At 36.9% G+C, this 144179-nt stretch overlaps 7 protein-coding genes across 9 annotated transcripts; 3 read left to right on the forward strand and 4 right to left on the reverse strand.

Annotated features, from left to right (window-relative positions):
- Nucleotides 1-8221: 8221 nt before the first annotated feature.
- On the forward strand, nucleotides 8222-11535 carry LOC306875584 (sphingosine 1-phosphate receptor 1). Its single transcript, XM_079426259.1, has 2 exons — nucleotides 8222-8377; nucleotides 9260-11535. The coding sequence occupies exon 2, from the start codon at nucleotides 9460-9462 to the stop codon at nucleotides 10546-10548; it is 1089 nt and encodes a 362-aa protein (XP_079282385.1). The 5' UTR covers nucleotides 8222-8377; nucleotides 9260-9459; the 3' UTR covers nucleotides 10549-11535.
- Nucleotides 11536-13739: 2204 nt separating this feature from the next.
- LOC306875398 (zinc finger and BTB domain-containing protein 37-like) lies at nucleotides 13740-21614 on the forward strand. Its single transcript, XM_079425914.1, has 4 exons — nucleotides 13740-13823; nucleotides 15795-16768; nucleotides 17204-17303; nucleotides 17566-21614. Exons 2-4 carry the CDS (start codon nucleotides 15825-15827, stop codon nucleotides 18085-18087), a joined length of 1566 nt encoding a protein of 521 aa, XP_079282040.1. The 5' UTR covers nucleotides 13740-13823; nucleotides 15795-15824; the 3' UTR covers nucleotides 18088-21614.
- On the reverse strand, nucleotides 21591-28953 carry LOC306875399 (antithrombin-III-like). 2 transcript variants are annotated; one of them, XM_079425916.1, is made up of 8 exons: nucleotides 28815-28953; nucleotides 27975-28335; nucleotides 27680-27895; nucleotides 27465-27602; nucleotides 23483-23701; nucleotides 23222-23396; nucleotides 22852-22916; nucleotides 21591-22738 (listed from the first exon to the last, which is right to left on the reverse strand). In XM_079425916.1, exons 2-8 carry the CDS (start codon nucleotides 28332-28334, stop codon nucleotides 22559-22561), a joined length of 1353 nt encoding a protein of 450 aa, XP_079282042.1. In that variant the 5' UTR covers nucleotide 28335; nucleotides 28815-28953; the 3' UTR covers nucleotides 21591-22558. The 2 variants fall into 2 exon arrangements, with proteins under 2 accessions (XP_079282042.1, XP_079282041.1); XM_079425915.1 differs by having other exon boundaries at nucleotides 27975-28339; nucleotides 28815-28952.
- Nucleotides 28954-29186: 233 nt separating this feature from the next.
- LOC306875397 (roquin-1-like) lies at nucleotides 29187-52187 on the reverse strand. Of its 2 annotated transcripts, none has more exons than XM_079425912.1 (20): nucleotides 51703-52187; nucleotides 47726-48159; nucleotides 44705-44825; nucleotides 43278-43517; nucleotides 43020-43195; nucleotides 42187-42387; nucleotides 41711-41843; nucleotides 41489-41607; nucleotides 40846-40958; nucleotides 40480-40767; nucleotides 38171-38373; nucleotides 37747-38072; nucleotides 37499-37660; nucleotides 36428-36574; nucleotides 35764-35980; nucleotides 35591-35675; nucleotides 35386-35488; nucleotides 34883-35014; nucleotides 34534-34625; nucleotides 29187-34355 (listed from the first exon to the last, which is right to left on the reverse strand). In XM_079425912.1, exons 2-20 carry the CDS (start codon nucleotides 47954-47956, stop codon nucleotides 34199-34201), a joined length of 3246 nt encoding a protein of 1081 aa, XP_079282038.1. In that variant the 5' UTR covers nucleotides 47957-48159; nucleotides 51703-52187; the 3' UTR covers nucleotides 29187-34198. The 2 variants fall into 2 exon arrangements, with proteins under 2 accessions (XP_079282038.1, XP_079282039.1); XM_079425913.1 differs by lacking the exon at nucleotides 51703-52187 and adding an exon at nucleotides 49883-49982.
- A 136-nt stretch (nucleotides 52188-52323) lies between these two features.
- Nucleotides 52324-60716, reverse strand: LOC306875204 (SCL-interrupting locus protein homolog; the record flags this gene model as incomplete). The annotated part of the gene is made up of 16 exons (XM_079425666.1): nucleotides 52324-53536; nucleotides 53617-53903; nucleotides 53988-54132; nucleotides 54251-54452; nucleotides 54534-54669; nucleotides 54742-55755; nucleotides 55854-55980; nucleotides 56118-56227; nucleotides 56375-56522; nucleotides 56718-56804; nucleotides 56954-57037; nucleotides 57124-57365; nucleotides 58339-58520; nucleotides 58619-58734; nucleotides 60425-60532; nucleotides 60631-60716. The coding sequence occupies 16 exons, from the start codon at nucleotides 60714-60716 to the stop codon at nucleotides 52813-52815; spliced, it is 3798 nt and encodes a 1265-aa protein (XP_079281792.1). The 3' UTR covers nucleotides 52324-52812.
- A 2065-nt stretch (nucleotides 60717-62781) lies between these two features.
- LOC306875453 (epidermal growth factor receptor substrate 15-like 1) lies at nucleotides 62782-90105 on the forward strand. Its single transcript, XM_079426023.1, has 25 exons — nucleotides 62782-62832; nucleotides 64444-64485; nucleotides 65060-65149; nucleotides 65231-65278; nucleotides 65361-65456; nucleotides 65534-65599; nucleotides 65694-65819; nucleotides 65984-66043; nucleotides 69293-69535; nucleotides 69611-69768; nucleotides 69857-70013; nucleotides 71472-71534; nucleotides 72074-72159; nucleotides 73605-73677; nucleotides 74658-74819; nucleotides 74903-75100; nucleotides 75307-75471; nucleotides 76823-76928; nucleotides 77788-77838; nucleotides 78716-78852; nucleotides 78936-78996; nucleotides 80260-80342; nucleotides 80513-80603; nucleotides 82875-83080; nucleotides 87006-90105. The coding sequence occupies exons 1-25, from the start codon at nucleotides 62806-62808 to the stop codon at nucleotides 87150-87152; spliced, it is 2742 nt and encodes a 913-aa protein (XP_079282149.1). The 5' UTR covers nucleotides 62782-62805; the 3' UTR covers nucleotides 87153-90105.
- Nucleotides 90106-93213: 3108 nt separating this feature from the next.
- LOC306875567 (Krueppel-like factor 2) lies at nucleotides 93214-95920 on the reverse strand. The gene is made up of 3 exons (XM_079426226.1): nucleotides 95536-95920; nucleotides 94260-95169; nucleotides 93214-94133 (listed from the first exon to the last, which is right to left on the reverse strand). Exons 1-3 carry the CDS (start codon nucleotides 95605-95607, stop codon nucleotides 93958-93960), a joined length of 1158 nt encoding a protein of 385 aa, XP_079282352.1. The 5' UTR covers nucleotides 95608-95920; the 3' UTR covers nucleotides 93214-93957.
- Between the last annotated feature and the right edge of the window lie 48259 nt (nucleotides 95921-144179).

Genomic DNA, 144179 nt, shown 5'->3' on the forward strand with positions numbered 1-144179 from the left:
TAATGGTCTTCTTGGGAAGGCCGGTGAGGAGACCATTACAATAATCCACCCTGCTGGTGATAAAGGCATGAACAAGTTTCTCCAAGTCTTGACTGGAAACAAAACATCTAATTCTTGCAATGTTTTTGAGATGATAGTATGCTGATTTAGTTACTGCTTTGACATGACTACTGAAACTAAGGTCTGTCTCCAGAATCACCCCAAGATTTCTGACTTGATTTTTAGTTGTTTGACCCCTAGAGTCAAGGTATGCATTCACCTTGAGAACTTCATCTTTGTTTCCAAATGCAATGACTTCAGTTTTCTCCTTGTTTAACTGAAGAAAGTTCTGGCACATCCAACTGTTAATTTCATCAATGCATTGGCAGAGGGAGTCAATGGGGCTGTAGTCATTTGGAGATAAGGCTAGGTAAATCTGGGTATCATCAGCATAGCTGTGATAGGCAATTTGGTTCTTCCTCATTATCTGACTTAGTGGGAGCATATACAGGCTAAACAAGAGCAATGCAAGAATTGAGCCTTGTGGGACTCCACATGTCATGGCCGTCCACTTAGACGTATGCTCTCCTATACTCACATAATAACCTCTCCCTTCTAAGTATGATCTGAACCATTTGAGTGCCATCCCAGAAAGCCCGACCCAGTTTTCCAGTCTCTCTAGAAGTATGTTATGATCGACAGTGTCAAACGCAGCACTAAGATCTAGTAGTACCAGCACTGATATTTTGCTAGAATCAGAATTGAGGCTAATATCATTTATTATCTTAATGAGCGCTGTCTCTGTGCTGTGATGTGCTCGGAAACCAGACTGAAAATTGTCCAGGTATCCATTTGACTTTAAGTAGTTGTTCAGCTGATTAGAAACTACCTTTTCAATAATCTTACCTATGAAAGGAAGATTTGATATGGGTCTATAGTTGCTCAACATGGTGTTATCAAGATTGCGCTTTTTCAGAAAGGGCTTAACAACTGCAGTTTTGAGGGAGTTTGGAAAAGTCCCAGAAAGAAGTGAGGCGTTCTAAGAGATCAGCTTCTAAACAGTTAAGCACATTTTTGAAAAAGGATGTGGTAAGTGTGTCAAGATAGCAGGTTGAAGATTTAAGGTGCTGTACTATTTCTTCCAAAATTTTGTTATCAATTTCTTTAAAAACACACATAGTCACTTCTTTTTGAAATTGCGGTCGAATCTGTGTGACCTCTGCATAACTTGAGGATGTGCCAATCTCCTTTCTGATATTATTGATCTTCTCAGAAAAGAAGGAAGCAAATTCATTGCATTTGCTGTCGGAGAGCATTTCACTGGGAATCTGACTTGGGGGGTTTGGCAGTCTCTCAACAGTTGCAAAAAGAGTGCGGGTGTTGTTTAAGTTACTGTTTATAAGGTTAGAAAAGAAAGTCTGTCTAGCTGTGGCTAGTTCCACATTGAAAGCATGAAGGCTGTCTTTATAGATGCTATAGTGAATTTCGAGTTTCGTCTTCCGCCACATCCGCTCAGCTTTTCTGCATTGTCTTTTCATGCTCTGAACTGCTGTTGATTTTCTCCAAATTGATTTCTGTTTCCCCGTCTTCTTGCTGACCTTTATCGGGGCAATATCATCAATAACATTCTTTATTATTCATTCATTTACTTATTTCATTGGTTTTATTTTATTTTGTCTTGTTTATTTTACCTTTTTATTGTATTGTATCTTTTTTATTGAATTTTTTTATTTATATTGTTTGTTTATTTATATATAATATTTAAAGTTAGCTTGTTTTATTTATTTTTTGTTATTTTCGCTTTTTATTTTCTTTATTCTTATTTTATTTAGTTTTTTATTTTTTATTTAGTTTTAGGCATATATCTGAACATCATATCAAGCACACTTTCAAATTTAAAGAGATTGCCTCAAAATGACAGATCAGTTACAATCACATCTAGATTAAGTAGGGTGCTGACACGATTACCTTGGTTGTCCTTTGGTAGATTGACTTATTTAGCTGTTGTTGCTGAACTGAGATCAGTTCTGAAATGTGAGAGGATGGAGAAATCTGTAGGTCAGCGGTCAACAAATAATGGTGTTTTGATTTTACCCTGCTTCTAATGACGGGCTCCAATATCTTACATAACACTGGCCAAATCATGCGTGTGTGCATGTGTGTTGCGTCCTGCGTTTAAAACACAAAGTCTTCTATTGTTCAGATATCTGCAAAGCCTCTGTAATAAACAGCTCGGCAGAAAGGCTTAGACTGAGCTGAATCATGCTGCGGCTGGATTTATCCTGGACAACAAAGAGCAGGCGGGTGGCTTTCAGACTCTGGCCTCCACGCTTGTTTCACTTTCCTCCAGCCCTCATTGCTCCGGGTGTGTTTGTGCTGATCACCATGAAGTTACACCAACATGATTTGACATGCTTTTCAGCACTCAGATTGTAGTGGGCTTGGACAAGTGTTATGACCAATGTAATGTCTTCATTCAATATGCTTTTAAGAAATATATTTAAATTTCCTACATTGAAATGTGTAGCATTTTTGATTATATATAGTCAAACAATATGTGTAAATATGTATTTTTTGATTTTATTCAAGAATGTTTTTGTACAAGGATTGCCCTTCAAAATCAGAGATCAGTTATAGCCATTTTAATTATTGATTTAGTGTCTTTAGTGTTATTTTGTTAGTGTGTTTTGTTTAATTATTGTATACAAATCAAATAATGTGCTTATAAAGTTATAATTAAAAAAATCTAAATATTGTCTTGCTTCAGAGATACCTAATTAATTGAGTTAAGGAATTATATGATAAATGTCAAAATATGTATGTAATATATATTTATATAAATAATATTTATACATATATATATATATATATATATAATACATATATACTATAAATATATATATAATTATGTATATATTCACAATTCTTACTTATATAAGCTATATATAGGCCTATATATAATTTTATTTTATATATTTTTAACACATACGTTTGTGTGTGTGTGTGTGTTAAAAATATATAAAATAAAATGATATATAAAAAAACATCTTGACGCTTGTCAACAAAGTTTCTCTCACCTTTTGCAAAGAAAGTCATAATTTAACATTAAATTCTTCGTCCACACATCTGGCCGTGCAGTGAATAGATGTCTATAGGTGTTTAGCTTTGTCTTGCTCGGTGAACCTCGACAGAAACAGAGGAGAAATGTCATTATTTGGGAAGCATTCCTCCGCTGCTCCAGCTGGGCATGTGGAACTGATCACTGTCGAGGAATTTACACAGCAAGTGAAACCGAGAAGAACATGTGCTGTGTGTCTCGAAGCCCTTGATATTGTTATGAGTGCCTTCCTGTCTCAGGTTTAACGGTCGAAACTCGAGGTTAATTTGGTGCCAGTGAAGCCAACAATCATGCCTAGATGTCTTCGAGATATTGACTGGTGTTTATTAATTACTAATGACTTAATGGAAGTAAATACACAGAGATTTTACCTAGTCTGTGCGCTGTTAGCGTTTACATTTTTATGCTAGCTTTGCCTGAGGAGCAAATGGCTGCAGGGTTTTGGGGGGAGATTTGGGTTGTGAATAAGAGAGTAAACGGTTCCACTCTCATGGTTCAACCTGTTGCTGATCTGTTGTTTGCGAAGCAGTTTAATTTCCCTATCTATAGCATTTCAAACAAATGTGGAACAACTGAAAGAGTCGCTATTTGTGGCGTGTTTCAGACGGGCAGCGTGACCTCGGAAACCGTCCTGCTCTCTCTCCTTCTTTCTAAGAACAATATATTTCTTTATCAGTCACTTTTCCCACATTTGTCAGCTAGATCATGTCAGCCTGTGTAAACCCCCGTACGGCCTTCACGTGTGTGTGTGTGTGTGTGTTGGCTAACTGTAGCCATCAATTAATTTATTGTTTCCTGAGATCATATTCATTCCTCAGGAATGCTTTATGAGGTCAATTTAATGTACTGACTACAAGTTACAGCCATTTTTATTACCCACGCCTGAAGGGGCACAAGATCTTTACACTTTTTTAAAAAAAGACTTCAGACTGTTCTGCAAGTGGCCTACATCTGGATTCAAAGAAATGATCTGGGTTTAATATTCAAGACAATCTATAGAGAGACAGCATGTGTATTAAAATATAATCTTGACTTATTTAAATTATTCATAATAATAATAACATTTTAATAATGTATGTTGAGAAATACGTTTTTTTTATTACTTAAAATATATTTGTTAAAATATAAATAAAGTTATAAATTGATTCAAACATTTATTATGTAATTATAAAAAAATAAATGTATTTATTAATTATTTAAAATGTATAATAAATGTATTTTTTAAAATAATATAATAAAATAATACATTTATTAATAATAATATTATTTAAATGTTTAGTTGTTTAATAATAATAATAATAATTGTTATTATTACTATAAAATTAAATATTTAAATAAGTGTATTTTAAGTGTATCATTTAAGTGTATTGTACATGTTTTATTGAGTGTTTTATTAAATAATTGAGTAAAACCTTTATTATATAATTTTAAATTAATTAATCATTTATAAGTAAAATATTCAAATACTAAATGTATTCATCATATTATTATTTAAATGTTTAGTTGTTGTTGTTCTTATTATGTACACAATTTAAAGGAATGAACTGATTTAGACATGTATTAAATAATAATAATAAGAAGATAATAAACACATTTGTTATTTAAATGTCTAATTGTTGTTGTTGCTGTTTTATTTAAACAATATAAATAATAAATTAATTGGTTTAATAATTATTTAATAAATTATTGCTATTATTATTGTTAACAATTTTTATTATTAACTATTATTAATTGTTATAAATAATAATAATAATAATAAATTGATTAATATGATGCATTTATAAATCAACACTTATTCGATGGGCTAAGTTTGAAGAACATTTATTTCCATCATTTATTACATTTATAAAAAAATAAAAGGCTTTAACACAATTTTGTACAGAAAAAAATTATGTGAAAAGTTAATTAATAATATGAGCTACACATTTTTACTTTTGAACCCTCCTGAGTCTTGCCCCATAGATAAACATTGTAAGTATGTAAATGCATTAGTGTATGTTTTTGCATGGATATTGTTTGTGGACTTGTTTTCAACCCAGAACTCGTTTTAAGGAAAGTGTTTCCTCAGAGATTCATGTGAGCCATGTGATGGAAACAGGATTTGTGATATTTTCTGCGTGGGTCAAACATCCTTTGGCTCCACCAGTCATCAGTTTGGGACTAATTATAAAGTTTTGTGATCATGAAATGTGAACGGCAGCTGTAGGGGAAATTCTTGCATACTAAGAGCCGAAGAATTCACAGATTTCGTGTTGACTGATTTATGTGCGAATCGTGCACGATGCTCCGGACGCTTTCCACAGAATGTTTCTTTAATTGTCCGTCGTAATGGCCGAAAATCATCCGCGTTTATTTGGCATGGGAACGAATGGGGCGTGCAGTTGACAGGAAACACATGGCATGTTAGGTGAAAGGCTGGGAAAAGGAAAGAAACAAATGTCACGATATCTCTGTGAAATGTTGTGTAACCGCAATACACACATCACGTGTCGCGTCGGTGCTCAGAAATGTTTTGAAGAATTTTCTTTGAAGACACACCGAATTCTTCTGCCCCCAATGGGACTATTGGCTTTCCTGAAGCGGTGAAACCGTACCATAGGTGAAGTCAGACAAACACCATTAAAAATAGTGCTCCATCTTCAACTTTGCCCTCTTCCCACCCCCCAGTCTCTCCGAAAAATATACAGCTGCAAGGTTTCTCACAGCATCGCCGGGTGTGTGACCCGTTTGACCCTTTGCAACCTTGACCTCTCGATCTGATCTTTGAAGAAGCCGCTTTAACAAGAACAATCAAGAACAACAAGACGTGTCTTTAAGGTTCTGTGACTGAACACATAGAATAGACAGCTGGGTAATAACTGATTACATGTAATCTGGATTATCAGATTCCAAAATTTAAGTACTTGTAATTGGATTCAATTACATTTTAAGATACTTGCAATCAGACTACAGTTACTTTTTTAGGGATTACATGATTACATATTATTCACACAATAGCAATATTTTATTCATAATTTATTGATTCTCCCTAATCCCTTTATCTTTTAAATGTTCCTTTCTAAAATAGCACTTACTCTTTGTATTTTTTATATCGATATGGTACAAGATTATATTATTTAAATCAATGTGATAAACGAGATGGGTCAAAAGTAATCTAAAATTAGTCTGATTATATTAACTGTGTAATGTTACATTAATATCTACAAATTTTGTCATGTAATTTGGAATCAGTAACAGATTACAATTTGTAATACCCTAGCAACCGCTCATAACATCATAGTAACCACCTAATAAAACATAGCAACTACCCAGAAGACTCTAGTAATCATCTAGCAATGCCCTAGCAACCACCCAGAACACCACAGAAACCACAGAGCAACCACTCATAACACCCTGGCAACCACTAACAATGAACAATCACTTCAGAGGATATGTTTTTAGAATTTTGTGACTGAATACCCTAGCAACCACCCAAAACACCCTAGCAACTGTATATTGATACCCTAGCAACCACCCAGGACACACTAGTAGCCATCTAACAACACACAACAACTAACTAGAAATGCCCTATCAACTGCCTAGCAATGCCATAGCAACCACCCAGTACACTCTAGAAACCACAGAGTAGAAATGCCTTAGCAATCACCCAAAATACCCTAGTAACCACTCAAAACACCCTAGCAATTGACAACAAATCATTCTTGAGGACGTGAGGTTCTCTGGGTCCGTGCTCTATCCCGAGCTCAGAGCCCTCCCTCTGGACAGCACCCCAAATATGCTTACTAATTGCTCAATCATATTATATGTTAGTGCGAACTCGTGAAATGATGGTGATCAGGCAGAGTGATCACAACTTCTTGTGTTTTACTTTTTTAACCTCAGTTTGGCCTGCCACACATCCGAGTGACCGCCGTGAAAGAAGGGATGGATGGAGGGTTTTATGGCTGGATGGATGAACAATGACTCAAGTGTGGCTTTATACTTTTTGGGGTCACTTTTCTCAAAACATTCATAAATATATCGCAAGATGCAGATCACTCCTAACTGAACGTATCTACTAATCCAGCTATGAAGATGTTCCTCAGAGGTGTAAATTCCTGACACATCAAAGCACCTCCCTCACAATAGTCCTTTGCCATAGGAGGTGCAGGCCGCTGGACCTGCACTAGGGGTTTAGGGGCCACTGAGAGCAGCAGACCTGAACAGACCGGGCAGCACATATGATTAATGCTGAGCTGAAATTAGGGCAAATGGGGGGTAGATGAGCAGTCATGCTTGGCCACCCACCTAGTTCAGCTCATGGTGTTTGGGGTGAGTCTGTTCACAGCTGGGACATTCCCATAGGAAGAGACAAAAAAACACGGGATATGGGGTTAATCTGAATTTAGCATGATCTCATTTATTTGACATAATACAAATCAGATCTACTTCTATAATTAACTATAAATAACGATATGGTTTATATTCAACCTCTATATTTATTATTATTAATCAATAATAATAAAAAACTACTACTACTACTAATATATAGATATGAATTATATGTGCATGTTCCTCATTTGTAAGTCGCTTACATCGTGACACACAAACACACACACACACACACACACACTCACACTCACACTCACACACACACACACACAAATATATATATATATATATATATAGCTAAGTTATTTGAAGTTATATTTATATTACTCATATTCATTTATAGTTATAAATATCAAATTCGATTATAATTATATTACTAATAAATAATTATTTTGTTATGAGTGTGTATTATTTATAATTACTATATTACTAATTCTATTTATTTATATTTAACCTCTATGTTTAAAAATTATTAAGATTATTCAAATATAAATCGAACTGATCTTTTTATAAAACCCTGAGACACTATCCAACTATTTTTTCATTGTGTGTAGAGATTTATGTTTAAAGGCTATTACTTTGCGCTATTCATTATTATCACAGTGTTTGAACTGATGCCAGTCTGTTTCCAGCATATTGTTTTGGAATGTCTTGGAGAGCTTTGGATACTGTGGAATAATAAGAGACTGTGAGACCGAGGGAAAGTGGGAGGGCATTGAAACTGGTGGGCTGAACTGCAGAGAGGGGAGAATTGGCTCTCCGGTCTCTCTCCAGTCAGAGAAAAATTACCTCTTCAGTCCTCCACACGAGACTCCAGCGATGCGATAAATACGGCACCTTTGATATCTGGCCATATTGCGTCAATATCGCAGGATTAAACGGTCAAGACGTTTGGCCTGGAATTTAAAGGTAAGAGAAACTCTTCTTGTCTTCTTTCGCGACAGAGATCTTAACCGTCAATAAGTCTCAAGTTTTACAATTAAAGTTCGTAATATCGCGAATGGCTTTTAAATATTAGCATAACAGCCTAGTTTAATGGTGAATACGACTTTTTCATTGCGAAAGTGGTGTCTCTTGTCATGTCGTACAAATTTGACAGTGTTGAAATTAGTATTCGCAAAAGGATATCGAGCATTCAAATAACAAATATCCTATTTAAAAATGTGACAATAACGTTAGGCTATTAATTAGCGCGATACTTTATCGCTCTTATTTCCATGTGTAGGCTAGTTCTTTTTTTCTGGTTTACAAAAAGTTTTTTATTTTTTTAAATGCAAAAAGTACATACGTACCATAATCTTTTACATTAGTGCCATAATCAGTTTAGATGTTTTATATTTCCAGTAGGCTATTTGGAATATTGTTATACGATATAGCAGTTTAATTGTCTTTATTTATTTATTTATTTATTTATTATCTTGGTTGTGGCATGTCGTCTGGATTTGACATTAATAAGCCTATTAAGAAAAAGACTCCGAAATTCCAGTAGCGAATAGTGGACAGTCGAATTCTTTATATTTTAGCGGGATTATTTCAAATTATTTTTCGAATGTTTTCTGTTCTCTTTGGTCTGAAACTTCTTAACCAAACGTTTTCATGTGCTTCGCTTTGGATTAATGAATTACTCATTCGTTTTGAGATTTTAGTTTTGTAATTGTTTTGTCACTTTTAAGTTTTCAATGATGCTGTGTTTATATGTTTAATATAGGCTAATGACATAAAAATAATAATATGGTATTATACCAATATGCCCTTCTAGTGGTCTAATTTATCGTTATTTATTTCTTTTAGTGTTTTCATGATGCAGTTGTTGGACTTGTGGACCACATTCATCCTCTCTAAGGATTTTTACCTGACTTGAGAAAACCTTACTTACATGACATCATACTAAGAGGAGAACTGGATACCCAGCTTCCCAAGTCCACCAGCACCCCTCTGTGGCCTGTGGTGGGTTGCACGTTGGATTTAAAACTACCAAGCCAGTGCGAACCATGGATGACCTAATCGCCAGACACTACAACTTCACTGGGAAATTTCGCAAGGTCGACAAGGACCCAGGACTCAGAGCGGACTCCGTCGTCTTCATCATCGTGTGCTGCTTCATCATCCTGGAAAATGTTCTGGTTCTCCTCACCATTTGGAGGACCAAGAAGTTCCACAAGCCCATGTACTATTTCATTGGGAACTTGGCTTTGTCAGACTTGCTGGCCGGGGTGGTGTACACTGCGAATATCTTGCTGTCTGGAGCCAATACTTATAAATTGACCCCAATGCAGTGGTTCTTCAGGGAAGGGAGTATGTTTGTGGCTCTGGCCGCTTCGGTGTTCAGTCTCTTGGCCATTGCTATCGAGCGACACCTGACCATGCTGAAGATGAAGCTCCACAACAATGGCAAGACGTGCCGGGTATTTATGCTCATCAGCACCGTGTGGTTTATTGCTGCCATCTTGGGCGGTTTACCAATTATGGGTTGGAACTGCATCGAGAGCATGAACAACTGCTCCACAGTTTTGCCCCTCTACCACAAGACCTACATCCTCTTCTGCACCACCGTATTCAGCGTCATCCTCATGGCCATCGTCATCCTGTACGCCCGCATCTACGCCCTGGTCCGCACGCGGAGCCGCAAGCTGGTCTTTCGCAAGGTTGCCAACGGCCGCTGCAGCAACAAGAGTTCGGAGAAGTCCATGGCCCTCCTAAAGACCGTCATCATTGTGTTGAGCTGCTTCATCGCGTGTTGGGCGCCGCTCTTCATCCTGCTTCTGCTCGATGTGGCCTGCCAGATCCGCACTTGCCCGATTCTCTACAAGGCAGAGTGGTTCCTAGCTCTGGCTGTGCTAAACTCCGCCATGAACCCTCTGATCTACACCCTGACCAGCAACGAGATGCGACGGGCCTTTATCAAGATGCTCAACTGTGGCGTCTGCGACCAAACAGCGGGCAAGTTCTCCAGGCCCATCATGGGCGCCGAGTTCAGCAGGAGCAAGTCAGACAACTCCTCCCACCCCAATAAGGACGAGCCCGAATACTCTCCCAGGGAAACCATAGTGTCTTCTGGGAATATCACCTCTTCTTCTTAAAGGGACTTTTTGTGTACATTTATGTCTATCGTGTGTGTGCAAGTGAGTGTGTTTGTTTGGCGTCCTTGTTGTTTGTGATCCGTTACGGTAGCCGAAGGCTGGGAGAAACCAGGATTTGTTGGAAGTCTTGGCTTGCGCCTACATTAAAGACTTCGTCTTCTGCAATTCCTGACAGATCGCCTGAACTTTTCTGCAACTTAGGGAAGCACTTAACCAACCATTATTCCGTTTTTTTTTTTTCTATCCCTGTCAAATGGAAACTTGTAGACAAGCACTTTTCGGGGAATTGCTCCTTGAGAACCAACATAGGCATTACTGACTCTGTCTAAAATGGATTGATGTGAAACATACTAGCTTGTTATGGTTGTTTGTACTACATTTTTGGAATTAAATTGAAGAAATGCAGTCAAAAGGTACTTGTATTTCTTTGAGTTAACAGTATTTGGTATTAGGATGTTATTTTGCCCCTCATTCAGAATGTATTTTGTAAATGTATTTGTTTTTCTTCACCTTTCAACAAATAAACTGTTGTTGTAGAAGAGTGTGCATATACATTAGCTGCCAATATTAATTTATATTGAAACGGTTCCAATAAATTTGAAACTTGGAGGGATGGAACTAAGTGTTGTGTTAATTAATTGTAAATATATTTTATTATTTTACTTTGATAGTACACCGTGTATCATAGCTCGTGCACATTGATCTATCCTGCAGGGGTAGTTTTGTCTTTGCTGGGTTGCATGGCTCAACTCTAATTAAATTAATATGATGGGATGGAAAGATCTGGAGAATTTAAGATTAATGTCTATGTGAATTTTCTGTTGGCATGTCACGATACAATAGAATCAATGTACAGGCTTGTATTTATCCAACTGTTCCACATATATACAATCAAATCATGAGCCAGTTTTATCCCTGTTCAGTGTTGCACATTGTAACATCTAGTCCATGTGTTTTTGTTCTGTTAGTTGTTAATAAATATTGTTGAAGAAAAAGCAATCAGAGTTGTGATTTGTTTTCATTTAAAATTACATTTAAATGTTTTGCTTAGTATTTAGAATTGGTTCCAAAAGCTGGAAAGCATATACACCATTCAATATGGTCTTCAGCTTTTGGAACCAATTCTAAAATCTGCAACGCAGAATCAAATTTCAAATTTAAACCTGAAAATACATTTTAAAAACTTTATGGACAAAAAGTTCAAAAGTCTTTTTGTTTTCTTTGAAGCTCAAGATGTAAAACTCATTTGCTTAAGTGCTGCTGTCATTAGAGAAAAGAGAGACATACTGAAATTCATCTTAATTTTTCATGTTATTTCAGTAATTAATTATTAAACTCAAATTGTTATGGTGATATGTCTGCCATTAAAAATGATGAATCCGTAATTAAATTGCACATTTAGAAATAAGCGAAATAGAAGCATTTTCACAAGTGGTCTCAAACTTTGAACTCCAATAAATAGAATTGTATAAATAATATGACTACATATATGCAATTAAATGATTAATTCCTGAAGAGCACAAAAGACAATAAAATGCAATGTAAATGTAATTCTGATTTCTTCACAGTAGCAAACAATTCTCATATATGAGCAAAGAGCGCCACCTACTGGACAACTGTTCAAATGGCATCGTCTTTAGCTTTAAAGATTTTCATAAATGATCATAAACCACTGACAAATCTTAAAATTTGCATATATGTACACTGAAAATACATGTTTACATTTAAATGTATTACATCATATTATGGTTTTCTGACACATTCAGTTTCACGATATTGCTTCATGAAACTGCAACAGTAAGCAATTGTTTTTTCGTGCAATTACCCAGTGCACACTTTCCTTTTATACTTCCATATATATTTAAATCTGAAATCTAGATGCTGATTCATGAATATGCTATGAATCAACTACCCATTTGCTTACAAAACACACATAGGGAATGCAGTGCCGCATAATATCCTTTTCCTAAATTATAATTATTATCCTTTTTTAAGTAGGATTATTATAATAGACTGTAAAAAAAATCATCTCACTAAAATTGAAAAGTTTAATTGCAAACTGATGAAGAAATTTTATTTGAAACTCTGATAGGCTATTCAAAATTGGAAATTCATAAAATCAAACGTAGAAATTACTAAAATTATTGTAACAAGTTAAATTGGTGGGAACAAAAATGTCTCTATAACTCAATGATGAAAACTTGTTTTTTTCTTCTTCAGTGAACCAAAGCAATAATATGACAATATAACTATAACATGCAATACAATATTTTGAGTAAGGTTACGGCTTCATTGTGTGAATACAATGCAAATCACGCATGGTAAGGTATGAATAATTGATAATTATGTCAGTTTGTTAGTTAAGACACATTACTATTTTTTTCATGGGTTCATTGGGTTCAGTTTTATTGATGTCATGGAATGGTCCTGCATTGCCCTGCAACAAGACTTTCCTTTACATTTGTGTAATTTATTCATAAAATGCAACATGTTAATATTTAAAAAGGCTTGCAGTATTTCAGTAAGTAAATGCCTCTTTGTTTATATCTTTATATATTCCCTCACACATACAATAGAGGAAGAAACGGTCACCAAAAAATGCAACCAAACTCTTTACCCACTTTCACGGCGATGGTTAAGCAAAGCATCATGGGAGCCTTCATGGGAGTCCCTTTCGCGGAATTTCTCCATTTTGGTTGCTGCGGCTGTGGTGCAACAGAACTACATTTCCCAGAATGCCATTTTCTGTACATTGGCTCATGTTATACATGGGGGAATATGAGAGCGGCGGAGGAACCGAAAGCGACAGCAGAATCCCTAGCGATAAGTATAACGATAAATAGTGGTCGTGAAATGGGGGTAATTCAATGCCAAATCACTCAGAACAGGCTGTCGTAAAAGGAAAATCGTATTTTGGTGTTCTGTTTTTTTTATATCTATAAATTTGGCGTGGACTGGGGTAAGGCACCTCCCTGCCTGCTCTGCGCCGGGGTGTGTGCGTGTTTTTCGGCTAGGCTTCATCGTATCACCGCGCTGCAGTGTGTTACTGGAACCGAACTGAGGTGCCACGCCGCCGGCTACTGCTGTCCTGCGCCGTCGGCTGATACTATGTCGAAAACAGAGAGAGACAAAGTAACACTGCGAATCAATCCTACTGACCTATGCAATGAAAAAATGTCAACTTTGCTCTCTAACAGCTGTGGTTTGTAGCCATAAAGAAGTGCAAGTGTGTCGAAAAATACAGTGGAGCGATTTTTGTGCCTGTTATTAAAAAGGTGAGGTAAACAATTTGCATCTCACTACAAATCTAACTTTTCTTAAAGAAAATTGGGTCATACTTTACATTACATTGTCATTATTGCCATGCTACTATGTAATTACGTAACTTAATGTTATTTTGAATGTTAATAATAAAAAATATTGAAATAGCTTGTAATTAGGTTGTTGTAATTGCTTTTGTTAACCCATTAATTTAGCTATCCATCATTTAGCTCTGTAGCTTTTCAACTTGTTACATTGTAATGTAAAGTGTTACAAAAAACAGTGTCCATTCTTATAGATAAAGTGTGTGATTTATGCAAATTAATGGGTATGTTATGTTTAAATTGCCCAATCACATCGTGCAAAGTGGATGTCAGGAAATTTGGCCACTTTAAGTAATTAAGCCAGTGGTTAGTTGGATCAGGTGTGTTTAATTAGGGTTGCATCTAAACTGTGCAGGGCTGTGGCCCTCCAGGAACTGAGTTTGACACCCCTGAATTAAGTGTTTGCACTGCAAACTGCTTAGAAAACAAGTGTACATCGGCATATGACCTCACAGGAAGTTGAAGAGGAGAATTTACCTGCAAGCCATTTTGTACCACCTCGAATTTATGCATTGTCATATAACATGTCACCTGAACATTGTGGCCAAATATGCAGTAATAATGAAACGGCAGGCGCAGAATATCCAAATTGACAGATTGCATCTGCTGACATTGTGAGGTGTGCAGTCTGGAAACTTTTCTGTCCCATAAGACCTATTAAGCTGAGGAGCTGTCAGATTCAGAAAAGCTGACAAATAAAAATAAAAATAAAAATGATGAGCCGGGTGGCTCTTTCCACATGTAAGCGCTATAGGTACCAAGAATGTTGGTCCTACTAGTCTATTTATCAAATTCAGTACATGCGCTGATAGGATGGGATTTTGGACACAGAAAAAATTTAGGTAAAAGAAATGTGATTTAATTTTTTATTCGGGGTAATGAAAAAAAAGTGCTTTTTATGCTGTTTTGGAGCGTGTAACGTGAAATGTGATTACAGAGAAGACATCACATTTTCATTTTAAACATTTAAACACAAAGTGTTAATTTGAATACATAATACTGTATTTAGATATTGTATACATTTATATATTTAAAAGTATGTTTTTTTTCTAAAATACCTACCTGAGTCTGTGACACTGTGACAGTGTTCCAAATGACCAAATCTTGTCAGGTGTAGTGAACTTCTATCCCCTGCTGAGTGTGTAAGGTGCACTGAACGCCAAGTAGAGACCCTGTGAATCGGAATGCAGCTAATTATTGTTTTTTAAAACAGGTTTCAGAAAACTCCCCCTGTTAGCCATTGGTTGGCTGAACAGATAGTCCCAAGTCAAGTCAAGCCAAGTCACCTTTATTTATATAGCGCTTTTAACAATACAGATACAGTCAAAGCACTTAACAGTATCAAATTGGAGGATAGAGTGTCAGTAATGTATAATATAAAATTAAACACTCAATTTTCAGTTAAAGGCATTTCATTATTGAATTCAGTGATGTCATTGTCTAGCTCAGTTGAACTACTTTAATGCAATCAATCAACTGGGAAAATATTTATATAATATAAAATATTTTTTTTACTAGTGCTGTTTACTGATTAATCATATATATATATATATATATATATATATATATATATATATATATATATATATATATAAAAGTATCTTTGAAATCAAATTGACGATAATCGCTAGTCCCACCCCAAAGTCACACCACAGAGTGACAGTGTTTACACTTTCTGTGGGAAACAGCCTACGAATGGTTTACTTATTGTTGTTGCTGTGTTTAAATTTGGGATAGCAGGAAGTATTTGGGTTTTTAAAAATATATTTAACATTGTTTGCTAATAATGCTGTGTTGTTGTGTGGTTTTTTTATTGCTGACATGCTCAGAAAGTCCCACTGTAACAGTCCTAAACTTCTTCTCTTGTTTTTTTGTCAGCAGCTTTGAAAAGCAGCGCAATAGGCAGCCCGCATGGAACGAGCAGGAAGCATCCAACTTGATATTCCGGACTTCAGCAACTCCGTCCTGTCGCATCTGAACCAGTTGCGAATACAGGGCCGTCTATGTGACATCGTGGTCAATGTTCAGGGCCACAGTTTTCGTGCCCACAAGGTGGTCCTCGCCGCCAGCTCCCCCTACTTCAGGGACCACATGTCACTGAGCGAGATGAGCACCGTGTCCATATCAGTGATCCGCAACCCAACCGTGTTCGAACAGCTCCTTTCATTTTGCTACACGGGACGCTTGTGCCTGCAGCTCGCCGATATCATCAGCTACCTGACGGCTGCCAGCTTCCTTCAGATGCAGCACATTATTGACCGTTGCACCCAGATTTTAGAGGGAATCCACTTTAAAATCAGTTTGTCAGATGTGGAAGAGGAGCTTGGGAATGGGGCCCACAGGACCGCCAACCAAATCATTGAGTCAGGAAGAGGTGGGACTGGGCTAGGTGGGTCCCGCTCCCTAAGTCCCAGACATACCAGTTCCCGATTGATTAGCAACACTGGGGTGATCAACATTCGTGACGTGAGGGAAGTCAGAGAGATCAGTCCCCCTGGGGAATCCATGAGCCCCCAGATAGTAGAGCACAGTGGCATTGCCTCGGAGGAGGTGGGAACTGGGAAAGAGCCCATTCTCCGTATTAACCGAGCCGGGCAGTGGTATGTCGAGACAGGGACTGAGATAGAGAGAGGTGGAGAGGAGAACGTGCGGATGGTGGATGGGTTTCGGATTAAGACGGAAAGGATGGATGAGTGGATGGGGGCAGAGACCCAGGCATCGGCGGAGGAGGGCAGTGGGGCCGAGGAGGGGCCGACAGTGATGATTGACACCTCAGGACGTAGCACACTGGTGCAGGAAGGAGGAAGAGGTGGGAAAAGCTCCCAGCCGTCCAGTAGCTTCAGTGAAACAGAGAGGTATGTAAAATCTTTCTGAAGTTCATGTGCACTGTCAAAATGAAAGCAAAATCTTAGTCTTATTGCACAATTTTTCAGTTCATTATTATTCAGTTGTTTTAATGGACTTTTATTGAAATGTAATGCCTTTCTCCGCATCAGAAACAAGTATCTATTTCAGCTAATGTCACCAAGCCTTCTTACTTTTCAACCCCTCCCCTTTAACCATTTACATTATCAAATCAGTACTGGATGATACCATGTTGAATAAGTATCCCATTCTACTTTGAATTGGATGTATATTGGATGTAGTTGCAAATTTAATTTCATGTTGATTATACGGTTTGGAAAATCCATGTGTGATACTTTAAGATGTGCTGCATTTACCCCACTAACCCATTTTCTTCTGCCGACAAGTTTCCTGTAAAAGATTGAACCCATACTGTTTTCTTTCAGGTTTAGTCCAACAGGAAGTGTGGTTGTGATGGCTGATCGCCAGAGAGCCAAGAGTGAGTCTCCAGGAAGAGTTGACGATCAGAGACACCCCACCTCACAGGTAGGGCAACCTTAAACCTTGATCAAGACTCGGCCCTATACACTTACAAGCCTTGGTTTAACTTTTTATGATCTCTGAACATAGTTTAAGTAGTTTCAAAGGAATATCAGCACACCTTACCGAACAAATAAGAAGCTTTAAAGTGCCTGCAGTTGCGTGATACTCAGAACAGGTGGTGTGCCTAACTTAGAGTGCATTTCAATTTGGAAAAGGAGTGGGAATCATGAAAACAAACCATAACCTCTCACCTTTCCCTTATCAGGGAGAAGAACAAGCCGTGTTTGACATGGGGGGATACGAGGAGTACCTACGAGAACAGGTAGGTGACCGGTGGTTCCGCTACAACCCCCGTCTCACCTGCATTTACTGCTGCAAATCCTTCAACCAAAAGGGTAGCCTAGATCGCCACATGCGCCTGCACATGGGCATTACCCCCTTCGTTTGCCGAATCTGCGGGAAGAAGTACACCCGCAAGGACCAACTCGAGTACCACATCCGTAAGCACACAGGAAACAAGCCCTTCCATTGCCACGTCTGCGGCAAGAGCTTCCCGTTCCAGGCAATCCTCAACCAGCACTTCCGCAAGAATCATCCAGGCTGTGCCCCACAGGAGGTGTCCCACAGTGCCTCGCCCGAGACCACCACGGTCACCTCCCGTGGAGGCCAAAACGAAGATGAGTCGCCCTCCCAGGAGGATGCCGAGGGCAGTGGTGGAGGGGGAGGTGCCGGCTCGTCCTTTGGAGAAGGGGTCCAACCTTCGGTATCCACCACTGGGCCCGACTGAAAGGCTTTGAAGGAAAATGTTACAAGTTTAGGGAGACACAGGACAGCGGGGTCCAACACGACCTTCTCTTGAAAGTTCCCTCTGTCCCTTGTCTCCCACCATCCACACTGAAATTGCAAGTTGGAAGGAGATGAGTGATCAGGAGGTTCTCTCGGCTGCTGTCAAAAATAAGGCTGGATAAAATAAGGGAGAGTCTTCTGCGTCCTACTAGGACAGAGAACCTCTATTTTTTCCAGTGATAACAAAGATGCAAGGAATTAGTAGGAATAATAACAATTGGTAGGAATAATATTCTCTAGGGATTTATAAATGGTATTTCCGCTTTAAACCGCATCTACCTTCACCATACAAACTGAACAGGACATCAATATATGAAGACAAGCCACACTCCAACAACCTCACACACCACTGGATGCAGTGATTTTTGTTTTCTTTTTTTGTTTTTAGTCTTTCCTGTTTTTTATATGTTACATTTTTTTATATTTTTGTACTACTACAGATCTTTCAGGATAAACTAAAAGAGAAGCTCTAGCTATGATTTGGTCAAATTGCATCGAAATTGCCAAACTTCTCTGTGCCAGAAGATGAGTTATAAAATGAGAGAACATCGTAGTTCTTCGCTACTTCGCCTTGAGACAATCTTGATAAATTAACCTGGGGTTAGACTTCGCACTCCCCAGCCATGGCAAGCTTAGGAAAACGGGTTCAGTTTTTTTATTAGGGACCCTCAGGTCTGACCTAACATCAGATTCTTGATTTATTTTTTGTTTTGTGTTAAGTGCTGATCCAGCCTGCCATAGAACCGAAATGCATTGCTCACAATTAGCCTCAACGCAAGGAAATTGTAGTTATAGAACTTTGGGTTTGTAACAAGAAACAGTCACGTCATATTATTTTACTTTTATTGTTGGTGGAAATACTGTGATATAGGCACGCTGGTGAAAAGAGGAAGGTAGAGTATAGCAGTGACATGTGTATTTATTTCACATTTAATTCCGGTTAAGGCCTTCATACATCTCCGAACTCAACAACTCAGCTGCTGAATGTTGGCGATACAGTGATATAAAATACAGGAAATCCTCAGATAAGCTACAATAGACCGCTCAGTTACCTCTCTCTCACATCAATACGCAATACCGATCTATCGCACGCAGATGCGTGGATGCACTCAGCCGAATTTTATGTTCAGTGTTTATTTCTTTTCATACGTTTTAAGTCGCTCGTTGAGATTCGCAAGTCTCGCCAAATTATTTTACTGGTCTGGTGATATTTTGTTTGTAAGAATGTGTTTGAGCAGGGGGAAAGGTGTCCCTCAGAGAACATAACCTTCTTCCGATTTTGTGTCAAGAAATGATTCTAAGGCAGAGACGAACCAAAACAAGGACTTGGTCGTCGATATTGTTTAGGAAAACAGAAACCGTATGTCTGTGATGACTGGGAAATGCCGAAATGCCACGGAATGACTTTGAGTGTAAGATTTCCCTTCATCTGATGGAAGGCACTTTAACCTTGGGGTCAAGTGCCTTTACACTTGGCTTATGAACAGATGTTTCCAGCTGGTGCTATGACGTGAATTTACTGAAGCTTTCAGTAACCAAAGGAATTGAAATTTATTGTGGAAGATCTTAAACCCTTAAGATTTCGAAGGGCGAAAAGGAAAAAAGAGATTACATCAGGCACTTAAAGAATAGGTGGGGGTGTTTTTTTTTGTTTTTAGAGTATTTGTATCTATATACATGTCACTTATGCATATTTAGACATTTATACTTGTAATAACTATTCAGAGACAGTTTCTAGAATGATCAACAAAAGCAAAGGAGTTTTAAGTGAAAGTAAAGCTGTTATCATTTTTATAAGGCTGTGAATCACACTTGGTTGTGACTGATTTTTTTAAGAAAGGGTTGATGCATATAAAAATCAGCTACTGATGTTTCCAATATGGATTTTGTGCACCTCACTTCATATAAACACAGATTAGAACTTACTTTTACCATTTCTCACATCTGTGAACACAGGTCAGCAGGTAAACACTTCTTATAAATATCAGGAACTCACTGTTTACTTTTTGTGTTTACCTTTTTTGGTTTGTACCAAGCAGATTTTCTTACTTGGGAATTCTAGCTCTGGGTAACTTGGGTCGACATATTTCACAAGTGCAGCAAAAAAACTGACATACATATGAACTTTTCGTCTCAATGTAAATACCCATGCCTCAGAAGCAGTCGCAGTGAAATACAATCCTGAAACTGTATAATTTCACGTTTGTTGTACAGCGCAGAACCCAGGTAAATAGAAGAGCATGTTAATATTGCTTTTATTTGTCAAAATGCAACCTCATGATAATAGAGAAGGGCAAATAATTTTGTCTGTAAACAACATAATCATAATCTAATATGTTATAATATATCAAGAAAAGATGTTTGTTTTATGGACTTTGCCTTTAAGTTGAAATTTAGATTTGGGGCATGGGCCTGTTTTGTGCACGCCAATCATAGAAGGGTGATAGTGACTTAAATTATCTCTATGTGAATGAATTAACTGCAATTTAATAACAAGGGATATATATCTGTAATCAGTCATTCCAGTTATTGTACTGCACATTTTAGCAGTCTAAATTTAATCATATTAATTTGGGTTTTAGGGCTAATGATAACTTTCAGCATGTTTTCCCTTTGTGCATTGACCTTCAAAACATTGATGGTTGACTAACCTGCCTGTTCTGTTTTTATTTTAAACAATAGTATTCATTCAAATATTATGTTTGGCTTTTGTATTTGTTTTTAAGCTTTAAGTAACATGGCGGAGGATAAATGTGTTGCTACAGTGTGTATATTAGGCTGTAATATTTAATGTTTCTGTATGACAATACATCTACTGCAGTTTAATGGTATTGACTGAACAAGTAATTTCTAACCAAATGATGTCTAATCTTAACAGTGTTACAGAATATGTAGTTTCAAATGGAACGGAACTACTTTTGAAGCAATATTTCACCCCATTTCCAATTTCAAAATTACTTTCAGATAAAGTGGTGCAGAATTATAACACACCATAATGAACACAAGATCTTTTAAAATGTTGTGAAACTGATACCCAATTGATTTTCACAACAAAAATTTGTATCCTCAACTTTTCAAGGCAATTATACATATTGGCAAACGTGATAAAATTGGTTTCAGTGATTACATTTACCTTGTTTTGTTTTGTTTGTTTGTTTTTCATGGTCTAGCTTGTGAAAAGTGATACAGTGCATGTCTCTTAGTAGTCTTTTTGGAAGACCGAATGACAACACTGAGCCATATCTTCAGAGTTTGTTCAGTCTTGTCACTCTGGAGCAAATATTTTGTACAAGCAACAAATTTCAGAAGAGGACACTTCAATGCAAATAACCGACGTATATATTTCAACACTGTCTGAATAAGCAAGCAAACGTGATGCTTTGTCAAAAAAGTTGTCAGTTGTTTTCTTACCTCAAAAGAGTCTTTGTACAAGGAAACAAGACATTGTTTTTCTACTGACCCTCAGTAGAAATAGTTTATTTGCATGTTGTCTTTGTCTTTTGTAACGGCCAATCATAAAGACATTTCCAGGCATCTAAATTTGCACCAAGAGAAGCCAAAATATTGACCTTTACGATTTGTCTCGCTATATTGTTTTATCTTGCAAAAAGCAATATAGTCTGTAAAGTTCTTTCCATGTGTCTTATGTTAATCACTTTAATTTAAATCATACTTTAGAAATATTTTATTTTACATAACCATGAAATAAAACAAAATATAATAGGTATTTTATTAAAACATGTCCAAAATCCAAAACATAAGAATTATCTTAGAAATCAGTTACTCTAATTTTAATAGCAAACCAGTATATTTATTGAAAAAGTAAATGTTTAAAAAAAAATTGAAATTATATTCGTAGGTGATTAAGTATAATTACTTATTTGAAATTAATCAGTTTATAATTACTTAACATTTGAGACATTTCACATTTAAAATGGTACAGGAATCAGAAAGATTAAGCATTAATAATGTGAATGCTATTTTCACAATAACCACTATGGTTTTTTTTCCCTCACTGGCAGTGTGTCAAGTCCATTCTTCTAAATAGAAACAAAGCACTTTAAGTGTAACTGTGAAGGATTTTTAATTATGTTCTTTAAATGTATAATTATGTAAACCCAGATTGTGTGATATTGCTAAACCCAAATTTCTAATATGAAAAAATAAACCTGTTTTATCCTTGTTCTGTGCCTGTACATATTGCTTTTATTTCTTACATTTGTAAATCCTCATTGCTCCTTTTGATGTGTTCGTTTCCAGTGCTTGCTTGGTGGACTGATAAAAACAACATATTATGACAAATTTAACCATCATTATTAAGCAATAATGAAGAAACAAGGCCGCCTTGTCAAGATTAAAATGAGGACAATCAATAGCTGTCCTCATAGTGCGGGATCCATATCCAATCCATATTAGCTGCTCCCACAAGGATTTGCAACTCGGCCGGTGAAGATCAAGGCGTTGATGCTGGACTCACGGATCAGCAGAAGGAAGGGCTGATCGGCCACAAAATTCTCCCGGTAGATGTTTAAGGAACGTCCGGTAGCAACTACCGCTGTGGCGGCAGTAGCTTCGCTACCTTCTTCATTCACCTGAAAAATTGGAGAACCAGACCATTGGCTAAAAAATAGTTTGATCTGTCTTACTATGCAGTTAAGCTAAATATAAAAACATGAGTTTGCAAACAATATTGAATGTATTTTACCTCAAGGAAGGCCTTATGGTAGGCATTGGAGATGTACAAGTTGGGCCCATCATCGGCAACCATCCCTAGTGCAACACAACATGTGAAAATATTGTGTAGATTCATCTAAACTCAAGATTTTACCCCAACCATGAACACAAATCCATACAGCAAAATTTCATAGCAATAAAGCCAAGATCCCATACAAGTTTTGCTCTACATTCCTAGTCATATGAAGCTTTTATGTTCTACAGAAGAAAAAGTCCTACAAGTTTGGAACAACATAATGCTGAGTAAATGATGACCACATGTTTTTTAGGTGAACTATACCTTTGAATATTTTAAAGGCAAAACAGTAGCAACAAGTTCTACAATCAAACTAATTGCATACCTGGGAGACTAGCGTTTTCTGGACTAAAAAGATCTTCAAGGCCCATTTTCATCAGCTGCTCTTTGAGGCTAAAGTTGTCTTCGATACGGAAACGAGGAACCTGCACGGCCACTGTGGTCTCTTTCATGGCATGTAACCAACCCTCGAGTTTCTTAAGGTTCATGTTTTCCACTACCTTAATTGGATGCAGTTTTGTTAGGTAGGACTAGAGGAGAAGATCTTTGAGGAGAACTTTTTGTCTATTGTTTATAATCAACTTACTTCCGGCAGGGTTGTACCTTCAGTAGGTAATATGAGCACCATTGTGATGTCAGCACCATTGTAGGGCAATTCAAGGATCTTCACCTTGTCGTCATCGATTTTGGCATACTTAAATTTCCTCTCTTGGTACATCATGGGGACTGGACACTTATATGTTGCGCTGACGTAAAAGTCTGACTTCATGACATTTTGCTTATCAAACTTGTGTTTCCATTGACCCTGAAACACAAAAACCAGGCTTGTTACAGAGTTCACAAGTCAGGAAAGTCTAGTCCTGCCACTTTCCAGAGTTTAGCTCCAACAAACTTGCCCATAAGTTTCTAGTGATCCTGAACAATTTGTCAAGGTCTTCTACTGTACACGAATAGAATGAACAAAACTTTTAAATATATTTTTATTTAAAAGCAATCCCAGATAGCAAAATTCCTGTGGCCCAGATCAGACCCACACCTGACACTTTCATCTGGCCCAAATACCGCATGGAATGATGGCACAGAAAACGCACTTACGCCTCTCTTTCAGATGTGAAATCTATGAATCGAAAATGATCTTGAACTAGCGCGCAAGAAGAGCTTACATATTCAAAAACCTCCAACAAGAAAAGTGTGTACATCTGCTCAGACCCTGACGTGATGCTAAGCACTTTTCCATGTCAAAGGCAGTATTTCAGTGGTCTCAAATTCAATTCCTGGAGGGCCACAGCTCTGCAGAGTTTAGCTCCAACCAGTCCAACATACATTTGATTGAAAGTTTCTAGTAATCCTGAAGACCTTGATTATCAGGATCAGGTGTGCTTGAAGGTGCTTATGGTTGAAGCTAAACTGTGCAGAGCTGTGGCCCTCCAGGAATTGAGTTTGAGACAAATGCAGTATTTACAAATGAGCTTTGGCGTGGATTTAAGCATACACACTCTAAGATCAAATCTGAGCGTATGCAAATTTGGCCCCTATTTGCCAAATTTGAGCCACAAGCAAGCCAAAGGAAGCCCCAGTGTCAGCCGTGAATAAACCAAATAAAGCAGAACTGGCCCAAATCTGGGACACAATAGCCGCGTTTCCACTGTCGGCCAAAAGGGGTCGTATTTTTGATGGAAAGAATATAGAAATTATCATTCTTTCTAAATGTGATGTATACTATGACTACAAATAAACAGAAACATACTCGACTATGTGTCCTCTTTCTTTCTGTGTGACTAATTTTTAATACCTGATAAATTAATTTGTTATGATCAATGTATCACTTATTATTGCAAAACATTGATGCTTTTGGATTTAATTGCATGATGTTGTTCCAGAGAGGCGTGTAAAGGAGGGGTTTTAGTGAAGCGCAGCGGAGCTTCTGGCCCGACAGTGGAAAAACAGCTATTGTTTTTAATTCTGGCCCAGATATGGCCCAGCTCCAACACCTTGCTCCGGCTCACATACTGTGAAGAATGATGGCACTTGGGCGGTTCGCTCCTGTTTGCCAAATGTGGGCCACAAGCAAGCCAAAGGAAGGCCCAATGTCAGCCATGAATAAACCAAATAAAGCAGAACTGGCCCAAATCTGGGCCACATTGTTTTTAATTCTGGCCCAGATCCAACACCTTGCTCTGGCCAACATACTGTGAAGAATGATGGCACTTGGGCAGTTTACTCCTGTTAGCCAAATTTGGGCCACAAGCAAGCCAAAAGAAGGCCGCATATCAGCCAAGAAAATAAATAAAATAATCCAGAACTGGCCCAATCTGGCCAATATTGATTTTAATTCTGGCCCAGATCCGGCCTAGACCCAAAACCTTGCTCTGGCCCACATACTGTGTAGAATGATGGCATTTGGGTGGTCCACGTGCGAAAATTTCAGACTCAGTGTGCAGTGGGCTTAAGCCTTAGCATTGCCGCACGTAAGCCAACCAAATAAACCAAAACTGGCCCTAATGTGGGTACAGCCACATTTTAGCTAATAATGAACTAAATAAACAATCACTATTCATTATCTGGGCAAGACTAAGCCTTAAGTGAGTTCTGCATCAATAACAATACTCAACAATACTCAAATTCTTGTAAAGAGAAATTTAAAAATGTCCTCCCTAAATGTTCAAATAAGTTCCAGAAACGTGTTTTACTTGGTAAAATCATCCCGACCCAAGTTTTGCACAAGCAGCAATTCAATGTCACAGATAAATATTCAAAGTTACAATCCAATATTTTAAAAACAGTTCTTCACAAGTTTGAACCTAAATGCTTCTCTCTCAGACTTAACCTACACAGTAAATCAGTAAGTGTCACAGATACGCTTTGTTAAAGAGCGCATGACGAAGATGAAAGGTTATATATCATATGTCTTTAATCTAACAAGGGTAAATCCAAACACAGTGAAGCACAGCAACATTTAAGACATGTAGACGTAAGACCAGACAAACTGAAAATGAACGTACAAAACCTTAAGTACTCAGATCAAACAAGGATAATTAACTAGGCACACCTGAACAGAATAATACAATCGCCACGTCAAGGGAAACGGTTCAAAAGTAAAACAAAGTCCAAATTAACAGAATCCGTGACAGTAAGAGCAATCATTATTGTGAACTGTTTTTATGTTGCACAGTACACATATAAAAAACTGCCATTGAAAGGATGTTTCAAAAAATAAATTGCTGGGTATGTAGCCTTCCTAATACTCATATTCAGATCACCTTGCATCAGTTAACTGTGTTGCATCCTACTAAAAGTAGCTAAATTCTATTAGGCCATATTTACAATTTTAAACTTCTATTTCAATTAGCCAGTGTCAAGTGTTACATCCAAACCAGAAGTGGCCTTCTTCTGTTTTATAATATATGGGTACAAGTGTGGTACAAGTTAGGCTTACACACTGATTAGCCAATACCGACTGTGCCGTATATTTGCCAAAACTGGCCTAGATACGTTTTAGGTTAACTGGGTCACATTTGTGGCATCATATGTGGGCCACTTTAGGCTCACAGCCACATTAGCCAGTGCTCACTGTGCCATATCTTTGCCAAAACTGGCATCTGCATGCTGTCTGGGATTCGTAACTTGGCAATCAACATCTAAATAAAACATTTCTGAAGAACTAATTCCTTCAAATCTGCCTATTGAGATTGTGTTGGAATGTGTATGGTTTTAATTTTTGTGTACAATTATACCACTACTAATTTTATAAAGTGCTTACATTCAGTTTTGCTGGTATTGTGGTAGGTGGCGTGTGGGGTGGGGTGTGGTGTGTGTTTGTGGGGCGTCACCATATTCTGCTGAAGTGTACACACCAATTTTGTGATGATGCAGTTATTTGTGAAGAGAATTTGGATTTTACTTAAATTAGCTGTTTTATTTTGATGGTAATTCTCTCACTGTGCTTATTATTGCTTGTTGCTTTTATGAGCTGGACTAGTTTCTTAAGAGCTGGAATTGTCAAAGATAACTAGAAGAGGACACAGTAAGCTAGACTGGTAGTTTTTTTTTTGCCAAATGATTGAAGGTGGTGATAGTGCTAAGGTTCAAAGGTACATTTATACCACAATGTGCTAAAAAGGCAAAAGTTTTTCCTTTGCGATTTTGAAACATTTTGCACAGATGTCAGTGTTGTCTGAACGTTGCTCATTCATACAGATCTGCAAAAATGACTAATAGCTCTGTATTATGCATGCCATGCCAGGCCAGTAGCTGGCGATGGCTCACACTACGCTTGCACACATATGCATTTCTATAGACTGAACAAGTAATATGTGTGTATGACTTCAGCATATTTACAAATTCATGTTTTGTAGTTTACATGAAGATGTTAATGACATTGTTTTAAAAAACGTGCACTTTGAAAGCCGTTTTTTTTTTAAAGTTTCAGTTGTGTAAATGAACGGCCAAAGTTTTCTGTTTTTAGTTAGCAGGTGTGTTTAATTGGTGTTGTAGCCAAACTCTGCTGGATGGTGGAGACCACAAAAATTGCATCTTTATTACAAGTATCTCTTTGCATCCTCACTTACTTTGAAGTAGATTGTGTTCACCAAGACTAATATGGTGTTGGAGTCTATTGAACCTTCTGGCAGGGTGTCTTTTATTCGGTTCTCAGTCTTGTTGGCTATCCATTCATTTATCGTCATCCTTGAAACTTCATGTTTCTCCTGGAGGATGAAACTTGAATGTTTAGTACAGGGTCAAGGATCAGATGACCTACATTTAGACACAATGCTAATGTAACCTTAAAATCAAGAGGCAGCAACTTGGCTCCATAGACCATCTCACTGATGTGCTGGTAGGACTCATTAAAAAGCATAGATTTGTCTCCAAACAAACGGTTTGCGGAGATCAATTCTGTTGTCTCGTGCTTTTTGCGATATAGTCGACAGTTCAGCTTGGCGAAGAAGAAATGGACCTGGTCTGATGTCTTCTCCTTTATTGTATCAAAGTGAAACACCTACATGTGAAGAATAGAGAAGTTGTTGACCTGCTCGACTGATCGATCTTTATTTGGAGTTACAATTACTTAACCTTACTTTCATGAGTTGCTCCAGTGTGGTGTTACAAGCCCCTAGCTTCGTCATGGCGAAAGCTGTTGAGATACTAATTGGCGACAGAAAGATGTTTTCATCGTTGGACTTTCCCTCAACAAGCTGCTTGAAAAATGAGAGGGCGAAGCGGCTGTTGGCTTTGGACAATTCCCACACTCGAGGGTTGGTGCCAGCTGGGATCTTTTCAGGTTTTTCAGTTGGTAGTGTTTCAGGATCCGGGCTGCGGTAGATGCACATTGGCTCCAAAGGTAGATCTTTGGGCTTCGCGCTGCAGATATCTTTGGCTGCCTGGACCGAACAGAGGGCGAGTACCCACAAAGCCCACGTACATGCCAACAATTTCATCCTACCTAAGGTGGAATGGGAAACCAGCCCAGGAAAAGCAGTTCAGTGCAAATTCTGGTGGTCAAACAAGTCATGGAATCATGCAATACAATTTCTATAGCGAATTGGGAAGAATTTTTGTAAAATTTGTACTTTAATTAGACTTAAGCAAGGAGCAAACTTTTTTTCCATAGCACTTTTCTACAATGAAATATGAAAAACAGCTTTCACTGTAAAATCCACAGTGGTTACGATGAAATAAAACCATTGGAAGTTTAAATTACCATAGCTGAGCCAATTGTTTACTGAGTCGACATTTTTTACTTCATTAACCATACACTGCTAGTCACAAATTAATATTTTATCTGAATTCTATTTCGCAATTGTATAATTGAGGTGAAAAGTACAATTTTAACCCTGTGAATCACCAAACCGCTTCGTACAACTCAACTGCTCTTTCTTGATCAGGATGTTCAATGCATTTAAACATTTTTCACGTACCTGACGTTGTTGTATTTCCTTGTTAAACACCAGTTTTGGAGCTATGTTGTACTAAAGCAAGCAGCAAAGTGAACAAAACACTGTTCTGTGGTCAGGTCAGTGCCCTTAAGACTGAAGAGACAAAAGTTTACTCAGGACAACCTTTGAGCTATTGATTGGTTTTGTAAGGTTAACCACAAGCAAAGCAAATGTGACTAATAATGTGGAATCGGTTCAAAACATTGTTAAAAACAACTATTTCTGTGCAAATGCCTGAGGTGAAACTTTTGTTTGTTATCAGTTGTTTTGCCGTTTGTTCAGTGTTCAACACCTAGTGGTTGTTGTGTAAAAGCGCATGGATCTGTAAGAAAGACCAGACAGGAAAATGGTTTTACAATATCATTTAATCATAATCCATGCCAGAATCACTGCTGCACATAAAATACATTTCTTATTAAATATTTTTTTTTCAAGTTTTTCAATATCTAATTCAAAAATCCAGTTAGTAATAGCCCCTGCCCTCTCAAAGAAGAAAAGCAATTGTATTATACAAAAATGCAATCGAAAATTTCACACAGTGAATTCTTGTACAAAGAGAAAAAAAAAGGTATAACGACTATATCCACATTGGAGAAATATTCTAAACGTTCCTTAATGGAGTATAATATACAAACATTTACTTTCTTATTCGGGTTGAAGTTCAAATGTACCTTAATTTAAGCAGTCGATCATGAGATAACAAATCAAAAACAATTATATATCTCGATGTTAGGAATCATGGTGAAAAGACCACAATGCAACACCCCATCTCACGAAAAATAGTCAATACAAGAGTGCAAGCAATGAGTTACAGTGGGAACAAACATACAGGAATGAGGTGGACAGCACTCTCTTTGGACACAAACACAATCATTCCTTTCAAAACTACATCCTACAGCTAGAGGCTAAAACACTAAAGCCTTTACTTGTGCACAACCCTTATGTTTTCAAGTAACATTATGACTCGTAAATCTAAATCTTGTAAATGTGTGTATGTGCACGGTGCATACTTCCCCTCCAGGCCAGGGAACAATATGTACCATAAATCATTTATCTGTGTGGGACAACATACTTCAGTCTTGGCTGTTTCAGGCACCAAGTGTCAAAATTCAGATTTCAATCATTCCTAATTACTCATGTTTACGACATTTGACACTAATTAGTACTACATTGGTATTTCGAAACGAACCCTGAACATAGTCAACAATCACAATAAGAAAATGAGGTCCAGTGAGGAAACGCTGAGACTTTTCATTAGACACAAATACTATTTTTTTTTTATATATTTTTTTTGAAGTCAACAGAGTGGATGAACCTCACGAAAATAAAAAAAGTAGTCATATTTCACCTCAAAATCGATTAAAAATCAAGCACTTTTTTATTTTTGTTTGCATTGAAACAATTAAGCAAATTTTGCAAAAGAAAAAAAAAATCTCGATCTCATCACTGTGATACAGTAACAAGTTATATTTAAAAAAAAAAATAAAACTATGAAGGCAGTACTATAAATATTACATTGATGCATCAATAATTGTCTTTTTTTTATATTTTTAATTACAATACAGTGTTACTCTGTTCAATGTCATTACAATAATGTTCACAACGGAAAAAATTTAAAGAGGTTGCAAAAATGGGCTTCATTTCACGCGATATACATACATTTTTATTTTGGGGTGAACTGTGACCATTTTGAGACAAGTTTCATGAGATTCACCTGGGTAAACAGTTTGGTTCCCATTGGCTCATGGGTGATCATGTAAATGTTGCTTTGCAACAATAGTTTAAAACGGTTGGTTTTCAAATGGCTGACTTCAGATACATTATAAATTGAGCCCTTCTGCAAAAGTTTATACAATCTGCGTTTCGTTCAAGGAAACACTGAAAATCAGTTTTGGTTAGGTACAAAGGAACTGTCTGGGATTGTATTAATGGCTTTTATGAGATCAATAAACCTTGATTTGTTTATCTGTATCATTACTTTCCTCTCTGAATGTGGATATGAAATTACGTCAAAATACACAGACTGTCCTTGTTTTCTTGTTTCAATTCAGAACCCTAACATCAAAAGACCACCATCACACCATGAAACATGCTTAAATACTCAAGTTCACTTGCATGAAACACACAAAATGGCTACAAAAACAAATGACCTGGCAATAAATTCCTTTATCTCAGAAAGGATAGGTAGTACTCAGTTTGGCGGCCTGAACGCCTGCAGATTCATAGAGATCATTTAATATAAATGCTGACTTCGAAGACTGAGAAGAGTTGAATATTATAAATCGAGATACATCTAAACACCAAACATGTGAATAACTGCACATTTGCGTAAAGGCACAGTCTTGAAAGTCTCGAAACTGGTTAAGCGACAATTGCAGTCCTTAAGAAAAGAAAAAAGAAAAAAAATAAGAGTGTGCAACATGATGTTTACACCCAAATACACTAAAATCAACCCTGAGATAAAAACAGAGGTGTTCCTTTAAACTGAGAAAATAAAGATGTTACCCCGACTTCTAGATCCTAAAAATACCTACAAGAGAGCTTTAACATGCCTTTGCCTTTTTAAACCAAGCGTTCGTAATCCAGTTAGTTGCTTCAAACCAACAACAACAAAAAGCTTCTGCTTTTCTCGGTTTCTTTCGAACACATTTTGGGTAAATCCCTGCTATCCTTTAAGTCTACACTGTGCTTCACAGTGGTTGCCTAAACGAAGTTGCAATATCCAATCTTTACGATTGCTTAAATGTCGAAAGCTCAGACCAAAGCGACAGTAATAACGAAAATAATAAAAAGAATAATCAACTCCAACTTAAAGAGAATTTCCACCAAAATAGGTGCTTTTAAGGTTGTGGTAGGATGTCTCAAGAGACCATTATATGCTAGCAGGAAAAAAACAATAACTAAAGCTAACCTCTAACTTAAAGCTAAATTACTGAGGCTGACAGTGTTTTGTAAGTGATGAGATCTCACCACCAAGGAAGCAACTACATGGAAAGATGCAAGTTTGAGATTTACAGTGCAAGTCTTTTGATAAACCTAATACATTACTGATTAGCTGACAGAAATATAATGTTGTGGACTTTAACGTTAAGGCAAATTGACCAGTTGCCAAGGTCTGTGCAGAACATTATATTCATATTGCATCTTTGCTTGTTTATTTTGGCTAGTTTGATAATGCTGTCAGTTTTTCTTCCAAAATCTGCACAAAAATGTGAAAAATGTCTGCAGATTCTACAAAGTTTTATTTTATACCCAACAACACTACTCTACTCTAAAAGTGGGACTCTAAAGATCACTGGGATTGACGTAACTAAAAACCACAAAACCAATTCCAAATAATGTGAAATATGGAAGTATTCATGCTTTGTGGTTTTTCATCTGAACAGATTGAGATATTTAGCATTACATTACCTGTTCACCAAGAGATCCTCTGTAATGATTGGGTGCCGTCAGAATGGGAGTCCAAAAACATCACAATAATCCACAAGACTCCAGTCTTACAAACAGCAGCTTGTCACATCAACAAAAAACATTTTTCTCAACTTTATACCGTTGTTTCGGTCCAAAATATGAGTCCATAATCTATAATAACGCTTCCACCTGTGAAAAAGTCCATCCTCTGTTGTCCTCTCACATCAAAATCCATATCTGTTTCAATTATAAATTGTGACTGATCTGTGCATATTTCTCTTCTGGTTCAAACAACGTGACTTTTTCACTTAAGAATGCAATATTATGGACTTGTATTTTAGCCAGAAGCAACAGTTTGAAGTTAAAAACGTTTTATAGATGGATTTGTTTATTACAAAAATCCATCTTTTGACTTCACAAGACATTAATTAATGAACTGGAGTGGTGTGGAATAATTGTGGATTATTGTGTTGTTTTTATCAGCTGTTTGGACTCTTATTCTGACGGCACCCATTCACTGCAATGGATCCACTGGTGAGCAAGTAATGTAATGTTAAATTTCTCCAAGTCTGTTCTGTTTTTGTTCTAATTTTTGGGTGAACTATTCCAAGCTTTTCAAGTCCAGTCTCCTGCAAGACATGAGACAGTGAAGCAAAGTTCAGTTAATCCCCCGATCAGGTATTAGAATGAAGTTGAGGAGGACTGTGATGTATATGCTTGAGCCCAGCCTGTAGGGGAATTCGATCGAACCGGCCCATCAAAACAACGTTCTTTAAACTTCAAAGACAAAACGGAGAATGAACGGGAGTCTTGAGGTGGCTAAAACTGCATCAAAGTCTTTCTTTTTGCTTTGAATATACGTCACATCTTTCAGGATGAAAACATCACATATACAAAAAAATTAAATAAAAATGTGGCTTGATCTGAAGATCGTAATTTCACTGACAAAGTGAAGAGTAGTATATACGCACTCTTACAACAGAATGCATCTTTATGCATTACCGTAGCAACTTGCTTTCCATCCTCAGGATGGAAAAATGTAACTATACCCACTATGAAAAAAACAGAGTGACCTGGATTGTTATTTCTATAATAATGCATCCCTGAGGACATTACAACACAAAATGATGATTACAGGCGGTTCAATCGAAATCCCATAGGCAGTGTAGTGTAATATGCTGAAAACAATACAAGGGCCCTATTAAGACTGGAAAAGGCTTTTGGGTTTGTTGGCATGAGTGCAAAATTGAGGTCAAATTAGTGAACATTGGGGTTTACTAGCATTTCTATAACCGACAATAATGTGCATTGCAGCAATCACGCTGTAAAAGCCTAAACGAAGCCTAATGCATGAAACATGATACATAGCTTTAACCGTCAAAATTGGTTGAATATGCAGCAAGCCTGCAGTTATTATACAAAAAAAAAATCTATTTAAACACTAAACTCTGACAGAAGTGTAAACGCCACACCAAGCACAACGAAGAGCGTAACTACCGAAAACGTAGCACATAATGATAAAAATGCAATTCTGAAACCCAAGATAGCGGATTAATGATTGTTAAACAACATAACTGAGATCATCTTATATGTTGCCTGACAAACATTTAGACTGTGGATTTTTCGGATTCACCCTGATTTACGCGGCTATGAAGAAAAAAAAAAGCTAGTCTCAGGAAGGTGAACAAAAAGTAGGAAGAAAATACTCGACAGCAGATACTGCTGTAAAAAGAAACTAAATCAGGGCATGATTGTGCAAGTCTGCTGAGGCACATGCACAGTGAATCCCACCCATATTTGCCTGATGGGTGTTTGAGGGTCAGCGGAGGAAGCCAAGCGCTCAGGATTAAGTGAATGAATACAGCGATGATGGAGCGTCCTGCTCTAGAGGGTTTAACCTGGCATAATAGAGGGGTGATGGCTGCAGAAGCGGAATCTGAGGTAGAAAGAGCCGGCTAGGAGTGGACGACTCCGTTCTTGGGCAAATCAGGGCTGCTGGCCACCTGTTCGGAGGACAAATTGAGAGATGACGTCTTGCTGGTCAACGAGGACATGCTGTTGCTGACGAGACCGCAGTCCTGGACCAAACTGATGGAGCCGTTTGAACCCTCACTACAATTAAAGAGAGAAAGACGATGAGAACTACTGTCACGGACACAAGAAAGCACAAATCTTGACTTTTTCAAAAAAATAAATAAATAGAACTTACACAACTGAAATGTTACTGGTAAAAAATTATATATTTTTCTTTTGATTTATTATTTTAGGGAGAATCACTGTTATATTTCACCTAAGAGTGAGTGGATGTTCATCTCGTTGCAGTGTGTGTTCGTCTTGTCCATTTTCGACTGAGACCCGCTTGTACTTGCCATCGTGGTTCTCCTGAAGGCAAAATAATTCACAGCAATGTAAATCACATGACCTTTAACACTTCACTGAGTGAACAGAGATATAAAAGTTACTGAAATTACACTCCACAGAACCAGTTTAAAAAAAGCAGTACTCTTACAAATGACCTTGCTTAAAAATGGATTTTCTGCTCAAGAAATGGGCACAGTGGCATGAATTATTCACCGGTAATAGAATATATTAATTATGAATAATTAATAGAAGCTCTATAAATTGCATGTCTCGCTTACCATGGCCATCTCCTTTGTCCTCATGACGATATCTCTCTCCACCTGGTGCAGCTCGAGGCTCAGTTGTTCACTGGACAAATTCCCAGATGACCAGTCTACTCGAGACGGCTGGGACATGACTGAGCTCGGGTTCTGCCAAAAGAGAGAGTGAAAAGCTGAATCATTAAAGTAACAACAACAAAAGATATTATAATCTTTATTCCTAATATTTCTTATAGAATAACAATACTAATGCTACATACATACATACATACATACATACATACATACATACATACATACATACATACATACATACATACATACATACATACATACATACATACATACATACATACATACATACATACATACATACATACATACATACATACATACATACATACATACATACATACATACATACATAGAGTGTTTCCTCGGAGGAGGCAAGGGAGGCAGTGCCTCAAGATATTGGATGAAAAAAAAAGAAAAAAAAAAAAAAGAAGGGCAGACAGTCTCACCTCCTGGCCGCGACTCCGCGTCTGTTGGCCGATTTGGAGGTTGACCTGCTGCAGCTCCATCCTCAGCTGCTCACGCGCCTGCACGGCAGGGGATGAACTGGATCTGCGGTATAAGCGGAAAATATTTCACTCATTTAGAACATTTCTAGAATAAAACTAAACAGAAACCAAGAGATTATAGTAAAGGGTGGGGTTGGCGACATACCGCTCGCTGAAGTGACCCCGAGACGTTTGGTGTGGCTGGTAGGAGTCGCCGCTCCACCCGCTGTGATTCGCATGGGTGTAGTCAGCTTAAAGAGAAGACAAAGACCATTCAAAAACACTGAAATAATCATGTTGTCCCATTAGCAATGCTAAGACAAAGCAGGAGGAGTTTACCAGCTGAAGCAGTGTGCTTGGCTGAGTTTGGCAAGGGTGGCATGGGACTGTTTGGCGGGTAGCCCGGTTTTGACGTGCGCGAGATGGCTCCAAAACGAGACACAGTTGGCAGAGAGCCAAAGGGAATGATGGGGTCGTCGTCTTTGACATCTGCTGCTCTGCGCTGAAGCTCCAAGCCGTGTGCTCTCAGACTTTTGCTTTTGTCTATATTTTTTTGCTAGAAATGGTTACAATTAGCTTAAGAATCCTATTTGAATATGCTAATTATTCAGCATGCTATTATTTAAATGCATCCAATTTCACCATTTAATATTTAAGAATATTATCCAAGCATTCACATGGAATAAGCCTGATTTATTTTCAACACTCACTGGTCGTCTGTGATATATGGCCTTTGGTTTGTCAACAATATGATTAGTACAAACTAGACAGAATAAACACTGATAACCTTTTGTAATGGAACAGCCACTGAAAACAGCACAAATCTGAATGCGTGGGAGAAACGGGACAAAATTCCCTTGCAATGTGAAGCCTTTCAGCTTTAAATATTTCAAATTTTTAAGCTCAGGTTTTCTTTCAATGTGTGCCTTTGACCATTTGTATTTATTTGTATTTCTAAACTGCTTGAGAATCCCTTATGTACCTCTAAACATGCAAAACTTACTGTGTCCACGACATTCATGCCGTCTTTGGACTTTATATCCTTGCTGCCAATGTAAGAACCAAAGGTGTCACATGACCAAGGCGAATATGAGCTGGTGTAGTCCGTTTCCCGGAAGTGTCCAAAATTGTGGGAGTTGTCTTCCATGTACTGCGAACAATATGGATATGGCAACTCATTACCTACTATGGCTCCATGATTTGGGGAAAAAAAATGTCATTGCAAAAAAAAATCTCTGATAAAAATATGATTTAAAATCCAATAAAAAAAAAGCTTGAGATTTGCTGTGCTAGTCTGTAAGATTATAATTAATATATTTATATTTTACAAAATATATGATATTTATTATTATATTTTAAAAAATTTGAAATATTAAAATGCTGTTTTTAAAATTACAAAACAATATTAATAGAATATAAAATAAATAACAATAAATAAATAAAATAAAAATTTAAATAGATATAACTTTTCTAAAATGGATTTCAGAAAAATATATAATTATATCATAAAGCAAAATTAGAAATATATTTTTCACAGAATTACAATATAATATCAATATGAATATAATATAATTATTATTGAATACAAAAATAAGACATTACTAAAATATTTTACTAAGAGCATTTAATTATAACTACATGTTTTTTAAACTTACAATATTGTATAAATAATAATAATAATAACAACATTAACAATAAATTAAAATGATTTAAAATGGATATAATTTGACTAATAATATAAATATAATATGATAATTTGCCTAATAATATAATAATTATTATTATATTAAAAAAATATAAATATTAATGTTTTTTAATAAAATTACAATACCAATATGAATATAAAATAACTACTATTAAAATACAAAAAATAAAATACAAAATTACTATAATATTTTACTAAAACAGTATTTCATTATTATTATTATTACTATTATATATTATTATTACTTTTTTTTTTTTCAAATTGCAATACTTTCTACAATACTACAATACTTTTCAGGCCTTCTACATTTTGTTTAGTAGTATTATTATTATTATTATTATTATTTCTGTGAAATATTCTTCTGCTTACATGTCTCTTCCCCCTCATTTCCTGAGGGTAGCTGGGGTCGTATGAGTGTGAGGAGCTGAAGGACGATGAGGAAGCGACCTTTCTCTCCTCCAGCTGGGCCATGATCTCCTGTCTTCGGCGGTGCAGGTAGTCTAGGGAGGGCTGAGGTCGTGTGTAGGCATTCTGGGGACACATTATCAGAGGTTATGTTTTCTTTATGTTTTAAATGAGACCAGTACAGTTTAAATATTGCAGGTAATGGATCTTACCCTCGGGTAATTCCTGATCTGACTGGAGTGGTTATAGTTGTCTGGTTCTGGCAGGTACGAAGTGTTTTGGGGTGGTAGTTGCGGGGGAACGTCCGGACTCCTTCGTACCAGTTCCTCCCGTGGGGGGAATGTCTGGGGATGGGCGTAGGCTGAGTGGCGACGGGCATCGTGGTGTGAAGGGTATCCGTAATGGGAGCTGGGGTTGGCGCACTGGCGCTCTGAGGTGTAGGAGCTGGAATAGGAGTCCAGATATGGTGGGATGCCTGGATCTGGAGCAGGGTGATGGGCGTAGCGTGGGTGCACGTGGTGATGAGGATAAGGATTACCTGTTGAAATTAGGAAAATTAAGATTTTTTTTAAGTGCACGGATCTACAAGTGCAAAACGTAATGTGCTCATTCAAAAAATCAACAGTGTTTTGGTACCTGCAGGGTACTGGGAGGATTCATATTGGGCGGAGGGTGGCAGAGGGCCTCTTGTATCAGAGTAATACCGTTCAGACTGGTGTGGTGTGTACATGTGAGGAACTCTAGGCACCGCAGGCATGTGCTTCTGTCCGACTGCACCATCGCCTGCCATCCTGGAGTGGGAATTTATGAGCATCCCTGGTTTTGTGATGGATTCCAATCTGCATATCAAGAGAAAGTGCACAATTACTCTGCACTCTTGCTTTATTAAAATTAAAACAATTTTGACAATTAATTATTAACATTTAATATCCATTTATTGATTTATATGGCAAGTAGTCATTTGGGAGTAAAGGCCATTGCACACAGAGTGGGAAATTTTTGCACGTTTTTTGCACGTATATATATATATATATATATATATATATATATATATATATATATATATATATATATATATATATATATATATATATATATATATATAAAAAAAAAAAAAAAATTGGACCAGGTTCAATTTTCTGCGTTTTTGCATCCGTAGCAAGCATTTTACAAGCATGACGAATACGAAAAATGCATAAGAAATTTTCGGACTCGGTGTGCAAGGACCTTAAGTATGTAGAAAGTTGGATAATGTAAAGCTGTGTCGTTATTGTTAACTAAAACTATTAATAAATCAATAATTTTGATTAGTTCATTGAAATTAAGCTGAATTTTAGTACTAAAAAACTTATTTCAGTTAGTTGCCAATGCAACATTTCTTTTTTTTTATTTATTATTTACTTTCCTCAAATAATATTAAACTTCCATCAGATGCATATCACACATTATACATCCGAGTACACTCATATATGGGCACCCATATATCTACACTCACATTCACATGCTTTTATATATCTAAGCGTGCCCATATATGAACCTTTTACATATGTTGTGTACATATTGAGGAGAACATATTGGGAGGGGGGAAAGGAAAAAGAACTATGTACACATAGGGAAAACTATGTTTTACATCAGAATTTTGATTACAAAATAAAGTCAGGTCTATGAGATGTTGCATATTCAATCCATTTTTCCCAGTCCGATGCAAATTGTTCCATTTTATGATTTACAAATGCGGTTATTTGCTCCATTTTATAAATGTCCATTGTGATTTTCACCCATGCATTTAGGGTAGGGCTCTCCTGTGACAACCATTTTTTCGTAAAACTCTTTTTAACAGCCATCAACAAAATAAAAGATGTTTATCTCTTTTCAGCCATTCTTGGGGTATGTATCCCAAAAATAAATTTTTACTGTTAAAGGGTATCACACATTTAAAGATATCTTTAAGGCAGAATGTATTTCTCTCCAGTAACCCTTAATAATAGAGCAGTCCCAGAAAATATGGTAATGGTTTGCGTTTTGGTTTCCACATTTTCTCCAACACACCAAAAGATTATTACCATAATGTGATTTCTGAGCAGGCGTAATAAAATATCTTATCAAGCTTTTCCAACCAAATTACTTCCATTTTTGTGCCTTAAATGCAACATTTCTAGTTTTACGTTAAGTTTATAATATAAAATGTATAAATATTAGATAAACAAACTGAAATAAATACTAAAACTGAAGTAAAACTAAATATAAATAGTAATAAAAAAAACAAATTTAAAAAAAAAAATTATAAAAAGTGCACAACCTTTACAATTACTAAACCTGAAATAATAAAAAAAAAGCTAAAGACAAACAAATAATTCTAATGAAAATTATGAGCACTTAAAATGACTAAAACCTAAACTAAAATAGAACGAAACCTGAAAATAAAAAGCAAATAACAAATATGAATAAATACTATAATAGTATATAAATAATAACACAGATGTACACAGAATCCGCTCGGCAGCACTCAAATTCTAGCGGAAAATCATTTTTAAAACTTCGGTATCGACTGGTACCGAAGTCAGTACTTTTTGACAACCATAACTGTTATAATAATAATAATAATAATAATAATAATAATACAATACATGTAAAAATAATAAAAGCCATTTGATTCTAAACACTGGTTGAAAATCATGAGAATTTTGAATTATTTTGATCTATTCATTATTTAAAGATATTAACGGTCACTACATAAAATATTACTATTAATATTTTACAGTTAATATTTATAATATTTTTATTTTATACATAGCTCTTAATACATGAAAATTTACATAATACTTTACGAAAGGGATCCTTAGGAAGACGATAATTTCATTGGCAATACGTGGTGTAAAAAAGTTGGACATCCCCCGTGCTAATATACGATTTAATTCCCACCGCTAATAAACATTCAAACTCACGAGTCTGGAGGTGAGCCAGGTTCACTGAGGCTCCCAGAGTCCATCTTCCCTGGTTTGTGTGTTGGGTCATATGATGGGTCCGAGCCTCTGGAAACCAGGTGGGCCAAGGTGGAATCAGGTCCTGTAGCTAGGATGACATTGGTGATGGAGGAGTGTTTGCGTAGGAGTCCCTCCATCGACGGCCCCTCGTCGAGCAACAGACCGGCGCCGAGGTCCATCTCGTTCAGCTGGGTCAGGGACTGACTGAGCTGTCGCCTTATTCCCAAACGTTTATTCATCTTACGGTACCTGTCGTTAGAGAAGAGGTGGTGAAGCTGATGCTAATGCTTATAACGCTTTATTTAACAAACTTAAAGTGCCGCTTACTTTTCAAGCTCTTCCTGAGAGTGAGCGAAGGTGCAACTTGCTCCGCGAGGACAGCCACCTTTTTGTTTCATGTCCCGACACATATAGGTCTTGTATTTGCTGTGCTGAGGTGGCTGTGGGCAGGAAGTGAGATATGCTTACTCATTTCTGTGCAAGTTACTTGAATGACCTGCTTTATAAATAAATTAAATGTAAAATAAAGCTAAAAAAAAAATAAAAAGAGAAAAGCCCATAAAACCATTAAAATAATAATAATAAAAAACTCAAAATGACAACACAAAGTTTGAACTATATAAATTTAATATATAATATTAAAAAAACAAAACAAAAGACAAAGCACAAATTTTCTGAAACGTAAACAAATTAAAAATGGAAATATAAACGCCAATTTAAAATAATAAATATTATAATAGCATATAAATAACAATAAAACAACACGTATATAATTAGTCATTATGGCAAAAAAACAAACAAAACAAAAAAAATGAATAATAAATAAAATAATGTTAAAATATAATAAACAAATGAATAAAAGAAGTGCTGCTGCTGCTACTAACTAAAAAAAATTTAAAAAATAAATAAAATTTAAAACTATTAAATATTAAAAAAATATATATTTTATGGCTGCAATCTGGTTACCGACCTGCTGCTGATCCCCCCCTTTTTTGCTGTGGTTCTGGATGAAATCCACCAGGCCGTGAACGACAGTCCGCACCGCTTCCAGCCCTTTGGCTAGCTGCTCCCATGTGGGCGCTGGGGCATCTGTTAGTACAAAAACCAGGCAAAAAAAAAAAAAAAAATCAGACATTTATGTTTTTATCTATGGCTGTAATGGCAATTGTGTGAGTGGAGCAGGCTGACGGACCTGGGCTGGGGTCGATGTCGGCCAGCAGCTCCAGATGGGGTCTGAGGCAGTTGAGATTGGCTGGATCTCCGGTTCTCTGAAGGGCGATGGTGAGTTCCTGCACACTCTGAGCAAAGGATGCTGGTGTCTGCAGCTGAAACACACAAAGCCACATAAACACATACTTCACATACCAGCACACAAAATCAACATGTTTTTAGCCACAATGTGACGTTCGGTACACCCTAAATGCATTCTCTACACAGGGAGGGGTGTTACTGGAGAATTTAAACACGTAACACTTGGATATACAGTTTTTTTTTTTTTTTTGCAAAAAACAAACAAAAAAACTACAGCTCCACCTAGTGAAATCTTAAAATAATACCCTGAACAGGATATGTTTGGAAAATTCAAGGTGAAATTACCTAGGCACTTTGAACCACAATTTATAAACAAAAAGCCATTTTTATTTCTCATAATACACGTCCTCATCATACCTTGTCTATGATGGACTGCATGTGGGATTTATGCGACTGGTCGCCGTACAGTAGAGATGACCACTGGTCAGGGGCAATACGCAGTCCACCCTCCATCGCGATCTGAACGATCTGAGAGTCGTGTTCCCGCCGAAGAGCCTCGTACGTGCGAAACTCCTCCTTCAGCTGCATCAAGGAGGAATCTTCATCACGTTTGGTCACCTGAGATTAAAACAAAATTTGATATTTAAATGCAAATACAAATTTAATACAAATGAAATGTACACATTCTTTTAAAAAACTTTTTACTATTTATACTATAAAAAATATTTACAATTACTAATAGTTTATATACATTTAAAAAATATTTCAAATCTAAAAGAGATCTGTTTTTAAAAATATTTTAAATCTTTTTTATATTTTTAAATCAGCAGACATGAAATGTAATGTTATTTTTAACTGTAATTTAATATATAAATAAAATAATACAATGAAATAATTATTAAATTTTATATATTATATTTTATATGAGCATATATTTTTATTATATAAAATTTTCACATGTAATATTGAGATTACAATGAAAATACTGCCCAAGAAAAGCATTTTACTTCCATATTAATTTGTGATACAGAAATAAATTATACTTTAAAGTATATTAAAATAGGCAACCAGTATTAGAAATTGCAATAATTTTCCAATATTAAACATTAAAAATCTTACTGATCCCAAACATTTTAACGGCATATATATATATATATATATATATATATATATATATATATATATATATATAGTATTATTAGAATGAGAAGCATTAATACTGTGAAGGAAAAGAAGAAAAGTAAAGGCACCTTAAAGCAAGAGGCCCTGTAGAGGAGCTGCACCACGTGTCCTATGCTTGTTTTTGAGGCCTGAGGAAATCGTGGTTCGAGTCTCTGGACCACAAAGAGGACCAGAACCTTCCGTGAGAGGGCCGACCCATCTTCCAGCGCGAGCAGGACCAGCTTCAGTGCTTCTTCCTGCATAGCTGTAAGGTGAAAACCAATTTTTGTTAGTGCCCACAAATGATTTTATCAGCCTGCTATCATGTTATGGTGGTAAAATCTTACCAGGGCCGAGAAACTGGCAGCCTCTGGCTCTGACGGCGGCCCACAGGTTAGAGGAGAGCTGCTGGGGGTTCTGGTGCTGGAGGATGAGCTCAGTGACGGTACGTTCACCCAGAGACCGGGCCGCCCGCATGGCCCGGATGCGGCCCTCCTCCTCCACCAGCTGGCAGTGAACCAGAGTCACCAGCTTCCTCTGCATGGGTCTGCTGAGAACGCTTTGAGCAGCGCCATTCAGCCCTGCACCTGCACGGATCAACACCAACAAAACACAAACCTTAACTGAGCCTTCTCATGGATTAATGATTATCATGAAGGATGATGAATCACTTAAAAACAATAAAGCATATGCTAAAGACAATAAACAAGATTGTCTTTAGAACTGTTCGGTATCTACACAATTAAAAATAAATAAATAAATAAACGAATACATAAAAATGAAAGAGTAAATTAAATAAAATATTATAAAACAAAGATATATTTAAAAATATTAAAAGCTATTTATTTTAAAAATATTAAACGTTTTTAGTTTTTTTTTACTTTTAACGGCAGTCCAATGATATCTTGATGCATCATTGGGTTGTCAAGGTCAACGCGTTAACGCAACTTCATTTTAACGACACTAATTCTATTAACACGTGATTAACGAAGCATGCATTTTCTGTTTGACCCATAGTTGGAGAAATGGAGATGCACAGTGTTGCCAATTTAGTGACTTTGACAGTGTTGCCAATTTAGACCCTTTTAGCATGATTCTAATGATAAATAACAAATGTTCATTTTGCATGTTCAGAAGAAGTGAGCTGCCCTGTCCTGCGAAAATGTAAACAGGTTTGTGTCAGTAAATTCCTCAGTACAAAGAAAGAGAAGTAATGGGAACCTGCTATTTCTTTTTTATTTGTCTAATAGACATGAACATGTTCTTTGAAAAACATCTATGACCTTTGAAACATGTCTAGTCTTCACGCTCTATGTCGACTATGGTTTCAATAATAATAAACATTTGCATTAAGCATCCATATTTGTCCACGCTGGTTTGGAGTACTAAACACTTGAAAAGTATTAATTTAAGGTACATTAAGAACAAACAAAAATGTGCGATTAAGTTGCGATTAATCACGAGTTAACTCATGACAATCATGCGATTAATCACAATGAAATATTTTAATCGTTTAATCGCAGTCCATAAAACACATACTAAGAATGCTAAACACGGTAGATTGCCAAGTGTCTAAAAAATAATAAATAAATGAATAAATAAAATTACCTCTAAACAAATAAAGCATAAAACATAAAAATATTTTTTGCAGTGCAATCACAATCCGCTTATGATATTTTGATGCATTTGTTGACGTTTATAATAAATCACTTAAAGCATATGCCAACTTATTGTGAATAACTGAATAAAAAGGCTGATGTAAAATGGCAGGGACCTCTGGTGTTGCTCAGGGGTTTGAGATAGAGGGCCAGGTCCTCCACACATGTGCGAGACTCCTCATAGTGCTTGACGTCCTCTGCAGCTGTCAGTAAGGTGAGGGGGGGAGGTTTGGGTACCTGCAGGAGAAAACACAACATTTGTCTGTTACCATACCAAAGATAGTTTTCATCTACAGGGCTTTGATGGCATTTTTCACATAACAGGTCATCATGTGATGGGGCTGGCAGCATTCCTCTACGTGTAGAACATGTTCACACCCACAGATTCTCAAAACAACATGTGATTTATCATCAAAGGTCCCCGTCATTTGGGCTGTCATGACTGTGGTTTTGCTGATTCACACTCGTATAAATATCTACATTTTTGCATACAGACTGAAGCATTAAGACTGATACTTTAACATGGTAGAATGATTTTTAGAATGAGTTTGTTTTTTTAAGAAATTAATACGTTTATTTAGCAAGAATGCATTAAATTGATCAAACATGAAAGTAAAGCCATTTGTATTAAAGATTTGTTTCAAATGCATCACAAAAATAAGCAGCACATCTGTTTTTAACAGTGATGATAATAAATGTTTCCTGAGAAGCAAATCAGCATATTAGAATGATTTCTGAAGGATCATGTGACACTGAAGACTGAGGTAAAGATGCTGAAAATTCAGCTTTGCATTACAGGAATACACTACATTTTTAAAATATATTGAAACAGAAAACAGCTATTTTAACTTGTAATAATATCTCACAATAATACAGTATTACAAAATAATAATGCTGTATTTTTCTATCAAATTAATGCAGCCTTAAGAGCATAAGAGATTTCTTTTTAAAAAATTCTGATCAAAGCCTAGGACAGTTTCATGAGAATTATGATTCAAAATGCAATGTTTATATATAATAAAATACTTTTTACAATCCAAAAAATGTTTAAAAACTTTCTGAACAATCAAAAAGCAGAAAACTATGCTACTTTTTATTGAGTTGACATTTAGTTAAATTAAAAAGGAGTTAAAGAAGTTAAAACTTTTGTTGAAAATGGTAAAATGTTTGATTTTTAAGGCTTAGTGCACAAATAGTGCAGAATGACATGAATAATAAAATTATACATATTAAAATATGAAGAAACTATTTAAAATATTTCTCTTTTTGGTCCATTTTGTGATCGCCAAGTCTACTAATTGTACATTATTAATAAGAAATATTTGTCTATTATTTTCTAATAGCAATACATTTTGTACTAATTTGGGTTTTGTTTTCATTTTAAAGATATTCACTTATGCATGAATAAAGAAATTAGATTTTCTGCATGTAGATGACAGCTTTTAAACATGCAGATCATCTTCACCTCATTTGTGCTATGTGAACACCCGTATAGAGCCTGCAAATTTATCTGCAGTTTTGCAACTGTGGCATTTTTGTATTTGTTTGATTTCCTTATTTAAATGCAGTACCCATTACTAGGCGATTATGTAATAGTTGCGACAGTCATACCCATCACCGCGTGTGCAGATTAAAAAGAAGTCTTTTTTTATAGACAACGTTGGGAATGACTGGCAGATGTTAATTCAACTTCTTGTTTCTCTGTTGGCTGTATATATGAGGAAGCAGTGTGTTGTACAGCCTCCTGTCATGTAATCACACGCTTCTGTATGTCACATCAGGCCTGAAATCCAACCAGACCGGAACGATCGCAAGCTGCTCTTCAGAAACCTGATGCTCTGAGCACCACCTCTCCACGCTGTACTTGACTCGCTGATTCAGAAACAAGTGGATGCAGTAAACACGGTAATAAACACGCTCCAGCTAAAGTACTGCACAATCGCTGCGGTCTGGGCGTTTTGGCTGTTTGCCTCATGTTTCTGATTGTTATCAAGGTCATTTGAAAAGGAAAACAGTGCATTGCCTGGGTGACAAGGAACCACTGTAGTTTTACTTCCTCATCCTCACTTGGATTGAGGCTAGGGTGGGGGCCACATCTTCATCCATATAAGGGAAACAAAGTCAATAAAAATAAACTTGTTTGGTACAGAATGAACCAATGCGCACTGGGCCGTCACGTAGAGGTGCTTTAAGGTTGTGTTTACGTTTACTGTTGGGTAAATTTCACAGCCGAAATCCAGTCATTTGAAAAGTTTGGGAGTTTTGCTTGAGATTCTGCGCAGATTTTGCTCATGTTGATCACACGAATTCTCCGCACTGATCAAAAGAATGCTGCTTGGTTTGAAAGCTACATCTGTGTGAGCTGTGCTTCATTCATCTCTGCACTACAGACAATTAAATATTTTGAATATATTTGCAAATGTGACTGCAAGACAAAAACAAACAAATTGTAACATTCAGCCCCAGGTCAATTATGCAGCGCTTGTTAATTGTGTCTATTACGAAAAGTATTCAAAATGCATTTTTATTGCTATACCTAATTTGAGACTAATTTATGCAGTTTAAGCAGATCCATTCGTTATTAATCAGAAATATTTCTGGTCATCAAATGAAGGCATAAAACAATTTCATTTATCTTTTAATTATTGTAAATTAAACTATTTCTGGCAAACAAAGAGGATTTACTATAAATATTAAAATTATGAAGAAATGTTGTGTGATTATTCCTTAAAAAATAAAGTTGTAATAAATTTTGTAGTAGTAGTAATAGTAGTAGTATTATGTACTATTGTTCAGTAGTAGTACTGTCTACTGAACAATAGTAATGTATTTCTGGCTCAATGTCTTCAAGTTAAACCAAACTTTTATTTTGATGGGTTGCCGTCAATATCTTTACATTTCTGTGTTCTGTGATACGACGCTAGTTTTACTCAAATCAAAGGGTAAAATGCTCACGAAGTGACTCTCAGTGCAGTTTTGGAGATGTTGTTCAAGTATTTATGTACTCATATATTGGAATATATTATAAAATAATAGATATTGGTTAGTGACTAATCTTCGTACATCTAGCTACTCCATTGACAACAGACCTTATTTGCTGCAAAATTTTTCAAATGTGACCACACATTTAGACTCACCTGTCCGCTGACGAGCTGCAACAGCGCTGTGTTGATGGGCAGCTGCTCGATGTCCGTGCTGATGGTGGTCTGGTCGAACGGGCAGGCCTTGCGGTGCAGTTTGTTCAGGCACATTTTGCACACGGTGTGGCCGCAGCCCAGGCTGATGGGCTTGCGGTGGCTCTCCTCGAAGGTTTGCGTGCAGATGGGACACAACAGAAACTCTGTCCATTGCGGGGCTTGTACGGGCATTGTAGCGAAGCACGGTCTGTGATGCACCGGTCCCCAAGATCTTCTCTTATTGCTGCATTTGTGTCTATGTGCGTTTTGCGTAAAACGATATGACAGTAAGTCCTAAAGGTTCCACTGGAACCGATAAAGCTCTTCCAAAGATCACGGTTTTTAAATATTTCCTGACATTGTGGGCGTTCAGCACATAGTGTGAAAAACATAACCTGAAAGACAAAAAAACAAAACAAAAATTATCACTCACGTGTCCCGTCAAGATTTTTATGCCAACATGCCAAATGATCACATTCAGCCTCAGATCAATTAATTAATAACTTTTTAATTATGTCTTCTTGGCCTATTACTTTACAGTATTAGGCATTTCTAATACTGAAGCTAAATTGAGCTTCATTTATGAAACAGAACAAAGTTGTTCTCAGCTATTTTTTAACTAATGTTTAATAATTATGTTCATAATGTTTTGTTAACAACATAGTATGACTTAAACTTACTAAAATAAAATAAACTAATTGATTTGAGTTTTTTTTCATACAGAATAACCAAAAAGGTTTCAAATGTGATAATCTGCCTTTCATTAAACACGAAAATGCTTCTATTTAAACTCTCGTTAACACATTAGAAGCACAAAAATACAAAACGAATAAAAACGACAAACTAAAACGAGAAACCCAGAAAAAGCTAAACACAATAAAAGAAAAAAAATCATATAAAAAGGCCAAACTACAAATAAAATTACTAATAAAAATACAATTATTTATAATTTGCTCAATCTTTTTATAGAAATTGATGTAATGAAACAAAAACAAAAAAAAATGGCATAACATAAATTGCATTTATTAATAATACAAACATTTAAATTCGTTCCACTCATTTCATAAATAAGACCCAACAACTGGAACACACAGCTTCTGTAATGATGTTGTTTCATTTTTTGATCAAATCCCAAGAGACTTTGATATTCAAAACTTGAAAACATTGATCTTGAACACTTGAAAAATAAGTTTGAAAACTTTGTATTTCCTAAAAATAATAATAATCAAGATGCAACAAATTTTCCTTGGCTACATTTGCCGTTTGATTTTCTTTAAACAAATCTTTTGTTGAAAAATAAAAACCACGAACAAAACCACCAGTAAATAAAAACAGGACTCATTCTGTTTTTCCATTTTCGTCATCTTAGACACATTCTTATCACTGACCCGAGTACAGCAGGTTTATTTTGGTTATCAAAGATACCAACCAAGCAGGATTTTTTTTTGGGCTAACATTAAACCTTTTGGCTTCAGCCTGGCAACATGAGCTTTATGAGACATTCAGTCCTGGCCGGGAAGTCCAGAACAGAAGCAATAACCTGACTCATCATTTATTACAGCCTAGTCTGCGTACCGTACCTTAAAGCTGCCCGAAATAGCCATTATATAACCAAAACAACACCTCCACAACACAAAACTGAGGGGATTTCAAATGACTAATCACGACTAAAGTGCAATTCCTTTGACCGCTCCAGCGGGAGACATAACAAGGAAGCATTTAAACTCAAATCAGGTAACGAGTCCTGAGATCTGACTCATCTGACAAACAAAATCAACGTGTTTTCAGGAGCAGAAAGGCAGGAATTCTGACCTATAGGGAACAGAAACATGAGCCATAACAAAGAGCACAGTTTCCATCACATGCACGGGAGTTGCACACTCATGCTTCGGTGACAAAAGGAAGCCGAAAATAAAATCGATAGGATACTAGTCACGAAATTTAATACCCGTTTCCTTTCTGAATGTATCTTAAAATCAACACTGAAAACTATTCTGAGTTCCACCCTGTTGCCCCATCAAGAACGCTAGTTTAATATAATACATAAGTCCTACGCAAGTGTGAGAATTGCACCCTAAAAGATTTTATTTATATATACACACACACGCATTGCCTTACCTAACGAGTGCATACATGTAACATTCAGATACATGCTGTTATCTTCAGCAGCCACCCATGCAACTAAGGCACTTCCTCTTGTGGCAGCCATCAAAAGCACAGTTTTACACAGGCACACCCACACTTTCTATGTCATAAATTGTTTCATTAGTACCAGGATTTCTCAGTAACTATAATTAAGTTTAGTGGGTGTTCGACAAAAGGACAAGCTCTGTGGTGTGGGATAACTATATATAGAACTCTCTCTATATAAACATTTCAGAATAAAAAAAATATTAAAAAGTTTTTTTTAAACAGTTCAAATGTATATGTAATATTAAGAAAATATTTTAACCTTGAAAATATAGATTTTAAATAAAACACTTTAAAATGCATATATACTAAAATATTAATTCTATTAAATAATAAAAAAATTGAAATGAATTATATTTATTTAGTCATTTAGCATATACACCAGGAAGTATAATATATCAATGTGTATTTCCAAGCATCTCCATACAAAGAATTAATGCAGTGTAATCATGACTCTGAGACCTGTTTGTCAACTACATGTGACTAATTTAAAGGCAACTGTATTTAATGTGCATCATAAAGGTCATTAACATGTCTGACATTCACTTTTGTGATTCAAAAAGAGTAATATTTTCAGATGCCAGTGCACAGTCATGGAAAAAATGACCACTGTTCAAAGCATGCTGAGACTTATCTCTTGCCCTTTGCCTATTGGAAACCCCATTTTTAAGCATCACTTAATCTAGCGTTTAATTACACAACTCAACGTGATCTAACAATATATAAACCACAACCTATTTAATCTGTGCCAAGAAAAGACAATAAGCACGTGTGCATCATCACATTCTTGTCGGATTTAGTAGCCAAATAAAGCCAATCAAATGCACAATTATCAAATGAATCCTCAGGAATCTCCTTGTCAAGGATTTCTTGAGAACATCGGATTTCTGTGTAAGTTAACTTACGTTAAAATGTTTGCATAACATCAAGCCCTTCAGAACAGGAAAGAAAGAGACAAAGCCAATTGACTCGAGCTCGATGTAGCTGTAATATAATAAAACACTCGCTTTAAACTATAAATATTTCGATATTTTATACTTACTCATCCACCTAGCCAAATGCCACACGACGATGAAGAAACATCATTTGTTTAAAAGCTCATTGTCAAACTGTAATGCTAGTCAGCTAGCAGGTTAACTAATAACCGTTTCTAGATAAAAAATAAAATAAATTAATAAATACATTACTAATCTTTACCTAGCACCACTAGATGTTTTCAACATTATAACGCCCTATAAAATTTAAGCTAATATAAATGTGCATTTGGACCGTATCAACCGATTTGAATATTAAACAGCTAGCCGGTGTGCTAACAAAACAAAGCTTGTAGCCTTCCGCTAAACGTCATTTGTTAAGTTAAAACGCTTGTATCGCGAATCCCTTGGTGTTTGCAGTAATATTTTGCTAACTGAAACACTTTCAAATCATACAAACATAACCGATAATAAAATGTATTCTGACAGAATAATGTGCTCGTGAGCGTTAGCATGTATGCTACGCCGGTGAATGCATCTTAGGTAACGCTTATTTGTAACAGTTTTAGTTCGAGTTACGCTCATTCTTAACAATACTTAATGCAGAAATGTCGTTTTAGAGGTGATTATATCTATTCTGCTGTATTTCTAAGCTACAGACTCTACGCATTGTTTTAGCCTTTATATACGATGTGTACACAAATATATATAAAATAAACGAAACCTAAAAGGACAACAAACCTACATAACATAAGCAGTACAACATGCACTCACAATATTTGGTTCAGCTCAATCTTCACAGAAGAAGGGCGAATTTCGCCTGCCGCTGTAAGGAAAGTTTCTTTGGACTGACTGCCTGAGTCTGAGCTCTAGAGAGAGAAGTCCAGGATTGCGCAACCGGAGATCATCAAGATCATATCCTCCATGGAGTCTCAAAACTTAACTAGACAGCATGGGTGATGTCCAAATGCGGTTTAAACACAAAAAGCAGCGTAGTATGTTTTAAAACTCAACATATCCGCCATAAGCCTCGTGTTTGGTAAAGTCTGATGAGAAGCTGAAGATGTTGTAATCGAAGCTTTTGACTGCATTCGCAACAACAACTTTTTAACGAAGCTCTTGTTCATGTTAGTCATGTCCATGAATTTAACATGTTCTAATACGGTTGCTAAGGCACTCGAAGTGGTGTTTAGTGCATTGCAGTTGCTAGGGTGTTCTGGGCGGTTACTCACTAGCTCAAAAGAACTTACCTCAGTTCTGGCCCTTAAATCTTATGCAGTTTTGTGGGTGTGTTTGGCAAGTCAAACATTTCAATACTAATTAGCTGACACAGAATTGTTGAGGTGTTTAGATATCCTTATGAGAAACACAAGGATGTGATAAAACTCACGAAATGAAGTTATATAAAAGAATAAGTAATTTAATTATGCAACACATGAAGTCATTTAAAAAACATACAAAAGGATGAAAACTCAAGCTGTAGTTCTCCCTCTGAAATGGTTTGTGCCAGTTTGAGGTTAAAAAAAATCAAGTAATGCCATAAGACAAAATTGTGAAAGAGTTCAAATTAGTAACATGAAAACAGTACTGCCTTAAGTGAGTCATTCATACAAGGCTCTTTACGCTGTACATGACACATAAGGAGTCATCAAGTAAACATTTAAAAACTTTTAAGCTTCCACGTGAAAGGAAATAACATTAAGGTGACAAGACCAAAAGTTGCAGACAATAAAACATACTTAAAAGCTTTCACACACACAAAAAAATTATGTACACTTTTAAAACTAAAATTAATGTTATACTACGTAAACAATGGAAGACTTTGAGAATTGGTTTAAAACAAAACATTTCTTGGTGAGTTCTTGGTGACCCCCATGATGCATTTTAGAAGAGCTTGGGGAGCTGGCGTAACCTACTCAGATCCAGGAAATTTCCCAGTGACCCCTCAGACTCCGTGACTTCCTGCGTCTTCTGGTTTTCAGTTAACAAGGACCTACGTTGAGTCAGACCTTTCTTTGCATCATTCTCCTTCTCTGGGTTTGTCCCGCCACACATAAGCAGCTGCATTTTGGGCTGCAAGTATTGGATTAACGGCTCTTGAGAGTCAATGGGAGATATGTAGAGATTGGCGACTGGCTTGTTTGTAATGTTTTTGAGAATGGCAGCGCTTTGGTCTTCACGGTCTTGCCTAACGCTCACATTCTTGGACGTTTCGTGCTGTACTGAACACCCGAGAGCGGAGTCTACCAGGACGGCATCCTCTTGCTCTTCCTCACTGCTGTTTTCTCCTTCAATCAGTCCGTATTTCTTCATGTACTTACAGGTGGCTAGAGACATATTGCTGGGGGACAGTATACTGAGTCCAACGCTGTTCTTTTCTGCAGCGGGTCTTCTCAGGAGAATCGTGCTGGGGTCTAGACGTGGGCCGGAGAATTGACCACCCAACGAGAGTCTTGACAGTTGCGAATCGCTTAAGTACTTAAGTGCAATGGCATTGGCCTCAAGACTAAGGTCTACGCTGCCGCTTGGTCCCCAAATGCTGGTCCCCACTGGTTCTGAAAGAGCAAGTCTTGGAATCACTGCCTCTGGGTTAATGCAGGCAAGGGTACTGAAGAGAAAAATTATGTTAGACACAAGACTTTCAATCATAGCTTTGATAAAACGATTAGTCATTGACTATGTCTTTACCTGGCACTTTCCACAGTTGCACGTGTTGTATTTCCCTGCTCAGAGTCAAAGTCTATGTTCACCCCAAACTGTTGGAGCTGTCTTAATGTTGCACTTAAGACATGGTCCTGATCTGGTGGACTGGATCTGTGCTTAAGTTTTTGAGTTTGGGGTATGGAAGGTATCTGTGATTTCGTTGATTGATGACCTACAGGGGACAGACTTTGTCTGTTTGGGACAATCTGTTGGTCTTGCTCTACCTTTTCATCCACAATTGCGGAGTCTTGCAGGCGACTTTGCACCTGACCCTGTAGTAGGAATTGAGTCATTGAACATTCATAATGCATCAATTTCTAATTAAATGTGTGAAAATGATAAAAATTGGGCCATACCAGTAGTTCTTTGTAAAATCTTGGGTTGTCCATTTCTTGGTTTTCAGACAGATCGTTACTCTGCGACTGAGAGTTATAACACATGCTAGCACTCTCTCCCAACACTGGACTCTGAAACAAATGGGCGCCGAAACCAGATGACATGCTGCCAAAGACAAATAAAATATAAACATCAAACATTGCCTGGAGAACAAACAAAAGCGTAACACTCTTTGAAATCATATGAAGGTTAACGTGGTTTAGGGTTCATTAGGGATCATTACTTGGGTTTTGGAGATGACGGATGTAGAGGAGATCCTGTACTCTGATCTTCGGTGTAACGACATGCATTCTCGGATCCGAGTCTGGAAGTGACTAAACTGTCATTTTGACATCCAGACTTTGGCTCCATCTCAGTCTGCCAATCCAGACTTGGGGCCTCATGTGTGGAAGATTCCTGATGGGTGTTCCAAAACAAGCTAGCACCTAAAAAACAAACAACGAAAATTATGACATTGAAAGGAATTTTAAATAAATTCAAGAGAATGAAACCTTCCATCAAAGCACCTGTTTCTACAGCAACACTGACACTTGTTTGTTTCGGTGGAGATGTGGGCGTCTGATTGTCTCTTTCCTGCTGAGTATCACGTTCTGCAGATGATACTGGAGGTGTTTTACTCTGAGACTCAAGAAGTTTCTGAATCTGTTGAGGAAAATCTGTTAACAACATGCAATAACAGATCAACGGTAAAACATTTGGCTTATTAATTCAAACCTGGAGTTGAAGTAGCTTCAACTGACGCTCTTGATCCATAAGCATCCTGTAGGCATCGGCAGGAAGAAGACCCATGGGTGTGTCCAAGCATGCTACCTGGCTAGACTGGACTTGGCAGCACTGGGCTTGACAGGGCGGGACTTGCTCAACAGAACCTTTGTTGGGGTTGCCTGTGGGGACACATGGACCAGGTGATGGAGAGTAGTGAACTGGAACAGCAGGATTGCAAACAGGACTTTTTGTCGGAGATATGCGACAACCCAAAGACTGCCGAGATGGCGAGAGGCAGTGATCTCCAGGTGGGACACTCTCAGGGGCGCAATGAAAACCACAAGGATTGTGCGCCGCAGTGGGATACGCTGGTGTCCCTTGCCAGGTGTTGTCTTGATACAAGGGGACGTGGGTGTGTTGGTGGGTGCAGCAGCTGCAAGGGTTGGCCGCTGGGGTGCTATGAAAGAGCCTGTGTTGGGACGGATGATGAATGGGGGTCTGGCTAGGCATTGCTGAACTCTTTCTAGCACTGGTGTGAGCTGATGTTGGGGGTCCGGAATAAATCGGCTGGGGTTTGGTCGGGAAACCTTGGGAAGAACGCTGCCTTTGTTGATGAAAAGAGCCAACGGGTGAAGCAGCATTCTTTGTTGAGGAAGACGAGGAAGACGATGATGCAGATGATGCTGACGAGCCTTCTCTTGATCTTCTCATTGAGGGCAGTGATTTACTATTCACATTGGGTTGTGGTGTCTGTTGTCCCGGATTAGGATGTAGTTTGATTTTTGGCTGAGAGAGGATGGGAGTCAATGGTCTTCGGATTGGAGGAGGTCCAGGGACGCTACCCTGTTCTGGAGGTCTCAACATTGAGAGGCCCCGGTGGGCAGGGCTAATGCTTCTCCGCTGGACATTCAAAAGGCTATGAGAGACAGTAGTCGCGTCTTGTGTATTAGCCACACTCCCATCCAAAAAGCTGCCATCTAATACCATAGAGAGTTCTGGTACTGAAGGATGAACACGTCTAGTCTGAAGAAAAATATTTGAAATGGAAGTTAATGGGTATGAAGTTTTCCAACAAGAAATGGAGACGTACATCAGGAGTACAAGGCCACGAGTTAACAAACCTGCTGACTGACAGGATGAGGGTTTGGGGACGGCCGAGGAGAGAGGTCTTCATCTTCTACACCTGAGTCATGATCACTGATAGACAGTTTATTCTGTGGAGCAGCTGAAGATGCTGCAAGTGTTGTCCTTATAGGACAAAGCGGATATAGTATGTTATAGTTTCCTCTTGCTTACATTATATTGTATTCTGTCAGATACAGTAAACAGCTGAACATAAATGTCAACAAGTTGAAAAAACGTTTAGAGAAATAAAAAGACTGTACCCTGTTAACACTATCTGGCAGAGAACTTCCTCAAACAGCACAGTTTCCCGATTTTGGTTCTCAGCACTGAGTTCAAATGGTAAAGGCCGTCCATCTGAAGGCTCTACATTCTATATTGGAAATTAGGTAGTATATTTAAAAAATATAGTACAGTATGTTAGCTAAGCAACAACTCTAAAACCAAAGACGGCTCACATCAAATGTAAAAAAAATGTGAACATTTAATTTGTTGAGGACAAAGCCATAGACAGGCTAACCTTGTAAAGCGTGAATGACTCTCTGCTGGTGAGCAGCTGAAAGCTCATTTGTTGCTGTCCGACACATGGCTTACACTGGTAGAACTCGGGATCCCGGTGAGTCAGGGAATACAGAACCACCAGGAAAGCGCCTCCCTCCGACATCACTCTGCAAAATTTAAGCCAGGAATTTATTGAGAAAATTATTATAATTTAATGAAAGATTCCAAAAATATTTTTAAACAGAATAACATACAAAATTACAGACATTTTAATTTAATTTTGTCTTTAAATTTGAGCCCTTTTGAAGGTAACTGACTTATTGGCCCATAAGAGCAAAACAGCAGATGGATGGGACACTCACTTTTCTTGAAGGGCAGAGCTGTGCAAGTACCTCAGACACCACGCCCACACAAGGGGATTATGGATGTGTGTAACACCACTCAACCATCTGCCACAGGAAAACAAATGTTACACACCTACTCTGAACATCTTGCAGGACTCCAAGCATGTAATTAATAGGGCTGAATTATACTACCTGCCAACAGCCCGAATAAAGCAGTAAGAAAGTCATAATTTCTTAACAATAAAAGTACTTACATTCCTACTAGCGGGAGAGTGTAAGCCTTGGGATCAGATTCAAGTATGAGGAGAAGTTTCCTGGTCTGATCCATGGTAAGAAACCTGAGACAGAATGCGTCATTTTAAAACAACAATAAGCTTTTGAGGACAAAACATGGCCATATAAGGAAACAGAAGTGCTTCCTTACCCTCGTTTCCTGCTGTTTTGGGTCACACCTGCAGGGCTGCTAAGGTTCCTGGCCAGTGCAGTTGGGATGATGGGCACTGCCCGGACAGGGACTGCATCTAGTGTGCAGGCCAAAGTGACAGCCGCCCAAGACAGGTCAAAGGTGAGTCTGTCCATGTTCTCGGAGCAGCTGAGACGAGCTCGCAAGGTGAGAAGTTTGGACAACTCCAGTATCTCTTTACTACAGCAGCAATGTTGAAGCATCTGAAAAGAGACACATAAATAAGCATCAGTGGTCAACTATATAAACTCAATGTACATAAAACTTTAAAATGGGATGTCAACAAAAACACTGGAATGAAATAAGAATTCAAAATAGTTGAAATGGTTGAAGTAAAAAAAAAAAAATTAAACAATGATTTGCGTAATTAAAAACAAAACAAATTTAAATAAATTAAAATGTATTAATTTAATATTTATATTCACAAATAAAAAAATATATATATTTTCAATTACTTTTCAAATTAATATATCATTTAAAATATACAAGGAAAGGGTAAAATGTAATGTTTCTGAAAGAAGCCGCTTATGTGCACCAAGGATGCATTTATTTGATCAAAAATACAATAGTACTGTAAAATATTTTTTACAATTTAAAATAATTGTTTTCTATTTGAATTATTTTTCTGTGATGCAAAGCTGGATTTTCAGGAATTTCAGCATCATTACTCCAGTCTTCAGTGTTCATGATCCTCCAGAAATCATTCTAATTTGCTGCTCAAGAAACATTTTATCATACTGAAAACAGTTGCATAATATTTTTGTGGAAAGCAAGATGCATTTTTTCAGGATACTCTGAATAGAAAGTTCAAAATATAATTTATTTGAAACCCATTTTTGTAACGAAGTAAAAGTATTTTGCTGCAATTTTTTAACCATTTCATGCATCCTTGCGGAATAAAAATATGAATTTGAACAACACATCCATGGTTAAATTAAGAACTGCACAAAGCAAATTAAGAAACCAAGAAAACCATGCCAGATGGGAGCAGTCCAACACACTAATAATCACCCGTCTCTAAGGAACACTGTGTCACAATCAGAGCAGCTGTTACTGACAGGATACAGGGTGACGTTGATTACCATTATGCTTTACTACGTTGCCACAGAAACAGGAGGAAAGAGCCCAGTCGTTATGTATTAAACATGTGCTGTCAGCAATTCTCAGATCAACTACCTTAAACGAGATGTTTAAATCCTCCCTCGAGTGCACTGTGCTGCCAGCAGCATGCTGGGCTTCAAATACACATGGCACAAGGATGTCTCCGGGGAGTAGGGCAGTTGGTGCTTTCCCAGGTAATCCCGTCTGCTCTCTGCCCGGATCAAAACGATCCAGGGTTATAATCACACCTTCCTCGTCTAGGAAAAGGAAATAGTTGGTAAAACGCAGATGCGACATGTTTAAATATTAAACAATCATTATAGGATGTCCAAATACAGGCCTTCTCAATACTAACCACTGTCTACTGCCAGTGTCCCGAGCAGGAAACAGAAAAACTGAGGCTTGTTGGTCTGTCTAGCATGCCGGTGAGCTAAACGTAATGCTTTTTCCACAAGTAACAGTTTTGGATTCCTGAAATACACCAAATGTTACTGAGGACATTGAGCCATAGAATTAAAGTTTTCATTCAGATCAGATGTCATTATTAAGTTGAAGTACTAAAATTACTTCAAAATCTCAAACTGAAAAAAGGTCAAATAAATTACAGCTAAAAAGAAATGTAAAAATTTGTTTTAAAAGACACACACACACACACATATACATATACACACACATATACATATATATATATATATATATATACATATATATATATATATATATATGGGTCAAAGACATTAAGATGTCCGCATCAAAATAAATTTACAAGAGTGATTTTATGTCCATAGAAAGCACATTAAATCTAAGTAAAGTGTCTACTTTTAAGGTTTCGAATAAGTTTTTGGAGAATAAAATGTCAAAATTTGGTTGAAATAATGTTACATTGTCATTCAGTGTAACCACATGCTTATTCTGACTTGTACATATTAAAATACACAAAAGAATAAGGGAGCATATTCAATTTTGTGTTTTAAATGAGTAAAAAATCTTACTGAAAAATGGGCAAAACCTAGGATAGTGGCAAATTTTTAAAATGTAAAATTGTAACTAATTAGTATTATATTTGGGGTGAAAGTAATTAGTCTTTTAATGTGTCATAAATTGACTTTTGTTGTAAATATGCCTGAAAAGATGGTTACACAATGATATTTTAGTGGGTGTCTTCTGTAAATCAGGCAAAAATTATATTGATATGATATTTTTTATTTTGCTCAGAAAAACAAAATTGCAATTAAATTAAACAGAAAAGTTTAATTTTTTTGGGAAAAACAACAACAACAACATTTAAAGCAATATTAAGGTCTCTGCACAGAGTCCGAAATTTTCGCACGTTAAATAAATACGACCTCACGTTGTGTCAATCACGTTTGCACACTGCCTCCGAAACCTTCGTCCATCAAAAAAAATTCGGATCAGGTTCGATTTTCTGCATTTCGCATCCGTAGCATGCATTTTGACAGGAAAGGATGGGGAATACGAAAAAACTCATGCGAAAATTTCAGACTCAGTGTGCAATGACCTTTACACTTATTGTTCAAAAATGAGAAATGCTGCCTTGTGTCCTTCTTGAAACAAATGTCTCAATTTATTAATTAATTACAAAAAAATAAAGCAAAACAGAAGAAAAGAAAAACTAAAATGGAAAGAAATGCAAAATTACTACAACTAAAATTAAAACTAAAAAAATGAATACTGTAATAGTATAGAAATACTCAAATTAGATGGGTTGCAAGAGTGAAAATCTGCAAAAATGGCTGTGAGCACATGCCCCCAAAAACTGTATTTAATTTTTATTAATAATAAAGAACAGCGATATGCACACAATAGGAAGCAATAAGGCTAAATGCAAAATACATTTAGCCACCATCATCCCTAATACACAAAATCAATCAAGAAAATAACCACATGACATCGATGATGACCTAAAAAGTACTTAAATTACTAAAACTGAAATAAAAATGAATTCACGCTAAATAGAACTATAAACACTAAAATTATTAATAAATACTATAATAATAATAATAATAATAAGAAGAAGAAGAATAGTACAATCACATGGGTTGCCAGATTTAAAATTATTACTTTTTTGTCCATTGATAGTGACATCCAATTTTATGAAAAATCTGATTAATCCAAAAGCATAATGGATAAAAAGATTGACCTGTAATATGAGAAATGCAGACTGACAACATCACCACTGGGAGTTGGATCCCACAGAGAGACTTTAGATTTTGGGAATGTCAGTGGAGTAAGGATGTTGTCCGAGGACCTTAAAAACGTTAAAATATTAATTTTATCGAACAGCAACAACAAGAAAGTTTTAAAATAGATGTACAGCACAGTTTTAAAATCATGTCCAGTAGTCACCTGACGTTTTGAAGGGCTTCTGCTCTAACACTGGTCTCCAAGACGTGGGCTGGCAACCCTTTAAAATCCACTTGTACACGATTCATCCTGTGGAAATAAGATTTTTTTTTTAATAAACTAAAGCTGAAATTAATCAGCTCTAGCAGTGAATAATGCATTTTCAAAACATCCCAGACACTCAGACATGATGTTTTGATAAGTTTGGTGACTTAGCTTACATGCTAACATGGCAATACTACTAAAAACAGTTAAAAACCTTTAACGTGCAGTTCAGAGCTTCTTATAACTGATGTAAGATATATAACATCGTACCTTTAGGCTGTTTGAACGCTTGACTCATGCCTTCGTCGTGTTTTTAATCGAAACACTGCAGGTCCAGCTGGGTGTGAGCGTGAATACGGACCACAAATGTGTTAAAACCGTCCTTCCAGCCCTTCGAGCGGCATTAACCGCGCCAAACGACCCGTGAGTTAATAATTGAACGGGTTTAGCGTGCCAGAAAACGGAGAAATACTAGTTGTTGTCAATAAACAATGAAATCCAAGACGAACGCATTCGACAAACGCAACAACTCGAAAATAAATTGTGGCGCTGTTTCCAGGTTCCAATGGCGGGGCGCTGCAGCAGGGCGGCTCAGCCAATAGGAATCCACTTGCGAGGGACTCTCGACCAATCAGAGGCGAGGAACCGGACCCGCTGGCTCGCGGAGTGTTTTTGAATGGCTAGAATAGATTATATGAGAATATAGCTTACTATTGTACACGTGGATTCAGTTTTTTTAGACTTTATCATTGAAAACATGTCAATAGACTATTTGTGAACAGCTTTGAATACCTTTAATAAAATATTATTCTGATTTCATGGATCAACATGAACAGACAATATTAAAAATATATAATAAAATAGTCTGCACACAAAATTTGCTGCTTGAAAAATGAAGATTTTGCTGATACTTACATTTATATTTGAATTGTTCTGGTTTCGTTGGAAAGGGAAGATCAATGTATTCATTTTTTTTAACTGTAGGCCTAAATGTAAATGATTAGTCTAGTGACAGGTGTTAAAAGCCTTGATAATACACACTGATAATTGTTTGATTAAAGGTAAGTTTTTTTTTAAATTTGGCTGTAGTTAAAACATTTTTTTTTCAATCTTTAAAGCCACTTAAAAATTAGGCATTCTTTGAAACTCTCTAAATTACCTGCAATATTATTGATTAGTTAATTATAGGCCTGATTAAGTTATAATTTGTTTTTATATATTATTTGTTGTATGTAAGTTATTATTAGGCCTATTATTACTATTACAAACAGCCTTATGGCAGGCAGTCGTGGCCTAATGGATAGAGAGTTGGACTTTTAACCCGAAGGTCATGGGTTTGAGTCTATATAATATAAAGATTTTTTATTTGTCACATACACAATTTTACAGAGTATAACCAGCAGTGAAATATAATATTAATGTATTTTTATTTCAAATTTGATTTTAGTACTCCAGCTTAAACTTATTGTATTCTAGTTAGTTGCCAAGAAAACATTTTCTCTCTTTATTGTTTTTTCATAACGTAGGATATGACTTGCTTTTATATATTATTTATTATATGTAAGATGATGATGATAATAATAATAATTATAACAACAACAACAACACTGCAATGATAATTAACCATTAATCATTACAATAATTATAATTAATAATACTAATAATTATTATTATTATTGTAATGATTAATGGTTAATTATTATTATTAACAATAACAACAACAACAATAACAATAATACGATATTGTATTATTAAGCATGATTATTATTATGATTATTATTATGATGGAGTCGTGTCTGTGTGAAATAATAATTATTATTAATGATAATTATTGTAATGATTAATTATTATTATTAACAATAACAATAATAACAACAACAATAATAATAACAATAATACGATATTATTATGATGATGGAGTCGTGTCTGTGTGAATGAATAATTATTATTAATGACAATTATTGTAATGATTAATTATTATTATTAACAACAACAACAACAACAACAACAATAATAATAATACGATATTATTATGATGATGGTGTCTGTGTGAATGGATGAACGCTTCGCTCTCCTCAGCAGCCCCCCCCCCCTCATTCCTTCACCCGCCGTTTCCGCAGCAACAGGGAAAAGATGGCAGCCCTCGCGAACCTCACTCAGGTAATAGCAGCTAAAAACACACATTTTAAGGGACTAAAGTGGAAAAACACCGGCATGTAGAAATGAATCTAAGAATTACACACGAATCGATCCCGTTACTTGCGCTACCGGGTCGTTTTATCGACATTTAAAGCGAAAATGTCCCGGGCCTCGTTAATCGGGCTCAGATTGCTAACCGATTAGCTCGCTTTATATCGCATGCCTGTCTTCAAACACGAGAAAAACAATGTGGGCTTCAATGAAATTGACAATGAACATTCAGTAGCAAGAACATATAAAGATAAGGACCATTTATATGAATGAGAAATACAGTAAACAGAGTTTAACTGATGTTACTAGCTAGCCGCAACGGATCAGAACATCATAAGCACTAAAAACTAACTGTCAGGGCGCTTTAGTCATCATTTCCGATTATGTTTATAGTACAATAATAAAAGTTGCTAAGTTGTAATGAACAACATTATAGTATAGATATATTAGCTCTCGTACTGTATATGATAACGGGTAATCTCACTGTACTGCCTAATGAACTCTATATCAAATACAGGTAACGTATATGTACAAAAACTAATTATGTAAATTGTGTTTCAGTACGATTTAGTACTATTCATACGTAATTTATTATTTTATTATATTGCATTTATCAGTGATATTTTAGTATTATTATATTTAGTATTATTTATGATATAGTAGGTATTCATATTTTGAATCGTCCTTTATTATATTTAAAAAAAAATTTTATTCTAGTTAATCTTTACAAATTTGTCATATTATTAGTTTTTGTTGCGTAAAATGTAGCATATTTCTAGTATATTTAGCTTTAATATATTAAGTTTCAGTAACCTATATACTGCCTGGAGTAGAATGAAGAGTAGTGAATTCAATTGTATGTTAAATACAGTTATTTTAGTATATAATATTATAGTAGTTATTCATATTTTGAATTCGCCTTTACTGTTATATTTTAATTTTTATGTTTTAATTTTGCTTGTAGTTAAATGTTTAATAACGTTATGTGTTTTTTGTTGTTGTTTATATATTTATATTTAGCTTTGATTTATTTTTATTTCAATTTAGTCCAAGTGATTTTAGTACTCCAATTTATATAAAAAAAGTAAAAATAAATAATAATTAGAAATGTTGCCTTTGCAACTACCTGAAAAAAAGTTTTTCCATCTAATATTTATATTTTATTTTATTATTTCAGCTGGAACTTTTATATTTTCAGTTTTCATTTTAATTGTTGTTACATTTTTAATAATTCTGTTATGTGTTTTTGTTGATGTTTATATGTTTGTATTTAGCTTTAATCCATTTTTATTTCAATTTGGCTTTTTAGTTATAATTTAGTAATTTTTAGTAATAAAAATGAACAAATACTAGAAATCTTGCCTTGGCAACTACCAGAATTAAAAAAAAATATAGTAAGTTGAAGTTTTTCCGTCTAATATTTATATTTTATTTTATTTTACTTCAGCTTTATTTCAATGAATGTTAACCATTTTTAGCAGCTTTAGTTAACAATAACAGCGCTGTGCATTATATTACCTAATCATAATACTAATTATTATTAAATAATATGGTTTATCTTTCTTTTCCTCCCTCTGTTAGCTGTCAAGTGGGAACCCTGTATACGAGAACCTTTACAGACAAGTAAGGCCATAATTCTGTTGACGAACCACATTTGTGACCCTGGACCACAAAACCAGTCATAAGTGTCAATTTTTGGAAATTGAGATTTCTACATCATCTGAAAAGCTGAATAAATCAGCTTTCCACTGATGTATGGTTTGTTGGGATCGGACAATATTTGGCCGAGACTATTTGAAAATCTGGAATCTGAGGGTGCAAAAAAAAAAAAAAATATATATTGAGAAAATCGCCTTTAAAGTCGTCCAAATGAAGTTCTTTGCAATGAATATTATTAATCAAAAATTAAGTTTTGATATATTTACAGTAGGACATTTCCAAAATATCTTCATGGAACATGATCTTTACTTAATATCCTAATGATTTTTGGCATAAAAGAAAAATCAATAATTTTGACCCATACAATGTATTTTTGGCTATTGCTACAAATATACCCCAGCGACTTAAGACTGGTTTTGTGCTCCAGGGTCACATTTAGCGTTTCTAGACTGTATCATAGTGATCTGTTTTTATAATATATCAATCTTTTTTGCACCAAAAAGCCACATTTCACTAACTTTTTTTTTTTTTTTTGAAGGTGGATCCAGGAAACACCGGGAGGGTTGGACCTACCGAGGCTGCCTTGTTTTTGAAGAAATCCGGCCTGCCTGACATCACGTTAGGAAAGGTTAGTGTTCGGGTAAAACTCGTTGCGAAACGATGCTTGTAAATTCATAATCCTTTTAATTACCTGCTTGTTTCTTTTCAGATCTGGGATTTAGCTGATCCGGATGGCAAAGGTTTCTTGGATAAACAGGTAAAGCTATCAGAGTTTATAAGAGCATCAGTTGGAATCTGAAACTGGATGCTGACTTGAATCCCTTGTGGTTTGTTTTCAGGGATTTTACGTTGCTCTGCGTCTCGTGGCCTGTGCGCAGAGTGGACACGACATCAGCATTTCCAGTCTAACCCTCCCCGTTCCCCCTCCAAAATTCGTAAGTGTCAGTTCTGAGAGCTGATATCATAGTTTTCCAGGCAGTGTGAGCTCACAGGTTTCTCGTCTCTGTTCTAGAAGGACCACAGTAGCCCATCACTGAGTTCTGTAACATCAACCAATGAGAGCCACTGGGCGGTGCGGGTAAGATATTTCCATTGTTTATCCCATGAGCTTCTCATTGTAACTGTGCATTACAAAAGATTTTATGAATGTTTATCCTTTGTTTATTTTTCAGCCTGAAGAGAAGAGCAAATTTGATGGTATTTTTGAAAGTCTTGCCCCTGTGAACGGATTACTGTCCGGTGATAAGGTCAAACCAGTACTAATAAACTCCAAACTTCCTGTGGATGTGCTTGGAAAGGTAAAATGTCAATAGATTAAGAGATTAAAATTAAGAAAATATTTTGATTAAAATAGAGTATATTTTATATAATAATAATAAAAATAGTTTAAGTAATTAAATGTATTTAAAAATACAATTATATTTATAAAAAATAATATTATTAAATGACTCTGTCTGAACAGGTGTGGGATTTGAGTGACATAGACAAAGACGGACACTTGGACAAAGATGAGTTTGCAGTGGTGAGTAATTATTATTTGTTATATAAGAAAATCACACTCGTGTGATTTTAAATTATTGTGTGCATTATGCAGTTTGTTGCATTTGTGAAATGCCTACTAAAAGGTGGCAAAATATGCAGTATAACTTGATTTCTATATCCCACAATGCAGTGCAAGCCTCTTCACCTGAAGAATGAACCAGAAGAAATAACTGCAATTTATTGACTAAATTTTTCTAAAAAATAAAAACATTAATTAATAATATAATATTTTATTTATACATATATATATTAGGGATGCACCGAATCCAGGGGCTTTTTGACGGGGTTCGGTTTCGGCCGAACCTTAGATTTATTTTCCACCGAAACCGAACCCTAGACTTGCACTACGACGTCACACGGCCGTTGATTACGTGAAGGTGTTTACATAGGACCCGTTCGAATGTAGTAGGCTGTAAGAATCTGAAAATGGAACTCGTAAGCAAAAAAAGTTTTGTTTGGCAGTACTTTCAACCAAAAGAAGGCGATTCAAGTCGAGCTTTATGTTCAATTTGCAATGCCAATTTGTCTCGTGGTGGCAAGGACCCTAAGCAGTACACAACATCGCCGATGTTAAAACATTTGCGTCTAAAACATCCAAAAGAATACGAGTTGTGCATGAAGGAATCTACAGACAGCAGCCAAAATGCAGCAACTTCAGGTACGGCAGCTGGACAGTCACAGCTAAAAACGTGTGATAACCAGACGACCATTACTAGCTTTGCTAGCCCTACACCGAACAAACAGTGGCCCTCAGATCACACACGAGCTAAAGCCATTCATGCAGCAATTGGAAAAATGATAGCCATTGACTTGCAGCCCTATAGCATAGTGGAAGACACTGGATTCAACGAGCTACTCCATCTGCTCGAGCCACGTTACAAACTCCCCTCCAGGCGCTTTTTTGCCGACAAAATCATCCCTGAAATGCACAAGTCCATCAGTTCCCGCATAAAAGTGCACGTTGCCGAAGCACATGCTTTAGCATTTACATGCGACATATGGACTTGTGAGTACACTACACAGTCCTACATCAGTGTTACCTCACATTGGATTGATGATGATTTTAAGCGCACACATGCTATTCTTCAATGTAAAGCATTTGATGGAAGACACACCGCATTAAACATTGCTGATGCACTGCAAGAAATTATCCAAGCGTGGGACATACCTGTTAACAAGTGTCACCTGGTCTTGAGGGACAATGCTGCAAACATGCGGAAAGCCATGTCCGAGGCAGGAGTTCCAAGTGTTGGCTATTTTGCGCACACGCTCCAGTTGTGCATCCACGACAGTCTTTTATCACAACAAAGTGTCTCTGACCTGATCGCACTGTCCAGGAAAACTGTTGGTCACTTTAAGCACTCTTCAAGTGCTCAATCAAGGCTTTCTGCTCTACAGCAGGAGTTGGGGCTGCCAAATCACCATTTAATCCAGGACGTGTCAACACGATGGAATTTGACATATCTGATGTTCGATCGTTTAACAGAACAAAAACGTGCCGTAAACATCTACGTGTCCGAAACAGATGGTATGCAACATATTCATGCACAGAGGTGGACTCTGATGGAGGATGTTCTCAAGGTGCTCAAACCCTTCGAGGAGTTAACTAGAGAAATAAGCGGAGAAAATGCATGCATATCCACTGTCCTGCCAGCTGTGATGATGTTGAAGGGCTATGTCCACAACGAAACAGACGATCATGGAATAAAGCAGATGAAAACCCGCTTGCTGAAATCTCTGCAGGATAGATTTGAGGGAAGCGAGCAGAATAGCCACTTAGTTGTGGCAACAAGTCTGGATCCCAGATATAAAACGAAATTTTGGGGGAGTGACACAGAACAGTGTCGATCAAAGTTGCTTGTGCAGGAGGCCGTTTCCCGTTTATCTGAATCCGATCACGACGCATCTGCTAGGCCTACTTCAACTGAACAGCCTGAGGAGGAACACGGCCTGACAGTTCGCACTAAACGACACTGTTCAGGAATCTGGAGTGGCTGGGACGATCTGTACCGTAGCAATACAGAGGCAGTCACATCGGGTGCTGACGTGGAGATAAGCGTTTTTTTCCGTGAGCCTTTGATTCCTCTTAGAGAGGATCCTCTTCTGTGGTGGAAGACAAACCAGCAGCGTTTTCCACTGCTGGCAAAAACGGCAAACATCTACCTCTGTGCGCCACCGACCTCTGTGCCCAGTGAAAGACTTTTCAGACTAAAAAAGACTACTTTGGGAAAGACTACAGTATTCGTTCCCACACTCGCAACCGGCTGTCACCTGTTAATGCCGAGCGTCTTGTCTTTTTGAAAGGAAACTCTCATTTAATGTGAAAGGTTAGAGCTTTTCCGTTAATTTAATAATGATGCAGAAGATGTGTGTGATCTTCCGTAATATTTTTATAACTGTTATAAACGAAAACTAAACAGCCCTACTATCCATGTTTAGCCTATTGAGTAAATGTTCAATAACATTAATTTCAGTTAAGTCACCAAACATATTCTGATTTAAAAAAAGAAAAACACTTTTCTTTGCATTGTTGCACTTTTATTGACAGGTTTTGGTTTGAACTTGGGTAAGCATAGGTAATTGTCAAAATAGTTTTTCCCACTTGTCATCCTGGCATAATGTTGCTGCTTATTCTTTTTTTATTCTTTTATTTTTTTCAGTTTATAAAATAAATAAAATAAAATGAAATAAAAATACACTGCCGTGGACGTTGTTTACTTCATTAATGTGTTTTACTGTGTTAATGGAATAAGGATGCGAGTAGGATTCGGTATTCGGTTTCGGATTCGGCCGAATCTTAAACAGTGGATTCGGTATTCGGCCGAACCCCAAAAATCTGAATTCGGTGCATCCCTAATATATATATATATATATATATATATATGTATGCATGTTATTTCTAATAATTTCTTTATTTTTATTTTTAATAATAATTAATGCACATACAAAATCATATTTAGTTTTAAAACACACACATTATATGTACAGTATATACAAACAATATAAAAATATACACACACACAGTATATATACAGTATGTATACAATATATATACAAACACTATAAAAATATATATAAATATTAATATTATAATATAAATACATTTTATTAAATAAATATTAAATATATAAATATAAATAAATTATAATATAAATTTACAATTTAGAAATAGTAAATAGATAAAAATAAAAAAAATAATAAAAACATCTTAATTTCTTCTTTTGTCCAGGCTATGCATCTGGTGTACCGCGCTCTGGAGAAGGAGCCTGTGCCCTCAGTCCTGCCCTCCTCTCTCATCCCTCCATCCAAAAGGAAGAAGTCATCAGGGTCCTTGTCCAGCATGGTGCCAGTGTTACCAGGCAGCCCGCCACCACCTAAAGACAGCCTGCGCTCGACCCCCTCTCACGGCAGCATGAATTCCCTGAACAGCGCTGGGAGTTTGTCCCCAAAACACACCATTAAATCCTCCCAGGTACACTTTTATTGGTGCGTCTTCATGTTGTAAAGATGATTTAAAGAGGATCTGAAGTTTTTAACTTGTCTTCAGCATTCAGTAAACTGGGTGGTACCAGTCGCAGACAGAGGGCGCTATGACGACATCTTCCTGAAAACAGACACTGATCTTGACGGCTTCGTCAGCGGCCAAGAAGTTAAAGAAATCTTCATGCAGTCCGGCCTTCATCAGAACCTCCTGGCCCATATTTGGTAGTTGCTTTCGTTCATCACTTTTGTTTTTCTTCACTCTTCCTGTTGTGATTGGCACACTCATCCCTTCCTCTGTTGTCTTTGGCAGGGCTTTGGCGGACACCAGGCAAATGGGCAAACTCACACGCGAGCAGTTCTCCTTAGCCATGCATCTCATTCAGCTGAAAGTCATCAAAGGCATGGATCCTCCGCAAGCTCTGACTCCAGACATGATCCCACCGACTGAACGCGGCACACTGGGACCTGTAAGTCAAGTCAGCACTGTTATCACCACATGCTTAAATTCATCCTGGGGTTCTGCAGCTGACTGAAAGGTTGTAGGATTGAACCTAAGAGGAAGCCCAGTCCCAGAGAAGATCCATGTATTGAGTGTGCTGTGATATAATATATAAGCAGTATCTGCAAAATGATTTTAATTAAATGTCATGGTCCAGTGTTCTTATTGTTACAATGTAATATCCCATAAAAATGTATTACAAATGTTTTCATTAATTTAAATAAAGCAGTAATGTAATTAAATTTAAATATTAGATTAAAAAAAAAAACTTAAACCTGAACGATAATTTGAAACTTTGCCTAAAAATGACTAAACTAAATAAACTGATTATAAACTGAAAATATTATATATGTATACAATTTATTTTATAATACAAAAAAATAATAATATATATTTAAAAAAACTAAAAATTACAAATAAATAAATAAAAAACATTTAAGAAATAGTTATTTTTTTCACCTAGTTGCCTAGGCAATATTTCCTATTTTTAATTTAGTTTAATGTGATGTAATAGAATAACTAAACCTGAAATTACAACCAATATAAACTATATAGACATGTTAAAAAAAACGAATAAAATGGTAAAAACATTTAAATAAAGCAGTAATATAATTAAATATAAATATTAGGATAAATTCTAAAAATTAACTAAACTAAATACAATAAAAATACAGTATCATTAACATTTACACATTATTAATATTAACTAAATAATATTTTTAAATTATAAATAAAATACAATTTATTTTATAATACTAAATAAAATAAATAAAACATACATAAATAAAAAACAAAATCTAATAAAATACAAATCAGAAAACCTAACCAAAACCTAAACTAAAATTTAAAACTGAAAATATAAAAATAACTATTATGATGGCACTTAAATAATACTAAACTAACACTGTCCTGGTCATATTTTACCCCCAATTCAATCCAATATGTTGTTGATTTGGAAAATTATTTATTTCATATAATATAATATTGGATTACAATTAAAATGAAAATTTATTTAATTCTGATAATAAAATCTCATGATAAATGAGATTTTATCATAAAATCATGGGATAAAAATTCCCATGAAAAATGTATCTTGTGCAGATATAATTAGTATTTTTTTTATAAAAAAAAATTACATTAAAATGAGCATAATTTAAATACATATACAAATAGTAATATACTAATCCAACATGTTTTTGATAATGTTTTTTTTTTTTTTTTTTTTTAGATTTACCCACCTACATTATCTTCAGTACAATAAATGAATAATGAGCAATGTGAGCTGATACAATATCACTTAATAAAGTATTAAAATGAAACTACTACTATTATGCTTTCTATACAGATCTTTGCTTGCTTTAGTATTGTATTGTATTGTGTAGCAGAATTATTGTCCCTCATGTGAAGTGCTTCCTGTTTTTTTCAGAGTCTGTCGGGTTATATGACACCAGTGGGCTCTGAGATGGCCGCACTGACCGAGATGCGCCGGGTAAACAATCTCTTTCTTTCTGTCTTTCATTCCACGTATTTCAACTTAAATATCATTCGTCATATTTCTACAAACCCTAGACGTTTAGACATTCTCAATACATCGAGTGAGCCACTAACATCTTATTACGAGCGCAACAGTTAAAAAAATATCGAAAATCTTACCAAACAATCTTCTGTTCCTTTCCATCCACATTTCAATGCTGCTGATGTTTTAATGCCGTTATCACTGGCTAAAATCAGACAATAATGTTCAAGTTATGGGTAGGTAATATTTGGGAAAAGCCTGAACAAATGCTTTCCATGGTCTGTTGGCCGAGACGTTGAGTTGAAAAGCATTTGTGAGAGATCCAGTGCTGTGAAATGGTGCCCTGTCTTGACTTCCCCATGTTTTGAGCATCAGAGGTGGAAGACAAGCTGGTCTCCGCTCCCGTGTGGTGGCTCCTTGGTGTTCTCTATCCTTCTGTTTGTGTGGTGCTGTGTGTATGTGTGGTTCAGATGCAGCAGGACTGACTTTATGTGCTGGACCCCTTCATACAGGACAGCTCCAGCTCCGTGGGTTCAGGCGAGTTCACCGGGATTAAAGAACTGGACGATATAAGCCAAGAGATCGCTCACCTGCAGAGGTAATGCAGCACACATGTGCGATATATTTAAATTGCCAAAAAATTCACATGACTTTTATTAATATAATAATGAATTTAATAGTCATACACAACTTTTTTTTTTTTTAAAGTTTGGGGTCAAATAAATGTATGAATAATTATCTCAGCAAGGACTTATTCAATTGATTAAAAGTGACAGTACAGACATTTATGTCACAAAAAATAGCGTTTTTGACCTTTATTCGTCTTAAGAATCCTGAAAAATACTGAAAACGTATCATGTTTAATACAAAAACTTGAATGATACTGAATGTGTACCACGATTGTTCTAGTTAACTAAAACCATAAAAAAATAAAAGAAAATATTAAAAAGAAAAACCTATATTAGTTTTATTTCACTTAGTTGCCTAGGCAATATTTTACATTTTTAATGTAGTTTAACTTGATGTAATAGAATAGCTAAAATTAAAACTGAAATTAAAATGAATATAAACTATACGGACATATAAAAAAAAAACTAAAAAAATTACAAAAACACAACAGAATTCCTAAACCTTTAACTAAAATTAAAACTAAAATATATATTTTACCTTTATAAAGCCTTTTTTTCTAAAAGCATGCATCAAAGTCAGTTATAATAATAATACATTTAGGCTGTTACCAAACAAAGGAAATCAGTATCAAGAAAATTCATCTTTACAGAAGATGCATCTGAAGTGGCATTTAGATGTATTTTCACATGTTAATGCAGCTTAGAGGGACATGGAATGCTTTAACCTGCAGTTACAAATGCATAAATAATGTTTTGATATTTTAAACATGAAATGTTGAATACTGATATTTGAAATTAAAACCGCCAATAGATGGCAGCAAGTCACTGTTAATAAGCAAGTCATATTTTTAGGTTTAATCAACTTGTTTTAAAGTGTGGACATTTTTTTAATGTAAAAAAAAATATGCAATCTCAGCTTTTGATTTATTTTGAGGAGGTACAGATTTTTTTGTTTTCCGGGTTTTGCCACCTCCCATCTTTGTTGTCCATTTTTCTGTTTGGCTCACCCCACCGAGTCTAGCATATTTGTCCTTTTCCAGACAGTTGCCTTATAGATGACCCTGAACAGACTCTCATGCTAACATGTACCCTTCAAAGAAAGAGGAAAGGTACCCGAGAGCTCATGGTGGTGGATGAGTTTCCCTCTCCCTAGCAAATCCTCATCTCACATCCATCCCCTCTTCACAGTGTCCGTTTAACGTGTGTGTTTTCTTTACGAAATCTCTTGTTTCACTTGCTTATTCATGCTGCCTCAGCACTCTTGCTTTCACACACTGGGATACACTCAGGTAAAACCTTCTTTTGGCTGTCACGGTTTTTGTTTTGTGTGTGGAGGAGGCAGGTATGAGGGATATTTTGTAGTTGCTAACAGATGATAGAGGTTCTTGTGTCTTTTGTTTTATCATTTCAACAGAGAGAAATACACTTTGGAACAAGACATCAGAGAAACAGAGGAAGCCATCAGACACAAAACCACAGAGGTTCAGGTAAACCTGGCAGTGGAATTATTAGTATTATTAATGATAATAACAATAAAATATTTTTATAATTAAGAAATATATTCAATATTATTGATATATTTAAAAGCCATTGTCTTATATTTTATGAATATTGCTAACATTTTTTTTAATTAATTTTAACTTTTTGTTATTGTAATTATATTAATTATAAAAAGTTAAGTAAAATATTTGTTTGCATGTATTAACATTTAAAAGTAAATATATTTTAATTTATTGCATGTTATGTAATTTATAATTACCAATATAATTATGAAATATACTGATTATTAGTATTATTCTTACATTAAAGTATTAATAATATTTAAAAATACAGTCGTAAATATATTTAATATACTTATTTTGTTGTTATTTATATTTGTTAAAGCTATTATATAAGTTGTTAAAGTTATATTAAATATAATATACATTTAGTATTTTAGTATAAAACTAATTAAAATAATATATAGTTAAATATTAACATAATATAATTGCATATAATGTTTTATTTTATATTATATTCTAAGATAAATATATTAATAAACTTAAGTATTACTAACATATTTAGAAGTAAATGTTTTTTAATATGTTATAAATTATATTGACATTTAATTATTCTTTGTATTATAAATAGAAAATATTCTTAGTGCTATTAATATTTAAAAGTAAATACATTTATAAATAATTTTAAATTATAAATATAATTGAACTAGTATTTTTCTATTGTTATGTAAATGTATACATTGTAAATATATTTAAACAGTTATTAATATAATAATTTAAAAGTATTTTACTTGTATTATTGTTCTGTGAATTAGTATTAATAAGTATTTTTATTTGAAGTATTTATTCTTAATTATAAATATGTGAAAATTTGTCTTAATATAATAATTTATTTAAAAGTCTCTGTGTTTTTAATGCACAAGTTATATGTTGGCTTCATTATTAACTGAATTTGGTTTGATTGACAGGAGATGCAGAGCGATCTGGACCGAGAGACGTCCACCCTCCAGGAGCTTGAGGCGCAGAAGCAGGACGCTCAGGACCGGCTGGAGGAAATGGACCAGCAGAAGGCAAAGCTGGAAGACATGCTTAATGACGTACGGCAGAAGTGCCAGGAAGAGTCGCAAATGGTGAGCGAAAACCTTGAGAAGACAGGATCACAAGAGCCTTGGTGACGATAAACATCAAACACATCCGATCTCTTTCTGTTCAGATCTCATCGCTACAGTCCCAGATCCACTCACAGGAGTCGGACCTGCAGAGCCAAGAAGAAGAGCTGGGCCGGGCCAAGGCTGACCTGAACCATCTGCAGCAGGAGGAAGCTCAGCTGGAGCAGAGTCTACAAGCTGGCAGGATTCAGCTAGAAACCATCATCAAGTCCCTCAAAGCCACACAGGACGAGATCAACCAGGTTGTGCCCTCAGTTTATATTCCAAACACTAGGGGGTGACAACACCTAAAGATGTCCTTATTTCAAATGAGTTCATGCAAATATGGTTGCTTATGACATTAGAAGGCAGACACCAGAAACCGCTGTATGTAATAATGCCAGAAAAAAAGAAAATGTTCTAAGCGTTTAAGCATGTATTGGATCAAACTGATGTATGCATGTTGCAGGCTCGAAGCAAACTCTCCCAGATCCAGGACAGCCAGCACGAGATCAGTAAGAGCATCGAGCAGTACAGCAGCACCCTGAACGGAACCCACGGGGGCAGCATGACCAACCTGGCCGACATGAGTGAAGGCTTTCCAGAGAAGGAGAACGGTGGTTTCGGGGCTATGGTGAGACGTTTAAGGCTGTATTTTAAATTCCTCTTCTGCACTTAGAATGGCAGTCACATCAACTAGAAACAAAATCAGATCATGCATAACTATATATATATATATATATATATATATATATATATATATATATATATATATATATGTGTGTGTAATATAAATTTGTACTTAGAATGCCAATCAGAAACCAAATTAGATCATGCACAAGTAAATATTTCCTATATATAAATATAGTGATATATATGTACAATTATTTTTATATATTGTATTCCATATATTTAATGCAATACAAAAAATACAGTTATATATTGAATTGTTATTTAACAAATAAATATTTATATAAATATGTGTTATATAATTGTCATAAAAATGAAAAATAATAATGCAAAAATATATTTTTTTAAATAATACGAAATATAAAATCATTACTAAAATGTATTATTAAAAATATGTTTGGGGGTTTTTATTCCTTTATTATTCAGACAGGACAGTGGAGAGATGACAGGAAAGTATTGGGTAGAGAGAGGGGGCCAAGATCGGCATAGGACCTCGAGATGGGAATTGAATTCACAGTTGCGCTATGTATGTCGGCGCACTAACCACAAGGCTATCGGTGGCGCAGACACACACACACACACATTTTAAACAGGAACAGGCCTGACTGAATACATGTCTTCATGATTATATTAAGTTTCATAGTTGCACAGTTATTTGTTTCTTATTTTTTCTAATTTCTGAACAATCATGAAGCTCACTCCTTGTGTGATTGAATTTCTGTTGACATTCTCTGGTTTCTGAGGGAGAACTTTGCTTGCTTTTCTTTCTGAATTACGCCTCGCATGCAAAGGTGCAATTTGGAAACCCAGCACTTTTAACAGAACTTATGTTATTTGGAACAGCTGAGGTCCTGGCTTAAATTGCAAATTGTAGGCACAAAATGACTGAAATTTAGACTTCAGGGTTCTTATTTCAATTTTTTTTTTCTCTGAAGAGTTCTTGCTTTCCATCTTTGCTTATTTGAGCTAGACATTTTCAGCTGGACCCCGAATATAGTGTTGGCCCATTTATTAGACATCTGGGTTGAAAGCTAGCAGGTTAAGCTGCTATCATAATCAACTATAAAACGAGTTCTGCATTGTCTTTAAGATAGAAAATACTCTTGCTTTTGAACATGAAACATATAATTATAGGTTTACTTATAGCTGTGGGCAGGAATTAACGTTTTACACTGAACCATGTTCAGCCCCACTTACCTAAAACCTTCTATATAAAAGAATCAATAAAAGAGGCCTTAGATCAGTGTGAAAGCAAACATCTATAGTCAACAATTGTTTGTTTAAACCCATTACAGGAAGACCCTTTCAAGGTGAAGACCACTGTGTTCAACAGCGCCCCGCAGGAGATGCACACAGACCCCTTCCAGTCTGAAGATCCGTTTAAAACGGACCCATTCAAAGGTAGGTCAAGTCCTTTTTTTTGTATCTTTCCCTTTTGTTCTGCTCAAATGAAATGCCTCCCTTCCTTATAGATGAATCTGGATGCTATAATAACCATAAATACATTGTTTAAAGGGTTACTCCACCCCAAAATGAAAGTTGTGTCATTAATCGCTTACCCCCATGTCGTTCCAAACCCGTAAAAGCTTCGTTTGTCTTCAGAACACAATTTAAGATATTTTGGGTGAAAACCGTTTGACATAACATGGTTTTTTTGTGGGCAGTCGTGGCTTAATGGATAGAGAGTTGGACTTGTAACCTGAAGGTTGTGGGTTCGAGTCTCAGGTCCGGCAGGGATTGTAGGTGGGGGAATGAATAACCAACACTCTCTCCACCCTCAATACCACGACTGAGGTGAGATCCTTGAGCAAGGCACCAAACCCCCAACTGCTCCCCGGGCGCCGCAGCATTGGCTGCCTACTGCTCTGGGTGTATGTTCACTACTGTGTGTACACTTGGATGGGTTAAATGCAGAGCACAAATTCTGAGTACACTTCCCTTCCCTTCTCTTTTTGATGATGTCCTTCATACTTTTCCTGGCCTTGACAGTGTTATTTACTCGGCAGTCAATGGGACAGTCACAAGCCTCCCAATTTTCCCCCAAAATATCTTAAATTGTATTCCAAAGTTGAACGAAGCTTTTACGGGTTTGGAACGACATGCTGGTAAGTGATTAATGACAAAATTTTCATTTTGGGGTGAAGTAACCCTTTAAATTCCTGTTTACTGGTATTTGTGTGGCACATTTTTGAAGCCAAGCTTTTGATGCCTTTGTAATGGCTACTAAACACATCTCCCTCTTTCTTTTTGTTTGTTACAGGCGATCCGTTCCAGAATGACCCATTCTCAAAGCAGACCTCCACAGTTGCAGGTATCCAGTCATCCAGAAATACATGAAGCGCCTCTCCAGTGTTGAGCTTTGAAATGTATATTTAAATGTTGAAATGTATATTTAGTGGTTATTTAGTATGCATACTGCATCAACTTAGTATCCATACTAAATCCATTCTAAAAATATTTGATTTCAAGCTGTTATTAGTATGCATACTAACATGATTGTTCAGTCAGGTCAAAAAAGTGAATGACTTCAATACATATAAATATACAAAATATTATAATATATTAGATATAAAATGTTTACACACACACACACACACACGCATATATATATATATATATATATATATATATATATATGTATGTATATGTGTGTGTATATATGTATATGTGTGTGTATATATGTGTGTGTGTGTGTGTGTGTGTGTGTATATATATATATATATATATATATTTAAGCCATATATATATATATATATATATATATATATATATATATATATATATATATATGGCTTAAATGATGAATATTTAAGCCTCTGCCAGTAAATTGCATTATATAAATATATATGCTAATATAAATTGAATTGAATTATGAATGCATTGTGAAATGCTTTTCATTATTGATGGATATAAAGGTTCCCCCATGAGAAAATGTTTACAATGGCAATATTTCGTTTCAGTTTTTCATTAAAGACACCACAGTTCTTGCCCAAACTTCATGGTATTTAAACATCATGTTCAGTAACCTTGGCACTGTTCCCTCTTGGTAATAAATTAGGCTTTCAGTTCCCCAACTCTCATAAAATTGGGCTAAAGATAGCTACATGATAAAATGATATAATGTAAATGATGGTATTCAAATTCAAGACTTTCCCGTGACAGTTACATTAATCTGTAAAAATTTTTAGATCCTTTCGGTGGAGACCCTTTCAAAGAGACCGACCCGTTTAGGACCTCTTCTGAAGATTTCTTCAAGAAACCCTCTAAGCCAGACCCCTTCAGCAACGCCGATCCTTTTAGCAAAAGTGCCACACTTCCCTCAAAGGTACCTAGAAAACCAACAACATCACATTATTCCCCTTATTCTCTGCCTTGTTTCTCAACTATCTCTTTTCTTTTGTCTTGTAGAGTCATCAGTTTTCAAGTAATGACCCCTTCAGCTCCACCAGCCCCAAACCAAAAGGCCAGGGTATGCCGTTTGCGTGTGTCTCTCACTTATTTAGCTGAATCATAACATCTCTGCCACTCCCTTTCTTTGAAGATGCTGTGCAAAGATTAGCTTCTTCATCTCTGCATGCAACATAACTTGAACCTCTGAAACTGATATAGTATCAGCTGAAAATGCCTCGTTTCCCTCACAAACGCCTTGAGGAACATGCTTAGGGTGCATTACACAACTCAAGCACGATAATACTTTCACACCTTGTGCCCAGTGGCGACACTTTTGTCTTTTTTTTTCCAAAGGCCACTCAGAGAGCAGTTCAACAGAACACGTGTGAAGAAGCTGTCAAAATAGTTCCCATGCAATACGTCCGCTCACAGGCCCCTTTGGCAGCCTGAACGATGTGAAATTCCTCTGCTGTTTCAGTAAACACTTAATGCAGCATTCGGTTGCAGCATTGTTGAACACTGAGGCGATGCCAGGAAATGCTCAACACATTTTTTTCGAACCTGTGGGTTGAAGGCAAAATAACAAAGACAACAAAGCAAATTGATGCTTTAAATTTTTGCTTTGACTTTTTGAAATGGAAAATTCATACTCCTGTTTAATTGCTTCAGTATGCATTTTATTTTATCTTATTACTATTGTGATTAAGGCCCATGAAGTATATATTTCACTATATTTAGTGACTATAAAATAAATTTAGTGTATTTATGTAAATTAAGTGGTCAAATGAGTACTTTAGTGATTATTGACCATACTAATATTTTAAATAAATAAACATCATTCTATTCATTTATTGATTATTTTGTTTAGTAAAATTAAAAACAAGTCAATAAAAGTAGTCACATAAATAATTCACAAACCCTTGGCCATAATATTATTTTAAATAAAAACTTTTTATTTACTTATTATTTTCATTTAACATTATGGCGAAGGGTCACTAAAGTATTTCTTTGGCACTTTTTGGTAGCTTATTTTAAATTTTATAAATAAATACAATTTATTGGTACTTTAAATGGAAACGTTTTATTTTCAAATTTTTTATAAAATAGATTACAATTTTGTATTAAAATAAAATAAGTCAGTAAAAGTCGCTAAATAAAAACCTCAGTGACCCTTGATCTTGATATTATTTTTAATTACTAAATAAAATAAAAGTTTTATATTTAAAGTACCATTTTAATCAAGTATCACTATTGCTAATTATTTTAAAACTTATACTGACAGAGAAAAGAGGGAACTAAATATAAGATATAAATTTTAATACGCATTTCGCTGCGATTCCAGATTTCTTCGGTACTTTGGACCCATTCGGAAGCAGTTCGTTCGGCAGCAACAGCGGATTTGCAGACTTCAGCCAAATGTCAAAGGTAGTGAACACCTTTTACACCTTTTACTTTGGCATCTTAAGCATAGTGGAACTTTACTTTGTCACGCTTTTGCAACATGACATTTGTAAGATGTGGTTTTGATTGATGTCCCAGTCAAAATTTGGTTTGCACCTTGTGTCTGATAATGGTTGCGCTGCGATTTAATTTAGGGCTTTGTAGATGACCCCTTCAGCCGAAAACAAGACATGCCGGCTCTCCCGCCCAAGAAAAGCATACCGCCAAGACCCAAACCACCCAGCGGTAAGCATTTATCCTTCATCTCAAGGCCCAAAAACAAACATTGACCCTTTTCAATTCATATACAACTATATAAGGTGTTTAAGCTAGTATTTCAAAGTAAACGATTACTAAAACTACACAGATAACTGTTGCAATAAACAAAACGTAGTCAAAACACGCCATCTAAACAGCCAACATGAAAGACCTGGAGAATGAGGTTTGGGTGGATCTTTCACTACGTTTTTGACACTCGCATTTAAGAAGACAAATCTTCAAAGTGTAGCATCACTACATCTCTTTTAACTAGTTGTTTGTCAGCAGTGAAAGCAAAACAGCTTTGAACAAGAAGTTGTTGATTGCAGCTCACGCGTTCATGTTGTAGAAGTCTTTAATTAAACTCAAGAAAACTGAATTCTGACTATCCATGATATCTAAGACTTCCTCCATCAGTTGTCAACAGGAAATTGAGGTACAACCTTGATACATTTGCTTAAGCTTTTACATTTTGTTTTGTTTTTTAATGCGCAATGGTGCAGTCTTATCCCCATCCAACTCCAAAACGGTGCCCAAACAAACCTGAATGGAAGATAAATTTGTCACTTGGAGAAAACGAAACCTGTGCTGTTTCCTCTCTGCAGTCGGCAGTTGGAGGAAAAGGCGAATCTGTGCAACTCACTCTTTTTTTTTTCTTTTAGAAAGATGTTGTTTTCATCCTAGAAAACAAGGGAGTGCTTTCCAGCTGTAAACGAGGTTTACAATTTGGTGTGGAGGTTAGAGAAGTAGGGTTGTTCGGTGCGTTTAGGGTGGTATAGCTAACATGCTTCGATGATCTGCGGTTAGCCTGCACTGCCAGCATCGTGTGCTGATCTACACACCCCTCCCCACTTCCTGTGTGTTTGTGTGTGTTTATACACTTTAGTGGGTAGTGTGGCCTGACTGCCACACGTTTTTACTCTATTTCATGTTTTACTCTTGTTCTCCTCTCAAAAAACATTTCAAACATTGTAAGTGGAGTTAAACTATGTGTATCCCATAGTATGTTCATTTTTTTACATGCGTAATGGCGATAACAAGCTAACAGATTAAATAAAAATAAAAAATAACATAACAAATATGCAGTATTTTGCTCATTTATGTATATGTTTAGTCTGGGAAGACTAGAATTGATAATTGTTATTTTTATCGTATTGTATTTTTAAAGAGCACGGCTTGTTTTTGACTTCTTTCCCTCAGCAGGGTGGAGTCTTTTTGTGGTTTAGTATTCCGTTTACTGACAGAAAGAAACTGATTGCTGGTCTGGTATAAATAACAGCTCTATTGAACATGCGGTTAACACCTTTAGAGGAACCAGCAACCAGTTTAAAGTTCTCACGAGTAAGTGAATGCCAGTCTCGGCAAATGGTGCAAGAGAGGGGAAAAAAATAAGTGTGGATAAGCATTTCTTTAATCCGAAAGTCCTCGCTGGTTTGTGATTACTTTACTTTTCTTGCGCAAATTTCTATAATTAGCAAATTGCTTGTGCAAGGACTCTGCTTTCCTATAAATCAATAGCAATGTGTGAGCCGTATTTAGTGTTCTTGTTGGGTGTGTGTAGAAAGAGGTAGAAAGTTCAGTGTTGTTTTGAATTGAGACCGAGTTACCGCATCACACACGGTTGAACCACTGTGGGTTTTTTGGTTGAGCTTCGGAAGGATATGTGCAAATGACGATTATTAGATAAATTAGTTCATTATTAATATCAAATAATTACATTATTGTTCTGAAGTTTGGGGTTGGAAAGATCAGTTCAATAAATTTTGCTACTTAATATTTTTGTGGAATTTTTTTTTCTTCCAGGATTCTTTGACTACAAAGTTCAGAAGAACAACATTTAGCCAATTTGAAATATTTTGTATCATTATAAATGTCTTTATTACCACTTTTGATTTAATGCATTCTTGATTAATGCGTTTTTGTTTTCCCAAAAACTATTAATGGTATATATTATAATATTAATTATGCTTTTTAAAAATGTTAATATGTCTTAAAATCATCACACATTTATACATTATATGATACTTAAACACTGGTTTTCTTTTGTTTTTGTTAAATGGGTGGGGTGTTGTGGTGTAGTGTATTGGTACCCAGATCTACTGCTATATGTTCTCTATTATTATTTAGTAAATAAAGCAATTAGAATTCATTAGTTATTATGAAGTTATACAGGACCAATATATTTTCATTTAGCTTAACAAAAATAATACGAAACGGCTGGCTTAGACACTTAAAATGAAAACTGCTGTTTTTCAACAGGTAAAAGCACTCCAGTAAACGTGCCCGGAACCGCCGATTCGACCAAGACGAGCGATCCCTTCCAGCCCTTCAGTGCCGACCCCGCTGATCCGTTTCAGAGTAAAAAGGGGGTGGGAGACCCGTTTAGTGGCAAAGACCCATTTGCTCCATCTGCCTCAAGTAAAGCCTCTAAAGACTCTTCATTGGGTTTTGCAGACTTCAGCTCTGTAAGTTGAGCTTAGTGATACTCTTCTCTTGTCCGGTCCACTTGTTTCTTTCCAAAATCGAAAAATAAACCAACCAACAAACCAAAAAAAATGCTTTCTAGCGATCATCAGTGAGGTTTCCTAGAGCGGACCGCACCATTGGCTTCTGTATCTCTCAGTCTGTCGCCTTGTGCCGGCTACTCATTTATTTTCCTCCATGTCTGCAGTCCATCTATCTGTGATTAACTCGCCAACGCACAGAATTCTGGATAATAAGCCCTAATCAAGCAGCCAGACATCATCTCTATCTCTTTCAGTGACTCAAATACAGTTGTTTGTGGTGCACATGGCTATGATGTCATCTGTCGTTTTGCTCAGCATTTGCATGGGCTTATGGGAAGAGGAGCAGTTGCACTTGGTAATACCAAGCGCTCTCGGCTAAGCTAATGTGGCTTCTTGCTGTTCTTCTGTGACTTTTTTGTTAGCTTTTATGCAAATGACTTGTTTTTCAAGGAAACACTATTCAGGCTGCAATTGACATTCAAAAGCAGTCAGAGTAAGGTCTTGGTTTGAGTGTACGTCAAACCAAGATGAGTTACTGTGTAGTTTATGCTAATTTTAGTTTGCTGGTAAAGGTTGCAAAAACCTGTGCGTAATGAGGTTAGAAATCATATAGCAAATTATCAGATGATATTTTTCTGTTTACTTGTAAATGTGACCTGCAAAAAAACACAAGTGTTCAGCGTTACGATGTACACAATATCATTAATTTGGCTTCTTATCTAAAGGAAACACAAGTTTTCTCGCAACCCAGAAGTTTGTTATCTTAAAATGTTGCTGTTTATGCTAAAATGTATGTTATGTCAGTATTTTTTTCTCAATTGTCTGCAAAGTAGACTGACCCCTAAAAGAAATCTTTTTCGTCAGCATCACAAATTTTTATGAAAAAAAAATATATACATAAAACGTCAGTATTTAAAGTATAATCAATGTGCTCTATGTCAGTATTTTCACTATATGGACAAGAGTGTGGGCCTTCTGATTGGAAATGTTAATTTTGTTAACACGAAAGTTCGTTAGCTTGAACAAGACGTCAGTGTTTTGTGTTACTGATGTGTCTGATGTCAGTATTGTCCCTTTGTCTGCAAAATGAACCATCTGATTGGCTCCTAAGAGAAACATCCATTTTCTTGCATCCCGAAATTTGTTTTGCATAAACATCCGTGTTTGTAGTATAATCTAAGTTCGTAATATCAGTATTTTCGTCTCAAATCTAGCTAGTTTTTTTAAACATAAACGTCTGTTTGTTTAACCAAAATGTCTATTATGTATATAGTTTCTGAAAATAAATGTAAATTTTCTTGCATCTCGATTTTTTTAACTTAAAAAACATCGGTGTTTCTAGTATAATTAAAATTCAATGTTTATTGTTTAACCAATGTGTCTATTGTCAGTATTTTAGCCTCATTGTCTGAAAAGATGCCCGTTTGATTGCTTCCTAAAAGAAGTGTAAGTTTTCTTGCATTTTCAAAGTTTGTTCGCTTAGACATTAGTTTTTTTTTGTATAATCAAAGTTGACAATATCAGTATTTGCACCTTATGATCCTGCAGCATGGATCGTCTGATTGACAACTACAAGAAACGTAAGTTTCGTAAACATCCCAAATGTTCGTTCACGCAAACAAAAACATCTGTTTTATAAAATTACCCATGTTAAAGAAACCTAACTTTCTTGAAAGTGCTTTTGTTAGTTCGTTCTTTCTTGCTTTCATCAAAAACTCGTCCTTGTTATGGACTCTTTCTAAACTAGCTCTGGTTCTCACCGTTCTCTTATCAGCCATCAGGTCATATTTCAGGAAGCTTGTATTGACACATCTGCCATGTGGTCACACTTCCACAAGGTAGTGGAACAAGTAAAATCATCTTCTTGATCTTATCTCAAACTATGTTTTTTTCAGCTCACTTAAGCCTTGATCCTCGTGTTTGAAATCGCACAGAAGGTTTAGTAAACTTGTTTACTAAAGGACTAGAACTGAAGTCAAAGTATTCGGAAAAATGGCTGCGAGGTCCCGTTTCGAAGTCGATTGGGGCGATCGTTTGACGTGGGAAGTGTCAGTATCACTACTCAGCTCTCAGGCTGTTGTTTTCCACAGCATGGGATCACTCTGCGCTCCATACTGCAAATGCGCTTGATCCTAGAGCCACAATGTAGCATCATCTTCATCTTCCCTGCCTCCTGTCCTTAGTATCGCTGTGGGTGACTTGGGTGCAATAGACCTGCTAAACCATCTCTGATTTATGTGACCAAAAACTCAATGGAAGAATGATAATTGCATCGTTTACAATTAAAAAATATACCAATGGTATTATAACGTTGTATCTTAAAAAAAAAAAAGATTTTGATGGGTTACTACAAAGAAAATGGCTGCGAAAATTTGGCATTTTAACACTAATTTTTCGATAATTTCAAATTTTTTTTTTTAACTTTGTATTATACCGTTTATTTAAAACAAATTATAATGAAATTCTAGCTGCAGTTGATGATATTACAAAGAAATGGAAAAATAACAAATTACAAAAACTGTTTAAATTCAGATTTTCTGAGTCCTTTAGGCTGGTTTAGCAATGCTCTCATTCACCTGTAGTCAACTTAGTGTGCATGTTATGTTGCATATATTACGCCTACATATCAATGTACACGATTTGAAGCTCTCAATTGAAAATGCTTTGTAATGTCTTTTCCTTCTGTCATATCTTGCTGCACGAGATCAATGCATGTTCATTTTCCTGTCCATGACATCATTGGCTATTAACGACCAATTAAAAAGGTCTATCATGCGTCATCAGTGGTATTGGTCTGTTGGTGTCCAATCAGCATTTGTGTGTGTGTGTGTGTGTGTGCAAGTTCGGTGGATGGTTGCGTGATAGTTTGGTGTAAATCTCTTTTGTGTTTTTTTTTGTAATCCATTCCTCTCTTGCAGGAACTGAGCGAATTAAGGTAAGATCTGTCTGAAAATGTGGTGAATCTTGTAAATTTCCCATTATGCTATATTATCTCAAAATCTTGGATTCAGTCTTTTTTTCAACTTGTTTCTTTCAATTATCACAGATTTTGTACTTCTTTTTAGAGCTGATTTATTGTAGGCTTCATTGAACTGAGCTTAAGTGGAAAAAGCTTTATTTGTAGACAATTTTGGCAGCGTTCCCTCAAAAACTGAGGTGTGTAAGCTCATATAAGCAATGTCTATGATCAGTCACTTCCAAAAAAGAAATGCAGAACCTGTGCTAATTGAAAGAAAACAGGTTGGTATCAAGATTGAATCCAATATTTGGTAATAATTTAGCACAACAAGAAATTTCTATGCAATTTTTTGTAGGCCAGTCATTTTTGCTATACCAAAAAGTACAAAAATGTTTTTTCGTTATGTACTGTGTGAGCAGTTCAGTAACTTTAACTAGCAATTTTGGGAAAAAGGGTCAAAATAACCAGAACACAACACAAGGGTTAATTTGATTTCATTTAATGTTCAATCTCTCATTAGCAGATATTGAGAAAACTGATTTTGGTATTGTTACCAACACTGAACAGATTCACAAAAATCTAAAGTTTCAAATGGTCTACCATTGTTTTGACAAACAGACGCTCACTTGGCGCTCACACGTCAAATGGATTGGTGCTGCTAGTGGCTCAGAAATGACACACTCGATGCTTTTTTGATGCCTTTTTTGCTAAAATGTGGTGCAGATTTATTATTTGTGTAGCTGTTTGTATATGCAAATATGTGTCTGTCTATCATTTTAGTACATTTAAACTTGATTTCTAAAACAAAGCACTGTACCGATCAGTTCAGACCACAGCTTGACCACAGTGATTCACACCATTGTGCAATCCCCAATTTGGGACAAATGGCTCTTAACGTGGCGTGTTCCTGTTTTTCCGGCCCAGTTTGGGAATGAAGCCCAGCAGATGGAGTGGGCGAAGCGGGAAAGCGAGAGAGCAGAACGAGAGCGGCTGAAGAGACTCCGACAGCAGGAGCAGGAAGACCTGGAACTGGCCATCGCTCTCAGCAAGGCCGAGATGTCCAACGCCTGACCACCTTCCCCTCAGAACCACCCTTCTGTACACTACAGCGACGATTGTGTGCGTGCGTGATGGACCAAGATAAAATACATGCAAGACCGTTAAACCTCTGTCCTTTTGTGTTCATGTGCAGGAGGGCGGCCTATGGTTTGTGAATCAGCTAATTCACTTCACATGCACTGCATTAATCTCTCAGATGGACTATATAGTTTATTTAAAGTGTATTTGTTTGTGTTAGTGTGCATCAACAGAGCCATGGACATTTGAAGACCGTTATCGGTCTCTGCAGATCATTATCTCCACTGGTTGGGAAAAAAGGGACAGAGAAACTGCTAAGAAAGTTGTGTTTAGATCTTAGGTAGGGTCGAACCAGAAACTTGAATTACCGACGCTACACTCCCTCCCTTGAGCCCTTGAGCAAGGCACTTAATTCCAGGTTTCTTCCTGAATTCAATTGCTGTAAGTCTACTGTAAGTCCATTTGGATAAAGAGCATCTGCTAAATAATAACTTTTACTGGCTCTGGCTGTAGTCAGTATGGTACACACTGGAATTACAGCAGCGCCTGCAGACTAAACGTCTGTAGGGAGCTCTTGACATGACGTAAAGCTGAACGAACGGCAGTGTGGTTCTGGAAGTTTCGTTTTAAAGAGCTGTTTGATTCAGAAGTGAACTTGTTTTTTATTTCACAGTACTGTTCGGAGAAGGTTAAGCAAAGGTTCTACAACTGCACTGATTTATTTTATTTTTATTTTTTTTTCCATGTTAAATGCTCATTGACACCACTGCAGGACTCAACAGTAAGGATATTTTTTCAGGCCCCATTTTATTTGTTAGAAATATTTTCTTTAAAACATTTTCTCTCGTTATATTGATCGTTCTATCTATCATTTATCATTCATTCTATTTATTGCTCTATTGTTCTATTGTTTGTGCTATATCATGTATCTATCGTTCATTCGTTTGTTTGTTTATTCTTTTGTTCTATCTATCGTTTGTTAATTTTATTGTTCATTCTGTCATTTGTTTTTTGGTTCTTTTATTGTTTGTTCTATCGTTCATTCGTTCATTCTATCTGTCAGTCGTTCACTGTGGATTGATGTACAAGATCAACAAATCTTGTACATCAGTCTTGTACAAATCTTGAGATTTTCAGTGGCCTCAAACACAATCATACTGGTTATCTTTTGAGCCAAACTTATTGTTGAGTTCTGCACTGTGGTATAAAATTTGTTTGCATAAACGAAGCGCCTACATGAGGCAATTGATAAATATCAAATTTTTTTACTATTTAGATTTTCGTTTTTAATTTGTTACTAATTTTGTATTTGCATAATCTGTGGGCCTGAAAGCACAATCCTGCAGTTGTGCTATTTAGTAATATCGTTTTTGTTTGAACCCGTGAATAGGCCCGGATGGAATGTGTTAAACTTCGCATTTTCAGTCATTTTCAATGCAAATATCCACAGAACAGATTTAATGTGTTCAAATGTTAAACAGAGTTGGGATTACTAAACACCTGTTGGTCGCTGATAGCACAATCGATATAAATTAGCGTGGCAACATGAACTTTGTGAATTGAGGCGCAGTAGATGCTTTTTAAAAACGGGCAATTGCTGTTGACGTTTATTGTTTGCTTAGCCCTAATTTTTAGTCAGTATTAAATTTGACGTGAACGTTTTGTTAATGGTACTTCCTGGCACATTTCAAACTTGTTTTTGTATGATTGAATTATCGTACTACATAACAATACACAAGTTATTTTTTTAATGTACCTTCTGCTGTTTTTTTTAAACAGTAGATTCTTTTTCTGGTACTATTATCACTTTTTATCCATGATCTGTATTCACTAATCCAACCTCGGATCATTGGAATAGCTGTTGTGGTCGGTCATTACAGGTAAAATTGCCCTACGTAATGATTGATGCTCATCTCCAACATTATGGACACAAATGTTGTGTAATGTTAAGACGAACAACTGTGACATATCCCAGTACACTGCTAACTTTCAGCTACGTCGTCTTTCTTTCACTTTTTTTTTAAAGTTTGTTCCTCTTTTTTCTTTGCTTCCAATCAGCTTGTGTCGTTTTGACCGCAAATAGCTGCTCGACACTTTTTGGTCATGTTAGTGTCACACTAAACAGTGTTACTCATTTAAAATATGTAAAATGTATTAGATGGAGCCTAGCTCACACGGGACACTCATGCGGTGGTTCTCGAACCTATTTATGTGAATCCAGTACTACGCTAATCTTCAGTCAGTTGAGCGTTTAACAAAACTGACTGTCTCTAGGACTGGAATCGAAACCTGTTGTGTCCCAGACACAGATAATGTCAATTCCTGGCCTATGAAGTGTTTTATGCTGTAATGTAGGTCGGGAATGGGCTTAGTTCATGTGTAGGGGTCTTTGGTCTTGGCATTTCTGACTTTTAATGTTACAAAAAATAACAAACTGAACAAATTTCGCAAACGTTTTGTTAGCGCGCCTGTTATGCTACATTTGTCCTCTATACCTCCATTGTGCAATAGTTTGTATATTTTATTTGTTGTAATACCTGTAAATTCATTTCATGTTTTCATATCCTGTTTTATTATCCATATTTTGTCTTTTTTATTAATTAAAGTGTTGTTGTTTTTTAGTTACTGTCATAATTTTGAGAATACGTCCCATAAAACTCAAGCTGAATGCATTCCTTTTTGGCCTGCCTTTAACCCTCGCCTGTGTAGATAAGACAGATATTAACCTGATAGAGAAATGCATAAGAGTATACATAAACCATGTATATTATGTGTTATATTTGTCCTATGAAACTGAGTAACTGCACATTTGTAACTGGAAACATTTTAAGGATTTCAGACTGCATTGATAGTGATTTAGTGATGCTTGGATTCCTTTGGAAATGTTCATGCTCCGTATGTTGTCCCTTGATTTCACAGAATAAACAAAAGATAACATTTCAGACGCACATATATGTCACTCTTCTATTCGATTCACATGTGTTTGTCAAGAAAAGAAAAACTTTTAACTTGTGTAATGTCTAACACCGTAACCCCAAAATGCATTTGGAAATTAGTGTGTAAATGTCACTGCATTAGATCAAACCAAATGACTTTCTTTTTGCTTTCCTATAGGTTTAGTCTGTGTTTTCCTTTTGTGAAACATGTCTATAGTTTAATCTGATGTGCACTTGAGGGAAACTGACATCAACTAATGTCAGTATCATTCATACAAATGAAGTGTGGCTTAAATGTGCAAAGTCTCGTTGGGATCACTGTATTTTGGGGTTGTGTTTTTTTTTTCTCAGTATGCCTAAGGTGCAAAAGTAGGCCAAGTTCTTGTATGATACTTCACATTAAACTGCTTTATTGTAGCTACTAAAATCTGAAATCCAATCTGAATGCAAAAGGAATGAGTCATACTTGTTTAACTTCTAGTTTCTTGAAGGCTTCCTTGAAGCTCAATGAAACTTTGTGAAAGCTGTATCCTGAAACACAAGCGAACCTGCGTGCGGAATGCTAACCGTAACAGGAAATTCCGAGATCGGTATTTACTTAGTTTGTGTGCTAGTGAACTTTGGGAATCATAACTGTGGAAATGGGCCAAAGAGCCTTCCAGATTGGACTCCCAATGTTTTTTCCACATGCTTCAATAGTTATTTTCCTCTTTTTCTAATTTTTGTGAATGCTTGACGATACTAATAACCAGTGTACGAAAAACATCTTCAACCCTGGCGAATGTCTTGACACTTTCCTTACATATGCAGGGGGTTCTTGGGAATAGGGGCTGCATGTCAAGTGAGACGATCCAGGTGTGCCAATAATGCTCTATTGTGTTTTACCAGAGCAAGGTGAGTATGTTAAATGCGGCACACATGTACACATGTTGAAGGTCTGGTTGGGGTCATTAGCGTCACACTGGTAACAAGATCCTCTGTGTGTGCTCACTTGGTTGATTGGATTCGAGGTGACCCGTTCACGGACTTGAGCGTATTGACAGCTGGCTGGGAAAAGTTGGCCCGCTCCTGCAGCAAGAATTGCTCGGAAAGGGTATTGATTTAAATCAGCGTGTTGACTAATCGGACCTCGATCTGCTCGTGAAGAGCTCCAGACGTGAGCGAACCCGAGCTGGATTTTGTGTATTTAATCAGCTGGGCCTGGGCCCGGGAAACAAGGGCTCTCCACCGAGTAATGCTGCCCTGGGGATGTTGCGGTGCACTGACGGACACTCTTCTGCACTCCACCAGGACCGTCAGTAGAGGTATGCTGGGAAATGTAAGCCAGATGGCCACTTTCCATTATGTTGTCACACAAGTGTGGTTTTCCATCAGCCATTGGGATTCTCATTTTTCAGACTTTGTTTTGTTGGTGGAGAGGTGATTTGGAGGAATTGACATATGATGTTATTGCCTCCCAATGCAGGGATTTGCCTGGATTTTGATGGTTTTTCCCAAGTTGGCGCAAATGATAATAAATATCATGTCCCGACGTTGTGCTCCATGGGAAGTATCATTATGAAAAGGTTTGGACACATTGGGAAAGTCACAGTATGCAGCAAGTATTCCTGTGCAAGTCCAGCAGGTGGCAAACTCTTCCCATGACATTCCCAAGATTTCAAAGAAAAATGCATGAAAATTTTGGCCACTAGGAAAGGCTTGATTTTGTTTTGATTGAAGCAGCTACATGCATGGACCAAAACATCCTGAGTGATATTACAAACTTCCAAGTTATGTCCCATTATAATCTCAAATTGTTCATTAAGTGAATAAAACAATAATAAAAAAAAAAACTTTTATTTCATCAGGTGAAATAAATACTGGTTGATCCCAGAATAAGAAGGACATCAATTGGTATCTCTGGTTAGTGGATAAACGGACACTTATTTTGAAGAGAATTCAGGGCTTTTTCCATCTAAGGTAATTTATGGATTGTATTTTAAAGCGTTTTGCTGCCGGTATGAGGAATACCCTCAAGACAATAACAATATCATAGCACGCTTCCAAGAACGTAAAAGAGCCCTGATTTTATCTTTCCACATGCAATCTGAGGAGCCTTCTGGCTTGAAGCCAGACAATTAACATAATCCTAAATGCATAATTGGTGTCATTATCAGCTTCTCATGCAGGTTAAATCCATTTCCTAGGTGAACAGTGTCAAGTCTCTGGCATCTCAAGGGATGTAACTTTTGCAGTGGACAAATGAAGTTCAGAGGCTTAGGGAATTGTTGTAATTTGAAACGGCACGTATTTGCCTGGTGATTTATCAACTATACAGCAACTCCGAAAAGTGATCTGAGACCAACCTGAAAGTGATATGAAAATGTTTTTCTTACTTCACAAAGTAAGCCATCCATTGACACCATTTTAGTTCCTCATTTCCTCAAAATAGACCATGCGGTGAATACCTTTCAAACAAGTGAACGGTATAATATTTCCATACCACTGCACAGGGCCCAGAAAAACACAAGAGAAAGGTCTAAGAGTATTATCAAACAATACCAAGATGAGCTTTGTTTTCCAGGCTAGTTTCACACCATTAGAGGCATTATTGGATGGGATTGCTGCTTTGTGACCTGAATACACCAACTGGATACACCTTGTTAGGAGATGGATGTGTAAAGAGTTACAAGTGTCCTGTGTTAGCGTTTCATGCAAAACTAACATTTGGTGCCAAGTAGTCTCGAGCTCTTGATATGTTTATCTACTTGATTTTACAGCGCCCGTAAATTTTGAATTCTCACCCCAACTGTAAAAAGAAATTCAAAGCAGAACCTTCACCCCTTTAGATATCCCACATCTTCCGTTGTTTTTCCAAAGCCACTCTCTCTTTAACTGTGGTGTAGCCCTCTGCACAGACATGGCTATATTCAGTCTCAACAATTATGTAAATGTAATGTTTGTATTTATAGTTCTAGCCACAGCTCTCTGGCATTGAAATATTGCAGCTGGGAAAGATTGCAATCTCCCTCTAGGCCCGTAACATCTACCCTTGGGTGATACCACTGAGATCTTGTCTGAAGGGTTCAAAAAGAGTGCTTGGCATGCTGACATAGTGATCAAAGCGACAAACACACGTTTATATCTCAATTAAGTTTAATATGTACATTAAGTACAATATTTACAGTGTATAAATTATGTACATAAAATGTTTGGTCCAGAACAACTCACATAGCCCTTATCATGTCATCCGAACATGGGACAGTCTGCAATTCACGTTAACAGCATACAAATTGTACAAATACGTTAGAAAAAAGAAACAAAACAAAACCATAAGACCCTGATTTTTTAAATGTTTATGTCGATAAATGCACAAATGACTTCAAACATTCAGGTAACGCCCTTTTGTTAACTTTTAAGGCAGTTTTGAAAGAGAAAAACTGTCTTATAAAGCTTTAGTTTCTTGAAACAATAGCAAACTTTTTTTTTTTTTAATGCCAAGAGTATTTATGGCACTCGTTAGATGTATACATGTATTAAAGGCACTGTCGTGATGTCCATAGCACATCATGTTAACTTAAACACATTTTACTGTCTGATTCCAGTTCCGTCTTGAGGTTTAGGTCCAGCCTAGCATGAGTTGAACTGTTTGGCATTTGTAAAGCTCTTTTTGGAAAATATATTTTGTTTCTTTAAAAAAAAAAATCTGTAAAGAGATGAAGCGTAGAACCAGCTACAATGCAAAAGTCAAGTCAGTTCATTTTTCCTCTTTATCATGTTGACTATGTCCTACTTTAAATAGGGGGTACAGACAAAATGCTTGCTTTGAACATCCGAGATGTTCATCGTTCAGTGCGTTTAGTCCAAATATTCAGATTCTGTTCCTACATATGGCGTTTCATGTGGAGGGCGAGATGGTCGGACCGGGAGAAGGCGCGCTCACACATGTGGCACTGGAAGGGTCGGTGTCCGGTGTGCTTGCGGAAGTGACGGGTCAGTTCATCAGAACGGGCAAACTTCCATCCGCAACCTTCCCAAGTGCAATGATAAGGCTTCTCGCCTAAACAAAGACAAGAAAAAACAAAGTATGTTAATGTTTATTCATTTTCAGCCATCTGTTATAATGTCAATATATTTAAATGTCAAAAAAGCAGAGGTTGCTGTAGTGGCATAGATGTTTATTTACCTGTATGCGTTCTGTGGTGTGCCTTCAAGTGAGAACTTTTTGTGTAGGTTTTGCCACATCCAGAAAAAGTGCAAGTGTGAGTCGCTGTCCGTTTCCTTGGCCAGGTGCGTCGTCCCCTCTTTGGTTTGGTGTCCATCTCCAGAGGAGATGAGGGTGGTGTCAGAAGTACTCTTTGGTTGGCGCTGGGCATCCCGACTCCATCGTCGCACATGCTGAAGTGATGCGCATTTGGGTACTGCAGCTGCATCTGTGAAGGTGCAGCATGGGGAAACCCCGTGTTGCCTTGGTAACTTTGTGTGAAAGTAATGGCATGGCACATCTGTGACTGACAGTCTGTGTTGATGAGCTCCGCGGGGCTCTGCGGCGGAGTCATGCTGCCTGCTCCCTGTGGTGAGTTGGCCAGTCTTGGCTGCTCGTAAGACCTCATGCATGCACCGTTGCCCTCCTGCTTGACTTTGGGAACCATTCCTCTTACAGGTCCATAACTGTCCATGCAGGGCTCCACTTTGATACACTCCGAAATGTCCTGACTGGGGAAGTTAGACCTGACTAGGAATCTTCCCTGGATGTTGTTAGGCAGAGACGGTTGGCAGTAGGTGTCTACATCGGACTGCAGAAGCTCTGCCATGAGGCTGGTGGTATACGGTGGAGGTGACGGGTTGATCTCGGGCACTGGGTATGTGGTGGGGGCCACCGTCGGATTGTACATGTTTCTGGATTCTTGCATTCTGTAGTCACCTCCCATTCCGAGCCCAAGATGATCAGAACCTGCAGTGTTGGCCAGAATAAACTCCAGATCCAGATATTTATCGAGATCTTCATCATCTGTTGTTCTGCTGAGGTTGTCCATGTTTGAAATGTCAGCTGTGAAGCTGAGATGCATGGACCTGTCCACTTCATCCTTCCACCTCTGCATTGAAACAGATTGATTAACTAAACTTTTAATGTTTCATACATTTTTGAAGTTCATCAAAAATCTTCTATAGTGCCCCTATTAAAACTGTTAACCACCTCAAAGACGCTTTTAGCTGACGCTTTTAATCAACACTTGTCTAAATTTAACATGATAAATAATAACAATAATTACATTTCGACCTGCGTAAAGCAATTGTTGCTATGGTTACGACTTCGAACGCGATTTTCTTTACATTAAGCGCACTGATAAACTTGGAATATAGTTTGCTAAATAGTTTAAAAACGCAGCTGAAATGTGTATGTAATACATGTAAAAGTAAAGAACTGCATAATCATAATAAAACAAAAACGAAATACTCACGTTTTCCCAGCATTTTTCCTTCTGTGCCGAAAATGTGGAAATAGACGGTAAAATTGTTCCACTTAAAGCCATTTCCAGTTGTTCCAGTAAAATAAAAATGTTCAAGATCGGGGACCAGTTGCAATCCCTCCAAGAAACTTCTTGTAGTGCACTACAACTCGGTTTCTGCTTTCACACTCTATGATTCACACTCATGCAGCAAGTATGAGTGGTGGAAGACCTTAAGATCTTATAAATATTACGGCAGTAGAAGCTGGACCAATTGTACGAAGCGGAGGAAATACGCACTATCCGTCCCTAATTTTAGCCCGGTATATAGCTGCTGCTCTCCGGCGTGTGCGCCTTTCGTCTTGGATGGTGAGAGCGCACGGCTCTTCTTTAAATCACCGGAGCCTCTCCACGCCCCCTCAGTAAAAACGAGTTAAACGAGTACAACATGATGCGAGATCCCTCCTCTCTTTCTCCTGCCTTTGAGGAGAAAAACAAGAGCAGAATGGGAGAAAAATACACATCATTAACACGTTGTTTAAAGATGAAAATTGGCAATGCGCGCGCAAATAGGAGACGCGTATAGCAAAGGGGATTAATGCATCTGGCATGATTGCATTTTAATAATGTAAAAAGTGCTGGCTCAAGAGCAGATAACATAGTTTGTGTTTCGTAGATTAAAGTTTTAAATTAACACTTTAAATTCCGTTTTTCCCAAATACGTGAGCACAGCACGTAAATCATTACAGTAAGCCTTGTTTTCCAGCTGCTTACACATGTGACAACTGGCACTGACATGTTTACATGTGGTAATGATTTATATAAAAAGAAAGAGTATTAATAATGGAACGTTTAAATATTATACATATCACATATTATTTATGGAGATTTGATATTGTTTTATGGAGATCTGACACACAACATCTTTGAACATCTTTCCAAAGGGGCAAAGTAGAATTAAACAGCTGTGGTTATGTGACTATTTTTTACACTTTTAACAGCTTTTTGTAAAATAGATCAACCTTTTAGACCCTCTAAACTACATTTTGTTCACAAATGTAAGTTTAAGAAGCATAAGTGATACAGCATGTGCACTGTATAGAACACTGTACTCTTTGAAGTTGTGACGTAGTAAGATGTTATGTCGCACCTGCAGCCAAAGCCACAACTTTATCAGATTTGCATGTCATTAGACCAAAACATTAACAATAACACAACTGTTGGTGCTATTTAACACCCTCACAGGCTCCAAATGTATCTGTAGCATCAAGCTCTTAACAAAACACATGCTATTAAGCTCTTAAAACCCCTTTCATTTGCAAATAGAGCTGAGGAGGCTGGGATCCCCCTCCCCCCAGTAGCAGGTATTAGGGCAATTACTGTACTAGTCTATGAATAGGTATTTCTAGCTTGCAGCAAATTGCAAGGTCCAGTCACCCCACAATGCAGTGCAAGAGAAAACTTAAAATGGCAGTTTGTGTGAAATTACATCACTTTACTATTTTTGAACGTCAAAAATAACATGCAACATGCATGGTGAGAATGCGCTGCACGAGAGTTCAAATGAGGTGACCGTTCAAACTAGAAATGAACGCCATTCCTCGAGCATATCAACATGTGTTGTGACTATGTTTATTCTTTGATCCATTCATTTGCACCTTTCCAGGAACCAAATGATACATCTCAATTTAGAAGTACAGTATGTTATTTGGGCACGGAGAATGTTGACAAGGTATGTCAGAAAAGGGTGTGTTTATTGCACTGTACAACTAGTTCTCCCCTTAGGGCTCCATGGATCACACATTAAAATGTCTGTTTCTAATTGTGCTCTGATCATGCTTTTAGGAGGTTTCCGACACACCCTCACATTCCACCTTTACAGGTATACAAGCCTATATTCTGTCCTGTTCCGCTGATTAAATACCCTCTTAAAATAAAAAACAATGGCTCCAAAAGTGTGTGTGTGGGGGGGTTCTATAGTTCTTGCAGCAACACTATAGAAAAAGCGTTTTGGTTTCTACCAAGAACCGTGAACAGTGAAGAGTTCTTAAATTAACCGATTATTATAAGTGTGTAGAACATTATAATAATCTGAAGAACCTTTGTCTTCTATGAAGAAGCTTTTGCGTTTCAGAAAGGTTCTATGGATGTCAAATGTTCTTCATGGAAGCTTTATAGAACTTATTTATAGTTCCCCAACTGTTCCGACGAAAAAATGCAGAGTAATACCACTTGATTTTGGGGGGTTTTCAGTGACACCATAGAAGAACCATTTTGGTTTTCTCAAAGAACATTGCACTCAACAGTTCTTAAAAGAACCATTTTGTTTCTTAGTTCAAAGACCAATTTAATAATCTGAACAACCTTTTTTCCACTTTGAAGAACCTCTGGAATTGAAAGGTTCTATGTTAAAGGTTCTTCATGAAGTCAGTGAGCAGTTCCTCTTTTTCTTGGTGTGAAGAACATTTTAATAATCTGAAGAAACTTTTTTTCAGCTTTTGAGAAAATCAATGCAAAGAACTATTTTTAAAAGTGTATAGATGCTTATTTACAGTTCTTCGACTGATCAGACAAAAAAATGTGGAGAAATACTTCTTGGTTTGGGTTTTCACAGCGATGCCATAGAATAACCATTTTGGTTTTCACAAATAGCAAACAGCTCCTAAAAGAACCATTTATTTCTTAGTTTGAAGACCTTTTGAATAATCTAACGAATATTTTTCCACTATAAAGAACCTTTTGTGGCATGAAAAGCTTCGATGCATAATAAAAGTTCTTCATGGAAGCATTTATGCCAATAAAGAACCTTGATTTTTAAGAATGTACAGATTAGTTTTTTTTGACTATTCAGATAAAGAAATACCTCTTGATTTCCACTTCCAATCTGTGTAATGTGTTGTATTTCACCTATCTGTGTTGGTATGTCTGCTGCTTAACAGTTTATCAACTTGTCATGTGGTTGCCAATGAATAATGAAAGCTGTGCCCTGGAGTTTCTTCATGGTACAAGTAGTTCTTGGCCTTTTAAGAGTTGAACAAGTTCATTCACTTTCTTGTCGTTTTGGAAAAGTTATTATGCTTTGCGTTTGAACTGAGCTCAAGTAACCCGCTCGGCATCGAGCATTTATTTGGAAAAAAGTTTTTTTTTCTTGCTTTTGGTTATCCACTGTAATGCATATTTTGCTGCTTGAGTCAAACCCTGGGAAACACCTGCTCTTTCTTCACAGCAGGACGGTGTTGCGGCTGCCCTGGGTCCTGCTTTCGAGAGAGAAGGAAACCGAGAGTCCTGCCAGAAAGTGCGCAAGTGAGAGTTTGAGACGGAATGGGATTCTGAGCAGGCCTTTATATACGCGACTATTTTTAACCCCGCTCCCTCTCGCCTATCACAGGGCTTCCTCTCTCGAACGCTCAGGAAGCAAGCCTGGCTCGACTTCCTGCCTGCACGCCGGGCTGTTCAGAGCCAATCAGGGAAGGATAGCGCTGTGATGACCAGGCACTGATTCAAAAGGAAAAATAGTTAAAATCATTGCACATATTTGCGTGATTAGATGTCAGTGGAGCAAGTGATTATCCGAAAGGGAGTTTGACATGCAGCTCATGTTTTTTGAGCCTTAGATTAATAATGAACTTAAACTGAAAACATTTGTGTTGAATTCTGCCTCTAACCATGTTTATTTTTCCTTAAACAGTGTTTCCCAATGTTTTTGTCTCATGTATCGCCAAAAGCCCATCAGAAAGTACCCCTACTATACTATAATGCTATACTATAATAATATAATCTAAATAGTTTTATATATATATAGATCACCATTATATTACATATATATTTATATACAAGTCACCATGAATCTAAATTGACTCCATTTATTTACTTTTTTGTTGTAGCATACTTAGATTTTCGTACGGCATAGACATTGAAATGAGCATTATTTTTAGCCTATATAAAATAGAAAGGATTATATCAAATTAATTTGTAGAGATTTTTTACTATAAAGGATTCGTAAAGATTTTTACATTTCTAAATGTGTAAATATGTTTTAGATGCTTTTGATACATCTCTATTGTATGTTTTAGTAACTACATTTATTATAATGATTTTATACCAATATTTATGAATTGTTACATAATGCCCACTTTTCACCATCCAATCACTTTCTTATGGTCCCGCCATGCTTGTTTTCTCATTTTCATTTGGAAGTGCATCCCGTTATGGAAATAAAATGGGTTGCAAACAAATTCACATTGTCTTTAAGTACCACCCCGATGTACAATGCAGCTAAAACACTGTCAAAACCACTTCAGAAATACATGTCTGTATATTCTCAGGTCAGCATGAACAAGGAATTTCATAAACATCTCACTGTAGCCCCCATCTCCACAAAGATGAAGGAGGAGTTGACAGCGCAAGATAGATCGTATTCTTTGGGGGAGTTTTTCCAATTTTGCTTTTTTCCGTCGGTTCATGTGGATTTAATTGGTTTTGTAATTCTCCTGGGAGGTGGCCAATTTATAGCCTGTTAACGCTTGACAAGCGTTGTTGTCGTGCGTTATGAGCACAATTTGCGACATTGGCTGTGAAATATGTTTGCTGTGAGGATATTTAGAGCAATTAATCAAGAAAACCTCTTTTTTCTTTCTTATAATGTCCAGACGGCGTCCTAGACGGTCCATTTTGGCTGCAGAAATGAAACGACAAACTTATCAGTGGCTTCTGGATAGCGTGTTCCTAATTTTTTGTTATTTCACAGCCTCAAAATGTTTACAGGGTTTGATATGGTGTTGATTCTGTGGCCCTTGGAGAAAGCGGACTATGTCCAATCTCATACTTTAGACCGGTCACAGCTGTAGCTTGACCAAAACATAAATTGAAGTCATGTGTAATTTCAATCAATCTCAAAACGACTTTTCTTTTCGTCCCGGTCAAAGTGATACCATGAGAACATTACAGAATTGTGTTGTGAGTGATGAATCCAGAGACAGTGGATTGGGAAATTATAAGCTTGGGCTGAAATGTTTTGCAGTTGAACCTGGCAGTGTTCGTGTAGTTTCAACATCTCCCTGTTTCACTGTTATAAGTCTTAAAGCCACAGGAATTGCCGTGGTGGGCTGCCAAAATCCAGTTCCTTTTTATGCAGGAGTAGGAATTATGGACAAAGAGCGCGAGGGAGTTACAATGGAGAGTTGAGTCCCTAAAACCAGGCAAGTTTTTATACGCCAGCCTGACCACAAACGTGTCCGCATTTCCTTAAATCTTGCCAGCTGTGTAAATAGACCAGCCTGCCTTTACACACAGGTCCTTTTCTATTCCGGCTTTGAACTTCTTTCGTATACGTTGTGTCTGTAATGTCATGTATACACCTAAAATGACCACAACCACAAATTTGCCAGACATTCCTGAACTACATGACCTTCAAGGTTCCTAGTACTTCAGAAGATCTAAAAAATCACCAATAACTTTGTGATAAAAGTACATTGCGATCCGAATTGAATATGAGCGCCCTGTTTGTGTACCCAAACACCAGGCTGTTTTTGTTCTGTTGTCACCTTGCAAACCATATATTAAGTTCAATTATGGTGTTGCGTACAGTGTGTGCCACCACGCATGTTTGTTGTCTTGCCTGGTTTCTGTGTACTGTACTCTAAGAAGGCACATTATTATTGAGGAATGCAGTGTGGTATGTTTTTCCCTCCCGTCAGAATGTAGTGACACACATTCGCCTCTCAAGAATTATAGCTCTCAGGCAACATAAACACTTCGTGCACGATTGTGTGCTTGGGAACAGCGAGTTCTGTGTTTTTTCTCCCAGGCCATTCCTGATGTGTTTCTAGGATTATTGTTGAGGCATGCTGTGTTTGAAAGATGACATGCCAGGCTTGCGTTTTTAAATATTTTCTCCATTGACCGACTGTTTTGGGCTGATGGAATGCCTAATGGGCATGTACTAATGTGCATCCCTAAAATTAAAAAAAATCATTTGTCATGTGACACACAGCAGCCACAATAGCACTTATGTTTTATTTATTTTTTCCTTTTTATTCGAAACATTCCCAAACGCATTAACTATGTCATGAAATATCTTGTTTCTCACCTTTATAGATTATGTTGATCTATAGTGGGCGATGGTCAAAATAACCTAATAATGTAATCTATTAACTATGCATAAAAACCTGTCTGTTTATGGGTGTCATGCTATAACATATTTTTAATACTACTGACTTTATATTTAATGTGAATTTAACATTAAAAGTTAATGTGAATAAAAATATTGCAAGTTAGGTTCTAATCACTTTCATTGTAGCTACAGAAAGAGAGCAAATAACATTTTCACTGGCAGTCTACTTCAAGTACTCTCAAAAACTCCCATTAAAATCACTGAAGCTGTTTACCCTATGAAATTAATATCTTACTTACAGATTCGTATACACATCTGCACTTTATTGTTTCTAACGAGAGAATTCGTCAGAAAGAGGTATTCAGTCAGCGAGCAAAGAAAACACCGGCATTTTAGCAGTGTCTCATCTGAACACCTCTGATTGGTCATTGCATTCATAAGCTCAAAAGCATTTACTGCATTTATGATACGAGCCCTCATGTTTTGCTTGTGGAGTTGTCACTGTAATACATATGACTTCTGACAAAAACAGATCTGAGTCACGTGTGAGCAAAAAAATCAGATTTGGGCCACATTTGCCTGCAGTGTGAACGTAGCCTAATCCGACAAACAAACCAGGCCAGAGTAGATTAACATTGGTGGACTTGAACTTGAAAATGGCATGTACTGACGTCTTTCCATGATTTAAATCGCGTTATACCTAATAAACAGAAAGAGATTATTAGTTCTCTAGCTGCTTTAACTGAGGTGATCAGTCACGATACATTAAAGAGCCACAAAACATTATTAATTGTTTGAATTTCTTAAAAAATGTCAAAATTTGAAAGCCGAGACTGTTTCATACCTGAAGTAACCTGCTCTGTCTTGTCTGTCAGTTTTCTCTTTGCTCCGTGATGTATTTTTCACTGTGTGAGAACATGATGTGTGGCGTGACTTTGGTATTTCTTGTTGGACATAGCAACAGTAACTAAGAGGGGCAGGTTACCACTTGATTTCAAACATACAGGGAATTTCTACACCCTCAGAGGCGATCTTGTGCATTTTTATCCACCAAAAGCTTTGTACGAAATTTCACATAGATGCCTTTTATTTGCAAGTGGTTGCATGTGGATGTGGAATTTCTTGAGATTAATTCTCTGTCTTTACCTGCGTGAGGCTTAAAGGAAACCAAATAATGACAATAGAAAGAAAAGAGGTGTATCATTCCTCATCACATCAGATAACAAACATCACCTTATCAGATCTTCTGACTCATGTGTTTGTAAATCGGTTGGATAAGCCCCAAAAGTGCGTGTGACAGTTTGATTCGCTCGACATGCAGACAAGGTGTAGCAAACAGATCGATCTCCTGTAAAGCTGTGTTTTTCATTTTTAGTGTGAGCCCAGGTATACCATTTGTGGTTTTGCACAATGCTTGATCAGATAGACTAGGCCTCCCTGCACTATTGGTTCACAGTTCACCCTGGTGCGCTCGCTGAGTGTGTGCGAGCGAGGGTTTTCAGCATGCGCATCTACAGGATGTGTGGTCTGTTAAACCGCATCTCAGTTTTAGTGTAGGCCAGCTCTCGTAGCAACCATGAGCTGCACACACCCAAAGCTGCACACTCTCAGCGAGATACTAATGCCAAGAGTTGTCACCTCTGTAAGACAATGAAAACATGATCGTGCTTTTTGACTTCTTGTTGTGTCAGTGAGCTCACCTGGTTAGCTGTAGGATTTCTCCTTGAGGGGTTTGTTGCAAAATACGTCACTCCGAAGATCTCCAGCATCCAAGATTGTACTTTGAATGTGAGGGAAATAAAAGTAAGATAAATAACATGGAGGAGAAATACAATAAACACTTCCTCTGTGGTTTTCATGAAGGCCTGATGTGCATTGGTATTCTTTGAATTACTTTTTTCTCGCTTTATCTGATGAGCAAGGTGGTTTGCTGCAATGGTTGCATAATGTGTAAAGGTGTTGCCTAAAGGTGTTTGTATTTGGATTTGACAGTTGTTTTTTATTTTGATTTATTTTTATTAGCAATAAGCCTTCACTAAAAAACACTATTTTCCTAATGCACTGGGACTTTTTTCCCAGCATGCACTGGGACATGAATAACTAATATGGTTTTATTGAATGTTAGTTTTATTCACATTGTTGTTGACTTTGTTGTCATGTTTAGTAACATGTCTTCTGATATCAGGATGATTAGTTTCTTTACTTAAAAAGATTAGTTAGCTGGTTGTTACCCATTGTGTCTTTAGTGCTTACTTAGTATTGCATTTTGAGTTTAAAAAAAAATAATATTTTATTTTATTATTATTACTTATTTTTTGCCTCAGGAGTGCTCGTGTATTGTTATCAGTAGGTTAAAACAAGTAGTTTGCTCTCCATGATGTTTATTTATCACCATTCATTATATTTTGTTATAGTATACATACTATCTTTATTTTTATTATTATTTATTATTTATTATTATTTGTTATTTATTTAATTATTTATCCTGTTTTTGTTTGTCAGGTTATTAAGTTAACTTGTTTATATATTTTTATTTATTTTATTTGATATTTTTATTGTATTGTTATATTTTTATTTATTTTAATATATTTATATATTTTATATATTTATTTTCTAATTTATTTTATTTTATTTTCAAATGTTTTTGTATTTTTGTTTATTATTTGTATTGTATTTTATTTTTTAGATCTTATCTATTTTATCATATTTTTTGTTTATAGCTTATTGCATTTTATCTTACATTTCTTTTAATTGTTTTCTTTTTATCTTTTTTCTTTTGTTTATTTTTTTTTTGTAAATCATGTAAATAACGGAGCAATTTGGAACAAACTCTTGTGTAGTTGGTTAAGAAATCTTTTTAGACTTAATCTAGTTAACTGTTGTAATGTTAGCAGTTCAGACACAACATTAAAAAAAAGAGCTATGGCAATTTTTGTTTTTTTAAACATCTACAAGCACTCTTTTTTTTTTTTTTTTTTTTTTACAGTGCCGGTGTGTCACAACTGCATGCAGCCATTTGTTCAGCAATACCACTAATGACCTACAAGTTACAGGGGTTGATGCGAAGGCTAAAGTGGCGGAGGGTCTAGCTGGGTGTTCCACGTGCAACCACCAGGCAGCCATGTGTCTTCAAACCCAATGGCTGTTTTATTAGAGCAGTAATTACACGTCAACTAGATGGGGGGGTCGGTCGGCGCTGCAACAACAGAGGGACCTCAAGGCACTTGCAGCCACTTATTACCGCTCAGATCAACGTCTCGATATAATGGCCTTAAACCGCTAGCGTGGCCTCTCTCATGGGGGTTTGGGCTTTGAATATGCAGGTCCCACTTATCTGGGGTTTGACAGTGCCTTCCTGCTCTGAGCTGGCTGTCCCCTGATCTGTGATTATGCTGTAATTAAGCGTCTGCGTGATGGGACATCAAACAGAACACAATTGTATTTTTTGGTATTCTCTGCAGAAGATCAGAAGGGAAGCAATGCCTTCCATCCTGTAGAGAAAATCGGCGAAAAGTCACAAAGGTGTTCAAGTAACTGAATCTGTGACAAAATGACTCACAATATCACACAATAGGATGATTCTTAAACTGAAATTGTTCATTGCACTAATGAAACGTTCACAGATGTGGCACTTTTTCACTCCCTCGGAAACGTGATGACTTTCAGAAGCGGTATTCACTTCCTTTTAACTGTTAGGTAAAGCAAGCTTGATATTATTTATGTCTGCTGAATACATTTTTAAAAAAGAAGCTTCTTCATTGGCATTTATGGTTCCATGAAGAAACTTTAACATTCAGGGAACCTTTAAATTACACAAAAGGTTCTTTATTGGAAGAAGGTTCTTTGGATTGTTCTTCAAACTACGAAAAAATGGTTCTTTTTAGAACCTATCACTGAAATGTTCTTTGAGGAACCCGAAATGGTTTTTCTGTTGCATTGGTAGCAGAAAAAGGTTCTTCGCATCTTCGTACTTTGAGAAAAATGGTTCTTTTTTAAGAACTGTAATTGAAAAGTTCTTTGAGGAACCCAAAATGGTTCATCTATTGTAGTGATACTCAAATCTGGCTCGTGGGATCCACTTTCCTGCAGAGTTTAGCTCCAACCCTGATCAAACTCACCTACCTGTGATTTTCTAATGATCCTGAAGACATTGATTAGCATGCTCAGGTGTGTTTGATTAGGGTTAGATCTAAACTCTGCAGGAAAGTGGATCTCGCGAGCCAGATTTGCGTATCCCTGATCTATTGCATCAGTATACACTCATAAAAATGAAAAGTTATTTATTGGCATTGATGGTTCCATGAAGAACCTTCAAACATCCATAGAAGCTTTCCAGTGTAGTTCTTTAAAGCTTCTTTAAAATGTTCTTCACACTAACAAACAATCATTCTTTTAAGAACTGTTCACTGAAAGGTTCTTTGAAGAACCAAAAATGATTCTTCTATGGCATCACTGTGAAAACTCCCTTTTGGAGCCTTTATTTTTAAGAGTGTTTTTAAACCTTGTGCTTAAAATCTGCATTTTTAAACTCTGAGCAGGTGGTTCTGCTTACGCTAAAGTTGGTCTAACACATTAAAAATGCTTGGAACTGTTTATGCGGGATCATATGCTTTTCTCTTACATCAGGGGCAGAGCTAATGTCTTTCATTCGCTTCATAATTATGTCAGCATCCAAGTGCCTGCACGACGTAATCATGAGTTGCCCCTGTGAGCATGGAGTGTTTTTAGCTTTACTAACTTGTTGCTAGGAAACAGCAGATGTTTAAAGACTTATGTTGGTTGTGTTGCGTCAAGAAAATGTGTGTTTTTTAACCTCGTGTCAGTGCAGTAAGATTACGGTGGAGTAAGTTTCAGCTGGACTAATTTATGCATGTATTCATAAATTGAACTCGAGCCAAGATGAATTCCTCCATGGTCACTGTGGTCGCCTTATCTCAGAGAAAACATCTGAAGAAACCCGGTGGTTGTACAACTAGATCATCGTGATTTGGACACGATGAGGTCCATTGTTGATATTAAACTAGTTTTATCCTAAAATATGATAAAGAATAAAACACAAAAAGCAAAGTGCACTTTATTTTTTGTCTTCTTTAAATTGGGAATTAAATTGTTTGCATAACAATTACAATTTTGGCAAGTAAGTATTTTAATTATTACTAAGACATTGAGTGTTTCCTGTTTTATTTCAATCTTTTTTGTTTATATTTGTTCTGGCTTGCGATAATCTGATGACTCTGCTGTTGCGCTTCAGATTTCAACCAATGATAAGACTTTGTTTTCCTTCAAAAAGTAAGTGAAAGCAGGTGTGTATGTGTGTTTTCCTTTTGAATTGTAACCACTTCCCTTTCACTTTGCGTCTGCATGTATCTGAAGTCCGTTCGTTTTCTGAATGTCTCTTACACCCTTTTTAGTGTTAACGTATGTACGGAAACACCCATTCCTGTCAATAAGGCCTCTGACAGAGATAGTACACATTTGAAAAAAAACACACACTCATTCTCATGTACTGTAATTGTTACTGGCTGCACAATTAATCTAAATTAAAATTTAATTGGCAAAAGGTGCTTACATGCTTTGCTTCAGTGGACTCAAAGCTTCTTTACTTTAAATTTTTTGTGTTTATTTCACTTTGTTGTCTTAATGTTTTTTATTTTAATCTTATTTTTATTTATCAATGTGTTTATTTTGTGGTATTTTTCATTTCTTTTCATTTTCTTGTTTTATTTTATTATTATTAATAATAATCATTATTGTTTTATTCATTTATTTACATACAATAACACAGCATTCAAGTTGACTGGGTTCCAAAAAAAGTCTAAGTACAGTGTGAATGCATGGGAAACTGGTTTCACTCAGTTCACTTTTGGGTCACTTTTAGCGACACTTATAGCGGTCCAAGTTTTGTTCTTTCAAACTGGACTCAAGTGTAACATCCATAAAGAAAAACTCTTTCTATTGGCAAAGGGGAAACATGACTTAGCTTGAAGACAAATTCATTTTTTTATATCGCCTGAACATGAAAGTTGTTGTTTCAGTGTGATTTTATGCCTTTTGTTCCTTCTACTTTGATATCTAATCAGCGAGATGTTGAATGTTTATCAGTGTTCATCTGCTTGCATTACTGGATGAAATGAAACACCATCTCTTTTGTTTTCTTTAGAGCATTTGTTTTGGTGGCTAGTGTCTGCGTGGACGGACATTATTTTGGAAGGTAGTGGGCCTGAGATGTTGGTGTCTCTCTGGAAGCGTGGTGACGCTCCAAATCGCCTCTGTGGTGAGATCTCAATCCACAGTCATGTAGAAAAACAAGCATTTCTCAAGGCGGTTATGCCTAAAGCCCAATTCGCTAACAGCTCAACCTCCATTTTCCCTTTTGTTCACCACATGCCACACATTTCTGGTACGTCCCACCCTGTTGCATCAGTATAGCAATCCTCAGCAGTCATTTTTCCTCAGGATTGATAAACATTGTAAACTGCCAAGGTTTTGTACGTACTGTACACATTCACATGTTGAGAAGTTACACCAAAACAGGCCTTTTCAATGAGTCAATGTGAGAGCTGCAGAAATGAAACAAGGCTTTATTGCAAAGCGCTGATTAGTGGTTTCATTCAGTCAGCAGCACCTGCTGTTTTCTGTGATGTTCCTGTCAAGTAGAAGTTCATGCAGTGTAGACCCTCAATTATGTTGTGTTCTCTGACCACAGAGACCTGAGGTGAAACATTTTGAAATGTGACAATAAAGTGCACGTAGGAGGTGATGTCACTGAATTTAACGCCACAGTTTATATGATAATGTGCTAGGAGTAGGTTGATTTCCCAGAAGAGTAAACCCTGTGGCTCTCTGGTGCTTTCAATGTTTCTCTGTTTGTTTGAGCGTCCTGACTAAGGAGGTCTAAAATACCTGTAGAAAATCATCCATTGACATTCACATTCTTCTCAATAGCAGTCACTCGGCCAGTGTGGATCCCTCTGGAAGTGTGTGATTTGATGGCTGCTAAGCAGATGGAAAAAGGTCTATTATATTGTTTTAAAAAATGGTCACTGGTAAAACATTTACTATAATGAAATATTCACAATGTGTTCCCAATCAACAGGACATTTTTTTAAAAATATAACTTCGATTGTATTCATCTGAAAAAAGAAAGTCATATACATCTAGAATGGCTTGAGGGTGAGTAAATTATGGGATCATTTTCATTTTGGGGCGAACTGTTCCTTTAAACTGACTTTAAAACATGTTGAATCTTGTATAACTTTTTCAAAAAAGTTTTTTGAAAATGATCAAATTATACAAAACTTATTTTGATGAGTTCAAGTAATGTAAAACATGTTGTCATGTTTTACTTATTGACTTATTGACTTGTTGATCATACTATTTTTTTCAGTGTATGTTGTTTGCAAAAAAATACCCCTCTGTATATGTCTCTTATAGTGCAAGTGCTTTATTTAACTATATTTTCACTTTTTAGCTATATATGCATTGAAGGCATTTCACGAGATTGGAAATGAGAAGATTAAAAGCTAGATACCGGCATCGCAACAATTAGTAACAGAAATAGTATAATTTCAGCCGGACTAATTCTAAGAAAGCGGATATTGCTAAAGTTTGACATGCATGTAAATGGACTTCCAACCAGGGGACATCTTTTGCGAAAAGACTTTAGAAACGATCATTATGTTTGCAATTGCATTTGGCAGTAACAACTACGTATTCAACTATGCTGAATCTATGGGAATATCCTCTTCGTCAACAGTTCAGTTTGCATTTTTGTAACCCAGCAGTACACATGCGTGTTTAGCAACTATATTGTGCACAAGCACAAGCATGGATTATGGGTAACAGCTGGAAGTTTTGCAATAGGAGTCTACCACGAGCTGGTACTAACTTTGACTGATTTGGCAGTCCTGCTAGAATCGTTTGTCTTGAGACAGTCCATATGCAAAGATAGCACGCTTTTCCACCTCTGCCAAAATGTGATGATAGCGATAAGCAAGTTCTGATTTGGTTGGGGCAGCGTTGGCAACTTGAGTCGTATGCTGTATATCTGTACCTCCATGTCACGTTATATTAAATATAGATATATAACTACACGACTGATAGCAGAAGAATGCATCCGAGCGGGAGTGTTCACAAGCCCCTGCCAGGAGTTTGATAAAGCGGCATGTAGTGCACTGAAAGTTGAATCTTTCTTGAATGTTTTCTTATAAGAGAGCGCATTGCGAGTTCCCAAGAATGCTGAGAGGATCCGAACGTTAGCCTGCACACAGCATTCTCCTAAGGGGAAGATGAAGAGGTGGGGGAGGAGGGGGATTGCTCCATCCAGCGCTGTCAAAGAGCTGCCAACTCCTGTTGGCCACACATCTGCTGTGCATTAAGGCCTGGACTCTTCAGTGATGAAATCCAGTTTTGGCTCACAGGAGGAAAGCCTGTGATTGGAGCACCGGCGCTCTGTCGACTCTGGGGCTCGGAGCCAAACTCGGCCCTACAGCTGGGTGGGTTTCCCCCTCTGTTTCCATGGTTTCCTTGCAAACACGAAAATCAGGCGCCTTGCAAAAGCATCTGGGCCCCCTCTCCTCATGCCTTGGTGTTACATCATGCAGATTCCAGCACTTTATCTTCCTCTGGTTGGTGTCCATCTCCCATTGCGTCCTCGGGCAGACATACTCTGTTTTGATAGTTTTGTTTCTGTTATGCTACTATGAATAACCTTTATCTTTAAATCTTTTTCACAATGTTTTGGCCTTCGAACTAAGATAGCACTATCCAGCGAAATCTGATGCTGTGTCCAAAAGAGTAGTATGTCTGAATTCATGATATGTGAAAAACAGTACACCAAAAGAACAGTACGTCCAAAAAATTCATGATACGTGAAAAAAACAGTATGTCCGAAATCATAGCATGTGGAAAAAAGACAGTACATCAAAAGAGCAGTATGTCTGAATTCATGAAATGCGAAAAATAAACCAGTATGCCAAAAGAGCAGTATGTCCAAATTCATAGTATGTGAAAAAACAGTACGCCAAAAGAGCAGTATGTCCAAAAAATTCATAATACGTAAAAAAAGCAGTATGTCTGAATTCATAACATGTGGAAAAAAGACTACATCAAAAGAACAGTATGTCCGAATTCATGATATGTGGGAGAAAAAAACAAGTGCGCCAAAAGAGCAGCATGTCAAAATTCATAGTATGTGGGAAAAAAACTGTATGTCAAAAGAGCAGTATGTTCGACTTCATAGTATGCGAAAAAAAAGAACGGCAAAAAAACAGTATGTCAGAATTTCTAGTATGTGAAAAAAACAGTACGCTAAAATAACAGTATGTCCGTATTCATAGTATATGGACAAGAAAACTGTATGTCAAAAGCGCAGTATGTCCAAATTCATGGTATGCAAAAAAAAAAACAGTACGCCAAAAAGAGCAGTACATCCAAATTCATAGTATGTTGAAAAAAATTGTAGCCTACACCAAAAGAATAGTATGTCCAAATTCATAGTATGCAAAAAAAAAAAGTATACCAAAAGCGCAAGTATGTCCGATTTCATAATATGCAAATAATAGAACATAAAAATAATATTACGTCGAATTTATAGTTTTCAAAAAACAGTAGGTGAAAAATGCTTGAATGACCTATAACTGCTGAGATTCTGGATTGTGCATTCAGTGGATACCTTACTATGTCATGATGCCAGAGTATCGAAATGATAGTGAAGGGACACAACTGACGCTGGTAGGTCATGTGACATTCCCAACATAGCGGATGTGGTACATCCAAATTACATATTAGACACATTCACACAAGAACATATGTAATGGTTGCGAAGTACGTTTCAACCAAATGTAGTACCTACTAGTCACTATGTGATTTCAGAAGCAGCTTGAGATTTTTGAAGATGCTCTTCTAAGTGGATAAGTGTGAATTATTTTGAGTGAGCTTTTGTGACATAAGTGTTTTCAGAAATTTCAGAGGACAAGCAACGTCTTAAAAATGCTTTAAGATGCTAGTGCACGTTTTCAACTATTTTAATGTGAACATAGCCTTGGCATGCAGAGCAGTCAAAAACACCTTGATTCCTGTGGTTTGACTCGATGCACAAGGAGTAGAAAGTATGTGAAATGTGTGTGTCCCCCGAGGTTCACGCAGCTGCACATACCACTTTGGTATCCCACACCTGCCACTGCTTACAAAGAATCAGGTCAGTGTTGGCTGCATGCACCGATGTGGTTTTAGCAGAAGTGCTAACTCAGGCCTAAGTGTTTGTGGCAACCCCTTGTAAAACAAAAGATAAAGTGAGCATCTGTGCACAATGCGGTCTGGAAGCAGCCAAACACTGGTACACTTTACCCTGCATTTGGGCGTGGAACTTAACCAGTTGAGAATCTCAGGGTAATTTGTGATTCATGACCATCTAAAGTGCAGCAGTTTGATACTAAACCTCCTGTAGATGTTGATTTAGGACTGCTCAAGCAGGAAATAGCACTTTGTCCTTTCGTACAACTTTGATGACAAATACTCTTTGCATGACAAACTTCCCCTTCCAGGGAACTCTTGAGGGTTCCTGCTTAATGGAAAGTTGCAGAATGTGAACTTTGATGATGGTTTCAGACATTATTTCAGGCCTTGTGCGCTGACACTGTCCAATCCTGTGATGGCTAACCTAACTACCCCAATAACACAGCAGGAAATCATTTTCATTACATTCTTCACATATAAATCATAGTTACTTAACATTACCCTGACCTTTTCATTGCTTTTTTCAATTTCTTCTGCCAGTAAAATGTAATATAAATTATTAATGTATACAAATTGATATATAAATTAATTCATATATATATAGGCAATGTCCAAAATGTGTATATATATATATTAATTAATTTATTGGCTTTTTTGATGTCCAAAATTATATCTCAGAATGAAGCAGCTATGTGTCACACATTAATAAATAATGCAAATGATAAGTAATTTGATAATTTAATTTCCTTTTTCATAGTTTATGTACTCGACACGATTTGGTAATTGCAGACAAAGACAAACTAATAAATTGATGATTGAATGAAAAGAATGTAGTATACCGTGTCTTCTGAAATATGGTGATGCAACCACAGATGCGACACACCTCTAAAAAGACAGATGTGAAATCCCTCATAAAACACTCAAGTTGATCTCTTTAACCTCAAACCTCCTTGTGAAAAAAAAAACAAAACGGGTGGAACATACCTCACAGTGTTAAGCAGGTGGGCAGCTATGACACAAGAGAGAAAGAATTGGGCACTGCATTAAACAGATTTCAAGAGAGGAATTGCCTCATCAAATCCATAAACTAAGGCGCTTCTTGACTGCAAACCGATCAAATCACAAGAACTACTTTGATGACAGTTAGTGAACTAGAGAGTCCAGTTCCCATGAGCTTCATGCCGGCATATCCCACATCAGTATTATCTTTATTTATTTTTCCAAACACCCCTTTTGATGTGTCGTTGCAATGGAAAAACTGACTCATAGCCACAATCTGAGGTTTAATTCTGGATACTTTGCATGCTCAGAAAGGCCTGTGAACAATAATGAGATTGAATAAATAATGTAATTTAACTTAACAGAGTGTGAAGTAGCTGTTTTGACATGATGCAACCATGTTGTCATCTCTATAGCACTGGCAGTTGTTAAAAAGCTACATTAGGGATTTCAAGTATTTAAAAAAAAAAGTGTTTGCGCAAAGGATATTACTAATGACTCAAATTATGTGTCTTGAATTGTGTTATTGTTATCTTATTGTTATATTATATTATTGGATTGGATTCAATTTATTGTCATTGCACATGTAGGTACAAGGCAACGAAATGCAATAAAGAAGAAGAAATACAGCATAACATGAGGAAAGAGATGAGAAAAAAATTGTCCTCACACTACGCTCCTGAACGAGAGTGCAGTGTGAGAACAGACAAAAACCTCAGCATAGAGCACAGTCAACACAGGAACATAACTTGCATAGTAATCCTAGTTCAGACGAAACAGCCATCCGGCCTGCAGCCATTACAGCGCGAACACACAGACCCGTTATCAACTGACAGGATGAAGCGACGAAGGCGTGGGATGGGGGTAGGGAGGTGTATGAGTGTGTGTATGTGTAAGTTCGTGTGAGTTCGTATGCCTTGAAATCCGTTTCGCCAGCACTCCAAACCAGTCGACTCAGTTCGCAGGTTGTGATGCGACATAGCAATTGCCATGGAAACGACCTTGGACAGAGCACAAGCGCCCGACAATAACAAGGTGTTTGATGGGGGAGGGAAGGGAAGAAAGAGCGTCTCCCTGCAGTATTCACAGGAGAGTTGATACCAGAGCGGCCTTGCCAAGCCGTTCTGTTGTGGGAAGCCGGAAAGAGATAAGATTGTTTTGTCTTTGGGCGAACAGCTGTCTTCCAGTTTCACAGCTATTCTCATTGTCCATTCTGATCTCCTTGTCCATCAATTTTCCTTTCCAAAGCCGAGAGCTTAGCTGTGATCGAATCCATATTGCGGTTAATCGTCTCTGTTTCAGAGGCGACCGCTCTGCCTACAGCCTCAATCATGACGGGCAGCCTTGAGAGGTTTTGGATAGCCAGTCCCGTCTCCTTAATTTTCCGATAGTTTAGGGCAACGCCTAATCCAAATAGCAGAAACCCAGTTATCATGGTTCCGAATAAGAAGATGTCTTCAATGTCCTCCACGGAGAGAGCCGCCAGACACACGACCCGCCATCTCTCCCATGCGTCCATCGTGTAGCCAGCAGCAAACGTCCCAGCGGGACATTCCGGTTCTCCAGATCCCACTCTTCTAGTCGAGAAGATGGTGTCAATTGCGTTAAGAGACCAGTTGATCAGATCCATATTTTCGGTTTTGTAAATAGTGCAGCGAGAGTCTCTTAAGAAGGACAGGACAATACTACAGAGCAAGCAGGGAAGTTCAGGATAGGGAGGGAGGGAAGAAAAATGCGACCGCCTTCGAACAGAGCCAAACGAGAATTTTATTGATGGATTATTGATTATTTACTTACTGTTTTATAAGTAATTTTATTTTTTTGTCTGACACGTGATAAAATTGGCTAAAGTCCCATAAACTTGCATTGAAGGAAAGTGTTGAGCCATATCTGGAGACCAGAATCTCATGGAGGCTTTGATTTGGGCTCTTTTGAAGGTAAGCAATGTAATAACAACCCTCAGATCACCTTATCGGATGCATAGCAACATAGCAACCAACTAGTACAGCTTTCCAAATTTTTGCACTGGTAAAAACAGATATTTTCTTTGTAAAATCGATATCTAATCTTTAGCATGGTTGTTTCGGTTTGCAGCATTGATTGGCGACTAGCCCGCTCTCGCACTCTGTTGAAAGAGCAGAAATTAGAATTGGCTGGATATTTAGGATCAGATCTCGATCATGAATGTTTTACTTCCATGTTTCACAAAGCTAGCTACCCTATTTGACAGGCTAAGCTAGCTTCAAGCTTAGCCAGGCTAGTAAAAATTCCTGGGTGCAGGTGTGCGGCAATAAAGTAAAAGGGCAAAACCTATTTTCCACCACTGCTTTTCCACTACGGCAAAACCAACCATCACTCTCACCAGTAATCGTGACTCACACGACGCTCGCAGATAACACTGTAACTTTTCAGCGTTGAGTCGCAGAAACAGGTGTCATAGTAGCCGGTGATAAATGCCGTATGTCATTCCAGTCGCTAACCACAATGATTGCAACATACTGTGACAAAATAATTGTAGCTCGTGGCAAGATATCCAGGACGTTTGCCCACCAAACATGTGATAGTCATTTATGAAGAATTTTTTTTTTCCAAACAGAGTAGACTTCATAGACTTCAGGGTTTATAGAAAAGCCTAAAGTGTACTAAACAAATCAAACTGAAGTAAAACGCTTGGTGTGTGCTTTTAGCCTGAATAGGAATGAACAAATATTGCCATGGAGCGCCGGTAGCCATGTTTTGATTACGGAAACGTTGATCGTTGTTGTTGTAGGCATGCCGTTTGGAGCAATACGCGCCAAGTAATTGTAACATGCACTGTTTCTGTGCCATGCTCAGTAAAAGCTGCTTTTGTGCTTCTGATTTCTCACAATCTATATTTGTAGAAGTGTTTTTAGCACTCCGATAAGACAACCACTGGAGTTCCCAGCCTTGATAAAGCATCACAGGTACAAACGTGACTCTTAGCAGCTCACTAATTAACAGATTTCAAAGCTCAGTGCTGGTGTTGTAATTATAATCACTCTCTTGTTGAAAACCCTTGTGTATACACATTTCACTGGGACGCCTTTTTGTAAATGCTCTTTAATGGATTCCAAAAAATCTTCCTTGTACTCTACTTCCGAACAAAAACATTTGTGGTGCCATTTGATGAAAAGATGTGCTAATTTGGTCAACAAAGTGAGCGGAAATAGACTACAAGAGCAGTGTTAGCAAAAATTATTCTTCTTATCAACCCCTAAATGGTATGTCAAGGATGAATATTGCACCTAGACTGCTTCCCACATAGCAATTTTTCTCTGGCCCAGCTCCGGCCCACAAAATCAGCTTTCGCTTGGCCCACATACCGCAATGACTTACGGTCCTAGTGTGGACCAGGTCTGGTTTGCAGACAAGGGCCACACATGGGCCATAACTGGCCCAAGTCTCAGCCAAGCTAATTACCCATAACTGGCCCTGACTTGGGCCAGTTATGGCCCATGTGTGGCCCTTGTCTGCAAACCAGACCTGGTCCACACTAGGACCGTAAGTCATTGCGGTATGTGGACCAAGTGAAAGATGATTTTGTGGGCCGGAGCTGGGCCAGAGAAAAATCGCTATGTGGGCCTATTCTGGTCCTATGCTGGACCAGATGGGTTCCATACGTCATCCTCAACAAAACCATAACCAAGCCACTTGATACACACCCCTCCCAGATGAACAGTCACAACAACGACAATATTCTGAACAAATATTTAATCATGTTTAATCAGCAAACCAACTTGAATGAATCTCACACCTAACATACAGCATTATTGTCAGTTCACACTTCCACAAAAACTATATAAAAAAAACATGCTTATTTGTTTTGCTTGGTCAGTGTGTTCACCCTGTTGGGGTATGGCAGTGTGAATTGGCTTTTAGGTGCTTTGGAAAACAAAACAAAAAACAACAATGTGTTTATATTTATATATACAAAATTAATATACACATTAATTTTGTTTACACATATATTATGTAAACAAAAACTTTTATTTTGAATGTGATTAATCGTTTGACAGCACTAATATATATATATATATATATATATATATATATATATATAATGTTTACTCAGTTAACATAAAATTCTTAAATAAGGTACTTTCTCTATTTTTGCAATATTCAAGTGTTCATGTCCCTGAATAATATCTGCATGCACCGAACTCTGAAGAGTACACATAATATCTAGTAGACAGCAATCCTTGTGAGTGAGAAGTCTGGTGTGGGGGCTGGATCTGGAACTGATATCTGTCCAGGTTATCTGTCTTCACGAACTGTCCTGAAATACAATTCAAACAAACAATGTAGTGTGAGGCTCTTGTGAATGCTCATTTTGGCATCAATGGTGAAGAGTACAGAAAACTCTGCCGGACTGAAATTCAGTCTTTGGTGAATAGTCTTGAAGAGTGCAAATAAGATTTTCAGTTTTAAGTACTTTTAAGGCTCATGTAAGGTTTCCACAAGCAACAAAGTTTGCTTGAACAAAAACTTCACAACATTTAAAGTTTGGAAAATAATATACATGCAGACCGTTACAGTTTAAAGTGAGGTACGTTCACAGTCCAGACAGCAACATAGTGTGCGCATTTGGGCCGACACTGCTTGCTGTCTGGGCTCTGGTTCTGTCTTACCGTTATTAATTTTAATTTCAAGTAACTTTTTTATTATCATCTGTCTTTTTTTGAAATTATGATGGACCCCTCTGTAGGTTGTGGTGTATGTAGTGTCCTCAGTGCAGAGTTAAACGAGATGGCCTTGTAGGACATACAGGAAATATCTGATATTTATTTGATATATTTTTTTGAATGTTTGATAAACTTTTGAATGTTTGAGGTTTTACTTACTAGTCAGATGGTTCATGGCGCTTTGGAGATGTTCTTCGACAAGAGACCCGTCCCAGCTCTGCAGCACGGTCATTAGCATGAAAGAATATAGGAACAATATGTCACATAGCCAACAAAATGTAGTATACAATGTCAGGTTTATTAGACATAAACAAACTACAGCAAAACTGAAATGCAGAAAAGAGAAATAATAATAATAATATACAAAATATACAACAAATCTTAAGATACCATTATTCATATTTTTAGGTTTTACAGATGCATGATGATATAGTTACTATATTGTGAAATATGTTATTTAATAAGATTTCTCAGATCACCTGTGTTTCCTGTATCTCATGCCAGCAGATCCCATTACAAATCTTCTTGTAACTTCCCGTTTTAGGGGTTTCTTTTCTGAGGCTCCTGAAATCACAGTACAATTTATCAATATTTGTTTGCAATTAAAGTTAAAAACGTGTTTGAAATAGTTTCAGCCCATGTAAATGACGTCATCGATTGAGCCCACAGTGCAGACTTTTAGTTGAAATTAATTAGCTTAGTGACTTCCTTTTATCTAGACAAAGTACCAGCAAAACATTTACAAAACTATCAAAGCCGCTCATCTACACATCAAATGTGCTTAAAATTTCAAACGTTCATTAATAAGAGCTCAAATCTATAGTTAGCTTACCTCTAATAGTTAGCCTCTAGCTAGTTAACAGTTGTGATGCTAACGGTCTTTTTGAAGACACTAAATCACTCCTGTAAATAAAGATTCGACAAAAACGTGTCAGTTAATTACATGTAAGAAAGCGTCAGGAACGGTTGTATGTATTATTTGTGTAACTTTAGGGACTAAACTTACCTGAAAACAGCAGAGAGACAGTCTCTTGCTACTTGTCAGTTAGTGAGTTGACGCCGTTACCATGGTAACCTCCTCCACTCCAGTTTAAATACATTTGAATGTTCAACACGCGCGCCCATTGGCCCTGTCCACACGAACGCGGTTATTTTCAAACGGTTTGGCCGTTCGTCCTCACGCAAACCCTGCACCAGGTCACTGAAACACAACATTTTGAAAGCTCCTGCCAGGGTGAAGATTTTTTTGGCTTGTGATGTCGGAGCCTGTGCTGTTATCTCCGCCTACTGGAAACGTTTTCATGCTTCTGATTGGCCAACATGGCCTAAAACACAAAGTTACGTATTTACATAAATAGTACATAAAAGTCAGATAAAATGTCCTGAAACTTCATCATGTATTGTTTAAGTGGATATAATAGTCCTACATCTAACTGTAAATTGAATGAGAATTTGAAAGCAGTGAATGCAAAACATTGTTTCAAGTCAGTTGTATAAAACAACAGGATATACTATTCCATAATATAAGATATAATGAGGCATGAATATAATTTCACATGTAAACACATAATTAATCTCACAATATGAGCTTCATGTTATGCATTTTAAAAATATATTTTCAATATGTAGTTCAATATATTTAACAGTGCTTCACATGTGAATATATTACCTTTCTTTATGGGAAAACATTGGGATTTTAGTCAAAAATATTTGAAATGGATTTTATATGTGGGTCAAGATCGGCCATACTTATGTGGCCCACATATCTATATTTGACATCTGGGCCAAATACTACATTTGACATCTGGCCCATGTCTTGTGTGCCGTCTTAAACCCGGTACCACCTCTGCCAAACCTGGGCCATGTTTGGCCCACATACTGTATGCCTGTGCCGGATGAATGCCAGCCGTGCCAGATGCAGGCCAAATCTGGGCCAAGTTTGTTTGCTGACTGGGTTATTAGTACCTTAGGATACATATCAGTACCTTAAGGTACTAATATGCATCTGTAGGGGCAAATAAAATAATGCAGTGTTTTCCACACCGGCACCATTTTTGTATATTTTTACAGATGGTATAACAATAATTATCCTCTACATTTTTGCTTGAGAGCTCAAGAGAAGATTGTCAGCAAAAATGGGTAAAAGCTTTACCTGACTAGGGTAGTACCCTCAAAAGTAATCTTGTGTACCTTATTTACCCTAAAGGGTGCATATTAGTACCTTAATGATACATATGAGTACCCATTTTGTACCCTTAAGGTACTAATATACACCTTTTAGGGGTAGATAAGCTATAGTGATACAGTTTTAAGAGTACTACCCCAGTGACATGATAGTATTTCTTGTACAGATACAAATATTGTATATTTCTTTAGATGGTACATTAGTAGTTATCTTCTACATCTTTTGCTTGGGAGCTAAAGAGAAGGCTGTCAACAAAAAAGGTGTAAAATTTTTACTTGACTGGGGCAGTACCTTCCAAAGTACCTTTGTTTACCATATCTGCTGCTAAAGGGTGCATTTTAGTACCTTAAGTGTACGTATTAGTAACTAGAGTACATATTGGTACCTTAAGGATACATATTAGCACCTATTATGTACCCTTAATATACTAATATACATCTTTTAGGGACAGACAAGGTACAATCTTGCAGTTTTGAGGCAACTACACCAGTGACATGATGGCGTTTCCAGTAAAGGGTACAACTTTTGTAATTTTTTGGATGGTATACTAGTAGTTGTCCTCTACATCTCTTGCATGAGATCTCGAGAGAGGACTGTAACAAAAAAATGTGTACAAACTTTACCTAACTGGGGTTGTATGCTCGAAATGCCCTTGCATGCTTATTCTACCCCTAAAGGGTGCAATTTAGTATCCTTTAGGATAGGTAGAGTACATATTTGATACATATTAGTGCCTACCATGCATATTAGTAGCATATTAATATCTATTATGTGTCCTTAAGGTACTAATATACACTATTTAGGGGTAGATAGAGTACGGTCTTGCAGGATTGAGGCTGTTGCCTCAGTGACACAATGATGTTTCCCATAAAGGTACAATTTTTGTACATTTTTTTACAAGGAGTGATCCTCAAAATTTTTTTTGCTTGAAGCTTGAGAGAAGGCCAGATTTAGCAAGCAAGTCATGAGCAATGAAAGGTCTTGGGCAACATTAACTCTATGACTGATGCATTACTCCTTTGCATTACTCAGTTCCCAGTTCACCAGGAAACCTCTACTACCAACTACCTCATTCGTGCTCTGGCGCACAGACGCTTGGTGAGTCTGCTTATATAGCCTCCCCCAAAATAGCTGCGCTCTCATTGGTAGAAAAAACGGTTCTCACTGAATCACTTTGGGCCAATTAGAGAGTAGCACTTCCTGTTCTGTGAAAGATGTTTCCTGTTGATAGCCAGGCGCCGAGGTACAAGACATTGCGAAGCTGGCCATGTTTTGCTGACCTTTGTGAGGTCTGTAGAAACGCTGTCGGTGATAGCGGCGTGCCGTGTGCAGGAACACATGGCCCCATCAGCTGCGTGAGAGCCAATGTTTTGGTCCGAGTGTAAACACATGCGCTGATGACTGTAAGCACAAGTGTCTACACTGGCTTCCCGGTGGCTCTCTATGACACTAATGATACATCAAGGTCTTTTCTGTTTGAGCTAGTAATGCATTAACAAAGAATTAAAAGGACTAAACAGCGTGTGGTTGTATACAGTGGAGCATTTGATTTAATTATTTATTTTTAACAGCATTAAGTCTTGATTCCCAAACTTGCTCAGATTTTCCAAAGAGTCTCCTGTTGAGGGTTGACAACACAAGGCTGTAATCGTAAAATCTGATGCTTTTACTCATGGTGTTTATGTAAAGTTGATTTCTTAACATTCTCAATTTATTACCGAGAAACTAAGAACTGTTTAGAAGCTTAGGCTTGTTGATCCAAAAACTAATGGGATCTTCAAAATGGATCGATTTCGAAATGAGTTTTCCAGTCTGACAGCACCAGACACCTGGTGTCCCCCTGGGTCATGGTTTACACTCAGCTGTTTTTTTTTAAGTTTAAATACGAGAGCTATTTCAAAGTCAGCCAGAGCCAAGCACAAGACGTCCAGGATTCAGGAAACAGCGTTGTATCCTGAGAACTCTCAGGCAAAGGCCTGAGTTCTCCGTTGTGAAAGCAGTGCATTTCCTTTTTCTTAAAAAAGAAAAATGACAAATGAATGGCTAAAGCTAACAATGCAACTTTCGCAGCATGTTTAAAGGGGAACTGCCACTTACAAAGTGTACTTCACACATACTTATAGATATATATATATATATATATATATAGTAGTGTAGCACCCTTCTCTGTAGGTATTACGCAAGTTAGTGGATTTTATTTATTTAAATATAAACATAGGTTGACATGTCCAATTCATTTTCATATGATATTGATTCAGTTGCATTTTGTGTTTAGTGGAAAGCATGTCAATTTCAGTATCCGTTGACTGTTAAAATATGATTTTTGCAATCTTAGCATGGTACACCACATTGTACCCTGACTGATCCTAATATTTCTTCAGAATATTATTGATAGTGATTACACATGTTCATGCCATGACAATGTTTAGTTTTTGATTGTGATTGACTGATGAACAATGCATGGTGTTGATTAATCTGAACGTTTGCATTATAGTTCCTTATTATTTTCTTAGGTGAATATTATGCAGATGGACCTCGCACCTAAAACAAAACTAAAACTGAGAAGTTATAGCAACAACTACTTGTTTATTCTGGATATGTTGGCAACAACAACAACAAAAAACATTTAATTTTTATTGTTAGCAATATTAGTAAGGAATCATTCATTTGTGGGGATGTTTTTATTCACTAACCTCACATGCTTTTCATATTTACTTATGACTTTTTAAAATGATGTTTCCAAAACCTCACACTGACACACATATGTACATAGTTGCACACTAAACGATCACTTATATTCTAAGTATGCATGCAATGTGCTTCAATTTACATTTCTATTGTGAGAACATTGAATACATAATAATGCTGTTTTGTGTTTTGCATTGCAAAATTACAAACTATGTTGAACTGTTCTTCATATGTTAAGAATTGTTTTTATTTGAATATCTATCAATCCCAGAATGCCTTGCAAATTTCATCCATCCATTCCAGACTGGATTGTAATTGTGATTTATCTATTAGATTGCACTTGCATGAACTTTATGCAAGGCATCACGTATTATGACAATTCTTTCCATGTTACTTTCTGGTTAGTTTACCTCCAAATAAAGGGGAATGTGAACGAAACGTCCTCCTTTTTGTTTTCACACCGCAGGCTGACGTGGGTTTGCAGGATGACGTCCTTTCTTTGTGTGCCAAGAACTGTTCGGATATAAAGTCAAACTAGCGTTAGTCATTAAAGAAGGCAAAGTAATCACAAAAACGTTATGGTAAGCACAATGGACCTTCCTTTTTTTTATCACTTCCACAGGAATCACACACAGAGGCCTTTTCTTTTTTCTCAAATAATGGCTGATTACTTCCATGGCCTTGGCTTGACGTTCTCACATTGTGTCGATGTTTGAGTGTGTATTGAACTCTGGCGGTGAGGTAATATCCTCAGCATAGCAGCACGTTTGATGTCTCATTGAAACCGAGAATGAACATTGACATCATGGCTAACTTTGGCTTGCGGTACAGTGCTTCTTGGTTTTCTAGAGAGGTTTTGTGCTGTAATATCAGATTCTTGGCAGTAACGGTGGCATCCCTGTGCAAATTAACCTTTGATGGTGCTAGCAAATTTCTGTGCACAAAGAAACACAGCACTTCTGAAAGTGACAGATGGTAAGCGCAGTATCAAGTAGGCCTTGCTATAGGGAAGGATTGCTATATTGTAAACATACCTGTACTGTTGACCCACACTACATAAAGGCACTTTGGACGAGTACATGTGTCATAAAAGAGTCCTTTGTGTCAAAAACAAAAGCTTCTATGCCTTTCTTGCACCTTTACCTACAGCTTAACAGTTATTGGGAAATATTAATGACTTTAGAAGTAAAGGGTTGTGTTTACTCTAGTTGTGTCCTGCTAAATGGCAGAGATAAAGAAAATGCACACTACCATTCATAAAATGTGGGGTTGGTAAGAGTTTTTAATATTTTTGACATTCCACATTACAACTACATGTCAACTAACTCTCTGTTTAGATATTTGTACTGTAAAACAAGAAACAAATACTAAGTAAGCAAATCATTTCTTGCTGTGCACTAACCTTAACCCAACAGTCTACTAATACCTGTATTTTAATGAGAGCTGTAGTTGACATGAAGTTGCAGTTAGTAGAATGTCTAGTGGAACTGGTAATAAAGTGTAACCCATAAAGAACCTAAAGACATACTGTCCTATATATTAGAACAGGTTTGGTATGGTTCCAGACATTCCAGGTAATCAGGATCAGAATGTGTCAGTGCTTTGGCTCAACTGTGTTACACTAAGCTAATACAATCTTGTAGTATAATTGTGTTTATATTAAAATTTTGATGTTTTGTCAGTCCAACAGATGCAAAGTTGTGCCCCAAACTCATCCCACCGGTTGGTCTGCTTCCTCAAATATTTGTCCATTATGCTTTAAAAATGGCTCAAACCAGTCTGAAATGGTTTATCTGACTTTTGCATATATATAAAAAAACTCTTTACATCCAGCAAACCATCTCAGAATGCAAAATCAGCTAAGACCTGAAAAGTTAGTTTAAAGCTCTTTTTTTTTTTTTACTTTGGGGCCAGTACGTTTAGCTTGTGCTTATCACTATGTTGCTATCTTGCGTCTTTCAACCTTAAATAACCCCAATACATACTGTAATGTACATTACGGCAGGTTTGGCATGGTTCCAGGAATTGCAGGCAGAGTACAGGATCAGAATGTATTCATGCTTTGAATAAGATAAAGAATAAATCTAAGACACGACTAAGAATAAATCAGTTGCTAAGATCATCTTGCAGGACAAACTCATGCCATTAGTTGGTCCAGTGATTGTCCATTATGCTAAAAAATGTCTTAAATCAGTCTGAGATGGTTTTCTGGTCTTAGCTTTTACCTAAAACTCCTCTAAAACCAGACCAGATTGCAAGATCAACTAAACCAGAAAACCATCTTAGTTGGTTTTAAGCTAGTCAGAATGTGTTTGTGCTTTAGCTCAACTGTGTTACTTTAAAGGGATAGTTCACCCCAAAATTAAAATTACCCCATGATTTACTCATCCTCAAACCATCATAGGTGTATAACTTTCTTCTTTCAGATGAATGCAATCAGAGTTATATTAAAAAAATTCCTGGCTCTTCCAGGCTTTATAATGGCAGTGGTGGTCGAGATTTGAAGCCCAAAAAAGTGCATCCATCCATCATAAAAAGTGCTCCACATGGCTCCAGGGGGTTAATAAAGGCCTTCTGAAGTGAAGCGATGTGTTTGTTTATGAAAAATATCCATATTTAAAACTTTATAAACTGTAATCTCTAGCTTCTGCTAACTGTCCTACACACGTTCACAAAAGAGTGGCGTTCCAGCAGATGATGCAGCACGTAGGTATAACGTGAACTGAACATTTCTTGGCTTGAATCAAAATCTTCACAAACATTTTTCTTCACAAATCCTTGTTTTGTACTTCATTTGTGACTGGTGTTTTGTTTTGCCAGAGCTAACGTTAGGCCTACATCCATACATCATCTCTCGTGAATGTAAGTACAACAGTTAGCGGAAGCTAGAGATTAGGGTTTATAAAGTTTTAAATATGGATACTGCTATGGATCCAAGACATTTTTGGAGTATCGTCAGTCCAGCAGATTGTCCTGCCCCAAATTCATTAATTACTCCACTTCTGCAAATGTGTCCACTATGCTAAAAAACAAACTAAACCAGACTGCAAGATCAAGTAGACCAGAAAACTGCATCTTAGGTGGTTTTAAGCTTATTTTTGGCCCTTCATTCTCAAAAGCATTGACATGTTGTAATTCTGTCAGTCTGTTTAATGTACACATTGTCTGTTATGCATCTCAACTTAAACAACCTAAAGACATTCTGTCCTATATATTAGAACAGGTTTGGCGTGGCTCCAGGTAATCACAGAGTAAAGGATCAGAATGTATTTGTACATTGTGTCATGTGCTACTCTAAGCTAAGGCTGTCTTAAACTGTTTCAGCCTGTTTTTTCCCACAGCAGGACAATGATTTTGTGGATGTTTATTCTCAAAATCTAAAATGTCAAAAAAAAAATTAAAAATACAACAGTTCTTTCTGGGCCTAGAATCTGATTGGCTGAGAGCAGTGCAATATTCTAGTCATATCAGAACTCCAACTGTTTCACTGTTTGCATTACTTCGCTTGCAGTATATTTCTGAATGTCATGGTAGACACCCATATCTACTATAATTTAAAAAATATCATGGAATGTAGTTTTAAGAGGCGAGAATGTACTTGTAGACTTTAAATATGTGTTTTGTTAATAAAGATAATGTTTATTTGAAAATTTGCTTCAACGTTTTCGGATGTGAGCTCCAGGGCATCAAGGGTCCCAAATTCATTAATTACTCCATTTCCGCTACTGTGTGTCTGCTATGCTAAAAAAAACTAAACTTAGATGGCAAACCAGCCTAAGATAGCTTTCTAGTTAGCTTTTCCCCAACCCCTCTCAATAAAACCAGTAATCCAGACCAGAAATGAATTTTATGTGGTTTTAAGCTACTTTTTGCAGCTTTATTCTCAAAAGCATTGACATCTTACAACACTGTTAGTCAGTAACTTGCTCTCATCTTCATGTGACTTCTCGTCTTCTGTCTTTCAACCTTAAATAACCTAAATATATACTGTGCTGTACATTACAATATTAAAGGCGCCTTTAGCCCCATTGTTCCCTATCCATGTTTTGGCTGGTCTGTCTTACTCTAAGCTAAAACCAACTTAGACTGTAAATTTTAAGCTGATTTTCCCCCATGCAGAGCAGTTACTTTGTGGATGGTTCTGCTCAAAATGTAAACAATATTTAAAAAAAATGTCAAACATATTCTCCAAGACATTTTTATAGCATTGTCAGTTCAACACATGGTCCTGTCCCCAAACTCATGTCATCGGTTGCTTCACTTTCTCCAAATGTTTGTCCATTATGCTGAAAAGCAAACCAAACCAGACCAGATTGCAGAATCTTAATTGGTTTTGTGCTACATTTTGGACCTTTATTTTCACAAATGTTGACATTTTGCAGCATTGTTAGATGGTTTAACCTGTGCACATTGCCTGTCTTGTGTCTTTAGGCCTTACATGACAAACCAAACCAGACCAGATTGCAGGATCAACCAGAAATCCATCATGCAATCAGTCGCTCCACTTTCTTCATTTGTCTGTTATGCTAAAACAAATTGCCTTAAACCAGGCTAAGATGTTCTTTAGTTCCTAGCTTTTAACCAAAACCTCTAAAATAAGCAAACCAGACCCGATTGCAAGAATAACTCTGATCAAAAATCTAATTTAATTAGTTTTTAGCAATGCATATTTTCCAAAACACTGACATTTTGCAGTATTGTTAAGCTGTGCATATTGTCTATATTGTACTGTACTGTTTGGTGAATGCAGTTATGCAGGTATTCTGGGTAATGACAGCGTACAGGATCAGAAGGTATCCGTGCTTTGAACTGTCTGTTTGTTCTAATAAGGTGTAATTGGCTGATCTGTGTTATGCGCCCCAGGTGCTTGCTGCTATTTGTGCCGCTATTATAAGATACTTTAATGAGAATTCCTTGAAGAAGAAATTATGGAATTAACTTTTTACTGCAAACAGAGTTCACAACATGCATCTCGGTCAACCTGAACATGAAATGTTATATTCCTGGATTAGTTCTACGACTACAGTATACATAACATGATTAAAGCCCACATCCATCAATAAAACGATCAAAACTCAGTCAGTGCTGCCAAAGCCATATCAATCTTTTAATATCTAACTTGTTGCTTGGCAATCGTGTGTTTGTTTGGGGTTTGATCTAAAGCACAATCAATAAGGGAAAAAAGAGCGATGGACTGCAAGCTTTGAGTCTGGAAATGTATTTCACCATCCCTACCGCATTCCTTCAAGATCGTCTGATGAGAACAACTCACTGGGAGAAAAAAAGACTCTTACTTACGAGTGTTTGCTGAGTGAGTCATTTGCGGTGTGGGTACATATTTGTAAAAGGCCTCATAATGACAACAGTGCGAGTGACAGTCTGAACAGGAAGTCCAGCAGGAACCTTTGCACGTTGCGAGCTCTGACACAAACAGAGCTGCAGTTTCTTATATGTTGACCTGATGCTAGGGGAGAAATGAACAGTTTTTGAAAAATGTTCAGTTTTAAATTTAAAATTTTTGATGCAATGTTATAGGTCAAGTTGTGAAATAAAAAAATAACCAATAATATGTTGTTTTTTTTAAGCAACATGGCATTTGATTACTATTATTATTTTCATGATGAAGTGCTCCATAAACTGCTCTGTTAAACGCTCTATGATATGTTTCTTGGATTTTATTTATTTATTTTTGCTGCATCTTTCATAGGTTTATATTAGATGTAATTCAGTTGTTTTTATTTATTGATTCTCTTTATCTATAAAAATATCCAACTGTGTAAATATGAATTTAAAATATGGCTAGAGTTGTAAGTTAGGGCTAATGTTTTTCCAATTTTCTTTGATTTCTTGAATTCTTATTCATTTAATTTATGTATAATAAATATGTGAATTAAATTAATATTTCTTTAAATGAAGGAGAAAAGATTTTTATGAAAAAATTATTTTGTGCCATTTTACATTGTGGTACATACACAATTGCCTTAGGGCAGTTTCTACCAAAATTATAAAAATAAATGTACATTTGTATTGGAGCTATTTTGTGTAAAAAAAAAAAAAACTCATAGAACATTATACATTCCATATAGGGATACTATTACATATTCCAGTACATTTTCATGACCATTTTTCAATATTAGATCCTAAATAAATAAATAAAATGCATACATACATACATAAAATAAAATAATGGCAAAAGAGAAAAATAGAAGCATTTCCATTTGTTCTCAGATTTGATCTGTGCTTTCTCACTTCCCAGTACAGGCATGCAAAGACAAAGTTGTATTCACTCATGCCTTGAAGTGAAGAACAACATTCTTTGCTGTCAAATGTCCTGTGATGAAAAGTTATGAATAACTTATGTGCTTTAGAAATGACATTTGGGGTCTCTGAGTTTAAATTCTTAAGTCTTTGGTTCCGTTCAAACAGGTCTAAGGAACTGGTGGACTGCATGTGTTTACCTTCTCATCAACAGCAAAAGGCGGCCATTGCGAGCCTAACAGAGCATGCTAGTATGCAAAGGATACACTTTTGTCTGGCTACAGCCGTCATCAACTGTAAATGCTGTTTCTGCCCTAAATTACAGTGCTAGGCCTGTGCCAAGTCAACAATTTTCGTGCCTTTGAGGTATAGTTATAGGCCATAAAACGTAAGACGCAGCGAGGTTTATTGTGTTGGAGCCGAAACGCTTATTCCTTTTGCACATTAACATGAAGCGAGAGTGTGTTTGGGCTGAAATTTTTCCTCAAGTGAAACCTGCGTCTTTGTTTATCTGATTTTTCACCCCTGTTTTCATAGGTGGTTATATTTATAGGCATCGGGGAAAGCCTTCTAAAAGCACTAATGGAATGAACGTGTTTACGTTGTCATAATACATCAGTAAATGAGCCATTCATGTGCGCTTTGCCCACATGTCAAGTGTGAGTCACCTGTTTTGACTCTGACAAAGTGATAGTAGATCAACTGAATGGATGACGTAGGAGGTCTTATCACCTTGACGCACGTCAAGAGCACATAGTCAGTGAATATTTATGGATGAATAAATAATGTAACTTGTCTATTGAATGCCTCTGGAGCAGTTAATCTTTGTTCAAACGCCCCCAGACCGAGTTTCAAGCATCTACTTATAAAAACCAACCTTGTCCCGACAGTTTATTAGCACTTTTGGAAAATCTGTGATGTACCTGTAAATTTGATAGCCCACAGGATGAAAAGAAATGATTGGAAATTAGCCTAAAGTTAAAGTTAATTTTACCATAAAAGACTACTGTTAAGCGTTTTATGGGTTTACGCTGTAAAATATGGCTCTTGGTTCTTCCAGGAGTCTGGATTCAAAGAGTGCTGTACGCTTGTATTTGCTATGTAAATAATTTAATGCACTGTGAAACATTTTTAGATCCTCGAATGAGTGATTTAGCTGGAACTTGATTACGGCCGTGGATATACGACACGCCGATGCAGATGCAATTGTGTCTAACAAGGTTTGCATGGTGCGTAAATCCAAAAAGAATGGCTGTAATGTTTCAGACTGAAACCTATTCGATTACAAGATCCTCGCGCCAACACTTTCAGACGCCTTAGACCACCAGGGCTTTACTAGATTCCCCTTTCAGACACATGACAAGTCTTCAAGTTCTGGTAAACCCCTTTGCTTTAATCATCCTACTACGCTTAACTGCACTTAAGGGTTGAACGTTCTGTAGAAAATCTCAAGTGTTGCTTTGAATGTTGCAGTTGGTGTTTTGATCTCAAGTACTGCTTCACGAGAGGAAATGCAACTAACGAAGAATATTGATTTTCTTCTGTCTGCGTGTTCTCATTGAGTTTCGATAATAGCAGCTTTTTCGCACTCTGTCCATCCTACAGACCATGCAGGTAGAGTGTGAGAGGCCGTTACAGTAAACAAGATTATTCTAATTTCAAAAAAGGTCCAACACCCTGTTAGATAGTGAGCTCTATTTGTTTACCCTCCTTTGTTTGCCTTTTGAGAAAGATATCGCATTGAGCAAATATAGCTCAACTAATTACAGTTTCACGACCACTTCATGAAAACTGTCAAAAAGAGTTCACTGAGTTGAATGACTTTTAGTATTTAGTTAAATATTTGAGGAAGCTGCATGTTACTTTGTTTAATTAAAGGGATTTTTCAGCAAAAAATAAAAACTCATGTCGTTCTAAACCTGTATGACTTTCTTTCTTTTGTGGAACGAAGAAGATATTTTGAAGAATGTTCTGGCTGCTCTTAGTAACACCCTTAGTTACTGTTGCTCCCTCGGACAAACAAACGGAGTTGCTCACTGTCTTACAATGACAGCTGCAGTGTGAAAACCGTGTCCTACGATGTTTTTGCACAATTTTGGACACAGAAGGCCACCAAATGGGAATGAAATGGAGGGATTTATAAAATATTTAAAGATAAATACGGTGGGTAACTCGAAGCCAGGGTTTACAGATCACAATGCAATCGGGAGAAGTCTCATATTACGGTCGGTCATCACAACATGCAGGATCAACACTGTTCATGTATCGCAGGGTACGATTAAATGAATGTACATTTAACCAGTTTAATATGGAGAGGCACTGAAATGTAGACCTTCGTTTATGTGTCTTTGACCTACACTGTACAAGACGCGAGAACAGTCCGCTATATAGGTTTGTACATTAGCATGGACTCACTAACTTTAACGTTAGCTAGTTTTAGCCAGAGATACCTTGCTAAAGCACAAGATAACATTAACGTTCTGCTTGAGCAGATGAAAATTGTGACTTAATGAGTGTATGACAACCAGAAAATGAACATTTTTGTCTTCATTTGTATTGGGGTTGAATACTTAGGGACATTTTGCTCTGTTTTGTTTGGATTCAGGAAATGTAATAAAATAAATTATATTGCTCATCCTCTCGGGATACCAGTGTTACAAGTACCACAGGCACATTGTTTTTCCATTTTTGAAGCATACACCCCATAAAACCGATTTGTATCTTCCAATGTTTCTCTATGGCGCTGAAACCTAAAGCTGTCCGAGTTCTGCTCCCCATACAACTGATACTCAACTGCCATTGGCTAGTCTGCGTTCGAGGGGAGGGGCTTACCGATAGGTCAATTATACGACGAATGACGACTAAGGCTTTATTGCTTCAACAAGTATGCAACTGGTCCAGGATTATTGTACATATAAGTTCTGAGGCCAGACAAAAGCTTTGCACGAGAAACAGACTTAAATTTAAGTTGTTGTCACTGAAAATACTGAAATTCTCTCTGCACTGCTAAATCATTTTCTTAGTATTTTTTTTTTTTTTTCGTTTTGTGAAAAATTTATAATTCTGAGTGTTTAAGCTCACAAACTACAAGATTATTTTTCTGAGCTGTCTGGCAGATATTTTTTCTTGTTTTAAGCTTAAACTTACTTAATTTTGATTCATTTTTCAGAGAACAAGACATAATATATAAGACATATAGAGATAGATATACAGTATCTTATGCCATTTTGGGTTTCAAGATATTTATTTTAATTAAAATTTTTTAGATATTTTTACCGGACAACAAGACAAAAATACTAATAACATGATATGTTTATTTATTTATTTGTTTGCAGTTTAGTAATGATTTATGAATGAATGAATGAATGAATGAAGTAATGATTTATGAATGAATCGTTCATTTAAGTTGAATCATTTGATCCATATCTCAAATGATTCATCAAACTAAATTGATGAAGGTTCTCAAGTTCAACTGACTGAATCAATGATGCATAGTGGAAAATAATGACTCACAAATTAATTGTTCTTTTTAGTCTTTTGAATCTTTTCAATGTGTGTGAGTTCGATTTGGTTCACAAACAATTCTAAACGATTGACTTGATCTAATTGCAGCGGTGGGAAAGATTATCAGGGAATAAGGACTAAAATTGGATCTGTTCATCACACAAAGCTATTGTATGACTTCAAAAGATTTGGAATAATGCAATGTGGATCGCATTTGTGGTGATTTTGTATCTTTTTGATGCTTGAAATCTTCATGTAGTGTTTCTTTTTTTATTTAATTTTGTGGAAAAGAACAACAAGTATGATTCTTTAAAATGATTTCCATTGTCTTTCACAAAAGAAAGCAAGTTATACGGGTTTAGTATGACATGAGGATTAGTAAACGACAGCATGTCCATTTTTGGGTGAACTATCCTTTTAAAACCAACTAAAATGGCATTCAACCCTAGTCAAAAGAAGCGCAAAGTGAGATGTAGGTATTGGTTGACTTTTCTTTTTATCATCAGAGCTAATGTTTGTCATTCTATTGTTTTCAGGCCTTCCTTTTCCCATTCTCGAACCTCTAATTTGTGAAGGCTAAGTTCAAAAGATCACCTAGCACATAATTACATCTGTTATGTCTCCAAATTGAGCGCTGAGCAAACATTTCCATTCAATTGATCTGTTGCGGTCAATTCTCTGTCAGTTCATCTTGTTGCATTCAGACGCAACTTTGGTGGGCTCTTGAAGCACACGCATGCATGCAAACACTCACACACCATCCTCTGTTTCTCTTTCAAGTCAGGTGTAGACACATAATTATGTGCTTCATTCAGGCCTTTAATACAAGCCCAATTTTCTGAATTTATATGGACGTTCAAAAGCTGTTAGTGTTTTTACTCTTTGCATCTGTGAGGGGTAGAAAAGCAACTTGACCTGAGGTAAAACAGACTGTGAAATGACAGTCATCTGACAAGAACAAAGACCAGGCAGACAATATGCCATGATTGGATGATCTCTGACAGTCTATTTGAACAGCCGTGCAATCTTTCATCGAATTCACAGTTCGGGAAAATTGATGCGCTAATGCATTAATGCTTTTAAATAATCACAAAATGGTGAAAAAACCCGCAAAAGAGCACAGGTGCAAATCTATCTTTCAGCATGTGGTGTTAGATAACATGTCTCTCATGAAGTGCTGTTAAGCGATGTGTAAAAACCTATTAATGTCACTGCTATTGTTTTAAAACATACGGGTTGGATTTCATGAGGATAATGCATTCAGACAAGATCGACTTCAGTTATGCATATGGTACTGAACGTACCTTAACTCAAAGCATTGGTTGAATTGCTCAGTATCTGAAACTAACCTGTCTTGCAATGTAGTTTCAAAATATCCTGTTAATACTTTGCTGTCAATGAACATTAGTATTCTTCCATGGACCTGGAAGACAAAAAAAAAGAAACTGAAAAAAAAACAACAACTAAAAAGTCGCAATTACCTTTTTGCTTTTTTTATTCAGTGTCAGAAATGGGCTTTCATAATACAATAGCTTAGAAACATGAAAAAATTAATTGTATTGTTTATCTTATTTTTGTCTTGACCATTTAAAATAAATGGAAATGAAAAAAAAATACATATAATATTCATCACCTATCATGATTTCTCTTTTTTTCTTAGCAGTTCTTGAGAGTGCAAGACCTATGACTAGTAAGTATTTGTTGGGAGTTTTTCTACTCATGTAGCAGTAAAAGAGAACTGCAAGAACATTTTGGCTTAATCATTTGGTTTAACCATTTTTCCACAACCATGCATATACTCAACTGGGCTTTTGACCCTATTATTGTTTCTTTGAATGCATAAACATCAATCGTTTGGGTTTGACATGCCTATAAACACATGCTACCACCTTCAGGAGCTTATCCTGCACTTAAAAGAAAAGTTTTAAGTAAAATAAGCTGATATACAACAGGCTGTTTTGATGCTAATAACCACATAACTTGTTTTTTTAAGCATGTTGAACGCCGGCCCAGATGCAGAGATCCTGTAATAATCATATTAACTGAAAGTTGACCCTGAGGGCAAGTTTAGTTGCATGGGAACACAGTGATCCCACATACATTGTGTCCCTGGTTTTGTCTCGAATGAACATCGAAGAAAGTGCACTGGAGCTGTTAAGAATAAAGAACAAACTCAGAAGCCACACTAAAGTTAAAGCAATTAGCAAATTACAGATGGGGAGATGGGCTCTAAAACACATGCAGAGGCATCAAAGATGTCTCAGCGACACCTGCCTTTGAGCACTTGTGCAAGGGTGTACATATAATGAAATTACTTAATTATGACTATTATCAGATGTAATCACACATAAAGAGCATTAGGTTTGTGATATCAGTAAAGCAGGGCAGAAGGTGTTAAAGCAAAAAAGTCAGACTCTTTTCATGTGGTCAGCAGCGGTTGTTTTAGCTTTCAAGTGCCTTGCTAACTGTGGGAACAATTTAGAAGACATGAAACCAATGTTTGCTAGCGTGTGAGAACCTCCTTTCCTCTGTTCCCCACAATCGGCGCCAACTACATTTGCATATGCATGAGCAACTTACTTTGGCATAGCATCCGCATCTCCTGATCGATCATATGGCCACCCCGTTTGCTCCCACAAGGCAATGTGGTTACGATTAGCAAGATCAGCGACAGCACCAAGGGGTCGGTATCTACCTTGGAGCACCTCCTGATACCCACCTGCACTCACAAGACAATGTTTTGCTGATGGGGAAGAAAAATTCCCCAAGCTTCTCCATTTCTGCCCCTGTAGATCTTGGCCCGTCGGTGGCTGGGGCGAGCACAGGATTTGAATGCTAATGCTAAGGCCTGGGGAGAACAGAGAGGGAGATGGGTTATTGTTGCATGTTCAGGTTAAGACAATAAACTGAAGAAAGATGAGAGAGCAGGCAGCGCATTCCTGCTGCTGTAAGCTCCGGCAGTTTCCCACAGGCTCCCACTGAAAACCTGTGGAGGGGAAAATATTTAGCTTGGAGGTTCACACAGCAGCGAGAGTGGGCCAAGCTAAACCGCACGTATGATGACTACGGTTGGGAAGGTGGAGGCGGAGATGCCGACAGACGGTTGCTACGGTACGCGAGAGGGTCTGGAGTCTGACCCCAAATTCCGGCCGCACCGTCAGCATGTCGACTGGAGTAACTTAATAAGGTACAGTGAAACTCTAGTAAGCCGGTTTTGCACACAAAAATGCACAGAAAGTTGACCAGAATTGAGCTGTTACAGGAAAATGTGTCAGGAGGGTGAATCACTGTGTTTTGGTATTCCCACACAATTTTGCTGTACACTTTGACAGCTGTTTATCGAGGTTTTAGCTACTGTACTATCTCAGGGGCCTTTAGGGACACAACATCTAACACCCCTAAAACATTTATAGTAGTACCCTAAGTTACCCTAAGGGCACATTTTACTACTTCAAGGTATAAATATGCACCTTTTAGGGGTACAACCGTTTGGGAGAGTACCCTCAAAGGGACATCTTTTTACATATTCCAACTCAAATGTACTAATATGCACCTTTTAGGGGCCCAAAAGCATGTAACTGGGGCAGAAAATAAACATTTTTGTACCTTATTTACCCCTAAAAGCTTTATAGTAGTACCCTAAGGGTACATTTTACTACTCCAAGGTACCAAATATGCACCTTTTGAGGCCTAACAGTTTGTAATTGGGGAAGTACCCTAAAAGAGGCCTATTTATCAATTATTAATCACTAAAAGGTTTATAGTAGTACCCTAAGTTAACCTAAGGGCACATTTGACTACTTCAAGGTATCAATATACACCTTTTAGGGGTACAATAGCATGGGACAGTACCCTAAAAGGGACATCTTTAGTCCATAAGGTGCATAGTAGTGTCTCAAGAGCACATATTACTACTCTAAGGTGCAAATATGCACCTTTCAGGGGTACAACAGATTGTTATTGGAAAGTACCATTTTAGGGACATCTTTCTACCTTATTTACCCTTAAAAGGTGCATATAAGTACCTTATAGCTACTACTCTAAGGTACCAATATGCATGTTTTATGGGCCCAACAGCTTGTCGCTGGGGCAGTACCCTAAAAAGGTCATAATTGTACCTAATTTACCACTAAAAGGTTTATAGTTGTACCCTAAAGCCCTATTCGCACGGGATTAGTATTACCTGGTGACCTCCAGTCATTTGTATTAATTACGGAAGTTGTCTGTGATCTTAATCCCGTGCGAATCGGCCATGTGTGTAATTTGTAAAGTAAAAATTCCCCCTCAAATGACCTACCATATTTCGCCGAACACAGAGGTACTGTGATAATATTAGTCCCGTGCAAATCGGCATCTCTGTGATTTGGCCAGCATTTCGCGCTGTCATATCATTTTTCAAGGTCTTTGTTTCCTGTGTGCCTTTTTATCCATCTTTCGCGAAGAATAGAGCTGCGTTGGGGTGTTTGATAGTATTTTGGATGCTGTCATATCGCTACACCATACAATTTGCAGAAAGAGAAAGCTTAAAAGGTTTTGAGGATTTGAGTGTTACAAATAAATCAAGCATAAAGCTTGAGATATTATTTTAACCTGGTGAAATGTAAATGACACAGGGCACGAAACTATACTAGTTTCCTTTTTTAAATCCATCTAATTGGTCCACAAAACGGGACTCTCAAAGCCTTGACATTCGGGTATCCCGGATTTTCATGGAGTCATCTGGTTCAACCCAGGTACATTGTATTCCAAGAAAACCAGTTACTAGTAGATGTAGTAACCATCTTGTCATTAGTCTCTTTCAGATTTGTAAAAATAGTTGAGTTTCCAGTGAGCTGGAAAACATTGCAAAAGCTGACATTCAGTTGTCGGGTTGCTGGAGTCTATGATCCATGCCTCCTTCTTAACCTCAGCAGATAAATCAGGTTTATGTGGATTCAGGGTTCTTCAAAGAGTCCTAATGGAGATTAGCAAGCAAGAGTTTGACTTGGTTAATTACCCCTGCAACTACTGAAGGTATATTTCCTTTTTGTCCACCTCAGATGCGCTGATAACCTCCCTCCGCCTGGCACCTTCAGACTACATCAGAGCTTCAACATTGTGCTGCTTCCCTGAAGGAGGCATTCAGACAGGCTGGAGACAGTGCTCACTAAAAATGCCTCCGTAGAGCTGAAGCCTTCTTTTATTAAGCTAATTAGACCTTGTGGAATAAGGAGGCTGGTGGAAAGTGCACCCAGCTGCTAATAAAATCAGTGCACTGACATCTTTAAACACCAAAACGAAGCTGTGCTATGTGTTTATGCCTTTTCTTTAATTAATACACCAAAGGAAGGGATGTAGAAAGGATTTTGCATTTGAAAATAAGGTAATCGTAGACTAATTTTTCTTAGTAAGTGCTTTATTTGAGAAGCCCAAACAGCTAAAAAGAGCCACGATAACTTGACCAATGGTGTGGTGAGGCTTTGTTTGTCCAACCAAAGGCAGAAAAAAAAATGTATAATTGTTTTTAGTGATGCTAGTGTAGAAATAACCTTTAAATTAATAAACATTTAAATTAATTGATGCACATAGTAAAGGAATGTTTTATTTTCATGTTGAAATGATAAATTTCATTATTTCCTTATATCATTACAGTATTTGAGTGTGTTAAGATTATTAATATTTTCAGTTGTAATTAATTTATATAATATTTGGCCATTCTGGAATTAGTTTTATATAACCCGAATTCCAGAAATGTTGGGACGTTTTTTAAATTTGAATAAAATTAAAACTAAAAGACTTTCAAATCACATGAACCAATATTTTATTCATAATAGAACATAGAGAACATAACAAATGTTTAAACTGAGAAATTATACACTTTTATCCACTATATGAGCACATTTCAAATTTGATGCCTGCTACAGATCTAAAAAAAAGTTGGCATGGGGGCAACAAAGGGCTGAAAAAGCAAGAAATTTTTAAAAGATTCAGCTGGGAGAACATCTAGCAACTAATTAAGTTAATTGACATCAGGTCTGTAACATGATTAGCTATAAAAAGGGATGTCTTAGAGAGGCAGAGGCTCTCCAATCTGTGAAAGAGTGCGTAAAAAAATTGTGGAATACTCTAAAAACAACGTTCCGCAATGTCAAATTGCAAAGGCTTTGCAAATCTCATCATCTACAATGCATAACATCATCAAAAGATTCAGAGAAACTGGAGAAATCTCTGCGCGTAAGGGACAAGGCCGATTGTTGGATGCCCATGGTCTTCGGGCCCTAAGACACGACACTGCATCACTCATCGGCATGATTCTGTCATTGACATTACTAAATGGGCCCAGGAATACTTCCAGAAACCACTGTCAGTAAACACAATCCGCCGTGCCATCTGTAGATGCCAACTAAAGCTCTATCATGAAAAAAGGAAGCCATAAGGCTCATTTAAAATGGACTGTTTCAAAGTGGAAAAGTGTTCTATGATCAGACGGATGCCGTTTCCTCCGGGCTAAAGAGCAGGGAGACCTTCCAGCGTGTTCTCAGCATTCAGTTCAAAAGCCAGCATCTCTGATGGTATGGGGGTGCATAATGCATACGGTATTGGCATGGGCGACATTTGACTCTCGAGTCGGGGGGGGCAAGAAAAAAAAGCAAAAATAAAAATCTTTTTCGTATGTAGCCTGTGCATCAAAACAATGCACTACTATATTGCAACGCGCAGTGAAGAATAACTTAAAGAGGTTGCCTGCGTTTACTACGCTGTGAAACTGTGACTCTTGCTGCTGATTTGAATGGCGATGCTTCTTGTTTTAAGTGTCTGTTGATGGCCTTTCAGATTTAACCAGAAATATGCGTGCTGGTTTTTTCATGTTCATTTAAGTTTTCCGTATCTTTTTCCCATGTCACTTGAAATGTGTCCGTTTTGAATCATTGTGGTGAGACACGTGAGAAAAAAATAAACAATCAGTTGTGGGACTATTCTGCCATAAATGGTATACCATTAATTTCAGAACTTTCTACCGTCGGTTACTGCAAATTCAATTACTCGTTGATATGTCCCGATCTCAGTAAAGTTTACACACGCTTTTAGTCTGAAAACTGGATCTCGCTCAGGACGTGTGCTGTCTGTGTAAGTTTGGCCAGGACCGCTTCCAGAATAAATCACTGAGGCATTTTTGTCCCGTCCATTGCTTACCACTGATATTTCGAGAATAAAACTTTGCAGCATGTATGTGTCCGAAAAACTAAAGTTTCATTAGAATTCTGAATGGATTATAGTTTGGACACACAAAGCGCGCTCCCTTTATTATCACTAAAAGAATCACTTATCAAAGTTTTTTGCGAACTCACAAAGTTCCGTTATAATCAAGCTCTCTAAACTACATAATAAATCTCTTATTTACGTCACGTCTGCACTTATGAGATGATTCACGAGCATGCAAAACTCTGGCTGTTTCAGCGGTGAGTGAATTTATTTTGGTTTATTTAACGTTCCTGACTGGTTGAAGAAATTAACAGATATGTCTTTGATTGGCTACATTGCGCAACGCTGTAAAAACACATTAGATAGTTTTCCAGATATTTTCATCGCTTGTGCTTTCATTTGAGGGTATTTAGCACCGTCTAGTACCCCCGTACAACTGGGCCTGCGCTGACATCGGGATTCCATGACTGATAATATGGGGGGCAACTTGCATGTTTTGGAAGGCACTATGAATGCTGAAAGGTGAAAAAGGTTTTAGAGCAACACATGCTCCCCTCCAGACGATGTATATTTCAGCAGGACAATGCAAAACCACATATTGCAGCTATAACAACAGCATGGCGTTGTAGTAGAAGAGTCCGGGTGCTGAACTAGCCTGCCTGCAGTTCAGATCTTTCACTTATAGAGAACATTTGGCACATCCTTAAACGAAATCTATATCAGGCAAGAATGGGACCAAATTCCAACACCAAAACTCCAGAAACTCATAACCTTGATGGTCAGACGTCTTCAAACTGATTTGAAAAGAAGAGGAGATGCTACATCATGGTAAACATGCCCCCGTCCCAACTATTTTGAGACCTGTAGCAGGCATCAAATTTGAAATGAGCTCATTTTGTGCATAAAAAAAAAAAAAACATTTATGTTATCTATGAATAAAATATTGGCTTGTGTGTTTTTAAATTATTTTAGTTTTCATTTTATTAAAAAAAAAACAAAAAAAAAAACATCCCAACATTTCGGGTTGTGTGTATGTGTATATATATATAGATATATATGCATGTATATATATATATATATATATATATATATGTATGCCACTTTGCTTTGTAGATCAGTATCGGCATTAAATCTGCCTTAAAACCCCACTTTGATCAAATACTAGTAACATCCAATGATGAATCATTTAAAACAATACCAGGATCATCTATAGAGAAAGTAAATGTCCAATTTGTTTCACTTTGTTGAACCAGATTACCATCATAACTGGACAGTGACCACTAAAAATGAACAATTCTTTTTGGTCTTCCCCAGACTAGTTTTTCACTGACTGTTTTCCTTTCCCTGTTCCATTCGTTAGATTCACTCTTCCAAGAACAAGAACTGCTGAGAACACACGGTCTGTATTCTTTATCATCCTTTTTTATTTTCCCCTCTCCGAGTCGAGGAAAAACTTTTGGGAATGTTTGAGACCGTCCGTTTGAGAGTGTAACTGAGGACTCTTTTTAAATCTGTCAGCGTCTAATTTCAGCCATGAGACCCCAATTAAACCCTGTGCCGAAACATTTTCCGCATACGGCGTGAGCACCTGCTGATTATTAATATGTCCAGTTGTATATCAGAGGATGCGTGCATGAGGAATTCATTCCCCGTGGACCTCAGGAGCGGACAGGTGCTTCACAGCTGCTAAAATGGAATTCCAGCGGCTCAGAACTTATTTAAATCACAGACGAACGGAGTCGCTGCTTTTAGTTCTGACCTACTCAGTTTAAAATTTACACCCCGTGATTCCCATGTAGCTCTACAGGAATCCCATCATTGTTTTCTGCCGTAAGAGATTTGAATAGACCTTTCTTTAAGACCAAGCTTTTGGCCATCTTCCAAACCCATTGTTGTGTGTTTTATATTTAATGTTTCTTCATGTCATCTTAGATATTACAATTTGGAGCAGAAGTTATGTTTGAGACTTAAATTAAATAAATGAAATATTCCATTAATTTCTATAAACCTCCAGTGATGGGACCCAAACGGCATCCAGAGCTCAAGTGTGACGGGTGTGCAGCCCGAATCCATTACGACAACTTTCCTGCTGTTGATGCTTGTTTGCTGGCAGTCAACACTGAAGTGTTTTGGCAGTCTGATGGTCTCAGGTTGCACTTATTTTCTGTGTGAGGTCTACAGATGGTTTTGAAATGCTGCCCGAATCCTCCCCCGTTGAAAAGCAGCGATATTATTGCGGCGCAGCACAATTCATCCCATTCCTTACGTCTGGAGATGTTGCATCAGTGTCTCTTGGGGATTGTCTAGCTTTACAACCCTCGTTGCAAAATATTTAATAGGGAGGATTTAGACAACCTCAAATGATGGAGTTGAATTTTCCTATATTGTTTATGGAAAACAATTGTCTTTGCGTATTTTAGTCATCCAAGTGATGTACACAGGATTGTATTGTTGTTTCCTTACAAGATGTTCCGCAACAAGTAATGCCATGAATTTATTTAAGCAACTATTTGTGGTTGAAAAATTAGTTGTGGGTGAAAAATTTTATTTGTGTGAGCCATGTGAGATTTTTATCATATTTAAATCAGATTTTGTTTTATTGAGTGCAGCTATTAGTCCGAGTGCCCTTGGACTTTGAGCTCATGTAATATATAAGTCTGTTTTGCAGAAATAATAGAAATTCTTATGAAATAATTATATTGATAAATATAATTATATTTAATATAATTTAGAAATGTATAATAATTACACATATTTAGTATATATATATATATATATATATATATGCACACACACACTCATATATTTAATTCATAAGGATTTTGTCCATTTTTTAAAATTATTTAATAATTATTTACTTACAAATGAATTGTTTTTAATACATTTTATTAATTAAAGGAAAATGTTTTTGTGGGACAGATTTAAGGATAAACAGTGCTGGATACCACTATTTAAGCTGATTTCTATTGTTTATATTTCACATTGTATAGCATTTAAACAATGTTTTAGGAGCAATTCACCTCAACAAATTCCTTATTTGGATCAATTTCATCGTCAACTTCAAGTTCATTACGGTTTTCATGTACCTTCCCACAGCTGTAGGATGGCGTGTCTAGTCCTGAGTCATATCTCGACACGGCTCTGATTTCCTGGCTATCATGGCCTACAGGAACTTCACTCTCTGCTCAGTCCATAGTAAGTGGCTGCCATTTCCTCCCTTCTACTGCCTGGCCTCGGGGTCCTGGAGAGGGAACTGCCCATCACCACAGGATATGTGTAATCAGCTGATAGGGGAACCATCAGAAGATCTGGCCACGAAGGGTAGATGGCACCCTCTAACCCAAACAAATGTCACCGGAAATGAACACTGATGACTGTCATTTAGCAGGATCAAGCAAAGGGGGGGTGAAAGCTTTACAGCTGCTCATGCAGAAGTTCAAGGTGAGCCACTGAGAGATTGTTCCTACTTTCATAAGGAAATTCTGGGTTAAGGTCATTCAGCAGCACTTGTGGCATAATTGGCAAAAATTAATTTCAAATCGTCCCTCCTTTTCTAGAGAAAAGGCGAATCTGCCTTGAAATGAGACACAATGGAAGTGAATGGGAGAGATTTGTAAATGTTTAAATCACTCACTCTTTCAATAGTATATCCACAAGATGTAAACAAAATGATAACTTTAAAATGAAAAAATTACTTTCCGTGCAAAGTTATAGACAATTTTGCAATTTACTCACCATTACAATGGTGTAAACTCTAAACCGACTGTAAAAATATGGATTTGAACTGCTTTACTGAACAGAAAGGCCCCGATATAGGCTACTTCAAACGAAGTTCGTTTTCGTTATTTGTTTGGGGCCAAAAAGAAGTTTGAAAAGGCTGAGGGACAGTATACTTTTTTCGAACATTCCAACAGCCCCGCGCTTCTGAAGGCGGGCTGTAGATTAATGCAAACACGTGTCGCGACGCTCGCGTGTATGCCCTAAACACAACAACAATGCAATGAAGGTGTATCTAGGCATTTTATTAAACTGGATAAATTATTACATGTTTTTATATTTTATGTGTTGTCATAATTTGATAAAAACAAAGGTTTATTATTGTATGTTCTTTTGGCATTTCATTTATTGTATACCTTTTAAATTTGCTTATTGAAAGAACAGCAGCAGCAGCAGTATGGTGTAACATTTATTTGAAACACATGTATTTGGTAGCCTACTTGCAACCTTATATGCGCCGAAACGTTCCCAAATCTGATCCACCGTCCGGCGGTTCAGCATCCATTCCCCCAACCTGAGTTTTTGTCTCGACAGAAAGTCCGCCGCTAGGTTCAGGACCCCTGGGACATGGACCGCTCTCAGGGACAAGAATCTGCCCTGTGCCCAAAGAAGCAGCCGACGCGCATGCCTGTTCAGGGTGCACGATCGGGAGCCCCCCTGGCGATTGATGTGAGACACCACCGCCATGTTGTACGTCCTGACGATGACGTGAGAGTGCGCCAGGAATGGAAGAAAGTGAGTGAGAGCTAGGTGAACCGCTCTCAATTCCAGACCATTTATGTGCCAGGCCAGGTACTTGCCTGACCAAACACCGCAAGCTGGCCTTCCCTCGAAGACCGCCCCCCACCCTGAGAGGGAAGCATCCGTCGTTATCATTTGGCGACGGCAGACTAACCCCATATTCACTCCTGTCTGGAGAAAATTGAGGTCCCGCCACACTAAGAGGGAGCGAAGACAGGCGCCTGATACTCTTAGTAGGCGGAGGGACGGCCAAGAGGGGTGAATACCAAGG

Source organism: Barbus barbus, assembly GCF_936440315.1.
Source record: "Barbus barbus genome assembly, chromosome: 9".
NCBI lineage: Eukaryota > Metazoa > Chordata > Actinopteri > Cypriniformes > Cyprinidae > Barbus > Barbus barbus.

Excerpts from the sequence above, each read along its gene's own strand:
- LOC306875584 (XM_079426259.1), top strand. The coding sequence starts at position 9,460 with ATGGATGACCTAATCGCCAGACACTACAACTTCACTGGGAAATTTCGC.
- LOC306875398 (XM_079425914.1), top strand. The coding sequence starts at position 15,825 with ATGGAACGAGCAGGAAGCATCCAACTTGATATTCCGGACTTCAGCAAC. Across the intron at positions 16,769-17,203 it reads AGCTTCAGTGAAACAGAGAG|GTTTAGTCCAACAGGAAGTG; the intron begins GTATGTAAAATC and ends GTTTTCTTTCAG. Across the intron at positions 17,304-17,565 it reads AGAGACACCCCACCTCACAG|GGAGAAGAACAAGCCGTGTT; the intron begins GTAGGGCAACCT and ends TTCCCTTATCAG.
- LOC306875399 (XM_079425916.1), bottom strand. The coding sequence starts at position 28,334 with ATGAAATTGTTGGCATGTACGTGGGCTTTGTGGGTACTCGCCCTCTGT. Across the intron at positions 23,397-23,482 it reads AAGGTACAACCCTGCCGGAA|GTAGTGGAAAACATGAACCT; the intron begins GTAAGTTGATTA and ends CATCCAATTAAG. Across the intron at positions 22,917-23,221 it reads AGAAAACGCTAGTCTCCCAG|GGATGGTTGCCGATGATGGG; the intron begins GTATGCAATTAG and ends GTGTTGCACTAG.
- LOC306875397 (XM_079425912.1), bottom strand. The coding sequence starts at position 47,956 with ATGCCCGTACAAGCCCCGCAATGGACAGAGTTTCTGTTGTGTCCCATC. Across the intron at positions 43,518-44,704 it reads ACCCCTGAGCAACACCAGAG|GTGCAGGGCTGAATGGCGCT; the intron begins GTCCCTGCCATT and ends TGATCCGTGCAG. Across the intron at positions 41,844-42,186 it reads TGCAGTCCATCATAGACAAG|CTGCAGACACCAGCATCCTT; the intron begins GTATGATGAGGA and ends TGTGTGTTTCAG.
- LOC306875453 (XM_079426023.1), top strand. The coding sequence starts at position 62,806 with ATGGCAGCCCTCGCGAACCTCACTCAG. Across the intron at positions 72,160-73,604 it reads GAGATCGCTCACCTGCAGAG|AGAGAAATACACTTTGGAAC; the intron begins GTAATGCAGCAC and ends TCATTTCAACAG. Across the intron at positions 80,604-82,874 it reads AAGACCCAAACCACCCAGCG|GTAAAAGCACTCCAGTAAAC; the intron begins GTAAGCATTTAT and ends GTTTTTCAACAG.
- LOC306875567 (XM_079426226.1), bottom strand. The coding sequence starts at position 95,607 with ATGGCTTTAAGTGGAACAATTTTACCGTCTATTTCCACATTTTCGGCA. Across the intron at positions 95,170-95,535 it reads AGGAAAAATGCTGGGAAAAC|AGGTGGAAGGATGAAGTGGA; the intron begins GTGAGTATTTCG and ends GTTTCAATGCAG. Across the intron at positions 94,134-94,259 it reads ACACCACAGAACGCATACAG|GCGAGAAGCCTTATCATTGC; the intron begins GTAAATAAACAT and ends GTCTTTGTTTAG.